Below are 144,179 nucleotides of genomic sequence, written 5' to 3'. Positions count from 1 at the left end.
CCAAACAGAGGGACAAGAAAAGGCAAATATTTCATTTACAGTAGCACTTACTTAGAAGATAATAAAACTGAATTTTATCTCCTTTTAGCTAGAATTGTTAAGAGCCATGAACTTTGAATGACCCCATTAGGCCAAAACCTTGTTGGCTCCAACTCAAGAATTGTTCTTGAACTCTGAAAAATGGAACCTCTTTTAACTAATCATGTAACAGTTCTATGGATTCATTCTGCCCTATCCACAAGTACTAGCTTTCAATCTTTGATGAACAGCCACAATGAAACACTCTTTTTCCTTTCTAACATTCTAAAACAAGTGAAATTTCCCCTTCAATGAACAACTTGAGGAAATTTTTTCAGTGGTGCATATAGCATATAGTAATCTTAGCCTTTTTGTTAAGGCTCAGTAGTTTTTGTTTTATGTCAGAAACAACAATAATACTATCTATGAAAACCAGGATTCTGATCATAGCAAATCCACTATAAACTGATTTTATTATTGAAAGAAAAGATTAAAACGGTAAGAAAATAAAGCCTTTAACCCAAGTTAGAAAAAATAGCAAAGAAACAAAGGCATAAATGAACGACATGGAAAATAGTGAAATTGTGATAAAACTTGTGAAGTGGTTAGAGCTCAGTACCTGTTAGCTAGGGTTCATGACTGCTGCTTCCACATTTCCCCCCAGTCGCCTTCTAGTCTAACTTTTTAGCAGGTGGTTTCTCACAAGTTTTACTGCACTTTTGTTCCTGATAGTGTGTGGTTTACTTTTGCTTAGAGAAACATTTCATTGAGTAGAATTTTTTTAATTTGGAAAGAAATACTTTTTTAGACTTTATTTGGAAATAATTGTAAGCTTACAGAAAGTTGCAAAAGTCGTAGTATATGGAAATATATACACAAACACATACACATATGCATATATACACATATACATATATATACACATATATGTATATACATATGTATATGTGTGTGTGTATATATATATATATATATATATATATATATATATATATATATTTCCGTGTACTACTTTTGCACACACACACACACACACACACACACACAGGGTGCCAAAAAAATGTATACATATTTTAAGAAAGGAAAAAACTATTAAAATTACACTGATGGTAACCACTTTGAGCCCCTCTTGTAATTGCAGAAGTCAAACGTGGCTTGTATTCACCTTTTGTTATTGGGATATATTGAGTATTACAATTTTAATAGATTTTTCCTTTCTTAAAATGTATATGCATTTTTTTTGGCACCGAGTGTGTGTGTGTGTTGTGTGTGTGTGTGTGTGGTATGAATACATATATTCACACCATACACACACACACACAACACACACACACACACACGGTGTGATAAAAAAAATATGGTAAATGTTTTAAAAATTTATTACAGTAAAAGACACATTGCCATTAATCCCCCTCAAAAGACTCCCCCTCACTTTAAACACTTATCCCATTATTTTTGTCCCTTTCTAAAGCAGTTCTGGAAGTCCTCTTTTGTGACTATCTTTAGTTGTGTTGTTTTGTTGTGGCTGCTTCGATGTCCTGAATCAATTCAAAACATTTACCTTTCATGGTCGTTCTGAATTTGGAGAAGAGTCAGAAGTCGCACAGTGCCAGATCTGGTGAATAAGGTGGATGAGGACACACCATAATGTTTTCATTTGACAGAAATTGCTGTAACAGAAGCAATGTGTGACATGGAGCATTGTCATGATAGAGGATGAAGTAAAGACACTCATGAAAGAGGACTTCCAGAACTGCTTCAGAAAGTGGCAGGAATGATGGGATAAGTGTGTTTGAAGTGAGGGAGAATAGAAGAGTATTTCTTGGGGGATTAATGGCAATGTGCCATTTACTGTAATAAATTTTTTTAAATGTAAGCATTCATTGTATTTTTTATCACACTTTGTATATAATTATATAATTTTATGTATTTATTTTTATATTTTTATAAAATTATTTAAAAATATATATATATATATGTACTTTTTAAACATGTACTTTTCTCCAGAACCATTTTTGAATAAGCTGCAAACATCACTGACCCTTAGATACGTCAGTGTATACCACAGTAGTTACGCAGTTTAGTAAATTTAACACTGATGCAACACTTTTACATAACCTACCATCCATATTCAAACTTGACAATTGACCCAATAATGTATTTTATGAGAATTTCCCCCCTCTGGTACAGGGTCCAGTCTAGAATTTTAGATTTAGTTGTCATGTCCCTAGCCTTCTTTAATCTGGAATATTTCCTTTTTTTCCCCTTTATAACATTCTTGAAGAATAGGGGCCTTCTTTTTAATATCTGAGTATTTCTTACTTGGGGTTTGTCTAACATTCCCACATGGTTAGATTCAGGCTGTACAATTCTAGTCAGTACTGACATGAATGGAGTTGTTTCCTAGGGTATCACATTTGGTAGTGCCTGATTTCTACCTTGTACAGTTACTACTTTTTCCTTTGTACCTAACACCATCTCAGAGGAGACAGTTTACGACCATGCACCCATTAATGACCCTTGCTTACACCAGTCTTTACTCTGATGGTTTACAAAGCTGTAATTTTATGTTACTAGCACTCCTTCCATATTTTCCATCTGGCATTAAGCGTTTAAATAGAATGCTATTTGAAAAGAGAAAGAATTTCCAGGGAGCAGTAAGAGATAGATATGCAAATTCCTGATAACAATGTAACCAGGGCTATTCAGATGTGCAGTGAGCTGTGATGGTTTAGAGAATGGAACATGAGGTGGCCAGTGGCAGGAGGCAAGGCTGCTGAGGGAGGTTGGAGCACCATGAACTTCCTTCCCTGCCTGGCTGAGGTGCCCAGACTCAATCCTGCACATTGGTGAACTTATGAAATCATAAAAAGACAAAACCGAATTGCTGAGAAAAGGAACTTTATTGATGTGTTAATTTTTTACTTAAATAATGCAGCCATGTACCCATACTTTGAATATTTTCAGAAAAGCTAATTATCCCTTAATAAGTTAATTTCTTTTTACCATATTCGTAGTCAAGAAAGACTGAGCATCATGATTAGATTTTTTAAAACGACAGTAATGCTGGAAGCAGAAAGGAGTAGATCCTTAAAGGATGAAGAGCTTAAGGGCAATAAGAAGATAAAGAGAGTGAAAGACTGGTGGTAAAGACAAGTGAGATTATCAGTGGGCAACTGGGAGTCATCAGAAAATCCATCTAATGTAGACCGGAGCTTCTCAAACTGGAATATGCCAGGGATTTGATAAGATACAGATTGTGACTCGGGAACTTGAGCTCCCTAGTAGGGAAGATGCTCCTGCTTGTGGCCCACACTTGGCATGGTCATTCTACAGGAGGCATGTTGTAAATGACAGGGAGGTGTGTATAAAGCAAATGTCAGAAGGAGCAGTCAAATGAAGTCTGTCCTGGGAATGAGTTGACAAGATACTTCAGTCGCGATGAGAATGAACAGTCACTACCTAGTGATTCCATTGGGATTTTGCTTCCCAGGATTTCTTCGAGGGCCTGAGGACCCAGGTGTGACTCAATCGCAGGTATGGTTTACTATTTTAAAGCTCTTCCAGGAGCCCGATACTGGGCTTTATCCACATGTCATTGAATCCTCATACTCCCTTTTTATGGATGGAGACATGGAAGACCAGAGCTGGTAGGTAATTTCCCCAAGGTCCTGCAGCCAGGAAGTTGCAGAACCTAAATCTGAACCCGTTTGGTTCTAAAACCCTGCTGTTAACACATTAGTGCTCATCACACATCATGTACAGTGTTCATTAGACGAATGCATTGCACTCCTTGCCCTCTGTCAGCACAGACTAAGGGGGAGAAGAATGTGTCTGCAAGTTATTACCATCCAGCCATGTAACAGTAGAGAAATGTACCACCAAGGTACTAGCTTTCTACTATGCAGACCTATTTGGCTAGAACTATAATAAATGCCCTTTTACAAAGTATCATAGACTCTTGAAAGTTGAATAAGCTTGAGTAACAACATATCTAAAGATAAATAACTGACTCTACCTTAATTCTTTTCCTTCCAACATTTTACCATGAGAATTTTCTAATAGAAGTTGGGAGAATCATACAGTGAATATCCAGATGCCTACCTCAGTTAACATTTTACTTTATTTTTTGTCACACAGCTTCTGTCTGTTATGCCTCTATCCCTCCATTGGTCTATTTAATTTTTAATGTATTTCAAAGTTTCAGATACCAATTTATTTCACCAGTAAACACATCAGCATGCATATCATTAACTAGAGTTTGATATTTGTTTAGTCCTTTTTTAAGTAAAATTTACAATCAAATATACAAATCTTAAGTGTACCACTTAAAGAAGTTTGACAAATGCAGATGCCCATGAAACCCAAACTCTTCTCAAGATATACAATGTCCTGATCACTCCAGAAAGTTCCCTCTTGTCCCTTGTTAGTAAATCCTCATCCACATAGCCTCAAAACCATCACTAGTTAGTAATTTCTGTCCTAGAACTTAAAATAAGTGCAATTAGCTTTTTCTTTTTGAGAAGTCCTTTGGCCTTAGAAACAATTGACATTAACTATATGCATATATATGGAAGAATTAGTTTATAGGAAGCATTTGTTTTCATTGCGTGGTAAGAAAGGTTGCAGGGTTGCACAGAGGTACACACATCAACACCCTTGATGAAGGAGAATCATAGTTCCATATGAGGGTAGAGTGACCCCCAAGAGTGGAAGATTTCAAAGCTTACAGCAATTGGCCCCAAACTGGAGCTCCTAGGCCTCCAGGTATGCTCAGAGTTACCTTTGAATTATTATTTTCAATACATATTTCAAATGTCAAATAGGAGTGACACATTAATTTTCCACAAGGCAGCACAGACTAACAAAAAATAGCTCCCCTACCCCCCAGCTTTTGGCTGATGTTACATAATCATAATAGCTAACATTGCCAGAATATTTGTTATTTCAGTCACTGTTTTAAGTAGTTTACACATCTAGTTTCACTGGGTATCAGTCAGTAGCATAACCGCTCAAACATGGTAGTTGTGTCTGTACTTTCTAAAGAGAAAAAACACATTTTCCTCTAAATGTGTAAATTGTTTGGTAGATCAAAAACATTCAAAATATGAGGTCTATGAAGAAAAATAATGGAAGAACTCAATTCCCTGGGACTTCAGGGTTTTAGTGGACATTGGAATAGCTGGAGTGCAGGGCCAGTAGCCTCTAGGCTGGTGGCTTCTGCCCAGAAGCAGCATTTCTTTCCAGTCTAGTGAGACCTACACATATCATCACTTTTCTTTGTTGTACCACAAGGCAAAAATGGGAAGCACTGAACAACATTCTGAGAAAAGCCACATGGGACTGTCCCCCAAAATGTTAAGAATGCAGGTGTCAACTGGACTGCTATTTGTCACCATGTACCAAAGTTAATTCAAAATGGATCAAAGACTTAAGCATAAGACCTGACACAATAAACTGTATAGAAGAAAACATAGGTACTAAACTTATGGACCTTGGGTTCAAAGAGCATTTTATGAATTTGACTCCAAAGGCAATGGAAGTAAAAGCTAAAATAAACAAATGGGACTATATGAAACTTAAAAGCTTCTGCACAGCAAAAGAAACCATCGACAAAATAAAGAGACCACAAACTGAACTGGAGAAGATTTTTGCAAATAGTGCCTCCGATAAGGGGCTAATATCCAGAATATACAAGGAACTCATGCAACTCAACAACAACAAAAAAAAACAACCCAATTGAAAAATATGCAGAGGACTTGAAGAGACATTTCTCCAAAGAGGACATACAAATGGCAAATAGACATATGAAAAAATGCTCAACGTCACTAATCATCAGAGAAATGCAAATCAAAACCACAATGAGATATCACCTCACCCCAGTCAGAATGGCTATCATCAGCAAGACAAATAGTAACAAGTGTTGGAGAGGTTGTGGAGAAAAAGGAACCCTCATACACTGTTGGTGGGAATGCAGACTGGTGCAACCGTTATGGAAGGCAGTGTGGAGGTTCCTCAAAAAATTACGAATAGAATTGCCATATGACCCAGCAATCCCTCTCCTGGGTATCTACCCAAAAAATCTGAAAACATTTATACATAAAGACACGTGTGCTCCAATGTTCATTGCAGCTTTGTTTACGATAGCCAAGACATGGAAACAACCAAAATGTCCTTCGATAGTTGAATGGATAAAGAAGTTGTGGTATAGATACACAATGGAATACTATTCGGCAGTAAGAAAAGATGATATAGGAACATTTGTGACAACATGGATGGATCTTGAGAGTGTAATGCTGAGCGAAATAAGTCAGACAGAAAAAGCAGAGAACCATGTGATTTCACTGATATGTGGTATATAAACCAAAAACAACAAAAGAACAAGACAAACACGTGAGAAACAGAAACTCATAGACACAGACAATAGTTTAGTGGTTACCAGAGGGTAAGTGGGGTGGGGGGTGGGAGATGAGGGTAAGGGGGATCAAATAAATGGTGATGGAAGGAGAACTGACTCTGGGTGGTGAACACACAATGGGATTTATAGATGATGTAATACAGAATTGTACACCTGAAATCTATGTAATTTTACTAACAATTGTCACCCCAATAAATTAAAAAAATAAAAAAAAGAATGCACGTGTCAGCAAGGATGCCAGCAAACTCTTTGACTCAGTCCATCAATAGTATTGGAGGCAGGGACATGTTCTAATGTGCCATGAGATTTGAAAATCAGTTTTCAGTAAAGGAATTATACATAAGACAAAGTCAGAAATCACCCCAATATTTACATAGGGAGAGGCAGTTAAATTTGTGAATAAGGATGGGAAAATTAAGACCAAAAGAGTCACTGGGAACTTAGCTCCACTGGTATCATTAAAGAAACATCAGGGGCAGCCAGATGGCTCAGTTGGTTAGAGTGTGAGCTCTTAACAACAGGGTTGCCAGTTCGATTCCCACATGGGCCAGTGAGCTGCGCCCTCCACAACTAGATTGAAGACAACAAGCTGCCGCTGAGCTTCTGGAGGAGTGGCCTGATGGCTCAGTTGGTTAGAGCATGAACTCTGAACAACAAGGTTGCCAGTTCAATTCCTGCATGGGATAGTGGGCTGTGCCCCTTGCAACTAAAGATTGAAAATGGCAACTGGACTTGGAGCTGAAATGCACCCGCCACAACTAGATTGAAGGACAACGACCAGTGGGTCCTGGAAAAACACACTGTTCCCCAATATTCCCCAATTTAAAAAAAATACACATCATAGTAAAGAAGCTTTGTGTCATCCTCATTCTCAGATATAGGCTAAATCAGGTGTTTTCCCACAACTCCCCTATCTAAGTTCTTTCAAGACACTAGGACATTTGTAAAACAAACCCAAGCATCGAAGCATTGAAGCCCATCTATCTATGGGTGAAGTCTCTCGCTTTCACCAAGCACGTTGCCTCGCCAACCCTGAATTGCCTGGGTGTGTGCAGACTTCCCGTTAGGTTAGTAACATCAGTTGGAAAGGGGAGAGGAGAACTGGGGAGAAACAGACCAAGAGTTGATAATAAAAATATTTTGTTGCATCTTACTGAAGTTGGCCCCAAACTTCCCCATCCAACAAGAAATAAAAATAGGCTCCAAGATTGTTATCTCAGGGCTAAAATGAAGGTGGATCATCATTTCCCTCTCTACTCTTCAAATCTATTCTATGCAAACAACAGTTTGATACAGTATGACTATAATAATGGGTTACAATAGTGAACCAAATTTCCCCAAATTTCTCACCCTTATATTATTAGAGCCTCCAGGTCCTGTTCATATACAGGTTTCTGGAACTTTCTCCTAATGGATTATTAATACCAAGAATAATCACTATTACGCATTTACCATGTGCCAGGCACATAGTGTTTTACATAGATTAGTTGATAATTTTCCTAAAACCTTTGAGAGAACTAAATCTTCCCTACATCTCTATGAGGAAGGCCACCAAGATCTCCATGACAAGAAAATCAAGCAATACAGCATTGCATGAAGAAGAAAGAAATCACCCCAAATCCCATCACTCAGAAACAATATTCATTAACATTTGCTGAATATCATTTACAGATATGAATGACGGAGATGGAAGGAAAGATAATTATGGCTAATATTTTAGCCTTGTGCCAAAAACTTTACATGGATTATCTGTAAACTATATACTAAGGACAATTAATCTCATTTTACAGATGAACTCAGACACAAAGCAGTGGGTAACCTTTCTAGGGTCATGCTAGCAATCTGAATCAAGAATTCAGACTCTTAACCACTTTGCTATAGTTTTACAAAATTGATATTATATTAGTCATGCTATTTTAAAGATTTTACATATTAGATTTACTTGAATTTGTAGAAAAAAAAGAGGAAATTAAATGAATCTAAACAAACTTTGAACATCAGCTAAACATTTATAATATGACCCCCTCCTCTAAATGATCCCTTTAAAGATAAGGAAAAGAAGATTACGAAAAACAAAGCAATTGGAGTATTTTTAAACCACATATTTCAATTTTAGACAGTACCTGTTGATTTCTTGTTTTGAGAAATGTGGAAATTAGTTTATATTACCCCCACATTCAGTTTTTGTGAACTGTTTTTGTCCTGAAAATATTTACATAGTTTACATTCTATAAATTACACTGTAATTCCTATGATTGCTTAATCTTGGATCTATATTAAATTGAATCCTATGCTCACTGATATTCCATTTATTGCAGCTCCTGTAAATGTGACTTCTTCATTAATGTCACAGTTTTGTTGGCTGGATTTCAGCAAGTAATTTTTGTGATGGTCTTAGTTTTTTAAAAAGCAGAAGAAACTGGAGTTATGAGTTCAATTTCCCTTGATGGGAGGCCTGGGTCAGGATATCCAGTATCTTTCCTTTTTGAGATTTAACCAGATGTATGACCATGGACGAGACATTTGACCTCTTTGGGCCTCACTTTCCTCACTTCTAATATATGGGCTTGAACTAATCACCTCTTAGGTCTTTTCCAGGAATGAAAGTAGGTGGTTCTCTGATCTTTGATCTAAGATATTCATCCACGGAAAGCCCTGCCCCTGTTCTCCAAACGCCTCAGCACCATTGAACAGCAGGGGTCGCCCTAAACACAGTGATTCATTCCCTTCCCTTGTAGGCCTTTCTGACAGTCCAGGTGGGAGCAGGACAAGTTCTCAAAATCAGAGTTCAGTTGTTCAGAGGCCAGCCTTCTCCCTGAATAATGTGAGTAGCCAAGGCCTCAGAAGAATCCGTTAATTTTGTATCTTTCCAAATATTTGTGATATTGAAATGTAATTGTATTTTTAAGTAGGGATATCATTGAAGAAGACAATGACTCATAGTCTTATAATCTATGGTAATATACTGCTCTAAAATCAAACACAATTAATATAACCATTCTTTTGGGAGAGGAGTGTTGGGGGTAGGTTTTCAAATAATGTTCCAGGGTTCTCAGAGCATGAATTCATTCATTCATATTTATTGAGGGTCTGTTATGTGCCAACATTATTTGTTTACTGCATTAACAAAACAAAGCCTTTGCCCCCATTAAAGTTAGTATTGTAAGAGCATTTTAAGATTGTGGGCTGAAATAGCGTCTCAGGCCTTGGAAAGCATATGTGGAGCCATATTTGAGCTAACTAAGTGTATGGTCCTTACAAACACCATATAGTATCCAAATGAAACTGCTCATGGGGTAAGAAATCTGCTATCTATTCAGGAGATTTTTCCCCAGCAAAATGGGATAATTGAGAAAATGACTGTTAAATGAGTTAAATGTATAGATGCAACATTCTGGAAAGAAAGTCAGTTAAGCAAGCCAGCTCAGTTTGTCTGTATATATCAATCTCAAGGTGGTAAATTCGGTGGAAGGATTTTAGTGTTCAGACTAACCGTGGCAGCTATAGCACTGATTGTGGTGAACAGCCCAGGTTCTAGAATTAGGCTGCCCTTTGAATGCCAGCCCTGCTACTCACCAACTGGCTGACTTAGGGGAAATTTCTTAATCTACCTTCAGTGAATCATCTGAGGATTCAATGGGTTCCTATATTTAAGCCATTAGAACAGTGGCCTGGCATATAGTAATTGTTCGATAAATATTCACCATACTCATCAACATGATTATCATTATGGTTTTAAATTCCTGATTTCTTTTCATTCTGACTAAATTCTTTTAAATCTTAGTTTTAAAAGGCTGAATAAATTTGTTTAGTCAGCCCCCCCAAAAAATTTTTTTGAGCAGCTACTATGTGGCTGGCACTGTTCTAGGCACCGAGAATTTGGTAATAAACAAAGCAGAGCATCTGCCTTCTCAGGAGCTTACAATTTCCACAGGGATGCCAGACAAAAATTCATTAAAAAGTAAATAAGTGAAAGTGTAATGGATGTAAGTTGTAGTTCTTTCTTTGGAATAATTTTAACAACATTAAAATATTATTTGTGGTATACTTGATGATATGTTGCTATAGACTGAATGTGTCCTCCCAAAATTTGTATGTTGAAACCTAATCCCCAATGTGATGGTATTTGGTGGTGGAGCCTTTGGGAAGTAATTAGGTCATGAGGGCAAAGCTCTCATAAATGGGATTAGTCCCCTTATCAAAGAGACCCCAGAGAGCTCCCTCACCCTTTCCACCATGGGAGGACATAGTGAGAAGATAGCCATCTTTAAGCCAAGAAGTGGACCCTCACCAGACACCGAATCTGCTGGTGCCTTGATCTTAGACTTCCCAGCCTCCAGAACTGTGAGAAATCAATGTTTTGTTTAAACCACCCAGTCTGTGGTATTTTTGTCATACATAGCAGCCTGAACAGATTAAGATGTTTGTTCACGTAAGAAAACATCTTCCACTTAAGGAATTGATACATGAATCCTAGCAAAAAATTTGTCAAGATATCTTCTTGTGTCCTTCTCCACTTTCACAACATGTAAGCAGAAGCTGGAGATGCTACACATTCCCTTTTGGTAAAAGAACATTGCATCTGATTGTAACAAGACTCTAAGCCTGAATTCCAGGGTGATCTCCATAGTATGATTCCAGCAAATAGGGAATGAATGGATTATGTTTCCTTGTAGCCTTCTAACACCTAGATAAAATGAATATATCTTACTGTTCTTACATTTCTCACCACTGAACCATCTTCAGCAGGAAAAGAGCTTTTACTAGCCCAGACAGCATCTTTGTGCAAATGAGAAAAAGATGCCCCCTTCCTTACGGCACTTTACTTCCATTTTCCTGAATTTTTCACAATAGATATTCCTTTCTACAGGTCTAAAATGTGAATTACACTCCTTAGTTTTGTTCAGTGCACACCTCGCACAGTGATATCAAACAGCTTTCCTGATAGATCTAATCAAGTCCTGTAAGAGACAAATAGAAGAGCAACGTATTTCATAACTTTATTTTGTGATTATCTTGTTTCTCCTCTTTCCCCTTGTGACCAACTCTTCTCACCTGGAGGCAAACATACAATTTCATGCCAGTGATTTAAAAGTTTATACCAGGTCATTTTTTATTATTAAGTACCTTCTTGGAAGAAGGCAGTTAGCTAATATCAAGATGACCACAACAAATAATCAAGGAAATAAAATTGCAACATACACACACCCCTTCCAAAAACAAGACAAAAAAAAGAACCCAGAAGATATCCCAGTCTGGTTTGGCATGGGGCCTAATTTTTCAACTGCCAGATTAGCTTTCATGCTTTTATTCCGTCTGCTAAATGAGTATTGTTCCATTGTTTTATAATTACAACAGCTCTGCAATCTCTTGAATCAAACCCAAACTTATCTGTATATGTGGGAGACTATAAGATCCGCCCCATATCAGTTTTCTAGAGCTCCAGACCTAGTCTCCAGTGCCAGATGGATGGTTCTCTGCTTGACAGTCTGGCAACCCCATCAGTTCAGCACCACAGTTCAACAAGTCTGAAATTCATCCCATTCTCTTCCTTCCCAATGCTCTTTCTTTTCCTGAGTCCCTTGAAGTCCCTTGATTTCCATCAATTTCGTTACTCTCCTCTTATTTTCAGAAATGATTAACTGCCTTTTTAGAGTCTTTTTCAATGTCTCCCTTTCCTTCACACCAACATTAAATCATTTATCAAGCACCCAAGCGCTATAGACTTTTTCCCCCTTTTAATTTTATTGGGGAATATTGGGGAACAGTGTGTTTCTCCAGGGCCCATCAGCTCCAAGTCATTGTGCAGCTCAGCTCCAAGTCCAGTTGCCATTTTCACACTTGGTTGCAGGGGGCGTAGCCCACCATCCCATGTGGGAATTGAACCAGCAACCTTGTTGATAGCTGGCGTTCTAACCAACTGTGCCATCCGTCACCCCTACTCTAGATTCTTAAAATTGTCAGGTTCTCTCTGTTCAATTGCCTCAGCCTTGGATATAGCCTTAGGCCCTTGTCCATACTTCTTGGGACTAAGGCAACAACTTCTTTGCCAGTGTTCTGGCATTCGGAAGGCTCCTCACCTTTCAATTTTCTGCTCTCCTATTTATCTAAACGGAACTCTGGCCATTTACTTGAATTACTTATAAACCTCCAGCAACTCCTTACTGCCTTTGGTGTCCTTTTATCTCCTAACACCCTCAGAGCTGACACCCAGAAAGTACTCAAAAGTTGGTTGAAACCTTGAAATGAAAAGATAAGAACATAAGATAGGCAGGTGTCTCCAAGGACTGTTGAGCAACTTTTGATCAGCTTCAGGGATCGAAGAGAGGAGACTATTGTTGCCCTGGTGGGCCACTGGCTGTTTAGCTAGCTAGAAAACTCAGATTGTTAAAAATCAGAACTTTTACCGGAAAGTTTTCTGTTTTGTGCACTTGACATTCTCAGGTTCTATTGGACTGGAGCTTTACAAAATGAAGTAAAAGGATCTGTGCTGTTGACTATTAAGTGATTATCTTGGGAAAGACATTAAGAAAAAAAAAATCACTAAGTGAGTTAAAAGTTCAGAATTCTGTAATTGATTTATGGTTGCCAGAAAGGGTCAGATATCAAATGGTTACCTTTTATATCATTCTTTTATATCATTCTTCAGTTTATTACTGAAAATTGTCACAAAAGTTAATTCAGTCTTATTTATATAACATTTTTAATTTCTTTGAGTTCAAGATTCTACTAAAAATAAAATATGTTTGAATTCATTAATGTCAAAATCATTTTCTTTTTGCCTGGAAACAAGTTTTTTCAGAACTTTTTAAAAAAGAAACACAAGGGTCATCTTAAATTATAAATATGTAAGTAGATTAGTTAAAAAAACAAATCTATTTCCCACAAATATATTCATTTATATTATATTTATATTAGTTTGATATGTTAGTTATATATTTATATTAGTTCAATAACATGCTCTAACATATAGACAGCTAACAACCATGTATTGGGTGCTTACTGTGTCCTGCTCAGCCAGGCTTCTGGAATTCAAAGGAGACTCTGCTCCTGCACCCAAGACACTCACAGTCTCATTGGGGAAATGATAAAGTAAAGAAATATTCATGTTAATGTAGTGAGTGTAGAAAGGTCTTGAACATTCTGTTGGCGCACAAAGTTCAATCAGATAATTATCTAGTCATGCTGAGGTACACATCACAAAGAGGGACACAAGCTGGCTCCAGGTGTGGCAGAAACAAAAAAACATACAGTCTAATCAAGCAAATTGACATATAAGCAGGTATGAGCTCAAGAAAGGGGCTTCTGGGTTCTTCTGGTTTGGCCCTATTCCTTTATAATGAAGGTTCAAGGCTTAAGAACTGTGGTTCATGCAAAGTGCCCAGGTCAGAGCAGAGTGCCGTCCTCCAAGCCAAGTGGACTGCTCCATTTCACTCTGCAAGACACCTTGAAGTCTTGAAGGCTGGGGTAGGACAGCTTTGCATTACTGGGCCAGGTGGAAACCAAATTCTTAACTCAATGCATTAAAGAGATGCTTTCAATTTTATTTTAAAAATGTGTTCTATTATAGTTCTAGTTCAGTATTTTTTCTTATTTAGGAAAGAGCTTTGTATTAACAATAGGCTGGGATATTTTTAGCTCAAGGAAGATGTTTATGTCAACCACATAGGGCTACAGATACATCATACGTGTTAGGGGTATATGTGTTAACTGAGAAAACCCCAACACTCCAGATTCTTGGTTGTCACAGATTCTTGGTATACATCAAATAGGAAGAAAATTGCAGTGAATTGGAGATTAAAATTAGATGTCTTAAAAAGGCAAAATATTTTTATGTATTTCTTCCCCTATCTTTGATTCCCTCTCGTGTGAGTATTGTAACACCTCTAGTAGTGATGGGCTCCAGAAGGAAATTCTCTCCCTCATCTGCACTATTTTGTTAATGGAAATGTTTCATGTATGTGTATGTGTGTGTGTGTGTGTGTGTGTGTGTGTGTGTGTGAGAGAGTGTGTGTGTGTGTGTATATATATATATATATATATATATATATTTTTTTTTTTTTTTTTTTTTTTTTTCCCCCTTCATGGTGTAACACTTGGAAAACCCAAGGGCTTTTGGTATGTATGTCAGCCAGAGATATTCTAGTTTCTTTCAAGTGATGTGTTAGAACCTTTTTTGTTTCTTTTTTTTGGAAAGTGTTTCAAGCACCCAGGCTTTGATATTGCTGTTTTCACCTTTGAATAGCAACATGCATATGCATTTTTCCAAATATCTCACGCTCCTTGCAGCTAGTGGCAACAAGCTCTAACAGGTCCAGAATGAAAGTGAAAATTGTAGTACTAAGTTTCCAGTCTCATCTTTATGGGTTATTTCCCAGGTGATCTTGAGACAGTCCTAACTGCAAAAGGCATAATGGAATGATAATACCCTACCTATGGATAGGTTTGTCATATAGATAAATGAGGTCATGTCTGCAAATGACTCTCAGCACCTTGGAAGAAGATGATATTATGGAGCCACAATGATTACAGCAGTCAAGAGTCTAATTGTTTTTAGTGCCATCTGCTCTAGTGTATTTTGTCTCTGTCTGGTTTCATTATAACCAGCAGCTTTTTAAAGGAGATCACAATGGGTTTGTTTTTTTTATGAAGACAAAGAAGGATAAGAGAATTAAGAACGCCAGTCAACGTGTAGGATGGTGTGTTATAATCATGTGTTTTCCTTACAATTATCGTTAACACCTGGTTCTCTCCAAGAGGCACTCATGTGTCCCTTGATACAGGTCATTCCTGCATCAAACAATCTACTTCAGAAGGTCGTCGTGACATTGTCTATGCCACTGTAGCCTAGGTTGGTGCATATTTCCAATGTCTTGGGAAGTGAAGGACAAGATAAGTAGATACGGGTCAAGGAAGCCACATTGTCTATTTCCACCATGGGAGACTTTGACTTCAGCAGCTTGAGCAATTCTGAGGCTTCCAAGTGGTTAGTTGGGTTTCAGAATTCCAACCATGTTTCTGGATCATTCAAGGGGGAAAGGGCTCAAACAAAAGCTTCTTGCACTTGGGAGTCCTTTTTGTGGGTTGATTGCCATTCTCTGGAAGGCCACAAAATCTTATAGGTTACTCAAGGACTCTGTGGGGTAGTCAAGGCCAACATCATGGAGGACGCTTTGTTAAATCTTTTTTAAACACTATGGAACACTGATGGCAGAGGTCCTCAACCCTATGAGGTCTAACAACCTCCCAATTATAATTGATATTAGGCAAGTCCCCTTTACTGTCTGGAAATGAAATTTAGAAATAATATGCATTATCTAAACATACATAATTAAATACATATATACACACATTATATATGTAAATAGACACATCATATATGTACATCATATATATAATGTGCATATATATATGTTTCAAATCATAATGTAAAGAAATAAAAGAAATTTATAAAGAAATAATATATAATATGTATTTTAATACATAGTTGCTCTAGCATGACTATACTAGGAAACATAATAAAAGAGCAAATGCTTGTACTTATGTGAAGTTAGATGGTAAATAATACCTACTTATAACTAATAAATTTGGATTTAAACATAAGCAAGAACTTCAGAATATATTCAGATGAGAAGTACAGAAAAATAAAAAAGTAAAAGGTGGAGGACAAGATTAAAATATCAGATAAAGTAGGTAAGACTTACTTGCATACGATAAGAGAAATAGGGAAATAATATAAGCAGGGATAACATATTAGGACAAATGTACACTAAAGAAAGGAAATGGTGAACATATGAAGGAAGGATCAACAGGCTCCCCAATATGAAACAGGTAACATGTTGAAGGAGGAAGTGAAGAATGTTTCGTGGAGATATAGGCAGGCTTGGTGAAAACCATCAGGAAGGTAGAGGTTCTTGAGGGTCTAGTGATACCTGAAGGTTCAAGGGGAGGCAGCAATGATGGAACTCAGTGAGTCATGGAGCTAAAGAAGAAGGGTCCCCCATCAGAGTTGTAGCTCTGGGCAGAGGAACTTGGCCACTGTTGACCCACTGCTGGGCAGGGAGGAAACCAGGATAATAAGTATCCTGACCTTACTCCCTCCACACTCCACTCTCTCTCAGGGCCTCACATTGGCCAACAGAAGCCAGGAGGCAAAGAACTTTGTTCTGTGTGGGCAACAAGCTAATTCATTATTTTGTAGAACTGCCTTGGACATTGCTGCATATCTAGAATCCCTGGCTCTACCCCAACCACATTTCCACAGATTTCCAAAACCCCCTCCAGGAATGGTTCCCTGTTGAGAATCAATGTTTTATGTTATCGAACTGAAAAATACTTTTCTTGGCCTTTGGAAAGTAAATGGATAACAGTCATTTGCAGCCTGTGTGTAATTATCTGTGGATAGGTTTGATCATGGAATTAATTGCTTTAAAGATTCTCTAACTTGTCACAACAAACTGGCTATATTGGCTATATATTCCTGCATAACCAATTACATCAATCTTTGATGGCTTAAAGAAACACTAATAATTTCTTATTTCTCACAGTTTCTGAGGGACAGGAATTCAGAAAGGGAATAGTTTATCAGACTCAAAGGTTTGGGGCTGGAATCATCTGAAGGCTCATTCAGTCACATGTCTGGTGGTTGGTGCTGGCTGTGGGCTGAGGACCTAACTGTGGCTGCTGATGGAACAACCACACATTTCTTCTGCATGTGGCCTGAGCTCCTCTACAAGATGGTGGCTGGATTCCAAGAGTGAGAAAAGAGAGTGCTAGGGGGAAGCTGTATGACCCCATCTCAAACGTGACAGGCCATCTCTTCTATCATATTCTGTTCATAGAAGCAAGTCTCTACGTTCAGCCCACATTTAAGGTCAGGGGGCAGGGAGGAGACTAGGTCCTCTTCTGAGGGAAGAAGCTTCAAATAATTTGTGGACTTATTTTAAAGCTCACTGACTTTCCAGAAGATCCAGCTCCTACCCTCTACAAATACTGGAAGGTGAGAAGATATGTCAGAGCCTCATCCTCTCCTTTCTCTATAGTCCCCAAACTTATATGGAAGCACCTAAGCTATCTGAATGCTTGTAAGTCAAGCAACAGCTCCCAGTCCTGTGGGTTATTTAGAAGGCAGACCTGGGTAAGCCCAGCTTAGTCTTCTGCAAAGGGACCTTGAAACAGCTGTGAAAAGAAGACCTATATCGACTCCATACATTCTACTCTCAATTTCTTCCCAAACTTTTCATTGGAGCATCACCACCTACTCTGTACCTCAAGTCTGCTACCTTAGGTCTGCAGTGATAGCAGCTCAGCTATGGAGGTCATTGGCTGCAGAAGCCTCCCTCTGGAAGCAGCATCACAAACCTTCACATATGGGCTGGCTTTTTGGAAGACCACTGCTGAGAGAATACTGAACCTTTGCCAAAGGTGAGTTGTGAGCATATGTCCCTCAGCAAGCATTTTTTTTTTTTTTTTACAAATTGGTGTCCATAATCCTGATTTTTTTTTTTTTTTTTAAGATTTTATTGGGGAAGGGGAACAGGACTTTATTGGGGAACAGTGTATACTTCCAGGACCTTTTTCCAAGTCAAGTTGTTGTCCTTTCAATCTTAGTTGTGGAGGGCGCAACTCAGCTCCAGGTCAGTTGCCATTGTTACTTGCAGGGGGCGCAGCCCACCATCCCTTGTAGGAGTTGAACCGGCAACTTTGTGGTTAAGAGGATGCGCTCCAACCAACTGAGCCATCCAGGAGCTCAGCGGCAGCTCACCTCAAAGTGCCATGTTCAATCTTAGTTGTAGGGGGCAGAGCCCACCATCCCTTGTGGGAGTCGAGGAGTCGAACTTGCAACCTTGTGGTTGAGAGCCGACTGGCCCATGTGGGAATCAAACTGGCAGCCTTCGGCATTAGGAGCATTAGTTGTGGAAGGCGCAGCTCACTGGCCCATGTGGGAATCAAACCGGCAACCCTGTTGTTCAGAGCTCATGATATAACCAATTTGAGCCATCTGGCCACCCCCAAAACCACTCTTTTGACTGTATCTTCTTGCTTCCCCAAATAAATTCCAAGATGAGAATAAAATCTTAAATTTGAAGTTGGAAACCTAATTTTTTGAGTATTTTATATCTTGCATTATTATTTATCTTTTACTTATCTGTTTTCATGCCCTGAGGAAGATAGTCTGCCCTAATAGTGATTACACAGACAGAAAAACTAAGGGGTAATAATATAATTACTTTAATGTTTTTAATTAAGCCTTTTATAGTCACTATAAAATAAGCATTAAAATGACTGTATTTTGCCGTGTATAATGCACACCGTTTTGCCCAAATTTGTGAGGGAAAAATAAGGATGTGCATTATACATTGGTAGTACTAACTCAGTATCTATATAAATGTTTTTAATTCTTTAATTATGCTTATGAGTTAAAAGTGTAACTCTAGAAATCAATAACAATATCTGTATGCAAAGTAATACCCTGGAATATGATAATCAGTTTTGTTGAACTTACCACAAACTTGCAACAACGAAGAGTTCTTGGCCTTCTATTATGCATAAATATTGTAAATTTGTTACCAGTGCATAAAATTTCTTGTACCTTGTATCTGTTCTTGTGTTTTGTAATTATTTGTTACATAAAATTTCTTGTATTATAATGTTAAAAATTAAATACCAAAATTCCTTTATAATACAAAAAAATTACCTAAATGTAAACAAATAAAATTTGAATTAAAAAATTAAAACGAAATATTTTTTCCCTGAAAGTTTGGGCCAAAAGCGTAAGTGCACATTATACACAGGAGGGCATTATACATGGCAAAATATGGTACTAACATAGCACAATGAGATCACTTACCACAGCAAGTTCAGGACCAAATTTGTGTGAGGATTTAGGCTATTTAGTACCTACACACTAGTCATCCATTTTCACTATTCTGTTTGTATATAGTAATATGTAACAAGTATGTAAATATCTGGAATAATTTTATCTGAAATTAAATCCCTTTTTATAATTTATTAACTGAAAAAAATCAGTAGGTATACTTTTTCTTTAAATGTATATGCGCAAGTAACCAAAATGGTGGAGGTGGAGACCCCAGCCTTTATCTTCCAACAAAGCTCAACAATTAGACAGCATCCATGAATGAAAATGCCCTGGGAGAGTTCAGGAGTCCATTTAAGAAGCTTCAGCAACATCGTGGAACATAAAACCTGAGAAGAACTGCACAAAAAGGGTAGGAAGTACAGCTTCATTTTGGTGCACCATTCCATCCCCCAGGCTGGTACTGATCAGTGCCAAGAGGAACTCCCTGGCTTGAAAGATAAAGGCTGGGGTCTCCAGCTCCACCATTTTGGTTACTTATACATTTAAAGAAAAAGTATACCTACTGATATTTTTCACTTAATAAATTTAAAAAAGGGATTTAATTTCAGATAAAATTATTTATTCCACAGATATTTACATACTTCTTATATATTACTACATACAAATAGAATAGTGAAAATGGATGACTAGTGTGTAGGTACTAAATAGCCTAAATCCTCACACAAATTTGGTCCTGAACTTGCTGTGGTAGGTGATCTCATTGTGCTATGTTAGTACCATATTTTGCCATGTATAATGCCCTCCTGTGTATAATGCGCTCCTGTGTCTAATGTGCCACTAAATAGTAACATGGAAACATGTGAAAATATACACCACACTGGTAAAGATAGGTATATAATCAAATTTAGAATACTCCAGTACTGTAATGATGGTATTTTAATCACTTAACTCTAGATTAAGGTTAAAAAAACAGAAGTATTAAATATAGCTATAGCCACAATAATTTGTTAATGTATATACAATATGAAAAGTTGTAAAATGACATCAAAACCAAAATATTGGCATAGAGTAAAAGGGTAAATATTTTATATGCCATCAAAGTTAAGTTATCAGCTTAAAATAAAGCATTACATCTATGAGATTTTTTTGTAAGCCTCAAGGTAATCACAAAACAAAAAAATCAACAGTAGATATACATAAGATAAAGAGAAGGGAATCAAAACATATATACCACTATGGAAAATCATCAAATCATGAAGGAAAACAGCAAAAGAGAGAAAAAAGAATAAAAGAACTACAAAACAGTCAGAAAACAATAAATAAGATGGCATTAGTAAGTCCTTATATATCAATAATACTATAAATATAAATTAATTAAATTCTCCAATCAAAAGGCATAGAGTGACTGAATGGATTAAAAAAAAAAAAAGACTCAACTATATGCTGCCTACAAGAGATTCACCTCAATTTTAAGGACACACATAGGCTTAAAGTGAAGGAATGGAAACAAGATATTCCACACAAATGGTGTGGGGACAGAGCCCCAGAAAGTAGTTTACAGGCTCTCGGCCTCACGTGGAGGAGTGCTGGCTCGGGTAGTAGATGGCCGTCAGCTGTGGCTGATTGGCCGTCAGCTGTAGCCAGTTAGCCAATTAGCCGCTAATATAACTGCTGTGGCTACGCTAAAGAGGAGAAGAGAGAAGGATGGGGGCTAGCAAGGAGATGGCGGCTGGGCTGGCAAGCGTGGATGGCGGTTTGCGGACAGTGTGGATCCAGCCTCCAGTGAGAGTATAGTGCTGCCAGAGAGAATATAGTGGTATGACTCCCCTACCTATGGCTCCGTGGGTGTTCCTTTTTGGCCTCACCATATCCTGCGTTATGTGGGGAGTTGGACCAGAGACCCTGCAGGCCTCCCTGCATGACAAATGGCGCAGCGAGCAGGGTACGGTGCCGGCCAAGGCTCTCCCAAGAGTGGTGGAGCAGTTTGTGTGTATGAACACTGAGTCTCTGGAAGACCAGGAGGAGCAGCTGCCGGAGAGCTGGACCCCCGTGGAGGGGTGGGAGGACGTGGACGGTTCTCCCACCAGCACAGGAAAAGCCATGCAGCTGCTGGAGAGATGGAGCCCCGTGGAGAGGTGGAAAGATGTGGACGGTTCCCCAACCAGCACAGACCGGAGAAAGCGAAGGTCGTTGCAGCCCTGTGGGCTGGGAAGTTCCTGCTCAGGCAGCCCGGATGCAGGACTTATAGTCCCAGGAGGTAACGCTTGCTGAGTCCTCCGTGGAAGATAAGGGTGAGGTCAAGGTTGTCCCTCACCCCCAGGACAGCCCTGGTGAATGACTATGGACTATGGGGAATTGCCTTCCATCCCTAATTTAATGGACTGCTTGACTGTTTGTTTGGGAACTGTTGTTAGTGGAACTGGGGGATATTTGCTTTTGTCTCTTGACTGGCCGCCATTGAGAATATGTAAGCACCTTGATTGTGAGTCGCTGTTGTTCCAGCAGGGTACCCTGAGAGGCCCAGAGAGAGTGGCAGTGCCCTGAGAGCCCTGGCTGAGTCCAGGAAGTGTGGCTGTGCCCACAGAGAGTGGCAGTGCCCTGAGAGCCCTGGCTGTGTCCAGGAAGTGTGGCTGTGCCCACAGAGAGTGGCAGTGCCCTGAGAAATCCTAGCTGTGCCCGGGGAAACTAGTGGTACCCTAAGAAGTCCAGGAAGTCTGGCCGTGCCCAGAAGCACTGGTGGTGCCCTGAGAAACCCTGGCTGTGCCCAGAGAGCCTGGCTATGTCCAGGATATTGCATTCACCCCCAGGCTCCTCGCACAGGGACCCTCGCGGAAGACGCTTGTCACCTAGATTGTGAGGCGAGAACCTGTAGAGGTGGAGTGTGGGGACAGAGCCCCAGAAAGTAGTTTACAGGCTCTCGGCCTCATGTGGAGGAGTGCTGGCTCGGGTAGTAGATGGCCGTCAGCTGTGGCTCATTGGCCGTCAGCTGTAGCCAGTTAACCAATTAGCCGCTAATATAACTGCTGTGGCTATGCTAGCAGAGAGAGAAGAAGAGGAGAGAAAGAATGGGGCTAGCAAGAAGATGGCGGCTGGGCTGGCAAGCGTGGATGGCGGTTTGCGGACAGTGTGGATCCAGCCTCCAGTGAGAGTATAGTGCCCCCAGAGAGAATATAGTGGTATGACTCCCCTACCTATGGCTCCGTGGGTGTTCCTTTTTGGCCTCACCATATCCTGCGTTCTTGTATGGGGAACGGGAGCAGAGACCCCGCAGGCTTCCCTGCATGACACCAGCCTCCAGTGAGACCATAGTGGTATGACTCCCCTACCTATGGCTCCGTGGGTGTTCCTTTTTGGCCTCACCATATCCTGCGTTCTTGTGTGGGGAGCGGGAGCAGAGACCCCGCAGGCCGCCCCGCCTGACAAATGGCGCAGCGAGCAGGGTCTCCCACATGACAAATGGAAACCAAAAGCGAGCAAATGTAGCAGTACTTATATCAGAAAGAAGAAACTAATCAAGTTAAAATAGACTGTAAATCAAAAACTATAACAGGAGGGGCAGACGGGTGGCTCAGTTGGTTAAAGCGCGAGCTCTGGGCAATGGGGCTGCCGGTTCGGTTCCCACATGGGCCAGTGAGCTGCGCAACTAGAATGAAGTCAATGAGCTGCTGTTCAGTTCCCTGGTGGCCAGATGGCTCAGTTGGTTGGAGTGTGGGCTCTCAACCACAGGGTTGCCGGTTTGACTCCTTGACTCCCGCAAGGGATGGTGGGCTGTGCCCCCTGCAACTGAGATTGAACACGGCACCTTGAGCTGAGCTGCTGCTGAGCTCCCGGTTGGCTCGATTGGTTGGAGCACGTCCTCTCAACTACAAGGTTGCCAGTTCGACTCCTGCAAGGGATGGTGGGCTGCGCCTCCTGCAACTAACAACAGGAACTGGACCTGGAGTTGAGCTCGCCCTACACAACTATGATTGACTTGGGAAAAAACCTGGAAGTACACACTGTTCCCCAATAAAGTCCTGTTCCCCTTCCCCAATAAAATCTTTTAAAAACAAAACAAAAAAAAACCTATAACAGGATACAAAGAAGGTCATTATATATTGATAAAGGGGTCAATTCATCAAGAGAATATAACAATTATAAATATATATACCTAACATCAGAACACCTAAATATATTAAACAAATACTAACAGATCTGAAAGGAGAAATAAACAATACAATAATAGCAGGGGATTTCAGGATCTCACTTTCTACATTGTATATATCATCCAGATTTAAATCAATAAGGAAACATTGAACTTGAACTATACTTTCAACCAAATGGACCAATAAACACATACAGAACCTTCCACCCAGTAGCAGCAGAATACACCTTCTTCTCAAGCACAAACGGAACATTCTTCAGGATAAATCATTTGTTAGGTCACAAAGGAACTTGTTAAATAACAAAGAAAGTCTCAGTAATTTTTAAAGTTGAAATCATATCAACTATCATTTTCTGGCCATAATAGCATGAAACTAGAAATCATAACAGAAGGAAAACTGGAAAATTCATAAATATGTGGAAATTAAAAAACACATTCGTGAACAATCAATGGGTAAAAGACAAAATCAAAAAAGAATCTTGAAACAAATGAAAATGGAAGCACAACATACCAAAACATATGGGATACAGCAAAAGCAATTCTCTGAGGGAAATTTATAATTATAATTGCCTATATTAAGAAAAAAGAAAGATCTGAAATAAACAATCTAACTTTACACCTCAAAAACCTAGAAAAAGGATAGACTAAGGCAAAGTTGGCAGATGGAAGGACGTAACAAAGATCAAAGGAGAATTAAATAGAGAATAGAAAAACAGCCAATATCTGTTTTATATATTTAGATGCTCCTATGTTGGGTGCATAAATGTTTACTAGGGTTATGTCCTCTTGTCAGATCGATCCCTTTATTATTATATAGTGCCCATCTTTGTCTTTTAAAGTCTATTTTGTCAGAAATAAGTATTGCAACTCCAGCTTTTTTCTCATTTCCATTTGCATGAAATATCTTACTCCAACCCTTCACTTTCAGCCTGTGTGTGTCTTTTGATCTGAGGTGAGTCTCTTGTATACAGCATAAACAAGGGTCTTGCTTTTTTATCCACTCAGCCACCCTATGTCTCTTGATTAGAGCATTTAATCTGTTTACATTTAAAGTGATTATTGATAGGTACATAGTTCTTGCCATTTTTTAATTTGTAGTTAGATTGTTTTCATCTTCTATTTACAGAAGTCCTTTCAGTATTTCTTGCAATGCTGGCTTGGTGGTAATAAATTCCTTTAGCTTATTCTTTTATGGGAAGCTGTTTATCTCTCCATCAACTTTAAATGATAACCTTGCTGGATAAAGCAATCTAGGTTGTAGGCCTTTGTTTTCCATCACTTTGAGTATCTCCTGCCACTCCCTCCTGGCCTTCAATGTTTCTGCAGAAAAGTCATTTGATAGTCTTATGGGAGTTCCTTTGTATGTAACCCTGTCTTTCTCTTGCTGCTTTTAGGATTCTCTCTTTGTCTTTAACCTTTGCCATTTTAACTATAATGTGTCTTGCTGTGGACCTGTTTGGGTTTATCCTGGTTGGAACTCTCTGCACTTCCTGGGCTTTATGTTGGTTTCCTTCATCAGGTTAGGGAAATTTTCAGACATTATTACTTCAAATATGTTCTCAATCCCTTGCTTCCTCTCTTCACCTTCTGGTATTCCTATGATGCACATGTTGTTGCACTTGATGTTATCCCAGAGGTCTCTTAAACCATCTTCATTGTTTTTTATTCTTTTTTCTTTCTGTTGTTCTGTTTGGGTGATCTCTGCTAACTTGTCTTCTAAGTCACTGATTCGATCCTCTGCTTCATCTAGCCTGCTGTTAATTCCTTCAAGTGAGTTCTTTATTTTGGTAATTGTGTTCTTTAGTTCTAACTGGTTGTTCGTTATGATTTCTACATCCTTCTTGATGTCCTCTCTAAGCTCCTTATACATTCTTATCATCAGTGTTCTGAACTCTGTCTCTGATAGGTTGGTTACCTCTGTTTCATTTCGTTCCTTTTCTGGAGGTTTCCTCTGTTCTTTTATTTGGGACATGTTTCTTTGTTTCCCCATTCTGGCTGACTCTCTGTGTTTGCTTCGATGTATTAGGTAGATCCCCTAGAGTTCTTAGTTCTTGCTGGGTTATCTTATGTAGTATGTGTCCTTTATATTTGACTTGCACTACTTCGTTCTTCTCCTCTGCGTGTGCTCCAAAGGTGACTCTTGTGTTGTGTATATTGTCCTGTTAAAGAAGATCTTTAATTGCTTTTCGCTTATGAGTAGGTGGGGTTAACTCCTAGGCTGACTAGTTGTGAGACTTGGCTCTGCCCACCACAGGGTGTTCTGCTGCGTGAGGGTTGTTGACTGATTAAATGTGGTTTGGCTTCTATGGGCTCTGGTGCCTATAGAGAATTCCCTCTGGGTGTGTCACTTGTAGGTCAAACCCAGTAGTACCCTGGTTTGGTCTGGAGTTGGCCTCTGGGTCTGTTGAATCTTGTGCCTCTTAAGCTGGGCCCTGGTAGGGCAATTCCAGAACAAAGCAAATCACCAAGCGTAACAACAACAACAACAACAACAAAGAAAAAATCAAATACCTGCACATGTAAAAACCACTGACAACCCCCACTCAACACAGGCAAAGATATCAAAGATATAAAGACAAAACAAAACAGAACAAAAAGCAGCACCAGTCTTGGCTTAATCCCACCAAGTAATCTCCAGATTGTCCTCTGCTGTACCAAAGAGTCTTCTGCGTATTGTGCAGGCAGAGCCGGTCACCTGGTGCCCAGAGTGACGTTGGGACTGCAGATTTAGATGCATGGGTCTGAGGGGTCTGGATGGTAGTTTTTACAAAGCCAGTGCAGTTTCTGCCCTTGCCTGCACATATGCGCACTGAGGGTAGCGCCACCAGCCCTGTGTCCAGTTCTCCTGAGTCTTAGGGCACTTCTTCCGTGTGTGTGTGTGTGTGTGTGTGTGTGTGTGTGTGTGTGTGTGTCTGTGTGGCGGGTGGGAGATTTCTGAGCTGCTGAAAGCTGGGAGCTGTGTCTGCCGCTTACTGCTGATCCCTGGGAGTGCCTCTGCAGTTGTAATTGCCCCGCCCTAGGCAGACCAGAAAGGGTGGGGGTTGAGGATGGAGGAGTCTCTTCTCTCCTAGCCCTGCAAAAATCACACTCTTCCCAGCCTCTTCCCTGGGTCAGAGCTCCCCTCCAGTCTTCCCAGAGCCTGAGCACTAAGGCTCCTCTGTAATCTGACACTACTCCTCAGTTCAGGGGCCAGTTTAAGTCTCTGGAAGGGCGGGGTTGGATTGGAAGAGCCGTGGGGTGGGGCCCAGGTATGGAGTTTGTGCCCTTTGTCCGGCCTAGGGCCCAACTGGAGGTATCAGCTGAGGTTATTGCCTCAAATGCTGGATATTCTGCCCCCTCAGAGGGAGAGATCAGCTGTGGGATGCAGGGAAAGAGCCCACCTCCTGGCTTTTGTGTTCTCTGTTCGTCCTGGGGTCCCCTGCGTCTCTATAGCTGTGGATGCCGGCCGCGTTTCCACCGCCACAGATGTGGGCTGTGTTTCCACAGCTGAAGGTGCGGGCCGCGTCCCCACTCCGCTCCCTTCCCTCTTCCCCTGCTCACCCACTTTGCCCACCTGCAAGTAATCCTTGCACGAGTCCCTTAGCTGTTCTGCGTGATAAGCAGAGAGTCCTTTGATGGGTTATAAATGTCCCGTTTCTGATAAGATCCGGAGAACTCAAAAAGTGCGCCCCGCTGCCACCATTCCTATGATGTCCTCTTCTTTTCTAATGTAAACATTTAACGCTGTAAGCTTGATTTTTTTTTTCAGATTTTTTTTTTTTTTTATTGGGGAAGGGGAGCAGGACTTTATTGGGGAACAGTGTGTACTTCCAGGACTTTTTTCCAAGTCAAGTTGTTGTCCTTTCAATCTTAGTTGTGGAGGGTGCCGTTCAGCTTCAAGTTGTTGTCTTTTCAGTCTTAGTTGTGGAGGATGCAGCTCAGCTCCAGTTGCTGTTTCTAGTTGCACTGGGCACAGTCCACCATCCCTTGCGGGAGTCGAACCGGCTACCTTCGGAGTTAGGAGCATGGAGCTCTAACCATCTGAGCCACTGGGCCGGCCGAATGCTGTAAGCTTTTGTATAAGCATTGGTTCAAGTGCATTCCATAAATTTTGACATATTGCATTTTAATTTTAATGCAGTTTCAAGATATATTCTAATATCTTTTGTGATTTCTTCTTTGATCCATGGGTTATTTAAAAGTGTGTATTTAATTTTCAAACATTTGGAAATTTCCAAGATTACTTTCTGCTGTTGGTTTCTACTCCATTATGGTTGGGACAAGTAATTCTCCTATGATAACTAACTAATGCAAAATATCAGAAGTAAATTAAATCGATGCTTCCCAAACTTTAAAATGCACATGAATTATCTGGGCATCTTGTTAAAATGTAGATTTCAATTCAGTAAGCTGGGGCAGAGCCAAGAGATTCTGCATTTCTAGTAACACACTCCCGGCCACTGCTGATCTTCAGACCATGCTATGAGTGACAAGTTTAAAGAATAATAATAATTTTAAAGATACTTAGTATTTAATTTCTTAACTCCACTTATTTTATGGTATTTTCTAACTTATTTTTATTATTTATTACTGGAAATGAGTGTCTATTATCATAGTGCTTTATATTTTTTAGAGACCATTTTTATACTTTATGCTACTCTTTTCACAACATCAATGTCAAATAAGGAAGGCATGTTTTTATTTCATTATCATTGGAAATTGAGACTCTAAGAGGTTGAGACTAACTTGAAAGAGTTCACATTTTCAATCTTAAATCATGTTAATTCCTTTCAATAACATAAATTTGAAAAGCTGAGTTTTCAGTGTTTACTGTGATTTAAAAAAAAGTATCATGTGAAGATCAACGTGGTACCGGAAGTGAAATGGTATTACCCAATATGATTCCAAGATTTGAAAAGTTATGTGTGCCCAACAGTCACATTAATATTTAATTGGTTTCAGGATGTTTATTTAAGGAAGAAGTAAAATATATTTTTTTCATACTATGTGTATTATTTTTTTGGAAAGCTCCTAAGTACTTACATAATACTTGTGTTATATGAACCTATTGGCCTAGGGGGTTTCATGAAAAAATTACTGAGATGCTCAGGACACTGTGAGCTGAAAAGTTTGGGGACCTCTGCTATACATAATTAATCTCACTAGTAATATAGGTATACATATTTTAGCAAGGTTTTTCTTAGGAGTTGATAAGTTTCTCTGTTTTCTCACTATACTATTATGTAAATTAATGTGTTGTTTTGGAATTTAAGCATGTCATGAGGGGAACATGTCTTTTCTATGTTTTTGAAAGTACTTGGTAGAGTCTACTGTTGCTGTGGGTGTTGTCCCTGGGCCTGTGGTGCTTTTTACTAATTACATCAATGGGAAAACTGAAAAGAAAAATTGCTAAAAGCCACAGGGAGAATCAGCAGCTGAACCCAGGAGCACATGAAAAGCAGGTTTCTCTGGACTCTGCTACACATTTTGGGGGACTTACTAGGGGAAAATAATCCTCTATGTCCTTGTAAGCCTTGATTTGTGGTTTACTTTGGGACAAGGAGAAGATGAAACAAAAATTGTCATCAGAATTTAAGATGACAACCTAATTATCAGAGCTTCCAGGTACTACATCTAATTTGTTTAATTATTTGGTGATTTTCCAAATCCATCCAACAAACTGACAATGATTTACCTTCCAAAGTGCTTGATAGTGTGCTTCTGTTTGAATTAATAATATCGAATCTTCTTGAATATCCTTTTCAACTTGAAGCTTTCTTGTACTTAAATCTTAAATGCTTGGTCTGAAACCATAAGCAAGATTTTTGAGTGTTGATTTAGTATAATATGTGAATAAAATGAAGTAGCGAAAAAAACTAGTGATCTCAAAAGTCTTTTAATATAAAATGTTCTTTGCTGGTCTCACAACATGCTTTTTCTCTTCCGCCAGTGCCTGAACTAACAACCTTGCAGGCGCCTCCCTCCCCTTCAGCTCTTATGAAGATGATAACAAATACAGATGCTGGGGCCCTGTCCCTCTAACTGTATCAAAACTTCTGAGTTCAAGTATTTTAAAAAGCTCCCCAGATGTTTCTACTGGGTAGAGAACTACTGGCATAGTTCTTTACTGTTTCATTCATTGAGTTTCTCATCTTTATAAATTTTTTCTTGAAATCACAGTCTGGAGCACCCTGGTAACACTCCCTAGCCTTGATAAAAGAAAATCCTGAATTTGAATCCATTGGTTGATTCACACTTGAGTCAACATGTTGAAGGTTAATCTTACCCAAAGGGAAGAAATGAAAGTTGGTTGTTTTGTTATTTATTTTTTTTCTAAGAAAACCAACTCTTATCTCATGTTATGTGAAAAAACAGGCAGAGATGGCATTTTGCCTTTTCAAAACTTTGCACGCCCAGCCCGAATCAGCAATTCGCGTGTGATCAGTCATCTTTCAGGTTTACAAATCAAAGTTGTAAACTGCTGGGGGAAACATATCTTTGTCTCACAGGTCCTTGTTTCCTTCTACAAAATTCCTTATTAGGCTTGGTGAGTGGAGTGTGAGATGGGCCCCACAAGCCTCACCCATCTTCAGGATGGCTGCCTTTGGGGAGTACTCACCCCACACAACCTCACCCTGCAGTTTTGCTGGGCCCCAGCTCGATTAATATTCATTCATTTACTAAGGTGTTCAACACATATTTGCTGCCTTTTGGTTAAAGGAGGCCAAACTGATTACATTTTCTGCATTATAAACACTTCCCCAGGCTCTCCTTTCCGCTTCACCTCACACTGCTGGTCCTACCTGAGACCCTCATCATCTCTTACCTGGACGACTGCAGTAGCTCTCTGATCAGATTTGCTACCACCAAGCTTATCCCCTTCAAACTCAGCCCACACACTGGCCTGAGTCAACTATTTAAATCGCAAATATGGCCAGTTCTCATCCCTGCTCAACACCCTACAGAAACTTCTGCCACTATGATCCAGTGACCAGTTAAAGGTATTAGAACTTTGATGAACTCATCTCTGCCTACTTCCTTACCAGCTGTCCCATTGCTCCAACCTCACTGACTCCCCTATCAATGCTGATTTATGGCTCTCCATGCATATCCCTTACAGGCTTTTTTTTTTTTTTTTAACCACCTACTATTCATACCACTGCTAAGGGAGGGATTCCTGTCCTACAGTTATGGGCATGGCTAAGTACATACAGGGCACTGGACAGATGAGCTCAGCAGCAGTTTATTAGTCACATATACTCAGCACACAGAGGAGGACACCGTACACTATGCAGGGCCACACAAGGACTGCACTTGGAAAAAGAGTAACCTGTGTCTTGTGGAGGTTGATTTTGTAGTATCCGGGGGATGGGGTGGCCTCTGACTCATGCAGGAGAATTGTCTTGTTTGTGCAATTTCAGGGGCTGACAGGAAACTGAAACCCTTTACTCAGAGATAAGTAGGAGCTGCAGCTGGTCCCCTTGACAAAGGATTATTTGGCCAGGGGACCTTTTCCTTGGGAGCAGAGAAGGGAGGAGAACTTGTGGTTACTGCATTTGAGCTTTAACACTTTCACCAGAAGTCAAAGCAGCACCTAATAGAGGGCCCTGACTTTTGGTCTTACATTGCAGGCCCGAGAGTTTCTTCTCTGTGCACTTGTCTGTCTCCCCACTCCCATATAGTCTCCAGGCTAACTCCTGGTCACCCTTTATTTATCAGCTCAGGCATCCCCTCCAGCAGACACTTTCCCTGACCTATCTCCTGCAGCTGGGTCATTTACCCATCCTAAGAAACTCTCATCGCATCCTCTTGCCCAGAAGCTAAAAATTTACATTTAATTTTCTGTCTTTCCTCTAAACCATAAGCTCCTCGAGAACAGGGACGCTGCACAACTTGTTTTCAAATCCTCAGTGACTGTCCAAGAAAAGGTGGTACATTTTAAGAATATAACTCAAAAATTTACTTTTACCAAAAAAGTTCTCATTTGCTTTTACTAAATTTTACGCTGTCAGAAAAAGCAAGTCAGTTGGAAATCGTCACAGAGAACAGGCAATGACAAAGATTTTAAACTCTACAAGAAAACTGTGAGGGGAAATTATTTTAAAATTGTTTTGCTACTACATCCTTCCTCTCCTCTTTTTCTTCACAACGTTTTGTTTGGCCCACCTGAATGTCTGCCCTCAGCATGCCTTGGCAATTTTGCTGCCCTCCTCTTAAATTGTTAAGCATGGGTTCAAGCAGAGTTTATCATTCTAAAGCACCATGTCAAATCAGTGTCTTGTCAACCAGTTCACATAGGCAGGAGCTGATCTACTTTGATATCACACAGGGCATATTCTAATCAGCAATAGATGTTATACCTGGACCAATGAACCCAGAGCATCTAGGCTAAGGCATTTGGTGGCACTACCTCTAGAGACCCCTTCAGGTAAGAAACAAACACTGGGATACACAAAGCTTTTATAATCCCTGACCTATCCATAGAAGTGTCCAGCATCTCATGACTGGTAAGCAGAGCCAGATTCAAACGCAGATGTGCCCATCCCCGACTGGGCATAGCTGAGCTGGGCAGGGCAGTAGATCTAGTAAGCAGGCTAATGTGGAAGGTGACATACAGCAGAGGGGGACACACAAGCAGCCTTGGGCCCCACTGAGCCCAAAGACAAGTTTTGTTTGGCCTGCAATGTACTTAACAATTTTTTTTCCATTTTTTTCTTAAATAATTTAATTTTTTTATTTTTCAATTACAGTTGACATACACTATTATATTAGTTTCAGGTGTGCAACATCGTAATTAGATATATAACTTACAAAGTGACCACCCAATAAATCTAGACCCCATCTGACACTATACATAGTTATTATAATATTATTGACTATATTCCTTATGCTATACTTTACATCCCCATGACTATTTTGTAACTACCAATTGTACTTCTTAATCCCTTCCCTTTTTTAATTAGTCCCCCCAAACACCTTCTTATCTAGCAATCCTCAAAATGTTCTCTGTATCTATTAGTTTGTGTTTTGCGTTTGTTTATTTTGTTCTTTAGATTCTACATATAAGTGAAATCATATGACATTTGTCTTTCTCTGTCTGACTTACTCCACTCAGCACAATACCCTCTAGGTCCATCCGTGTTGTTGCAGATGGCAGGATTTCATTTTTTTTTTTTTTATGGCTGAGTGATATTCTGTTGTATATATGTACCACCTCTTATTTATCCATTCATCCATTGATGAACACCCAGGCAGCCTCCATATCTTGGCTATTGTAAATAATGCTGCAATGAACATATGGATGCACACGTCCCTTCGAAATAGTGTTTGAGGTTTCTTCGAATCTACAAGTGACTTACCGGATCCTTCTTTGTCTCTTGTTATAGCCTTTGTTTTAAAGTCTATTTTGTCTGGTATAAGTATTGCTAACACAGCTTTTTTATTTGTTTGTTTCTATTTTCATGAAATATCTTTTTCTATTCCTTTAGTTTTAGTCTGTGTGTGTCTTTGGATCTGAAGTGTCTTTTGATATGATCTTGTAGGCAGCATATATAAGGGTCTTGTTTTCTTATCCATTCAGCCACCCTATGTCTTTTGATTGGAGCATTTTCCATTTTTTTATTGTAGAATACACATAATATAAAATTTGCCATCTTAACCATTTTAAGTGTGTAGTTCAATGACATTAAGCACATTTACATTGTTATGCAACCATCACCACCATCCACCTCCAGAACTCTTTTCATCTTGTCAAACTGAAACTCTTTCCCTATTAAACACTAACTCCCTACTTTCCCCTTCCCCAGTGCCTAGCAACCACCATTCCACTTTCTGTAAAATTTCTATGAATTTGACAACTCTAAGTACCTTATATAAGTGGAATCATACAGTATTTATCTTTCTGTGATTGGCTTATTTCTCTTAGCATAATGTCTGCTAGGCTGTCCATGTTGTAACATGTGCCAGAATAACATTTCTTTTTAAGGCTGAATAACACTGCATTGTATGTATATGCCACATTTTGTTTATCTATTCATTCATCAGTGGACACTTGGGTTGCTCCCATGTTTTAGCTATTGTGAGTAATTGTGCTATGAACATGGTGTACAAATATCTCTTTAAGGCCTTGTTTGCAGTTCTTTTGAATATATACCCCAAACTGGAATTGCTGCATCATAAGGTAATCCTCTTTTTAACTTTTTGAAAAACAGCCATACTGTTTTCCGCAGCAGCTGTACTATTTGGCATGCCCATCAACAGCGCATAGGGCTCCCATTTGTGCACATTCTCACCAACACTTGTTTTTTAACAATAACCATCCTAATGGGTGTGAGGTGGTATCTTACTGTAGTTTGATTTGCACTTCCCTGATGATTAGTGATGTTGAACATTTTTTCATGTGCTTATACAATGGTTTTTTTAAATAGTTGCCAACATGAAAAATCTGGAAATTGCACAACTCCGAATTCCTGGCCTTTTTTGACAATTCAAAAGATTTGGCAAAGCTGGGCACTTAGTCCCACAAGGCAACGTCAGCTACAGGGGCTGGGCTGCTCTCTAGAAGAGGCAAGCAATTTCCAGTTCACCACAGTACTCACCACTTACTGTTGCCTGATGGGTAGGATGCATGGGAGTTTGTGTGCCTGTGGAAATGTTCAGCATTGCCCTCAACTTGTCCATGTATCCATATCTTTAGGCAAATGAATCACCCCAACCCAGCTTCACACACCCCCTGCCTGGCCCATCAGGCCTCTGGAAAACTATCAGAGCAGCTCTGGGACGACTTGTGACTGGAGCCTCCACTTTTTCTCCACCTACTTCTTGTAATCATTTCCAAACAGGAGCCAAACAGCATTTGCCAAGCAAATAATAGAGAGAAACCTTTCCCCATAAAACTTAATAAATCAGTCAAGAATCTAGGTGTGACCAGGGAGTGACATCCTGAGCCCAAATGATTGCGGGAGGGGTTGCCAGAGGGCTTTTGAAATAAAGAGCAGTCTGAGTACGGCAAAGTCAGGCATGCAGCCCACGTTCCTGGCATTATGTTTTTACGGGCCCTGTACTTTTGAGTAAGTGTCGATGGCTCTACAAGGCTTTCTGGAGACGACAGGGTCTGGAATACCAAAGAAGTTGCCAGCCCGGAAGGTTTCTGTTGCTACATTAACTAAACTAATGCTCGAGGGCTTTCCTAGGTGACTCATGCCCTAACAACACCCCATGGGAAGGAGCTAGTGGGCACTCCACTCTCCCACGGTTTGCAGCCAGAACCCAAGAACTTTGGCTGGGGACACCAAGACTTGCAGAACGAAACCTAGGATCTTACATGTCTGGGAAGATGGGCAGGACCCTCTGCTCCTGCCCACATGAACCTGGTGAATCACCCAGTATCTCATGGTGAGGAAGGCAGGAGCAGAAGTTTCTGGGGCACACCCAGAAATGAGAAGAATTACCCAGCGCCACCTTCCTGGGACCTCTTATTCATACCTTTATCAAGGACTTATCAATATTAACAAGGGTGGCATCTCCAATCTACTACCTTGAACATGTGTACCCATTTCACAGAGGAGGAAATGGAAGTTTGTGTCACAGTGGCACATCACCTTAGATGTGAACTATAAAAGTGCTATTAAAGGTCTGTTTGGCCATTTTGAAATTCTAAGTTCCTAGCCAAGTTGGTTAGGTGCAGCCTGAATCAATTAGTAAAAAGTTGCTCAAGCTACCCATGGCAGTCTTGCCATTTTGTAAATGTAGGCCTGGCCCCGGAAATACTTAGTACATATAAGGTTCAGTTTCAGGCATCCACTGGGGGGCTTAGAACATATCCCCCACAGATAAGGGGGGTGACTATTGTACTACAATATTACGGTTCTGTGTGCTTCTCTAAAAGAATTACCATTTGCTCACCTTGCCTGGTCAGGGTGAGCAAACGGTAATTCTTTCCATCATTCCAAAAGCAAATTTATCCCCATGCCCCTTTTGGTTTCCTACATAAAACGAGAGCACCTTCATCCATTATTCTATTTGTTCCTCACAACACAGTAAAGTGGGTGCTGATCTGGTACCAGGAGACAGTTAGCAACATGTCCAAAAGTGTGTGGCTGAGGCAGAGCAAGGCTCAGTGCCCAGTGCTCAGGTCCCTGATGGTGTAGCAACAGTGGGTTACCAGCAAATCTTAGAGGGAGGAATGAGCTCATCGAGGAGTTCTCCTAGGTTGCTGATGACTTCACCCTCTACTCCTGCATATGGCAAAAACTTCTAAGTAATATTTCAGATTAACATTCTTGTACAATGCGTTACTGTTTTTCCTGCACCACTTTTTCTCTTTCTTTCTTTCTTTCTTTCTTTCTTTCTTTCTTTCTTTCTTTCTTTCTTTCTTTCTTTCTTTCTTTCTTTCTTTCTTTCTTTCTTTCCTTCTTTCCTTCTTTCCTTCTTTCCTTCTTTCCTTCTTTCCTTCTTTCCTTCTTTCCTTCTTTCCTCCCTCCCTCCCTCCTTCCCTCCCTCCCTCCCTCCCTCCCTCCCTTCCTCCTTCCCTCCCTCTTTCCCTTTCTTTCTTTCTTCCTTTTCTTTTCTTTCCTTTCCCTTCCCTTCCCTTCCCTTTCCTTCCTTCCTTCCTTCCTTCCTTCCTTCCTTCCTTCCTTCCTTCTTTTCTTCCTTCCTTCCTTCTTTCCTTTTCTTTTTTTCTTTCTTGAAGCAATTTTGATAAAAATTAAAAAAATACATTACACATTTCCTTACTTTTTTTTCTTTTGGAACAGCTTTATTAAAAATCTGTATTATGGAGGGGCTGGCCCGGTGGCTCAGGCAGTTGGAGCTCTGTGCTCCTAACCCTGAAGGCTGCCGGTTCAATTCCCACATGGGCCAGTGGGCTCTCAACCACAAGTTTGTCGATTCCATTCCTGGAGTCCCCCAGTGGATGGTGGGCTCCGCCCCCTGCAACTAAGATTGAACAGGGCACCTGGAGCAGAGCTGCGCCCTCCACAACAAAGACTGAAAGGACAACAACTTGACTTGGAAAAAAGTCCTGGAAGTACACACTGTTCCCAGTAAAGTCCTGTTCCCCTTCCCCAATAAATTTTTTTTTTAAAAAATTGTATTATGGAGAACTTTGTAGATACACAAAAATAGTTTGTAGCTGAATGACTCACAGTACCCAGCCTCAACTTCCAGCCATGGTGGCCCACCCTGCTCCTCCAAACCCTACCCAGTGACCCTCCATCCATCTAATTCTGAAGTAAATCCCAGACATTGTATCACTTCACTTGTATATATTTCTGTATTTATCTCTAAGACAGAAAATTCTTTTTAAACATAATTGCCCTACTGTTATTTATTACATGTAAAAAGTAATCATAATTTCTCAATATCATTATATTTTCACTTTGTTTACATTTTAAATTGTGTCACAAATTTAGACATTTTTAGCAGATATTTTTAAAAATCAAGATTCAAACAAGGATTTTACATTGCAATTGTGATATGATTTTTAAGTGTCCTAATCTAAAGATTTGCCCTCTATCTCTTTACCTTTTCCTTAAAATGCATATGTTAAAGAACCCTGAATTCTCTTTATCAGAAAAAATATTTATTGCTTACTTTGTAGACAGATGGCAGAGGAAGTTATTTGTCTTTTTCTTTTTTTCTTAATTTATGTTTTAATTATAGTTGACACATATTAGTTCTTTTCTTGATGCCTTGGGTTTATCACATAAATTTTCAGTTATTGTTGTGAGCTACGATGGGAATCCTTTGAGAGCCCTACCATATGGAAATCTGAGCTGCCTGAGGTCTTGTTGCTCTTTTCCTGTTTGTTCTGCCTCCGCCCCTGTGGTCCTTCGGTCACACCTCTAGACCAGGAGCTGCTTGCAGCAGTCATACTTCTCCCCTAACCAGCAATGGGCTTGCAAGAGCTGCTCATCAGACTTGACACCCACTGCCCTGTGCTGAGGTGAGCAAGAGGCTGTGCTCCAATCTTGAACTTGAACCTTAGTGTGGAGACTTGGCTTCCACTACCCCCTGTATTTGCTCTCTTGGATGGTGTTTCTGAGTAACTGGGCTCTGGCCAGGAGAGTTTGGTGTGGTATTAAGAAAAGCAGCTATCAATATTGTTCTGATACATTTTGCCCCAAATCCTATTTTAAACTATCAGTCCTCTTTTGACAATATCAAAACAACAACCAGTGTTTGTTGAGCATTTATGATGTGTCATGCCCTGTTTAAGTATCCCACATGGAAGATTTCATTCAATCCCCACAACCACCCTGTGAAGATACTGCTATATCCTCGTTGTACAAATGAGGACAAAGAGGCGCTAGGGGTCAAATCCCTTGTCCGAGATGCCCAACCAGCTGGTGGGGCAACCAGCACCCTGCAGCCGGGAGGCGGGCTCCAGAACCCCAGACTCTGATCAGCATGCTGTTAATTAACTAATAGTACAGTGAGGAGAGATTTAAGAATGCTGGTTTCCACAGCATGTGGAGTACAGCATAGTGAAGATAGTCAGTGGTATTGTAACAGCTGTGTAAGGTATCAGAGGGGTAGTAGATGGGGGGGTTATCACTTAGTGTGGGGTGTAAATGTCTAACTATTACTTTGCTTTGTGCACCTGACACTAAAAATAAATAAATGAATAAATAAATAAATAAATAAATAAATAAATAAATAAAAAAAAATGCTTGTTTCCATCGTTCTCTTGGTCTTTGGTAAATTAACTTGTCTCGTTTACTGTCGGTAAATGGAAAACAAATTATATTCCTTGAGCATCATTTTAAAATCCTCTGCTGAAAATGAAGTCTTTTGGGATCACTGCAAGTCATACCAGGCCCCATTCAAATTATTCAAATACAGGAACTATTTCAACATTAAAGAAAGGTCCCTGGCTCTTAAAGTTAACTAACTCCAGGCAGGTGTAAATTGTACGGCCACTTTGGAAACCTGGTTGGCACCCTTTCTTAAAGCCGAACACACCCATCCCCTCTTATCCAGCAAGAGAAATGAGTGCATAGAGCCACCCAAAGAATATTCTCTATATTTCTGTTTGTACCATCCTCTAACTAGAAATAACTCAAATATCCATCAATAAAAGGATGGATAAATAAATTGTGGTTTATTCACACAACATAATCTTTTATAACAGTGAAAATACATGACAGAAACATTCACACAATGAGAATGAACGTACTCCTGCTACACTCAACAAACAGCATGAATTAATTTCACGAAATGTAGTGTGGAGCTCAAAAAACCAGAGATGGCAGAGAGCATACTATGGGATTCCATTTAAGTCAAGTGTGACAACAGGCAGAGCATGTCCATGCAGTCAGATGTCCACTCAGACAATGGTTACCTTGGGGTTGAGGAGTGACCAGGAGGGGCTGACCACACTCTGTTTCTTAATCTAGTACTAGGGTGTGTTCAGTTTATGAATATTCATTGTATTGTGTACATTTACAATGTATACTTTCCTATGAATTTATATACCTCATAAAAAGTTTTTTTAGTGGTAAAAGCATATAACATAAAAATGAATCACTACAAAAGGCCTGACTTAGATGTTACTGGGAGAAGGAGCTAAAGAACTTAGAATCATCATATGGTGTACTTGCCCACAGCACACTGGACTGTTAAGAGGTGGTGGACTCTGGGTCTAACTGGCCCACAGCAAAAAGCTGCAGGCAGGGGGCACCCCCAAATCATCTCTTGACACCACCCAAACTCCAAATAAAACTGAATTTGTTCCTTAATTCTCATAGCACATCCCATATAAAATTCTCTTATTGCATTTATTTACTTAACAAACACTTAAATAGCACTTACACATGCATTAATATTAATTCATTTAATCCTCATAACAACCTTTTGAGGGAGGTACCATTAGCATACTCATTCTACAGAGGAGGAGACTGAGGCATGGAGAGGTTAAATAACTTGGCCATAGTCTCCGGTAAGTGGGAGAGTGGTCACGGTGAGTATGATGAGGACGGTCAGTCTGGCAGATGAGCAACCCCCAGGACATGTTGCAGGGGAAATGACCTGTAGTGGAGAAGTTCAGCTCCCGCTGCTGGGGGATGATGACACCAAATCCTTGAGTTAGCCATCCTCAGGGCTATAGGAAGGATGAGTGTCTCAGTCCCCAGCAGAGACCCCACTGCCTGTCAGACTGGCTGCTTAGCATGTCCAGAGTGGAGGTCTTCCTCCTGCGTCCCAGATCTTCTCCCCTCCTTCTGCCAGCTCTCCCACTGTGTGGCAGCCCCCAAAACCCCCATCGCTCTGTGACTCCTTCTCTTGCCCTCCAGTACCACACAGAGATTCAGCAGCCAAGTACAACATGGGCACCACCACCTGCTAGCCGAGAGACCTGGGATACATAACTGCTCTGAGCCCCAGTTCCTCTATCTGAAAGTAGAGGGAAATGATCCTAGGATGGCTGAGCTTCAAGTGCTAATACGTGACATATAATAAACGCTCATTAAATTTTAACCTATACTACCTCCTTAATCTCACTTGGGTTTGGCTGCTGCCCATGTCCCAACTGCTGGGTTCTCCCACCATGAGGGCTGTGCTGATCTGCTCACCAGGGGCTGGGGTGGTCTTCCTAACTGCAGATATGACCCTGTCATTCCTCTGCTTAAACCTCTTCTCAAGTTTTATGCTTGTGGGATATCAGCCACTGGGACCCAGAATGGCTTGGCATATCCCAGCAGCAGACACGGACTTCTAGGAGGACAGAACTAGGAGCACTTTGCATAGCCCTGCAATAAAATCCTGTAGTAAAAGTAAATATGTTGTTACTTTTAGGAGAAAGTAAAATTATTGTTACTTGCAGGTAAAGAGATTATATATCTGGGAAACCCAGGAAAATCAATTGAAAAGTAAATAGAAATAAGAAAATTAATGTGGCTAATTGCAAATTTCATATGCAAAAATCAAACACTGTTTGCTGTGCAAAAAACCTGTTAGAATAATATAATAGAAGAAAAACCCCATTTACAACACTCACAAAAAAACAGAATACCTAGGAATAAACGCAATTAAAGTGAATTTAAATGAACCAAAACTCGAAAGCTTTAGCAAAAAATCTTTTTTTAATTGAATAAATAGCAAGACATACCCTGTTTTCAAACAGAAAGAAATAATATTTTTTCTCCCTGAATTTATCTAAAAACTTAATGTAGTCTCAAAGAAACTTATTTACTTTTTAATTAGACAAACTGATTCTAAATTTCATATGAAAAGTAAAACATGCAAGAATAGCCAAGAAAATGTTTCAAAAGAAAGCTAATAGGGGAGACTATTCTGTCCAAATAATAAAAGGAATTATAATACTATACTTAATTAAAGAAGCTTGAAATAGCATATGAATTGTACAACTAGATCAATGAAACAAATTAGAGAGCCAAAAATAGATCCAAACACATATGGGAAGGTGGCATTTCAAAGCAGTGAAAAAAATGATGGGTTATTCAATAAATGGCTTCAGGACAGCTGAGTGCCAGCTGGAGCTATACCTTACAGCTCACACCAAAGTCAATTCCATATGGATGAAAGAACTTTTAAAAACATGAAAGTACCAGAAGGAAACAAGAACTTTTTTTTTCTTTTTTAAAAATCATCTCCAAGTAGGGAAGATCTTTCTAAGTAAGACATAAAACCCAGAAGCCATAAAGAAAAAGACTGCTACATTTATGTACAGATAAGGTTTATTTAGAGAAAAATGCTTATTTGAAAGTGGTTTTTTAATTAGTTTCAGTGTGCGAAACAATGCAATAGTTAGACATTTACACCCCTCATAAAGTGATAACCTCCCTCCCGCAATCTACTACCCCTCTGACATCGTATATAGCTGTTACACTTCCATTGATTCTATTCCCTATGCTGTACTCAGTTTCTTGTAAATATACATATAAAATTATAGTTGACATTCATTGTTATTCAGCTTCAGCCTCAAGTGTGCAGTGCAGTGTTCAGGCATCTATACCATTCATGAAGTGGTCTCCCTAATAAAAAAAATGTCCATCTGACACCCTACAAAATCTTTACAACGTTATTGATTATATTCCCCAAACTGTCTTTTGTATCCCCATGGCAATCTTTTTTTTTTTTTTAAGATTTTATTGGGGAAGGGGAACAGTACTTTACTGGGGAACAGTGTGTACTTCCAGTCAAGTTGTTGTCCTTTCAATCTTAGTTGTGGAGGGTGCCGTTCAGCTTCAAGTTGTCCTTTCAGTCTTAGTTGTGGAGGGCGCAGCTCAGCTCCAGGTCCAGTTGCTGTTACTAGTTGCAGGGGTCGCAATCCCTTGCGGGAGTCGAACCGGCAACTTTGTGGTTGAGAGGACGCACTCCAACCAACTGAGCCATCCAGAAGCTCAGCGGCAGCTCAGCTCAAGGTGCCATGTTCAATCTTAGTTGCAGGGGGCGCTGCCCACCATCCCTTGCGGGACTCGAGGAATTGAACTGACAACCTTGTTGTTGAGAGCCCACTGGCCCATGTGGGCCCGAACCAGCAGCCGTCAGAGTTAGGAGCATGGAGCTCCAACCGCCTGAGCCATCGGGCCGGCCCCCCATGGCAATCTTGTGGTTACCAATTTGTGCTTATTAATCCCCTCACCTTCTCCCTCATCCCAATACCCCCTCTCATCTAGTAAACCTTCAGTTTTTCTCTATGTCTCTGAGACTGTTTCTGATTAGTTTGTTCATTTATTCTATTCTTTAGATTCGACATATAAGTGAAATCATATTGTATTTGTCTTTTTCCATCAGACTTATTTCACTTAGCATAATGTTCTCTAGGCCCATCCATATCGTGGCAAATGGTAAGATTTCATTCTTCTTTATGGATGAGTAATACTCCATTGTATAAAAGTACCACAATTTCTTTTTTTTTAAATTAAAGTATATTGGGGTGACAATTGTTAGTAAACTTACATAGATTTCAGGTGTACAATTCTGTAATACATCATCTATATCTCACATTGTGTGTTCACCACCCAGAGTCAGTTCTCTTTCCATCACCATAGATTAGACTCCATTCACCCTCTTCTAGAGCTCCCCTCCCCCCTTACTCTCTGGTCACCCCATAAATTATTGTCTATGTCTATGAGTTTTTGTTCCTTCATTTGTTTGTCTTGTTCTTTTGTTGCTATCAGTTTTACATACCACATATCAGTGAAATTATATGGTTCTCTACTTTTTCTGTCTGACTTATTTCACTTAGCATTATAATCTCAACATCCACCCATGTTGTCAAAAATGGTCCTATTTCATCTTCTCTTACCACCGAATAGTATTCCATTGTGTATATATACCACAACTTCTTTATCCATTCATCTACCGAAGGACATTTTGGTTGTTTCCATGTCTTGGCCACCGTAAACAAAGCTGCAATGAACATTGGAGCACACGTGTCTTTATCTCTAAATGTTTTCAGATTTTTTTGGTAGATACCCAGGAGAGGGATTGCTGGGTCATATGGCAATTCTATTCGTAATTTTTTGAGGAACCTCCACACTGCCTTCCATAATGGCTGTACCAGTCTGCATTCCCACCAACAGTGTATGAGGGTTCCTTTTTCTCCACAGCCTCTCCAACATTTGTTACTATTTGTCTTGTTGATGATAGCCATTCGGACTGGGGTGAGGTGATATCTCATTGTGGTTTTGATTTGCATTTCTCTGATGATTAGTGATGTTGAGCATTTTTTCATATGTCTATTTGCCATTTGTCTGTCCTCTTTGGAGAAATGTCTCTTCAAGTCCTCTGCCCATTTTTCAATTGGGTTGTTTGATTTTAGTTGTTGAGTTGCATGAGTTCCTTGTATATTCTGGATACTAGCCCCTTATCGGAGGCACTGTTTGCAAAAATCTTCTCCCATTCAGTTGGTGGCCTCTTTATTTTGTCAATGGTTTCTTTTGCTGTGCAGAAGCTTTTAAGTTTCATATAGTCCCATTCATTTATTTTAGCTTTTACTTCCATTGCCTTTGGAGTCAAGTTCATAAAATGCTCTTTGAACCCAAGGTCCATAAGTTTAGTACCTAGGTTTTCTTCTATGCAGTTTATTGTGTCAGGTCTTACGCTTAAGTCTTTGATCCATTTTGAATTAACTTTGGTACATGGTGACAAATAGCAGTCCAGTTTCATTCTTTTGCACGTGGCTATCCAATTCTCCCAGCACCATTTATTGAAGAGGCTGTCTTTGCTCCATTGTATGTTTTTAGCTTCTTTGTCAAAAATTATCTGTTCGTATTTATGTGGTTTTATTTCTGGGTTCTCAATTCTATTCCATTCGTCTATGTGTCTGTTTTTCTGCCAATACCATGCTGTTTTGATTATTGTGGCCCTGTAGTACAAGCCAAAGTCAGGAAGTGTGATACCTCCATTATTGTTCTTTTTTCTTAAGATTGCTTTGGCTATTCGGGGTCTTTTGTGGTTCCAAACAAATCTGATGATTTTTTGTTCTATTTCTTTAAAATATGCCATTGGGATTTTGATGGGGATTGCATTGAATCTGTATATTGCTTTGGGTAATATGGCCATTTTTAACTATGTTGATTCTTCCAATCCATGAGCACGGAATGTCTTTCCATTTCTTTGTGTCTTCAATTTCTTTCAAAAATGTCTTATACTTTTCAGCATATAGGTCTTTCACATCCTTGGTTAAGTTTATTCCTAGGTATTTTATTCTTTTTGCTGCAAATGCAAAAGGAATTGTTTTTTGTATTTCTTTTTCTGAGATTTCGTTAGTATATAGGAAGGCAATGGACTTTTGTGCGTTGATTTTGTAGCCGGCAACTTTACTGTATTCGTTGATTGTTTCTAATAGCTTTTTGGTGGAGTCTTTAGGGTTTTCTATATATAGCATCATGTCATCTGCAAAGAGTGATAATTTAACTTCTTCATTCCCAATTTGGATGCCTTTTATTTCTTTCTCTTGCCTGATTGCTCTGGCAAGGACTTCCAACACTATGTTGAAAAGCAGAGGTGATAGGGGACAGCCCTGTCGTGCTCCTGAACGTAGAGCAAAGGGCTTCAGTTTTTCTCCATTAATTATGAGATTAGCAGAGGGCTTGTCACATATGGCCTTTATTATGTTAAGGTATTTTCCTTCTATACCCATTTTATTAAGTGTTTTAATCATAAATGGATGTTGTATCTTGTCAAATGCTTTTTCTGCATCAATTGATATAATCATATGATTTTTGTCCTTTATTTTGTTTATGTGATGTATCACATTGACAGATTTGCATATGTTGAACCATCCTTGTGCCCCGGGGATGAACCCCACTTGGTCGTGATGAATAATCTTTTTAATGCATTGTTGTATTCGATTTGCTAGAATTTTGTTTACGATTTTTGCATCTGTATTAATCAGAGATATCGGCCTGTAGTTTTGTGTGTGTGTGTTATCCTTACCAGGTTTCAGTATCAGGGTAATGTTGGCCTCATAAAATGAAATAGGGGATATTGTCTCTTCTTCAATGTTTTGGAAGAGTTTGAGTAGGACAGATATTAGATCCTCTTTGAATGTTTGGTAGAATTCATTAGTGAAGCCATCTGGTCCTGGACTTTTGCTTTTGGGAAGGTTTTGGATGACTGATTCAATTTCCTTACTGGTGATTGGTCTATTTAGATTTTCCAGTTTGTGATTCAGCCAGGAAGGCTATATGTTTCTAAGAACTTGTCCATTTCTTCTAGGTTATTGAATTTGGTGGCATATAGTCCTTCATAGTATTCTTGGATGATCCTTTGTATTTCTGTGGCATCTGTGATAACTTCCCCTCTTTCATTTCTGATTTTGTTTTTTAGTGTCTTTTCTCTTTTTATCTTAGTGAGGCTAGCCAAGAATTTGTCTATTTTATTAATCTTTCCAAAGAACCAGCTCTATTTCACATTAATTTTTCTATTGTCTTTTTGTTCTCTGTTTCATTTAATTCTGCTCTGATTATTATTATTTCCTTCCTTCTGCTGACTTTGGGTTTCATTGTTCTTCTTTTTCTAGTTCTTTAAGGTGTAATGTGAGGTTAGTTATCTGGGATGTTTCTTGTTTCTTGAGATAGGCCTGTAATGATATAAATTTCCCTCTAAAAACTACTTTTGCTGCATCCCAAAAATTTTGGTAGGATGTATTTTCCTTGTCATTTTTTTCTATGTATCTTTTGATCTCCCTCTTATTTCTTCTTTGACCCAGTCGTTCTTTAAAAGTATGTTGTTTAATCTCCATGTATTTGTGTTTTTTCCTGCTTGCTTTTTGCAGTTGATATCCAATTTCAAAGCCTTGTGATCAGAGAATATGCTTGGGATGATTTCAATTTTCTTAAATTTGCTGAGACTACTTTTATGTCTCAATATATGGTCTATCCTTGAGAATGTTCCGTGTACACTAGAAAGAAATGTGTAGTCTGATGTTCTAGGATGAAGTGCTCTATAAATGTCAGTTATGTCCATTTCATCTAATGTGTCATTTAGGGCTGCTGCTTCTTTATTTATTTTCTGTTTGGATGATCTATCCATAGCTGTCAATGATGTATTCAGGTCCCCTAGTATAATTGTGTTTTGGTCAATTTCTCCCTTTAGCTCCGTTAGTAGTTACTTAGTATATTTTGGTGCTCCCTGATTGGGGGCATAAATATTGATGTCTGTTATGTTTCCTTGTTGTATAGTCCCCTTTATCTTTATGAAATGTCCATCTTTGTCTCTTGTCATCTTTTTCACTCTAAAGTCTGTTTCACCTGATATCATTATGGCTACACCTAATTTTCTCTGGATGCCATTTGCTGGAATATCAATTTCTACCTTTTCACTTTGAGTCTATGTTTGTCCTTGTAGCTGAGATGTGTCTCTTGGAGGCAACATATGGTTGGGTTTAGTGTTTTGATCCAATCTGCTACTTTGTGCCCTTTTATTGGTGAGTTCAGTCCATTTACATTTAAGGTGATTATTGATACGTGAGGATTTCCTATCATTCTATCTTTGGTTTTTTCTTAAGACTGTGTCTCCATTGTTTCTTTGCCTTTTTGTTGTTTATTCTTTCTGTGTGGTGGTGTTCTATGATTTTTCCCTCTGTTTCTTCTTTTATTACATTGTATATTTCAGTTCTGGCTTCTTTTTGTGTGGTTACTATTAAGTTTATGTAAAAGAAAGTTTGATATTTAGAGTTTCCATTTTGTTCAGCATGCTTACTTTTCCATTTCTATATTCCGGTTCAGGCCTTTACTCTCCCCCTTTTTATGTTTTGGTTGCCACAAATTGTCCCTGTAGATGGTGGTCGAATAGCTTCCTTTAGTATTTCTTGTAGTGCAGGTCGTGTATTAGAAAATTCCCTCAGCTTCTGTATGTCTGGAATGGTCTTTATTCCTCCTTCATAGCTAAAGGATATCTTTGCTGGGTATATTATTCTGGCTTCATAATTTCTTTCTTTCAATAGTTTGAATATTTGGTTCCACTCCCTCCTGGCTTGTAGAGTTTCTGCTGAAAAATCTGATGATAATCTAATGGGCTTTCCTTTGTAGGTTACTGTCTTCTTTTCCCTGGCTGCCTTGAGGATTCTTTCTTTCTCGTCGATTTTAGACAGCTTCAGTACAATGTGCCTTGGAGAAGGCCTGTTGGGATTGAGATAATTAGGTGTTCTATTTGCTTCTTGGATTCGAGGATCCAGTTCTGTCCACAGAAGTTCTCATCGAGAATTGGTTTGAATATATTCTCTGTTCCCTTCTCTCTTTCTTCTCCTCCTGGTATGCCCATTATTCTTATATTGCTCTTTCCGATGGAGTCAGAAAGTTCTTGTAGAGTTCTTTCATTTCTTTTAAGTCTCAAGTCTCTTTCTTCTTCCATCTGTGTAATTTCCAGGTTTCTATCTTCGATGTCACTGATTCTTTCCTCTGTCTGGTCAACTCTACTACCCAAGGTGGTTATTTCATTCTTAATTTCTTTCACTGAGTTCTTAATCTCCAGAAATTCTATTTGGTTCTGTTTTAAAATTTCAATCTCTTTCGTAAAATGCTCATGCTGTTCTTTGATTGTGTTTCTGAGTTCATTTAACTGCCTATCTGTGTTTTCTTGCATCTCGTTGAGTTTTTTCAGAACTGCAATCTTGAATTCTCTGTCATTTAAGTCACATATTTCCATATATTTAAGTTCCTTTTCTCGAGACTTTTCACTTTCTTTCTGAGCTGTCTTGTTGCCTTGGTTATTCATGACAATTAGTGATTTACTATTTCTCTTCCTAGACATCTACAGGAGTGGGTTCTGCAACAGGTTGATAGAAAAAAGTCTTTCTTTTTCCAATCAGTGTTGGTAGAATGTTTTGTTTTCTCTCCAACTGCAGCCTTTTATTCTCTCTCACACGGTAGTGTTATATTTTCTCTGCACTACTCCAGCTTCTCACACAATGTGGGGAATTCCCTGGATGGCAGGCTTCTCCTCTGTGAACAGTTTGCCTGGGTCTTAGTGTGCCGCCTCTGTGGGAGGATGTGGAGAGCTTCTGAAGTTCCAAAGCTCTTCCTGTACTAGATTCAGAGCCCGTGTGTTTCAGCAGCTCTCTTTTCTCCTGCAGGGATCCACTCAGATAGGTGAGGACAGGGGTTGGGTAGGTTGTGAGAAGTGGCCCAGAGCAATGGCAGCAACCATCACCACAGCCAGTCCAGCTTCCACTGCTCCCTCCCCTTTGCCAGAACTAGTTGGGCTGTGAGTTCGTGTCTGCAGACCACAGTTCTTAAAACTGCAAATATTCTGTTCTTTTGATCTGACACTGCTACTGTTCTGCTTCTATCACTGGACAGGTGGGGGCAGGGCGAGCTCTGGGAGGGTAGGGAGGGGGCGGCTAGTCCCAGTGCCTAAGGCTTCCATTCTCTGTGACAGTGAGGCCTTAAACGTCCGTTTTCAGCCTTCTTCCCTCAGTCTTTGCTCTGAGGTCTCTGCCGTGAGCATTGGGTTCAGCCGTGTTATATGCTGTCCCCTCAGCCCTGTGGGCAATAAGCAGAGTGCTAGCAGTCCGAGTTCTTCCATCTCCCACAGCTTGGTAGTTCAGGGATGCAGCGAGCTCGGAGCACGAGTTAGGTCTGCATCCTGTGCCATGCATCCCTGCCCCTGCTTCTCCCTTCACTCCTCTTCCGCTCACGCAATTTGCCCACCTTTAGATGATTGCAATAGTGCGCTTCTTCATCTTGCCTGTGTGCTGTGCAGGGAGTCCTTTGTGGAGTTATAGTTGTTCAATTTGTTGTAAATTCCAGGGGATATTTCATGAGACTTACCTAACACCACCATTTTTATGATGTCATCCACAATTTCTTAATCCAGTCATTTACTGATGGGCATTTCAATTGTTTCCACATCTTGGCTGTTGTGAATAGCACTGCAATAAACCTAGGGGTGCATAAATTTTTTTGAATTTGCATCTTGGATTTCTCTGGATAGATACCTAACAGTAGAATTGCTGGGTCATCAGGTTGTTCCATTTCCAGTTTTTTAAAATACCTCCATACTGATTTCCATAGTGGCTGCACCAATCTGCAATCCCACCAACAGTGCACAAGGGATCCCTTTTGTCCACATCCTCACCAGCACTTGTTTCTTGATTTATTGATGATAGCCATTCTAACTGGAGTGAGGTGGTATCTCATTGTGGTTTTACCAGTATTTGCATTTCTCTAATGATTAGTGAGGTTGAGGATTTTTTCATATTTCTGTGGCCATCTGTATGTCCTCTTTAGAAAAGTGTCTCTTCATGTCCTCTGCCCATTTTTTAATTGGGTAAAAGTTGTTTTTAAATGACCAACTTGTAAAAAACATTTGCTACTCATATGACAAAGGCCCAATTGCCTTACTATATAAAGAACTGTTATTTAAAAACAAAAAGAGCTGGTAAATATCAATAATCCAACAATCCAAAAGAAAAATGAACAAAAGACAAGAAAATATAGTTTATAAATGAAAAAGTGCTAAACCTAAATTACAATTAAAGAAATGGAAAGTCCACCAAGACAATAAAAACAAAAAAGGTAATTCGCATTATAAACATGTACAGAAGGAGGCACTGCTGATGAGAGGTGGATGGCTGTGTTTTCTTTCCAGGGCCATTAGGGATTAACTATCAAAAATTAAAATTAATGTACCCCTTGATCCAGCAATTCTTCTCTACTAGAAATTTATTCTATAGCTATATCTGAGGGCAAAATTCAAAGAATGAGAACGTTACAGAAACATTGTTTATAATAGCATTGAGTTGGAAACAACTCAACTTGTCCTTTCAATAGGACACTGGTCAAGTGAGTTCTAGAATGGAGATTGACAAACTTTTTCTAAAAAGGCTTTGTGGGCCAAGAGGCAAGACAGAGGTAATTATGTATGTACTACTTTAAAACTGTTGTCAGTTCAGGTACAAAAACAGGCATCTTTGGTCTCAGGTCTAGAATATCCATCCACACCATGAAATTCTATTCAGGGCATGATGAGGTATGTCTATTTAGAAAAAGTCCCAATGCATACATTTTTAACAGCAAGAGATAGAGCACGATATAAAATCAACACACAAATATCAATTGCATTTTTATATACTAACAATAAACAATCTGAAAACAAAATTAAGAGGATAATTTCATTTACATTAACATCAAAAAGAATAAAATACTTAGGAATTAACTGAAGAGGTGAAAAATATTTGCACTGTTAACTATAAAACATCACTAAAAAAAATTAAAGGAGACATAAATAAATGGAAAAACATTTTGTGTTCATGGATTAGAAGTCTTACTATTGTTAAGATGTTAATATTACCAAAATGATCTACAGAGTCAATGCAATCCCTATCAAAATCCCAATGATAATTTTTACAGAAATAGAAAATTCCATCCTTATGAGTTTACATATATGAATTTACAAGGGACCCCAAATAGCTAAATCAGTCTTGAGAAAAAAATCAAAGTTGGAGGACTCATACTTCATGATTTCGAAACTTACTACAAAGCCACTACTCGGTATATACCCAAAAGAACTGAAAGCAGGGTTTTGAACAGATATTTGTACACCCATGTTCAGAGCAGTATTATTCACAGTAGCCAAAAATTGAGAGGTTCATTGACAGATGAATGGATAAATAAGATGCGGTATATACATACAATAGAATATTATTCAATCTGAAAAATAAATGACACTTTGATAAATACTACAACATAGATGTACACATACTACAACATAGTTGTAGACATTGAAGACATTACACTAAGTGAAATAAGACATGCAAAAGGACAAATATTGTATGATTCCATTTATATGAAATGCAGTACCTGGAATAGTCAAATCCATAGGACAGAAAGTAGAATGGTCATTACCATGGGCTGCAGGTAGGGGTATGGGGAGTTATTGTTTAATGGGTATAGTTTCAGTTGGGATGATAAAAGAGTTCTGTACATAGATATTGGTTATGATTGTACAACAATGTGAATGTACTTAATACCATTGAAGTATACACTTACAATGGTTAAAATTGTAAATTTTATATTATGTATTTTTATCAGAATAAAAAAGATTATTACTTGAAGTTTTTAAAAAACAAAGGATATAATAGTAAGCTGTCATTTGCATAAATTAATGCGTATATACACAAATACATATTTGTATGTATATATGAAATTTCTGAAAGATACATGAGAAGTGACGGTGGGTTTCTGGAAGGACAGAGAGGCTTACTTTTTCAATAAAAACGCTAGATTTAGAAAGGGATATGTATCATAAAATGGTAAAGAGTTTTCAATAGTCATAGGTCATCAAAATCCCTTTTGCCATACCAAACTTGTATCTCCAAATCTGCTCTCCCCACAAGTCAACAGGCACATCATACCTACTTTTAGAGCCAAAACTAGCACAATCAACACCTTTGTGTAATTAGAAAAAAACATCAGTTCCTTTGGCTGGATATAGCCCCATAGACATGCAGCTTGGGGAACAGAGAGGAGGATGGATTTCAACCCCTAGCCCCTGGGTACCTTTTGACAGTGTACAACATGCATAACTGTTCATGGTGGCTCTGGCTGAAGCCACATTTTCCCTACTTAACCAGCATTATTACTTATAGATTGAAAGAACACATAGCACCTGTTTTTTAAAATACAATTTTCTTAAAAATAAAGGTTTCATCGAAAAGCACACAAAAGGTAGAAGTAGGGAATATTTCACTCTTTTCAGTTGTTTCATTGATGTAGTACAAAAGGCACCATCCAAATTTCCTGCTGTTGTTTGCTGTGATTCTCATAACCACAGTGACCTGCCTGCAAACCTTCCTGCTTACTTGAAATTTGATTTCTTTTTCTCTCAAATGGTCTTAATTGTTTAGTTAGTAGGGGAAAATCCCTGTTCTCTATTTTCCTTCCCATCAGTTGTGTCCCTATAACCAAAGCATTGTATTAAAGAATGTGGTCTTTCTGTATCTGGTCTGAGGACATCAATGCACCAATGTGAGGCCAGAAGAAGTTGTAGGGTCAACATGACATCTGATTTCAGGTAAATAAAATTCATACCAATTGGTTTTTGTATTGCTTTATTTTTTAGAGCTAAGTATTGTATAAACCACATTACCCCGTTCAAAGAATTGTAATTATTTGTAATACTTATGAGCTAGGAGTTCATTTGTAGAAACCTGAAAAATCAGAATGACCTGGCAATTCTGAGTCAACAAGGAGCAAAGCAAGAAGTAAAGTCTCAGTTACCTTGACAGTTGGTTTTTGGTTCTTTCTCCAAACTCATGAAACTTTACCTTTCTCCACTTACTCTGAGTCCATAAACAGGAACCTTATAAAACCAGACCATCTTGAACCTTAAAGGTAAAGCTTTTTCTATGCAAACTACTTTCAAATGTATTCTGTCCTTCAAAAAAAAAAAATTTAGACTTAGCGAAAAGTTGCAAAAATAATGCAGAGTTCCCATTTACCTTTCACCCAGCTTTTCCTAATATTAACATCTTGCATAACCATATCAAAATTAAGAAATTGTCGGTATAATACTATTAACCAATCTGCAGATTTTATTTGGATTTCAACAGTTTTTCCTCTCTTGCATTTAGATGTCATGTATCCTTAATCTCCTCAAATCTGTGACATTTCCTCAAAGTTTCCCTGTCTTTCATAACTTTGACATTATTAAAAAGGAATGTTCAGTTATTTAATAGACTATCCTGGGTTTGTCTCACGATCAAATGGAGGTAATACATTTTTGGCAGGAATACTCCTGGTGACATTGTGCCCTTCTCAGTGCATCAGATTGGGTGAAAATCATGTTGACATAACTTCTAACTATTGAGTTGCCTTTGATTACTCAGGGAAGGTGGCGTCTGCTGGACATAAATTACTTTTTTCTCATTATAAATAATAAGATCTTGGGGGAGATACTTGAGACTGCAAATATTCTGTGTGGTTTTTTTCCCCAAACTTTTGTTGACTACTTTTAGCATTCATCAGTCAATCTGACAATTATTACTGTGGTTTTCTCAAGGCGATTTTCTATTTTCCTCATTCCTTCTACACTCATTCATTAGAATTCTTCACGGAAGAGGTCCTTTCTCCCTCATTTATTTAGTTACTGACTTTTAAAAACATATTTACTTATATCAGTATGTACTCAAGGATGCTTATTCTATTCTCTGGGTTATAACCCAACATTATTGTTATTTATTTGGTTACTTCAGCAGTTCCAACTTAGGCCATTAGGACCTCTTTCAGGTTCATTCCTGTGCCTTTCAATATGTCTCCATCCTTTTCAAGTATTTCCTTCCTTACTGGCACCACAAGATGCTTCAGGCTCATCTTGCATTTTTCCTGCCCCAGCCCTGGAAGAGAAACACAAATGATATTGCTGTCTACTTAATCATGTAGAAAAGAAGACATAACTATCGATATCTGCATGATAGAACTAAAACAATATCCCAGACCTTTATATCACTACCATTTAGAAACTCTGTAATTAGATTCTATGGCTTTATTTTGCTTTTTTGTTCATTTAAGTAACATCTAGAACAGTACATGACACCGAGTAGGTCATAGCATAACACCTCTGAGAATGCTAATGTTCCATATTAGCATTTTTCTTTCTTAGCCTCAGAAGAACTATCCACAAGACTGAATTTGGGTTTCTCTTCTTCTTTAGGATACTGGAGAGATGAGTAGGGCACATCTCTGCTCACCTCAGGTCATATGCTCAGAACAGCCCTCAATTTTGGATCTGAATTGCAGAACAGGATAGGAAAGGTAAAAGAAGAGGCGGCAAGATCCAGGAGGGATTTGAGCAAGAGTCAAAGGGTCACCAGCTCAGGAGGGCCTCCAAGCCTGCTGGCCCAGCCAACGGGCCTCACCAGCTCATTTTCCAGGTGGTTGTTGTTGTTGTTGCTATTTTTCCCTGGATCTACTCATACTCAACCCCAGCACTGTGCTGCCTGGATATTTTGGCTCTGGCATCCAGCCAAGAAAAACATAGATGATTCAAGAATTATCGTGCTCAGCCAGGACCTGCCACCTTTCAGCTCAGACGTTTTCTTATTTTTCAGGCAGGGGTGAAGAAGTCAGAGGTTGGTTTCATCTGTCCTGGGTCTCCTCAGCCAGCTGCTCTGCCTACATGCATTGTAAATTTGCCAGAAGTGTGAGACAGGGTGCCGCGGGGTGCACTCTGTGGGATCCAGCAGAAGAGCCAGAGGTGTTGAGCAAAAAGTAAAGCAAAGGAAAAACCAGAAGACTGAGGTTTGAGAACCATCCCCATGAGTCAGCCTAGGGTTAAGAGAGGGCATAAAGCCAGGCTGATGCAAAAGTACCACCCACTTTCTGGGTCCCTGAAACTGATTTGGGGGGGTCCTGTTATCTGTTAGGAAGACCTATAGCAAGAATAGGAATTCCTGGACTCAGGCCAATTTTAAAATGGACTTAAACCTGGGGCTTTTGGTACAGATACTCTTTTCTTAACCATTGAGAGAGCTTGCTGCAAAGTATTCTTGTAATATTTTTTAAAAGAGTATAAGAGAACTCTTGTGTTTCTTTACATCTCTATATTCGTTTACGTCTTCATTTCTGGGAAACTAGGAACCAGATGAAAAAATGTATTGAAATCATTGGAAGTGTGGACAGCTGTTATGGATTGAATTGTGTCCCCCTCCCCACCCCTGGGCCCCACCCCAGAAAAATGTGTTAGAGTCCTAATCCCCAGTACTTCAGAATGCAACCTTATTTGGAGATAGACTCTGCAGATTTAACCAAGTTAAGATGAGGTCACTGATGTCCTTATAATAAGAAGAAATTTGGACACAGACACATACAGAAGTAAGATAACATGAAGACACACAAGGAGAATACCATGTGAAGAAGGTTTGGAGTGATGCTTCTATAAGCCAAGGAACTACTGAAGCTACCAGAAGCTAGGAGAGAGACATGGAAACAGTTCCTTCCCTGGAGCTTCACAAGGAACATGCCCCTGCCAGCACCTTAATTTCAGACTTCTGGCCTCCAGAACTGTGAGAGAATAAAATTCTGTTGTGTTAAGCCACACAGTTTGTGGTGTTTAGTAACGGCAGCCCCAGGAAATACATACAGCAGCGTTGGAAGGCCGCGAGTTCACTGTTGTAAAATTATGTTGCTAAAACAATCTCCAGGCTCTTTGGGGATTTCATAACGGTCATCTATTTCCCAAGCAAATCCTCAGGAAGCAGCTACAGAGACAGAAACTTGTGTAAATACGCCAGCTGAACAATTTATGAGCTGCATGACCTTGGGCAAGCTCCTAAATCTCTCTTTGGCTCTTTCTTCATCCTTTAAATGAGGCTATTGAAAAACTTCTTCCTAAGGCAGCTTGAAGATTAAACGAGGTAATGTTTTCTAAATTATCTATTGTGGGGCCTCACACAGGGTGGCCTTTCAACAGATGTTGGTTCCTTTTCTAACATGAAAGACCCCATCCTCTAGCAGGTGAGCTGGTGTTAGCTGAGAGCCTAATATCTAGTTAACCTAATCGATATTAGTAAATGTAGTAGACCCTGTCAGGGTTCTGCCCAGGTCCCTTGAACCCCTTTAATTCTTTTGGCTTTCATAACGGTCATCTATTGAGTGTGCTTGAGTGTGCTTCCAATGATTCACACCTGACACTCTTCCTTGGAGAAGTGTTCTCAGGCTACAAGAGCCTCTTTTTCCACACTTGGGTTGATAAAAGTGCCTGGGTGTTAATACCTTCCATCCAGGGCAACCCATGACCAAAGCCTGAAGGATGCTGGAATTCCTTTGTTTTGAGTCAGGGCAACTCTGAGGCACAATTTACACTCTTGGGGGCCCCCAGACTTAAGCTGCAGGACTTAACTTGAAGAGCCCAGAGTCACTTACCCTTCTCTGTTCTTTTACTCCCACACTAGTCTTTCAAGTGGACACATCCTTAATGAATCACTTACACTCAAGTCCTCAATCCAGGAGCTGCTTCTGGGGCACCTGACCCAAGACAATTAACTTCTGAACATCTTGTACAGAACTGTCACATGATATTAAAGTTCTGATGGTCAGAGCTAAAAAAAACTAACCAGATTGCACATTCAAATAATTCACATTTAGCAGATATAATAATCATCCTAGTAAGTACTTATTCATGTGTCCAATATCTGCATTATGTTCAACTCTGATCCTGATAGCCCACCCACAGGATAGGTATTTTAATCCTTATGGCTGTTAAAAAAAATGTCCACTGATTCTTTGACTCTCTTCCCATTAAGTTCTATGTCCTCTCCTCTTGAATCTTGTTATTTTAAAGAAACCTGCTCTATTTTCATAATGTGTCCTCAATTGCCAAGATCTGGCTACCTTAGGATACCAACCAGATGGGTTGACTAAACTTAAAATTGTACCTCTAGTAGACTGGATATAGTTGGGTCTTGCTTTTTTATTTTGTCTGAATCTCTGCCTTTGATTGAAGGATTTGGTCCATTTACATTTAACATGATTATTAATATAGTTGGAGTTGTGTTTACCATTTTGCTATTTGTTTCATCTGGGTTTTGTTCCTTAGTTCTCTTTTCTTGATCTTTTGTGGTTTAATAAAATTTTTTATTCAACTTAGAATTTAGAAACTTGGATTTTCTAGGCAACTGTTCATGTCTATAAGCCCCAAACCCAGAGCTATGAATCCTCTGTAATTTTTTTTTGTAATAGCATGTTTTCTTTACTATCCATTATGATGTTTATAAAGTCAACTTCAGGCTGTATTCAAGTCTCAAGAAAGGTAAGTGAAATATTCAGAAGTTATTCATTTGGGCGTTAACTAAAACAGTAATTGTGGGTTATTACTGTATAGAAATATTTCCATAAGATCCATATCAAGAAGTTACATAGCATAAAAATTTTTTAAAAATGAGCTTAGAGAAGCCAGCTTGTGGGCAAGAAAAAATTCAGCAAGAATGGGAATCATCATCCACCCCAGGTGGCACTATATTTTCAGGTTTATTAGTGTTCCCACAACCAGACTTCATGTCTATGATATATTTAGTTTTGGCAAAGACTGGCAAAATTTTTTGCTGATTTTTTTTTTTTACCTGTTTGCTCTCTTAAATGGTGGCGGAGGTGTTGACACAGGCCCATAAATGTCTCACAAACATTAATTGATTGATATTTTCAGCTTTAGTTTCATTTGACAAAAAAATCAGAATATGCCACGATTAATTAATGCAGCTTGGTGATTGGGTAAGCATGGGAAAGAGGAAAAGCAAAAGGGAATAATTAACAATTATTGGGTCTTGATATGTTCCCAGCAAGATGCTATGAATATTTATAAAATGAGAATAGATCCATGGGCCATGGGCCCTCATAGGGAGGTGGACATGCCAAATGGGGAAATGCTCATGAAAGCTCCTTGAAAATGCCGTCTTAGGTTGGGTTGCCTTGGAGATGGAATTTGGGTCAGGGAATCAGGTGCACAGGATAGACTGAGGTGGTATGCTCAGGAGAGAGAGAGGGAGGGAAGCTCTGTGCCTTCATTTCCTCATTTGCATTTAGGGATAAGTATCAAAAATTATTCACAGATTCAACAATTGTTTTTGAGCACACTATATTAGGCACAGTTTTATGTGCTGGGTATACCACAAACAAAAGAAACTAACCCTCACCCTCATGGAACCAACATTCTTGTGGATTCCATTACTTCCAGGTCCCCTTAAATCCCTAGTGACCAAAGAACCTTGTTCCAAGACTATCATCCTAGAGTGAGAGGCATGCAGCCTGGTCTGGCATCTTTTAAGAGGCCTAGAGTCCTTGGTTGATCTATGTTATCCTCATGACTTGCCAGGGAGACAGAGATGGGGGTAGGTATTATTTCTACTTTATAAATAGGGGTATCGTGGTCCCGGAACCACCTCAAAGTCAGTGGCAGTGGGATCCAATGGCAGTAATATGCTCAAAGTAATGTTTCCTGCTTACTGGACTTCTCCTTCAGTCTTCCAGCAACTAGCATTTGAAGTGAAAATGAATTTGGATTTAATATGAAGATTAGCTTATCAAAATCCTTCTGTGACATTTCAGATTCTTGATGATGAATGCCTGAGGCCACAAGATTCACATTAAAAGTGGATATTTGTGCTGCAGGCTATTGAAGACTTTGCAAGCACGTGCTCACCTGTCCCCAGAGACTGGGAACATGGCCCCTAACCTTGAGGGTTGAGCCTGGACAAGTGGGACTTAACAGTAAAAATATTTTGTGGCAGTGGAGATAACAACATTCTGTAATCCTGCAACCTGAAAACAGACTCCTGTTGAATGAAGTCAGACCGACTGGGGAAGGAAGAGTCTCTGTGATTGAACAGCTGCTTGATGAAGTAAGTGCAGCCAAAGAACAAGTCTCTCTGAAGATTTCATCCCTGCTGTTCCGCCTCCATCTCTTTCAGGTGGAGTTTTGTTCAATACAGTGATCTTCATGGAGCCATTTGATTAAAAACTGTTTGGGAATGGGTTAAATGACTAGTCAGAAGCTTTATATTACTTGACAGGGAGGGAGTGGACATGGGGAGTGACTGCTAATCAGCTAATGGATGCAAAGCTCCTTTTGGAGATGATGAAAATGTTCTGAAATTGAATAATGGTGATGGTTGCACAATTCAGTAAATATACTTGAAACCATTGACTTATACAATTTAAATTGATAAATTTGATAGCATATAAATGCTATTTCAATAAAGCTGTTGAAAAAATCTTTACATTAATTGCTAAAAATGTATAGTTTTCATAGCAAGGACAATAAGCAGAGAAATGCACATGAGCCAAGTAAGGACTTAAGAACAATTTTAGCCCATTTCAATCTTAATAAAAGGCTTATTTCCTTCTAATTTCCAAATCCTGGTAAAACAAAATAATTGGCTGTTGCTTTGCCTAGGCTGGAGATTTTATAAATGATGATACATTTTGGTTAACTCAAGACTTTACATTGCTGTGGGGCCCCCAAATCCATGTCTCCAGAGGTGTTAAGAAATGTTTTCATCATAACCAGAACTGTTAAGATCAATGGGAGAAGAGAGGTCCAGTGTATTCCCTGTGGAAATTAATCCATAAGTTAACGAGAAAGAAAATGTTATACAGTTGTCCCTGGATGCTAACAGCACTGGGGAGACCAGTCCATCTGAGTTTACCACCTAATCTCCTTGTGCCTTGGTTTTCCCAGCTGTGAAACGTGACAGAGACATATCAAGGCATGTGGCATGGCTTTGTTACATACTGTCCTAGTCTTGGTCCAGTCCTGACTCTCCCAGCCTGTGAGTTTATTATTCTCTTGGGAATTATATTGGAAACCAGGGGAGGGAAGTTCTTGAGTGTGGGTCATTCAAGTTTCAGTTAAATAACTGCTTCAGTTAAATCCTGCTAACCAACTTGTTGAACTAGAAGTCTTCTAGTGCTATTACAGGTATCCAACACGACTGCTTCCAGAATCATTACTAAGACAACACACTTGAGGTCTCCACGAGGAGAGGGAGAAGTGTACACTTTTGGACAGTAGCTGCCCTTCTTTACTTCACTGGCAGTTTCTAACAATCATTCTCGTGGCTGTGCTCCAGTAGCCAGGTGACAAAAATGTAACCATCAGTTTACTTCCTAGAGGTTCAGCTGTGGAGATTTATTTTATTAGGTAATTCAAGGTATACTAGGAGAGACTGTACCTTAATCCACCGTGATGCTTAGTTCTGAATAAACAGCCAGGGCTGTTTCTGCATAAGCAGGAAATCTTTAAAGTATAAAAATCACGGAAGACTACAGTGTGAGCCTTGGACAAAGCTTGCTCTGGAAAGTCCTATGACAAACCTTCTCAGGTGAACAACTTCAGATGTGCCTGGTTCTGAGACACAGAATTCTTTTGAGAAAGCACGTTCCACCTCATGGCCATGTCACAGTTGGGTGAAGTCATTTAAGAGGTATCCTGCGTCCTTGAATGCTTGGGGAACCAGTTTTCAAAAAATTAAGTATCTTTAGAGAAAATTGAGTCATTGAGGAAATTAACAGTTGACAAGTGTGGAGTGGAGTATCTGCTTGAGGGGTGGGGAGTGGAGGGAGGAGAAGGGACAGTCTGCTCTCAGGGGTCTCTTGGACAAGCGAGGCAACCAAACAAATGTACCAACTGCAAATGACAGAAACACTTCATTCATCGAAGACTCAAGAAGCTCCAGGTGGAGTGGTAGATGGTTAAGCCCTGAGACATTAGGGAGGAAGGACACGTGAAGTTATCCTGAGATAAACGGGGAGGACAGTGTGCACCCTGCACTCCAGACAGGAAAATGGATACCAGGTTACCTGGGACTTGGCATTCCTGGCCCTGGTGGGGCACTAAGCAGGCACTCAGGGAATGCGCAAATAATCAGTGACTGAGAATCAAATAGAGGTAACCAGAAGGATCTCACGAGAAAGGAGAGTCCTGAAGGTGACAGTTGAGATTTTACAAAATGAGAGAGGAAGAGATTCTTTTGTGATCATAGAGGACAATTTGGAGGCAGAAGAGAGAGAAATATGGGGGGAATGACCATGTCTTTGTTAATGTTGATGAAAGGGTATAATGTATCCTCCAAATGCAGCACCTCAGGATGAACTCGATCATGCTTTGCACACTTTAATGTGCACATGAGTCACTGAGCATCTTGTTAAAAAGCAGATTCTGATTCAGTGGGTGTGGAATAGGGTCTGAGATTCTACATGTTTAAAGGCTCTCAGAGGATGCCAGTGCTAGTGTCCAGTAAGGATCCAGAGCGTCTTCCTAATACACCTGGAACTTTTAAGAGAAAACCCAACCTGGCCTTTGGTGAGGACCACCTCATAATGCAGTTGGCTGACAAAGAGGATTTCCCCTACCGTACTTGGCAGGTCAATTATTTTGATCCAATAATAATAATAGTAATAGTAATAATAATGATAATAATAATAAGCCTGATTCCTAGAGATTGGTTGCATGCAGAAATCTCTCTTTTGACCTGCAATCACCTTAGAAGAGCCCAGTTCCTGAACAGCTGTCCCAATGCATGGGGGCCACCCTCCATCCCACCATGGCTCCAGGCATGAAGGGCTTCTAAACGCACAATGAAAATGTTGCTCCCTTTAACACATGTGGTTGTAGGACTCTGATGCAATGGGGACCAATGGCTAGGATTGGCAATTGAATATTTGAAATCACAGAGCCCTTCAGAAGGTGTCAGGGTAGAGCCACCCTTGAGAGTGGAGGTCATGGTGCCTCTTGGGGACAGGTATGGGAAGGGGGAGTGTGGGGCCAGGAGGCTTCCAGACTGGCCTTCCTGTTAGCAAAGAGCCAGGCCCTGAGGTCCAAGTCCCTGAGTCCTTCTATTCATCCTCATTCCCTTCACAGATGCAATGCAAGCATCCGAAAGAAGAATACGAGAGGCCAGACAGCCCATGACCTGGCTCTGACAGTTGGGGATGGCCTCATTACCTCGCTCTTTGCTGCTAAGAGCAGCCTGGATGACTATTAGTCCCGAGGGCCTCTGCGGGGCTCACTTAAAGAACCCATCCAGCTCTGGCTATTCTTTGTTCGTTTCTTTCTGAAATGTGTATTTGAGGTTGGGAGGAACTCATAAGGTTTTTTTTATGTTATATGACAGTGTAAGCCACCAATACCTCACGAGCATTTTCCAATGTGCCCTGGAAGATAATGAACTTAATGTATGTTTTAAATGGCTTATCTATTTCTTTCTTTTAATTTTTAATTTATTTCTCAACAGACTATAATTGTACATGGTTCAAAGCTAAAAGATATAAAGTATTATGTAGTAAAAAATCTCCCATCTATGTCCCACAGCCACCTACTACTCCTTCTCAGAGGCAACCAATGATACTAGTGTCATCTGTGCCTTTCCCAAAATAATATAGTTTTATAGAAGCACATGTATAAATGTGTTTATATATAAATAAAAGTATATATATAAATAAGAGACTATATATAAATAAGAGCATATATAAAAAATAGGAGAATATATAAAAATATGAGAATACACACACAATACACAAACATACATACACACATACCACACACAATGTGATAAAAAAATGTGGTGAATGTTTAAATTAAAAAAAAAATTATTACAGTAAAATACACATTGCCATTAATCCCCCTCAAACTCTTCCCCCTTACTTCGAACACACTTATCCCATCATTCTTGCCACTTTCAGAAGCAGTCCTAGAAGTCCTCTTTCGTGAGTGTCTTTAGTTGCCCTGCCATGGCTGCCTTGATGTCCTGAATCAAATTGACTTTGGGAAAGAGCCAGAAGTTGTACCATACCAGATCCAGTGAATAAGGTGGATGAGGACACACCGTAATGTTTTTGACAGAAATTGCCACACCAGAAGTGATGTGTGATACAGATCATTGTCATGATGGAGGATGAACCCATTTGCCCATTTCATAGGCCAATTTCTACGTACATCCTTTCTTAAACACTGTAATAAGCCCTTTTATACTCAGAGTTCATCGTAGTGTTCCTGGGTACAAACTCAGCTCACACAATTCCATCAAGGTCAAAAACACAATTAACATCACTTGGATGGCACTCGGCAGCAGCATTCACCATATGTTTTGATCACACTTCATATATAATATCTATTCCTGCTGTAACAAACTACCACAAAGTTAATGGCTTAACACAGCACAATTTATTATCTTGCGATTCTGGAGGTCAGAAATCCAAAATGAGTCTCACTGGACTAAAATCCAGGTGTCAGCAGGGCTGAGTTCCTTCCTGAGACTTCAGGAGGGGACCCATTTCCCTCCCTTTTCCCGCTTCTGGAGGTCGTCTGCACTCCTTGGTTCATGGCCCTCCTCCTCTATTTTCAAAGCCTGCAATGGCAGGCCAAGTCTCTCTCATGCTGCCTCACTCTAACTTTAAATATTTTGCCTCCCTCTTTCACTTATAAGAACCCTTGTTAGTACATTGGTTTCTATGGGTAATCCAGGATAATCTCCCGATCAGTTGATTGGCAACCTTCACTCCATCTGCAATCTTAAATTTTCTCTTGCAATCCATGTACCATAACATATTCACAGGTTTGGGATTAATACTTGGACTACTTACTTGTGGGGGCATTACTCTGTGTGTGTGTGTGTGTGTGTGTGTGTGTAAAACAGACTAAAATAAATATAATAAATATTGTAATTTTATATATTTATATCTTTTAACACAAATAGTTGCAAACCACACACTATTCAGATATTTTTTTTTGCATAATATGTCTTATAGGTGGTTCCAAATAAGTACACCAAGATTGAGCTTTTCTTTTTCTTACATTTAATCAATCAATATTCCTATTTGTTTGGATGAAAAATCAGCTTTAAATAAAGCATTTGCAGGAATTTGTCATTTTTACTTAATCCATTTTCAGATTGGTATGTCAAACTTTGGGTGGTAATGCCGTGGTTGTGGAGACCCTAAACTGTTTTTGTTTACGTATGTGAACACCTGACCCACTGGGCTTTGGCACAGTGAATAACACACTTTGCTGAAGTTATCATCACCACCTGCATTTGATCTTCCCGTGTTGGGTGACTGTCTGTAGGCCAGAACTATTGGAATCCAAGCCCCCCAGGAATTCTAACTGTGTTGCTCCATGAGAATTGGAATTTGAAGAATTGGTGCAAACACTGGCACTCTGGCTACTGCTATCACTGTGATTAATAGACTATCCTTCATCTTTGACCCAGAAGACTCATGTCTCCTACCAGCCTCCATGAAACTCACAGCCTAATTTGTTAACTTGGAAATAGGATAAAATCTCTAATCCCTCACAGCTCTTGACACTCATGAGCAAGAAAACTGTTTATTATTGTAAATCACTGAGTTTGGGGGTTGTTGTTACACAGCATGATTGTGTAATAGCTGACTAATAAATTAGAGGGGTCACTTCATTAGTATAATTTGGCAGACTTTGCCAAAGGCTATGACTATTTTAAAGTTCTTGATACATATGACAACTTGCTTTCCAGAAGAGTTGTTTCAATATCCATTCCCACCAACCAGTGATATTTGAGTGGATGTTTCCTACAGAAATGCTAAGGCCATCTGTCCTTTTCCCCCTGCATGCCTCCCTCAAGTAAGTTTTGCCTTCTTGCTCACATGTTTGTTTTGTTGTTTTTGTCCTTGGGTTTTTTGTGTTTTTTAGTTGGCAATAGGATCCAGGAAATGGGGCAAAGTCATGAGTGAGTCTGTGAAGACAGCAGCTTGTTAAGTGGACTGTGGGTGGGTATATTGCCAGGAACAAAATCATGGGGAATCTCTGCAAGGCCTTGAGTGATGCCCCAGTAAAACCATGCATGGCCTTCTAAGACCAGCCCCAGATTTACATAATAAATTGTACCTCATTATCTTCTCTCTGGTGCCTTCTTACTCATCTCCAACAAGTTTGGTGGAAAGTGCTAGATGAAATGGTAGGCTTGTCAAAGCATACCCTAAGGTCAATACTTAATAACCTACTTCAAACGGGACTGTTTTGTGACTGTGCCCCTTGTAGCAGGAAGGAGCCAGCTGTCTCTGTGTGGGCCTTTAATTCCCAGAGGGTGTGTCTGCTCTCTCCTCACCTATCCCCAGTCTTAGAAATTACAAGCTCAAATCCACACCACCTCCCCAAATAAAGACCCACCAAAGGCTCAGCCCACAGGACCTCTCAAGGACAAGGATGAAGGCCAAGGAAACCCTTGGGAGTCAAAGAGATTTTCACACAAAGATAGTTGAGGCATTTAAACATGCAACTTCCACAGAAACCGTTGTTTCTCAGGTCAGAATAGTTTGCATTAAAGCTATAGAGTAGCCTTATTGATGGAGGGTTTAGAAAACTCAGGGAAGGTGTCAGTAAACTTATTCTGGAAAAGATCAGATAGTAAATGTTTTAGGCTTTTGTGAGCCATATAGTCTCAACTCTGCCATTGTAATCTGAAAGGAGCCATAGATAACACACAAACCAATAGGTGGGGCTGTGTGCCAGTAAAACTTTATATATAAAAACTGGTTGTGGGCAGGCCATAGTTTCCTGACCCCTCACTCAGGAGATAGTGGTTAAAAAAAAGAGGGCTTAGCCCTGCTCTCAGCTGCTGAAGTGGAAAAAAAATTTTTTTCATGTCTTCATTTAATAAATACTTATATAGCACCACTATGTTCTAGACATTTGGAAGAACTTTGTAAATATTGATGCACTTAATTATCACAATGACCCTATAAGGCAAGTACAATTATTCTCCCTGGTTTGGTACAGAGAGGTTAGGTACCTTATCGAATGTCACACAGTGGGAGGTGAGAGTGTCAGGACATAAATGTAGGCAGCTTGTGTTCTTATCCATCACCCCATGCTGAAAGGTAGGTTGGCCTTCACAGAAGGAACATCCATTGTATACTGTGCTCTGTGCTAGCCTGGGGGAAAAGGGAATGGGTACAGAGGTGATTAAGACCTAGTCCCACCCTCAAGGAGCTCCAGCCCTGTGGCGGATAGAGTAGTGCAAAGATAGAGTAGTGCAAATTAATAATGAGTATAACCATGGGAAAGTATGAGATATGACATGATGCCACTTATATGAAGGTCAAGAATTAGCAAAACTCACCTATGGGGATAAAGTTCAGAAAAGTTGTGACTTTGGAGAGTACTGACTGGGCAAGACACAAAGAACCTTCTACAGTACTGAAGAAGCTGATGTCTTCCTCTAGGCTTCTGGTATACTTAAGGGGAAGAAAAAAAATCATCAAGTGTGACTCAAGAAAATACAAAAAATTAAAAGAAAAAGAGCACGGTGGTATTGGGAGGAAGCTGCTCTGGTTGCAGCTACCTGAGGTCTCATCTGGGAGGCTGTCACAGTGGGCCCTTCTGGGATCTGGAGGGTCTCTTGGCCCCAATCCTATCCCCCCAGAGTTCTATGGGGGAGGAAGCGGGGTCCTGGATGAGCTATGTACCAGTGTATTTGTGGGCAACATTGATGGCCCCACTTGGCAGGCAGCCCCAGATAGGTGGGGGCATCTTCCACGTCAGAGGTAAGGCCTTTCCCACAAACCCCTTTGGAATGGACTGGAGTCCTTGACAGGAAGCCTGGTTACACATGTGGGATCTACAACACAGTCATCCAGGTGACCCCACAAAGAGGGATGGGGAAGGCCTCTGTCTGTCCATCTGCCAAGACTTGAGCCTGCAGGACATGTTCCTGAACTTTCCCAAGGCCCTTTGGAAGGGGGTCAGATTGTGAGTCCTCTTGGGAATCCTGGTGCCTTTCACAGGGCTAGAGACCTGGAAAATGATCAGCCCAAACCTTTTTAAATTGACTCTGGGTACTCCCACTCCTGAAGGAAGAAGGGCTCTGTACTCACCGTCTCCAGCTTAGAGGTCCAAAGATGCTCACATCTCTCTTATTCGGGAAGTCTGTCTCATTGTGGTGTGGACCTCAGAGCTCAGGCTCTCAGCCTGAAGGCTCTAAAACAGACAACACGGAGGCTCAAATTTCTTTATTTCCTGCCCCTCAACTTCAGTAAAACCCAAGCAAAGAAGAGGTTAGAGCTGTCCTTAGCCCCTTTCCATGCACCCACACATCCATGTACCCAACCACTCATCCAACATGTTTACTCAACCCCCAACTATCTACGAAGCCATCTATCCACAAACCACCTCCGACTTGCCATACATCTCTCCTTCAAGGAGCTAAGGGTCTTTGGTAATGATTTTCTTCTTGAGGTTGACTGCGTGTGCTGGGGATTTTCAGAGAGGGCAAGATCATAAGGGTTGCAATAGTCAGGAAGCCTTCACAGACATGGAGAGATGAGAGAGGGGGATGAATGCTTAGATACTGGTGTCTGACTGCCCAGATTCAGAACTAACACTTGGCCTTGTGAGTATTGACAATTTTAAGTAACTGACCTGCAAAAGCCAAATTACCAAAATGGCCACAAACTTTCACTTCTCCTTGTTTCCATGCCCTTTGCAATGTGACTGCAGCATCTCCCATCAAGCGGTAGACTCTATGTCCTACATCTTGAATCTGGGCTGACCTCATGACTTGCTTTGGCCAATAGAATGTGGCAAAGTGATGTCGTGTCAATTCCAAGCTGAACTTTAACAAGCCTTTGCACACTTTGTCTTTCTCCTTCTTCTTCTCCACCTGTCTCCCACTCTCAACCCTTCCCCCACCACGTAAACAAGCCTAGGCTAGCCTGTTGAAGGATGAGACACAACATACATCAAAAATCCCCATTGCTTCAGCCAACAGCCAGCCAACTCCTAGAAGCTGTGCTCCCTAGCTGACCTGAAGCTATTCACAGACCAGTGAAGGAGCCCAGCCGAGATGAAAAGGACTGCTCAGCCTAAATTATTCACTCAGAACCGCTATTTTAAGCCACAAGTTTTGGCGTAGTTTTATGCAGAATTGTTGGGGAAACAGGTAAGTAACAGACCTTGTATTTCACAGAGTTGTGGAGGGAATTAAATGAGGTTGTCTATTTAAAAGTATTTAGTTCAGTGCCTGGCATGAGGCAACATTTCATAAATGCTAACTATTATTCTCGGTGTGAGGCACTGTGTCTCATGTGGAGATCGAATGATGATCTCAGCCAAATTATTTTTGCTAGAAGTTGAGTCCACCTGAGCATCCAACTGGCTGCTTGAGGACCATATGTGGCCCCACCTACAGAAGCCTGGGCTCTGCCTAAAATTTCTAGCAAAACATTCTTAAAGTTATATAATTAGCAGGCCCCCATGAACTAGCTGAGAAGGGATGTGTGAAGTTTGGTCGAGGTGTGATAATGTTGGACTCAGCTTCTATATAAAGATGAGGCATCTGCCAAAAGACAGCAGACAGGTTTCAACAGTCTCTTCACATCCAAAGAGAAATGTGGTGTGGCCAGCTTCCTAGAGGATGTTTCTGTCCTGCTCTGAAAAATTCTAGGTGTACAAGCCACTGGACATGAGGTGTGAGCAGATGTCCTCTGAAGACTAGCCTTATTCAAACTGTAGAAGAGCTATGAGCGTCACGGATTGGGAAGAATTTGTGGTGCTACTTGACTCTGAAATTGTAATTCAAAAGTGAGTCACAGAGTATTTGGCACCAATTCAATGGGGTTGGGGAGGGGTGTGAGACAAAGTGCACAGATTTCCATCCTTAATTAGTCCCTCCAGCCTGTGGGTCTCAACCTCAGCCATCTGGTAGAATCACCAAAGCTGGGAAGCTTTTAAAAATCCCTGTGCCTAGGCCATACCCTAGATCAACTACAGTTGACCCTTGGCGTTAGGGGCACCCACCCCCTGCACAGTCAAAAATCTTAACTATTAATTACCTACTGTTGACTGGAAGCCTTACCGATAACATACACAGTCAATTTACACATATCTTGTATGTTACATGTATTATATACTGTATTCTTACAATAAAGTAAGCTAGAGAAAAGAACTGTTATTAAGAAAACCATAAGGAAAAGAAAATACATTTATAGTATTTATTGAAAAAGAAATCCGCATATAAGTGAAACTGCATATAAATTCAAACTCGTGTTGTTCAAGGGTCAACTGTACATCAGATTATCTGAGGATGGGACCCAGACACTGGGGTTTTTGCAGCCAAGGCTGAGATTTACACAGTTCCAGCCCCATTTTAACTAGGGATTCCTCCACTCCCCTCAGTATAGCCACCACTATTGTATGCCCACCAGCTACCAGGCAGCATGTCAGGTACTTCACATGCTATCACACGTGCTACGTTCTTAACAAATAGGAAAACTGAGGCATGCCCAGCAAGTGGCAGGTGCAAGAGTCAAACCTAAACACTCCAGAGGCCAAGCTTTTTATATCCCTGCCACACACCTCTGTGATTCAAATGACAGGAGAATCAGAAAACAGAAATGTCCACGAGATTCAAAAGGAAGCCAGGGCTGAGTAGGCAGAAAGAGCAATCCACTGGTGCTGACTTGAGGAAGCCCAGAGAAGGAAGTGGGGTTCCTGGGATGGCTGGTCTGGCGAGACCAGGCCTTCGTAGACTAATTGGAGCAAATGAAAAGTGGAATTGGGCTAAGCAGCTGGAACAAAGGACACCGAGAGACAGAGAATAGAAGCCCGGTTTTTCCTTATAGCCCTTTCTTCCAGGACTTGGAAACAAGTATGGCAGTTGGTTGAGGACCAGCTGAGGGCCTGGTAAAAATGCTGCAAAACCTGTCTTTGGGTTGTTTTGTTTTCGCTTTGGTTCCTCTCTCCTTTTGTCCTCCTTCCCCCCACCACCTCCTTCTTTAATATTGAAGTCATGAAAAAGACTTTGAGGGACCCTCTCCACAAATTCCCCAGATGAAAGCAGCCATCTTAGACTTGGATGAAATCACCATTTCAATTGTAGAAAGAACTCATATAAATGAGGTTAAACAGCAAGGTTCCTGTATTCCCTTGATACTGATAAAGGACACTAACAATTTATAAAAGAAGAAATACTACTAGAAAACACACAATGGAAAATGTTCAACTACACTAATAATTTTTAAAATGGTGAATTATTGCCTATTTAAAAATTAGCAAAAACTTAGTGATAGTACCTAACCTGGTAGTTTTGAGGTAAGATTGGTAACTTAATACATTAATGACTATATTATCAATAGCAAGTGGCAATTAAAATATTCACATCCTTTGACTTACAAATTTCATTTCTGGGCATGAATCTAGAAGTAAAAAAAAAATCCAATCCATGGCAAAAGTCCTTAAGCACAAATATGTTGTTGATCATAAACAAAAGTCGACTAGGTCTTTCATCAGCAAAAAGAATTTGGACAAAAAAACACACAAAAAGATTGCAATCTGCTATACGCAGCCATAGCAAGCAATGTGCAAGAAGGAAGTTCTTTTTAGAGTGGAAAAGGAAGTTAAGGGGAGGGGCTGCTGTAACCATAGAGCTCTCTTGTAACAATAGGGTTCTTCCTGTAGGACTTTTGATAGACATAGAATGTGAGAGTTCCTCCCACAGACCTCCCCAATTCCTGTCTTAGTTAAGATCTCTGTAATAAATTTTGACAATGTTTACTGCAATGTTATTTATAAAAGCAGAAATCTTAATGATGAACAATAAAAGAATAACTAATAAAATAGAGTCACTAAAAATTGGTCCCATTTGCTAATGAAGTCCATTTACCAACTTGAAAAAAATGACTGTGATATAACATTAAGTGATAAAGCACACAAAACTTCATGTGTACCATGATTACACTATGCTTAAATAAACTGACCCCCCAAAATGAAAGCAATTTTAGGCTGTAAAATTGTTTTTTTGCCTTCTTTTAAAAATGTTCTATATTGTGTTTATATTAATTTACAAACAAAACATCTGGTTTATTTTAAAGAAGCAAAAGCACCTAGATGAGGATGAAAGCAGAAGGCTAGTACAGTAACTCAGGCAGGCAAGAGATGCCAAGAGAAGGTGATAGAAAAGGGGTGAAGAGGGAATGTTAGAGTCAAGAAACATTTAGAAAGCTAAATGGCAGAACTTGGTCCTGACTGACCAGGAGGAAGAAGGATGGAGTAAATTGAGGCTCGAGATGTGAGTTTGGGCAATGCATTGACTAGTGAATGGTGCTTTTCCCTGAGCTAGAAAACACAGAAAGTGGAGAAGACTGGAAGCAAAAAGGGCCCAGGTTTTTTTCTTTTTTCTCCTCCTCTTCTTTCTCTTCCTTTTTGACAGAATATTGTGGTATAATTACATACCATAAAAGTCATCCATTTTAAGTGCACGACTCAGTGTTTTTCAGCATATTTAGAGCTGTGCAACCATCGCCACAATCCCATTTTAGAACGTTTCCAATAAGCAACCTTATACCATTTACTCCCCATTCCTATCCCTACACTGAATAATCCCTAATCTACTTTCTGTCTCTATAGACTTGCCTTTTCTGGACATTTCATAGAAAAGGAATCATACAATACGTGATCTTTTGTGTCTGGCTTCTTCCACTGAGCATAATGTTTTGATGGATGATGTTTTGTCCATGCTGTAGCATTTATCAGTGCTTCGATCCTTTTTATTGCTGGGTAGTATTCCGTTGTGTATATATATATATATATATATATATATATATATATATATATATATATATATCTCACATTTGTTTATCCATTCATCAGTTGATGGATACTTGGGTTGTTTCCATTTGGAAGCTATTGTGAATAATGTTGCAATTAACATTCATGTACAAGTTTTGTGTGAACATATGTTTTCATTTCTCCTGAGAGGACTGCTGAGTCATACGGTAATTCTATGTTTAACCTTTTGAAAAACTGCCAAACTGTTTTCCAACATGGCTACACCATTTTACATTCTCACCAGCAATGTATGAGGGTTCCAATTCCTGCACAGTCTTGATAACACTTTGTCACGCAGGGAGTCATGTGGGGTCTCAGCTTCTGCTCCCCACATAAGAGTGCAGGATATTATGAGGCCAAACAGGAACACCCATGGAGCCATAGATAGGGGAGTCATACCACTATAATCTCACTGGAGGCTGGATCCTCATGACCTGCAACCTGCTGTCCGTATCTCTGTCGACCAACCAAACCCCACTTGCTAGCTGCAGTCCACCCTGCTAGTTGCAATCCGCCGTGCTAACTGCAATCCGCTCTTGCTAGCTCAGGCACCATCTTCTTGCTAGCCCCCATTTGCTGTCCCCACAGCAGTTATATTAGTGGCCAATGGCTCACCGGTAACAGCTAATGGCCAACTAGCCACAGCTGATGTCCATCCAATCACAGTTGATGGCCATTTACTATCTGAGCCAGCACCTTTCCACATGAGGCTGAGAGCCTGGAAACTGCACTCCTGGCTCTGTCCCCACAATCCACTTTACAGGGTCTCACCTCACAAACTACGCAACAAGCATCTTTCGCAAGGGGCCCTGTGCGAGGAGCCTGGAGGTGAATGCAATATCCTGGACACAGCCAGGGTTTCTCAGGGCACCACCAGTCCTTCTGGGCACAGCCAGACTTCCTGGGCTTCATAGGATACCACCAGTCTCCATGGGCATAGCCAGGGCCTCTCAGGGCCCTGCCACTCTCTCTGGGCACAGCCAGACTTCCTGGACACAGCCAGGGCTCTCAGGGCACTGCCATTCTCTCACAGCCAGGGTTCTCAGGGCACTGCCATTCTCTCACAGCCAGGGTTCTCAGGGCACTGCCACACTCTCTGGGCCTCTCAGGGTACTGTGCTGGAACAACAGCAACTCACAGTCAAGGTGCTTACATATTCTCGATGGCAGCAGGTCAAGACAGAAAAGTAAACATCCGCCAGTTCCACATGGTGGTGCATTCCCAAACAGTCAAGCAGTCCATTAAATTAGGGATAGAAGGCAATTCCCCATAGTCCACAGTCATTCGCCAGGGCTGTCCTGGGGGTGAGGGACGACCTTGACCTCACCCTCATCTCCCATGGAGGACTCAGCAAGCGTTTCATCCTGGGACAAGTCCCACATCCGAGCTGCCTCAGCAAGCACTTCTCAGCACACAGGGTTGCAATGACCTTCGCTTTCTTGGGACTAAGCTGATTGGGGAACCGTCCACGTCTTCCCACCCCTCCACGGGGGTCCAGCTCTCCGGCAGCTGCTCCTCCTGGTCTTCCTGAGACTGAGTGTTCATATGTACAAGCTGCTCTACTGCCCTTCGGAGAGCTTTGGCCAGCACCGTACCCTGCTTGCTGTGCCATTTGTCATGCAGGACGGCCTGCGGGGTCTCTGGTCCTGCTCCCTACATAAGAATGCAGGACATGGTGTCATGCGCAGAGGCCTTCTTGCGGCGCCATCTTTCAGGCGGGGCTGCCTGCGGGGTCTCTGCTCCCGCTCCCCACACAAGAACGCAGGATATGGTGAGGCCGAAAAGGAACACCCACGGAGCCATAGGTAGGGGAGTCATACCACTATGGTCTCACTGGAGGCTGGGCCCACGGGATGCCGACCTGCCGTCCGCTTTTCCGCCAACCGACCGACGATTCTCCTCCACTCTCTCGACTCTGTTCCTCTCTCTCTTGGCTCTCCTCTTCCGCTCTCTTCGGCAATCCTCCGCAATCCTTCGTAGCCGCAGCAGTTATACCAGCGGCCAATCAGCTAACCGGCCACAGCCGACGGCCAATCAGCCACAGCCGACGGCCATTCACCACCCAAGCCAGTACCCCTTCACGTGAGGCCGAGAGCCTGTAAACTACTCTCTGGGGCTCTGTCCCCACACATGGTGAGGCCAAACAGGAAAACCCACGGAGCCATAGATAGGGGGGTCATACCACTATAGTCTCACTGGCAGCTGGGTTGGAGACACAGGAGGCAGGAGCCACAAGATCCGCAACCCGCCGTCCACTTGTCTCTGCCAACCAACCTCACTTGCTAGCTGCAATCCGCCTCTCTGCAATCCGTAATCCACACTCCACGCCACACCTCGCCATGCCAGGACACACCACCACCACGCCACACCACTACACCACCACCTTGCTAGCTTAGTCACGGCAGTTATATCAGTGGCTAATGGCTAACCGATAACAGCTAATGGCCAATTAGTAACAGCTGATGACCATCTACTACATGTGTCAGCACCTTTCCACGTGAGAGCGAGAGCCTGGAAACTGCACTCCCGGCTCTGTCTCCAGACACACTTATTATGTCTTTTAGATTACAGCCATCCTAGTGAATATAATTTCCATTTCCCTAATGACTAATGGTGCTAAACATCTTTTTACACACTTATTATCCATTTGTATATCTTCTTTGGAGAACTGTCTTTTCAAATCATTTGCACATGTTTAAATTGGGTTGTTTTTATTTAAATTGGTTTTTTTTAATAGACTTTTTTTTAGAGCAGTTTTAGGTTCACAGAAAAATAGGGCAGAAGGTACACCTCATCCCCACTACACACAACCTCCAGCATTATCAACATCCCAGCCCAGAGCAGTACATTTGTGTGGGGACAGAGTTCCAGAGAGCAGTTTCCAGGCTCTCGGCCTCACGTGGAAAGGTGCTGGCTCGGTTACTAGATGGCCATCAGCTGCAATCAGATGGCCATCCGCTGTGGCTGGGTGGCCATCAGCTGTTCCCAGTTAGCCATTAGCCACTAATATAACGGCCGTGGCTAGGCTAGGGGTTTGGTTGGTTTGCAGAGAAGTGGAAGGCGGATTGCAGCTAGCAAGTGGGGTTACCAAGCACGGATGGTGGATTGTGGATCCTACTTACTGTGTCTCCCCCGGCTGCCAGTGAGACTGGGGTGCAGGAAGACCTCTCGTTGGGGTACTGGCAGATGTTTGCTTTTGGGTCTCGACCAGCCGCCGTTGAGCTAGCAAGTGGGGTGGGTTGGTTGGCAGAGAAGCTGACGGTGGATTGTGGATCGTGTGGATCCTGCTTCCTGAGTCTCCAACCCAGCCGCCAGTGAGAGTATAGTAGTGTGAACCCCATATCCATGGCTCCATTGGTGTTCCTTTTGGCCTCACCATATTCTGTGTCCACCCGCCGGGAGCAGGACCAGAGACCCTGCATTACAATTTGTTACAGTAGAACCTACATTAACACATCATTATCAACCAAAGTCCATAGTTTACATTAGGGTTCACTCTTGGTGTTGTTTATTCTATGGGTTTGGACAAACGTGTAATGGCCTATATGCCTATATCCACAACAATAGTATCATACAGAGTATTTTCATTGTCCTTAAAATCTTGTGTTCTGCCTATTAATTCCTCCCTCCCCCACTCCCAGAAACCACAAATCATTTTACTCGCTCCATAGCTTTGCTTTGCCTTTTCCACAATGTCATAGAGTTGAAATCATGCAGTATCTAGCCTCTTCAGACTGGCTTCTTTCACTTAGTAATATGCATTTAAGTTTCCTCCATGTCTTTTCATGCTTGATAACTGTTTTTCAGTTTGTTTTTTAGAGCTAAAAAATATTTCATTATCTGGATGTATCAGAGTTTTTCCATTCACCTACTTGGTTGCTTTCAAGTTTTGGAATTATGAATAAAGGTTCATGTGCAGGTTTTTGTGTGAACATAGACTGTCACTTCATTTGGGTGCACTTGCTAGACTGGGTGGTAAGAGTATGTCTATTTTTGTAAGAAAATGCCAAACTGTCTTCTAAAGTGGCTGTATCATTTTGCATCCCCACCGGCAGAGAATGAGAGCACTTATTGCTTCACATTCTCACCAGTATTTGGTATTGTCCTGATTTTGGATTTGAGCCTTTCTAATAGGCACGTCATGATATTTCATTGTTTTCATTTAGAATTCCCTAATAATATATGATGTGGGTCATCTTTTTATGTGCTTGTTTGCTCTCTGTATACCTCCTTTGGTGAGGTGTCTGTTCAGTCTTTTACTCATTTTAAAATCAGGTTGGTTGTTCATTTTCTTATTGTTGACATCTAAGATTTTTTTGTATATTTTGGATAACAGTCCTTATCAGATGCGTGCTTTGCAAAGATATGCTGTGTATGGCTTGTCTTCTCAGTCTCTTGACAATCTCTTGACAGTGTCTTTCACAGAGCAGAAGTTTCCAATTTTAATGAAGTCCAGCTTATCAAATCTTTCTTTCACGATTGTGCCTTTGGTGTTTTATCTAAAAAAGTCATCAGAATACCCAAGGTCATCTAAATTTTCTGTTATCTTCTAGGACTTTTATAGTTTTGCATATTACATTTTAGGTCTAGGATCCAATGAGTTGATTTTTGTTAAGGGTATAAGGTCTGTGTCTAGATTAATTTTTTTTCATGTGGATCTTGCTGTTTCATCATGGAAACATTTTTGAAAAAGACTGTGCTTTCCCCACTGTGCATTGCCTTTGCTTCTTTGTCAAAGAGCAGTTGGCTATATTTATGTGGATCTATTTCTGGGTTCTATTCTGTTCCATTGATCTATTTGTCTATTCCTATATGAATACCAGTGTCTTGATTACTGTATCTTTATAGTATAGTGTCAGTCCTCCAATTTTGTTCTTCAATATTGTGTTGGCTATTCTGGGTCTTTCGGTCTTTGTCCACATAAACTTTAGAATCAGTTTGTTGATAGCCAAAAAAATAATAACTTGCTGGGATTTTGATTGAAACTGTAATCTATAGATCAAGTTGGGAGAAATGACATCTTGACATTATTTTTTGTATTCACAAACAGAATCTCTTCCCATTTATTTAGTTCTTTGATTTCTCTCATCGGTTTTGTAATTTTCCTCATATAGAACTTGTACAAGTTTTCTTAGATTTATACCTAAGTGTTTCATTTGGGGGAGGTACTAATATAAATGGTATTGTTTTGAATTTCAAATTCCACTAATTCATTGCTGGTATATAGGAAATTAACTGACTATCCTTGTACCCTGCAATCTTGCTATTATTCACTTATTGGTTCCTTTTTTTTCGGTTAATTCTTTCAGTTTTTCTACATAGACCATCATGTCATCCGCGAAGACAGTTTTATATCTTCCTTCCCAATATGTATACCTTTTATTTCATTTCCTTGTCTTATTGTTTTAGCTAGAACTTCTAGCGCAATGTTAAAGGAGTAGTGAGAGAACATCCTTGCTTTATTCCTGATCTTACGTGGAAAGCTTCTGGTTTCTCACCATTAAGCATGATGTTGAGTGAGGTGTAGGCCTTTTGTATCATAGATTATCAAGTTAAGAAACTTCCCCTCTACTCGTACTTTGCTGAGTTTTTTTCATGAATAGGTGTTTGATTTTATCACATGCTTTTTCTGTATCATGTCATATAATCATGTGATTTTTCTTCTTTAGCCTGTTGATGTAATGAATTACATTAATTGATTTTCTGATGTTGAATCAATCTAACATAGCTGGGATAAATCCCAGTTGGTCGTGGTGTATAATTCTTTTTATAAATTGTTGGATTTGTTTTACTAATATTTTGGTGAGGATTTTTGCATCTATGTTTATGAGAAATATTGGTCGGGTGTTTTCTTTTCTTGTAATGTCTTTGTCTGGTTTTAGGGTTAGGATAATGCTGGCCTCATAAAAGTTATTCTCTCTGCTTCTATCTTCTGGAAAAGATTGTAGAAAATTGGTGTAATTTCTTCCTTAAATGTTTTGTGGAATTCACCAGTGAACCCATGTGGGCAATTGTCTTTTTATTTTGGAGCTGTAAGAGTTCTTTATATATTCTCTATATAAGTATCTTATCAGAGTCATGATTTCCAATTTTTTTCTCAGTCTGTGGGTTATCTTTTCGCTTTTAGATGGTATCTTTTGAAGTGTGAATGGTTTTTAAGTCCAATTTATCAACTTTTTCTTTTATCTCTGTGCTTTTGGTGTTGTATCTAAGAAACTATTGCCTAACCTAGTATCATTAAGATTTATTGGATTGGTGCAAAAGTAATTGTGGTTTTTGCAATTATTTTTAACCTTTTAAACCGCAATTACTTTTGCACCAACCTAATACTTTGTTTTCTTCTACAAGTTTTAAAAAGTTTTAGTTTTTACAATTAGGTCAATGATACAATTTGAGTTACTTTTTGTATGGTGTGAGGTAAGGGTACAAATTTATTTTGTTTTTGCATGTGGATATTCCATTGCTCTAGCACCATTTGCTAAAACCACCATTCCTTTTTTATTGATCAGGTGATTATAAATACAAGTGTTTATTTCTGGGCTCAATTATATTTCATTGTTTGATATTATCTGTCCTTATGCTATCACCATACTGCTTTGATCACTGTAGCTTTGTAGTAAGCTTTGAAAATGAGAAGTGTAGTTTTCCAACTATGCTTTGGAATTTCTTCTTGAACCTCACAAATCATCTATTCAAAACAAAAGTAGGAATTGTAGGAACAGTACAATGGGTTGAGTTATAAATTAAAAAATTTTTGTGTGTGGTTAAAGGTTCTGGAGCGAGACTGTTAGGCTCTGCCAGTTGCTAGCTGTGATATTTTGGGCAAGTTTCTAATTTCTCTGTGCCTGTTTTTTTCACTGGAAAAAATGAGAATCCTAATAGTACCCACCTCACTCGGCTGTTGAGATTTAAATCCATTTCTGAGTTGTTCAAGGCTCTTAGAATAGTGCCTACACATGAGAAACAGTAAACAATAAGCATTATTATGATTACTATTGATTGCACTTTGAGGCATTGTATCTCCTTTAATCCAGCAATTCTATTTTTAGGAATGTATTCTAAATAAACAATCATGGATATGCATCCAGATTTAGCTTCAGTAATGTTCAATACAGTACTATTTACAATAGAAAAAAATAAAAACAAAAGGGATTTGTTTAATTATGGTACACTCCTATAATGAAATGCAATCTTATCATACATTTTTAAAATGTTTGATAACTTGGAATGCTGTTTGTGATCACTTAAGAAAAACATAGAAAAAATTGTATATATTATATAGGTCAAGGTATACAGCATGATCACAGTTCATTTTAAAAATTAGTACATGAAAAACAGTTGTTATATGCAAGGGCATGTGTATGCATAAAACAAAAGGCCTTGGAAGCTTTATACCAAAATATCTAAAGTGTTTGGCTCTGCTGAGTTAGAGACACCTCTTTGGTAGCTGATAACAGAAAACTTGAGGTAAAGCCAAAAAAGGTTGTTTGACATGTTGTGTCTAGAAAAGGCAAATCTATTGACAGAAAACAGATTAGTGGTTGGCTGGGCTGGTGTAGGAGTACGGACTGACTGCAAATGAGCATCAGGGACCTTTTTGGCCCTGTGTCTAACACTGGATTGGGTGTTGGCTATACAACTCTACAAATGTACTAAAAATAACTGAATTGCAGTATACTTAAAATTAGTGAATTTTATAGTATGTAAATTATAATACCTCAACAAACTTTAAAAAGGGAGAGGGGCAATTTACTATAAGAATACAATGGGTATAAGGGGAGGTCTTTCCAGATTCTGAGGAGGAACCACAGCCAGGCCTCGGGGAGAGGCCTTTCACCTCAACTCTGTCTGCAACTCTCACCCTTCCTTTCCCATTCCTAAGACTGGCCCAGAAACAAAACGAAAAACAAAAGACCATGGCCATTCCAGAGTTCCTACACTGTGGCCACTAGTAGTGCCCTTACTAAAATTCCTAGCATGGGTAAGGTGTCCACCTGCTATGGCCTTCCCAGACGTCCAAAATAGGCTATTCCACACTGGGCAGCTGCCATCTAGATGTTAGAACTTGATAATTTTTCTTTAATGGCCTTTTTGTGGCTGACTATATTTTGATGTCCCTCTGCCCCCAGAACCACCTATCCTGGTGTTTGTCCCCTGTGAAGCCCTCCCACATGGACTAGGAGCCTGGCCATGTGACTGGTTCCAGCCAATGAGTCAGTAGTAAGCATGTTGAAAGCAAAGGCTTGATAAGCACTTGCAATTGGGGTTTGTCCTCCTGGAATGTAATTAGGAATGTTTCTTCTTGGAACCCAATCACCATGCCATGAGGCAGTCCAAACAACACATGGAGAAACCCACCTGGGAGAGAACTGAGACCCGCCTGGCCAGCACCTCCAGCTGATCTCCCAGGTGACAGCAGCTGGCCCAGTGCCCTAGCCGGCACCATGTAGAGAGCACCACCCAGAAATCTCAGAGAATCCACGAGAAAATAAACTGCTATGGTGTTAAGCCACTAGATTTTGTGGTGGTTTCTTATACAGCAATAGGTAGCTAAGACACCCTTTATTCCTTTTGCCATCAGGAAGTTCTGATAAATGATGAGATGCACAACCTACAAGGCACTGAGTAACTGGCCCCAGACTGAAATATCTCCACCTTCCCATGACACTGCTGCTATGCGCCTATAGCGGCAGTGGGAATGCAGGAACACTTGCCAGCATTTTATTGAAGGGTGACAGAAGTGAAAGATCTACTTAACATACCTGGGCTCCCACTTGAGCCCAGTGCTCAGTGTACCACAACAAAAGGACGGGGCATTGCTGACTCAGCTCTAAAAACTGCTTCCTCAGAAAAGCCTGGGCAGCTTTCCTCTTTACATCTAGAAGGCTAAAAGGACATTGTCTGGATGCTAAACCTAGTGGTGGAAAGTTTGAGAAGTAACACGATACTTACATCATCTCAGTGAATCTCCTCACAAAATAGTTATTTGAGAAGAGTAAAGGATCAAAGTTAACTTTGTCAGAAATGGGAGTAATAGACAGCATGTGCTTCCTAAATGATGTGCTGAGAACTCAGCATCACATTGTGGTATTTCTGGCAAGTGACTGATGGAACTCCGAACAGGAAGAAATAGCAGACACCCCCAAGTTCAGGGACATTCTGCCAATCAAATAGCCAGTACGCTTAAAAATGTCCACTTTAACAGAGACCAGGGCTATTCCTGATTGTAGGAGATAAAAGCATGATAACTGAACGCAACGATTGATCTTGATTTTCTTTTGCTATAAAAGGAAGTAATAGAACAATTAGTGAAATCTGGGTCTGTAGATCAGATAACAACATGGTGTCAATGTTAACTTTCCTGATTTTGATCATTGTACTGTGGCTAAGTAAAAACATTCCTTGTGTTCAGAAATGCAAACCAAAATATTAAGGGTAAAGGGGTATGATATCTGTAACTTACTTTTAAATGGTTTAGAAAAAAAGTGTGTGTGTGTGTGTGTAAAGAGAGCAAGAGAAAGGCAAATGTGTAAAATATTAACATTTAGGGAATTGGTATAAAGGGTATCTGGGAATTCTTTATCCTCTTTTGCAACTTTTCTGTCAAGTCTGAAATTATGTCAAAATTAAAAATAAGACATTTTAAAGGTATTGTTTGCTGAGTCATTCATTTTGAACCTTTGTCACAACCACCTAGCTGGCTCTAGAAAGTTCCTTCTCCAATCTGAATAGGCTTAGTTACTACTTTTTGGCTCACACACCCCTTTGAACACACCCCTTTGATGAAGCTTTAGGTCCCCTCCCAGAAAAACATTTATACTTTTATACTAACACTTATTTGCCTTTGCACACAACCTCCTTAGGTTACGAATCCTGACCTGAGAGACTGGCAAGGAATATCCCCACACTCAGAAGGTGGGAGGTCCAAGTAGCGGGCAGGTGTGCTCAGCTCAGAATCACAGGTTACCATTCAGGGACCAAACACCATTTACATCCATTTATCACACCTCTGCAGAGAGGGAGGGGCTAACGCAGAGGCAGTTCCAGCCTAGATGGAGTCGCGGTCTTCTGCTTTCAATCTGCACGACCTTGGCACTGAGTTAATCAGCCCCTTAAGCCTCAGTTTTCTCTTCCATAAATTTAGAGGCCATTATAGTACCACCTCATAGAGTTCTTGGGAAAAGTAAGAGCTCAGAAGTGGAGCTGCCATTAATTTTGTATTTTTAGCACCTAGTATGTGTCTACTCAATGTCTTATGGACTTAGGGTTTTCCACCCAACCCAATAGAGCGTTGGCTCTAGAAAGGCTGAGTGCAGTCCTGCTGCTACTCAGGGACACGAGGCTACTGCCTAAGGCTTAAGCCCCAGAGGCCCAAGAGGCCAACAATTCTTGTTTTTCCATGACCCTCTGAGATGGGACCTCTGCTTCTCATCCCACTTAGAACCTAATGCCTTTTGTTAGATGTATTTAATTTAGCTTTTAGCCATACTCAGTTTAACTATAATACTAGACGTTTTGGCTAAATGTGAACATACTGAGTGTGGGGGCGGAGCCCCAGAGAGTAGTTTCCAGGCTCTCGGCCTCACATAGACAGGTGCTGGCTCAGGTAGTAAATGGCCAACTGTGATTGCATGGCCATCAGCTGTGGCTAGTTGGCCGTCAGCTGTAACCAGTGAGCCATTGGCCACTAATATAACTGCTGTGGCTACGCCAGCAAGAGAGAGAAAGAATGGGGGCTAGCAAGAAGATGGCGGCTGGGCTGGCAAGTGTGGGTGGCGGTTTGCGGACAGTGTGGATCCAGCCTCCAGTGAGAGTATAGTGCCGCCAGAGAGAATATAGTGGTATGACTCCCCTACCTATGGCTCCGTGGGTGTTCCTTTTTGGCCTCACCATATCCTGCGTTCTTGTATGGGGAGCGGGAGCAGAGACCCCGCCGGGAGCCCTGCACGACACTGAGTAATATGTTTGCTTTTCAACTATACTCATTTTCCCCTCGAAATTCTTAAAATGACTCGAATCATAAGTGTCATTCAAAGTGAATACAGGGCTGTGTTGAACCCCTATAGTGTCACTGCTGAGGAAAAGAACAAGACTGCAGCTCTACGCTGCACCCTGGGGGCTTGTCTGAGCAGAGGCTCAAACTGCCCATCTTTCTAGAGTGTCAACACTACCTGAAGCTTGGGGTTAAAAAATCCATTATTTTAACATTAAAACAGATATACTTAACGAGTAGAATATAACATACTTCCAGTTTTAATTAATCTTAGAGGACACGAGTGCATGTCAGGTGACAGCTGGTCTCACCCTCTCTGCTGGGTCCTTGAAGGGCAAAGCTGGGAAGTGCTGGTTTAACTCTCTGGAAGGGGAGGAAGACGATAAGGAGTCCAGAGGAGGCAGACCATCACTGTGGGGAACCTGACAACAGTGATTGTCCACGTCTGGCCCTGGGCCAAGTGCTGGGGAGGACAAAGCGGGTGGCAGCCTTGGCTCTCAGGAGCCCTGAACCTGGTAGGTAGAGACAAGCGACAGCACAACTTGCAGATCATCTTCACGGGAGCATGATGCATTCCCCATGCACAAGCGGATTCACGTTGGCTCTACGTACAGCCTCTACAGCAGAAGTTCCTCATTTGTGGTCCACAGATCTCTGATCCAAAACTTTAAATGTGCACAGTTTTCTAGAAAGTATTTAGTTTTCTCTGGATTCTCAAAGGGATCCATGTCCCCCAAAATTAAGAACCACTGCTCTTAATTAAAGAGAGATTGAAAGCAAACTGATAAGATTGACACTCCAGCCATAGGTTGTTACAAGGAAAGATTTTTATTTGAGGACATCTAATGCTTTTGGAAATGCTCCTGTCAGATCCCAAAAACCTGAGACCATCCCCAAGACCTCCACACACACACACACCAAACAGCCTAGTAATGCAGACAATACAGGTCTGTTCACAGCCAGTTCTCCTTCCATCACTGCACAGCTCCATCCAGTGGTACAATCTAAAAGCAGCCTGCTCAGCCATTCCAACCCAAACCAACTTCACAGGCATGGCGACAAGGAGATCTCTACTCCCAGGCCAAGCCCCACGCGGGAGATACTAACTGCAGAACAGGTAACGCAACAGGTAGACACAAACATTTCGTTTATTTTGACTGTGACCAAAGTCACAGAGAGATAATAGAATCTCAGTGCCCTAGAAGTCCTACTAGGTTCAACAATAACACATCAAGCTGGGAAAAGGATTGGCATCCCTTTATGTAATCATCCCATAATTTCTCATCATCCCAAAACAGGATAGTGCCTCTCAGGTACTGCATGAATCTTTAATAGCGATCACATGTGCTCATCCTTTACATTAGGACAGATTCTCTCTCACCAAGAGTATCAGTTTGGGTACTCTTTTGTTCTTGCAAACCGTCAGGTGGCAGGAGGACAGCAGCATTTTTCAGTTTGTGGAGTCCCAAGATATGGGTCGGAGGCCTCTCCAGGAAGGAATGGACAGCGATTTTGCTGAAGGGCTGCCCACTACTCATTCCACTGCCCACCTCTTTTCTCATCTCATTGAGAGGTTTGAATGAATGTCTAATCACAGAGAAGATTAGAACACACAGTGAAATGAGTAAGGTCTATGTGGAGACCCGTCTGTCTGTGAAGAGCTGTATTCAACCCACATCAGCGTCGGAGCCTCAGAAAGAATGCATGTTTACACTCTGTGCTCTCCAAGGAGTAATACTTATCATAAAAATCTAAAACGTATTCTTCAGTCTTGAATCCAAACTTCTGGTACAGCAGCATAGCGGGGTTGCTTGCTGAGACGTGAAGGGTTACATCCTTGCCCATGCAGGTCTGTCAAAAGAGTGGAAAAATACAAGATGAAAAGGAGAAAGCCCGAGGGAAAATGAGTAGGTGAAGAAACTCTTTTAAGTATAGATAGTTATGGAAACCGGAGAAGTCAGGGACTGGAGCTGAGACATTGCAACACCTAGCAACAGCTGGAAACCGAATGACATTTTGCTGCTGATCAAAACATTCACGAAAACACACATCAAGACTAAGGAAATTGATGGTATGCTACGTGTTCTTTTTCTCTCCGAAGCAAAGGGCCAAGTGGGATATTGTATTGTCAACTGTATTATTTATAATTAAATTATATTTAAATATGTCAAACATATCAATACCAAACACTATGACAATCTTGAAGAAACAGCAAACAAGATAAGAAGTTCTGCTTTTAAAAACTAGATTTTATCCTGCAAGGGAATGTTAACAATTCCTTTCCCAGATCGAGTAGAAAAATATGTTAAATTATGTGCCAGATATGAAATATTAAGACTTTCATTTAAAGAGCCTATATAGGCCTTCTGAATCCCAAAGTGTACCGCCCATTCCTCCCATCCTCAGAACTGAGATTTCTATATTTAGCATTGGCCCAATCCTAGGGGAAAGAGTAATAATCGTTCTACCAGTCTAAGGTGAGTCCTTAGATTCTTTAGCTACAGAGTAAAGGACCCCAAAAGTCATATAAATAAAGAACTTTTCAATGAGGAAGGCACTGAAATACTGAGGTTGATAAGGTCCTTGTATTTTACCGTCCATGGTTCCTAACAGCCTCTATTTAAGAATGTTGTCAAAGGTAGACAACTACGTTCTTTTTCTCTCTTAAATTCACATTCTTCATCCAAAGGTGCTTTTTAAGACTAGAAAGAACTACTAGTATACCAAGGATAAGAGTGTGTTGTGAGTGTGTATAAAATAAATGTTGTGGGGTGAGGCTAGTGTTCTTTACACTGCAAATATGCAGTCTGACCATGGCCACCACCCAGTACTACTGACTGACTGAGTAGGGCTGTGTTGGCCTATGAGTGTGGTCTGGCTGGAGGCCAGGCACCCACATATAAAGATGAACACTCCTCCCACCCAGGGAATGCTCTTTGAGGACTGCCGGGGCCAGGCCTTGTATCAGGCACACGCAAAACTGTCATCCCTGCCCTGCCCTCAAGCTCTTGCCAGTGAAAGGAAAGGCAGAAATCCTGTAGGTGTTCTGCTAGGACAGAAGGATGAATACAGAGTAGAGGTCAATTCTGAGTGGAGTGGGGCAGAGTAAAGGAGGAACACGGTAGAAGTAACTGAGAAGGTCTCAGTTCAAGACAACCACAGCAGCACATATTAATTCCCACAAGAAGAGAGAAGATAGCAATTCCTAGGAAGACGGTTCTCAAGGTTCCTGCCAACACTTGGGAATTATTGAGCAAGTTTCATTAAAAACCAGAAAAACAACATTTTATCATCTCCATCTATTTAAAAGGAATCCTAAAAAAAAACCAAGCTTATAGATACAGAATACAGACTGGTGGTTGCCAAAGGTGGGGGGGGGGATGGGGGGTGGACAGAATGAGTGAAGGAAATCAAAAGATACCAACTTCCAATTAAAAAAAATAAGTCATGGGATGTAATGTACAGCATGGCAACTATAGTTAATACTGTATTGCATATTTGATAGTTGCTAAGAAAGTAAATCTTAAAAATTCTCATCATAAGAAAAACAAAATTTTATAACTATGTATGGTGATGGATGTTAACTAGACTTAATCATTTCACAATGTACACAAAAATCAAATCGTCATGTTATACATCTGAAATTAATATAATGTTGCATGTCAATTATACTTCAATAGTATAGGTTGGTGCAAAAGTAATTGCAGTTTAAAAGGTTAAAAATAATTGCAAAAACTGCAATTACTTTTGCACCAACCTAATAAAAATCCCCCCACTCCCCAAAAAAAGAATCTTGACCAGTAACACAAAATCATCCATATCAAATAGTTTCTAAATAAAAGCTACCAGAAAATTTCTGGGGGTGAAAATCCTTGCATGTTTTTCTGATGTTAGTATATAAATATACAGTATATTTTCTTTACAGATATATCAAAGGATAAATTATAATTAAATATTAGAATCAAGTCTTAGAAGGTTCACACCAGCTTATACAGTGACAGTAAAAACAATCAGCAATAGAATATGTACTGCTGATTGATACAGTTTAGCTAAAATGTTTAAGTCCTTAAAAACTAAAATGTCCCACTTTCACTTCTCAGAGTCTGGCGGAGCTGAATCTAAGAGCAACAGCGTTACCAATTTGGACAGTGTAAGTGCTTCAGGCTCTCACTTTTGCTATTTTCTCATTTTATTTACTATATATGTTCACAAACTGGCTTCTTTGAAACCTAGATCTAAATGGTAATCTTATTTTAGAGGGGCGAAGATTTTTGTCTGTTTTAATAACCTCACGAATGATGGTGACTGGCTTTCTTTCACTTGGTCTCACATTCCACTGGGCCGTGCTGGGAGGGCCCCCACTCAGTTTCTCCCCTCTTCCAAGTCTTTCGAAAGAGCCCAGAGACAAGTGGGCAGAGGATGAGCACAGACAAAATACCTGAATCAGATGATAAATCATGAAAGTTGCAATCCCTGCTCTTCTCCATTCAGGATGGACAAACAGAAATGAAATGTAAGCTTCATTGTACTTCACGTCGGGAACCATGAAGCCAAAGGCAATGATGACCTTCTTATACAAGACAACAACACTGAAGTCTGGGTACTGCAGGCACTCAGACAGGTCAATGCCTAAAGAAAACAGATAACTGGAGATTAAAACCGTGTGCCTTTTGGCATTAATGCATACCAAGTTGTTCAGCCTGTACTTACAGCTACACCTGCGTGCTAAGAAAAAAAACAAAACAAAACAAAAAAATAAGACAAAGTATTACCATAGATACCACACGTTCAGCTCATAAAAATAGAAGTGAATTTTAGAAAAATATCAAAATTAACATCATCTTTTCTAAGCACACATGTTAAAAGAAGAGAGGCAGGACAGGGTGGATAGTAGAAAGCGCACAGAGGTTCACAACTGGACACACCTGACTTTGAACTCAGCCTCCTTGGCCACAGGTATCAGCGGGCACGTCTCTAAATGTCTCAGCCTCGGTTTCTACAATATTTAAGAGAGTGTATCTATACTTCACAGAGCTGGAATAAAGATCTCCTGAGACTGTCTGTATCATTGTATTCTTTACCTTAGGGATATTCAATGCATAAGCTCTTTTGTACAAATACTGTATTTTATAATAAGGAGGTTAAATAAACAATAATTCCTTCCATAATGTATGGAAGGCACCTAATCTAAGGGCAGAGAGCAGTGAATGCTCCCAGAACGTTCCTCTCAGCCCCCATATCACTCCCAAAAGAGCGAGCACAGCTCTGCTACCACATGCACTGTCACATGATTATCAGACAATAAAGATGACAAAGCTCTCATCCTGATGAACTCTTACCTACACCTGGAAGAAATACATTATTTCCTTCACATTTCAAAACAGAGCAATAAAGCAGATCCACAAAGAATGTGTTTATATTTAGCAATGAAAATGTGTTCCTTTAATTGATGGCTTTGGTCTTTAGAAACAGTATGTTAAAGCTGATAAAACAACAAATCATACTGAGTTTATTCTTACTTTCAAATTCTGTGACTGGGGTATTTCGCTCTCTAAAAACACCTTTTGGTTGTATTAATACTCTGTAAGGAACAGCTAACTAAACAAAGCATACAGAATTATTAAGCAAAAATCAAAAGTGTCCAAAAGCCCCAGCTACCAGTCTGTGTACAACTGATAGACATTAGCTTATATCTAAACATATGTAGAAGCAAACAGGGTGAATCTTTTATTCTGGAAGCAGAGACAAACAGGGAAGAGAAACAAATAAAAACACTGTTTATTACTTTAATTTCAGGTTTCTTCTTGATCTTAGGAAAGAAAGAGGTGTTTATATTTTAATATTAGTAGAGAGAAACTGAATGAAATCATATAAGCAAAGATTTTAGAGTTACATGACATACACTAATTTTAAAAATTACTAAAGTGAACTATACAGAAAACTGATCTTCCCAGTTTTGGGGGTGGGGGACATACCAGGCCAGAAAAACTCCTGACACATAGAGTTTATCGTTGGGATGTGATTTGGCCGGACGTAGCAGTAATCGAGCGGTGCATCAGACTCCGGTATCCAATGAGGGTCACTTCTGTGCAGGTAGGAACGAATCTGTGACAGGAGTTGCAGTTTGGGTGGCTTTGTTTCATAATCACGCCTCCAGTACCACCGAAAATAAAGAAATTAAAAAACAAAAACAAAAAATACACTATTATGCCTAGCCATTTGGTTCACATAAACTTTTTGATCTACTTGAAATTTTGAACTATGTTGCAGTACTTTAAATGGCAGCTAGCTTGATAACAGCTACAATACTTTTCTGGTATGAACTTAAAATTTACTCTATTAACATTGTCAGACCAAACCCCTCTGTACCCACCAGGAACTCTACTCATGCTGGTAAGCCTTATGAACAGAGGGAGGAAATAGAAACAGCATCCTAATTTAACCTTCTGAGTGCTCTGACCAGGACAGAGCCCAGGGCAGGTAACGCCCAACTCTGCCAGGGCAGCTGAGAAGCATCAGAGACCAGGGGAATGGAGCAGGCTCGCACACTGCCTTTCCACATGTCTGCCTAGGAGGCAGTGCCAGGCAAGAAGCATCAGGTGACTATGGAGCTGCACAGCCTGGATGGGCAACTAAGACGACGAGCTCTGTCAACCAGCCGAGACAGCCAAGACTGGGGTCTCTCATCAGTTCAGCTTCCACAGCACAGCCAGGACCATTCATCAGAAATGGTCCCAACATCTAGTCCAGATTTAGGCCCAATTGAGACATCTCTCCCATTTTTTTTTTTATTTCACAGATTATTCAATATATGTAACTTTAAAATTTAAAACAGGTATATAGCTAGGATGGGGAAAAATGGCGGCATGAGGTGAGCCTCTGTGAAGCTCCCCTGGAATTTACAACGAATTGAACAACAATAACTCCACAAAGGAGTCCCTGCACAGCAGACAGGCAAGACGAAAAGGCCGACTACCGAAGGCACCTACAGGTGGGTGAATCGCGTGAGCGGGGGAGGAGAAAAGGGACAAATGCAGAGACGGAGCCGTGCGGGCGCAGGACGCAGACATAGCTCAGTGCGCCGAGCTCGCTGCTTCCCGGAACTACCGCAGCTGCGGGAGAGGGAAGAACTCGGACTGCTAGGGCTCCGCCCGGGCTCCACAGGGCTGAGGGGACAGCATATGACACCGCTGAATCCAACACTCATGGCAGAGACCTCGGAGAAAAGACTGAGGGAAGAAGGCTGAAAACGGTGGTTTAAGCCCTCACTGCCGAGCAGAGAACGGAAGCCTTAGGCACCAAGACTAGCCACCCCCTCCCTACCCTCCCAGAGCTCGCCCTGCCCCCACTGCCCGGTGCTAAAAACAGAACAGTAGCAGTGTCATATCAAATAACAGAATATTTGCTGTTCTAAGAACTGTGGACCACAGACACAAATTCGCAGCCCAACTAGTTCCGGCAAAGGGGAGGGAGCTGTGGAAGCAGGACCAGCTGTGGTGGTGGTCACCATTGCTCTGGACCACCTCTCACAACTCACCCCGCCCCTGGCCCCACCTATCTGGGGGATCCCTGCAGGAGTAAACAGAACTGCTGAAACATATGGGCTCTGTATCTGGAGCTGGAAGAGCTTTGGAACATCAAAAGCTCTCCGCATACCCACATGGACACTGTGCCCTGTGACCCAGGTGAACTACTAACAGAGGAGAAGCCCGTATCCCAGGGAATCCCCCCATTGTGTGAGAAGCTGGAATAGTGCAGAGAAAACAGCACTACCGTGTCAGAGAGGAAAAATAGGCTGCAGTCGGAGAAAAAATAAAACATTCTACCAACAAGTACTAGAAAACAAAAGAAAGACCTCTTCCTATCAACCTGTTGCAGAAGCCACTCCTGTAGATGTCTAGGAAGAGAAATAGTAAATCAGTAATTGCCATGAATAACCAAGGCAACAAGATAGCTCAGAAAGAAAGTGAAAAGTCTCTAGAAAAGGCACTTAAAGATACAGAAATATGTGACTTAAATGACAGAGAATTCAAGATTGCAGTTCTGAAAAAACTCAACGAGATACAAGAAAACACAGATAGGCAGTTAAATGAACTCAGAAACACAATCAAAGAACAGCATGAGCATTTTACGAAAGACATTGAAATTTTAAAAAAGAACCAAATAGAATTTCTGGAGATTAAGAACTCAATGAAAGAAATTAAGAATGAAATAACCACCTTGGGTAGTAGAGTTGACCAGACAGAGGAAAGAATCAGTGACATCGAAGATAGAAACCTGGAAATTACACAGATGGAAGAAGAAAGAGACTTGAGACTTAAAAGAAGTGAAAGAACTCTACAAGAACTTTCTGACTCCATCAGAAAGAGCAATAAAACAATAATGGGCATACCAGAAGGAGAAGAAACAGAGAAGGGAACAGAGAATATATTCAAACAAATTGTCAATGAGAACTTCCCAAACTTGTGGTCAGAACTGGAACCTCGAATCCAAGAAGCAAATAGAACACCTAATTACCTCAATCCCAACAGGCCTTCTCCAAGGCACATTGTATTGAAGCTGTCTAAAATCAACGACAAAGAAAGAATCCTCAAGGCAGCCAGGGAAAAGAAGACAGTAACCTACAAAGGAAAGCCCATTAGATTATCATCAGATTTTTCAGCAGAAACTCTACAAGCCAGGAGGGAGTGGAACCAAATATTCAAACTATTGAAAGTGAGAAATTATGAGCCAAGAATAATATATCCAGCAAAGGTATCCTTTAGATATGAAGGAGGAATAAAGACCTTTCCAGACATAGAGAAGCGGAGGGAATTCTCTAATACACGACCTGCACTACAAGAAATACTACAGGAGGCTATTCAACCACCATCAACAGGGACAATTTGTGGCAACTAAAACATAAAAAGGGGGAGAGTAAAGGCCTGAACTGGAATATGGGAATGGAGAAAGCATGCTGAAGAAAATGGAATACTCTAAATATCAAACTTTCTTTTAAATAAACTTAAGGGTAACCACTCAAAACAAATCCAGAACTGAAATATGTACTGTAATAAAAGAAGAAACAGAGGGAAACATCATAGAATACCACCACACAGAAATAATAGACAACAACAAAAAGGCAAAGAAACAATGGAGACACAGCCTTACCAGAAAACTAAAGATAGAATGACAGGAAATCCTCACATATCAATAATCACCCTAAAAGGAAATGGACTGAACTCACCAATAAAAAGGCACAGAGTAGCAGATTGGATAAAAAAACTAAACCCAACCACATGCTGTCTCCAACAGACACATCTCAGCTACAAGGACAAGCATAGACTCAAAGTGAAAGGGTGGAAATTGACACTCCAAGCAAATGGTACCCAGAGAAAATCAGGTGTAGCCATAATGATATCAGATGAAACAGACTTCAGGGTGAAAAAGATAACAAGAGACAAAGATGGACATTTCATAGAGGTAAAGGGAACTATACAACAAGACGACATAACAGTCATCAATATTTATGCCCCCAATCAGGGAGCACCGAAATACGCCAAGCAACTACTAACAGAACTAAAGGGAGAAATTGACCAAAACACAATTATACTAGGGGACTTAAATACATCATTGACAGCTATGGATACATCATCCAAACAGAAAATAAATAACGAAATAGCAGCCCTAAATGACACATTAGATGAAATGGACATAATTGACATTTATAGAGCACTTCATCCTAAAACATCAGACTATACATTCTTTTCTAGTGTACACGGAACATTCTCAAGGATAGACCATATATTGGGACATAAAATCAGTCTCAGCAAATTTAAGAAGACTGAAATCATACCAAGCATATTCTCTGATCACAAGGCTTTGAAATTGGATATCAACTGCAAAAAGCAAGCAGGAAAAAACACAAATACATAGAGATTAAACAACATACTTTTAAAGAACAACTAGGTCAAAGAAGAAATTAGATGAGAGATCAAAAGACTCATAGAAACAAATGACAATGAAAATACATCCTACCAAAATTTTGGGGATGCAGTGAAAGCAGTTTTAAGAGGGAAATTTATATCATTACAGGCCTATCTCAAGAAACAAGAAAAATCCCAAATAAATAATCTCATGTTACACCTTAAAGAACTAGAAAAAGAAGAACAAGTGAAACTGAAGGTCAGCAGAAGAAAGGAAATGACAATAATCAGAGCAGAACTAAATGAAATAGAGAACAAAAAGACAATAGAAAAAATTAATGTGACAAAGAGCTGGTTCTTTAAAAAGATTAACAAAATTGACAAACCCTTGGCTAGACTCACTGAGATAAAAAGAGAGAAGACACGAATTAACAAAATCAGAAACGAAAAAGGGGAAGTTTTCACAGACACCACAGAAAAACAAAGAATCATCCAAAAATACTATGAAGGACTATATGCCACCAAATTCAATAACCTAGAAGAAATGGACAAGTTCTTAGAAACATATAGCCCTCTGAGGCTGAACCATGAAGAACTGGAAAATCTAAACAGACTGATCACCAGTAACGAAATTGAATCAGTCATGCGAAACCTTCCCAAAAGCAAAAGTCCGGGACCAAATGGCTTCACTAGTGAATTCTACCAAACCTTCAAAGAGGATCTAATACCAATCCTGCACAAACTCTTCCAAAAAACTGAAGAAGAGACAGTACTCCCTAACTCATTTTATGAGGCCAACATTACCCTGATACCAAAACCTGATAAGGACAGCACAAAAAAAGAAAACTACAGACCAATATCTCTGATGAATACAGATGCAAAAATCCTAAATAAAATTCTAGCAAATCGAATACAACAATGCATTAAAAAGATTATTCATCACTACCAAGTGGGGTTCATCCCCAGGGCACAAGGATGGTTCAACATCTGCAAATCCATCAATGTGATACAGCATGTAAACAAAATAAAGGACAAAAATCATATGATTATATCAATTGATGCAGAAAAAGCATTTGACAAGATACAACATCCATTTATGATTAAAACACTTAATAAAATAGGTATAGAAGGAAAATACCTTAACATAATAAAGGCCATATATGACAAGCCCTCTACTAATCTCAAAATTAATGGTGAAAAGCTGAAGCCCTTTGCTCTCTGTTCAGGAACACAACAGGGCTGTCCCCTAACACCTCTGCTTTTCAACATAGTGTTGGAAGTCCTTGCCAGAGCAATCAGGCAAGAGAAAGAAATAAAAGGCATCCAAATTGCGAATGAAGAAGTTAAATTATCACTCTTTGCAGATGACATGATGCTATATATAGAAAACCCTAAAGACTCCACCAAAAAGCTATTAGAAACAATCAACGAATACAGTAAAGTTGCTGGCTACAAAATCAACGTACAAAAGTCCACTGCTTTCCTATATACTAACAATGAAATCTCAGAAAAAGAAATACAAAAAACAATTCCTTTTACAATTGCAGCAAAAAGAATAAAATACCTAGGAATAAACTTAACCAAGGATGTGAAAGACCTATATGCTGAAAACTATAAGACATTTTTGAAAGAAATTGAAGAAGACACAAGAAATGGAAACACATTCCGTGCTCATGGATTGGAAGAATCAACATAGTTAAAATGGCCATATTACCCAAAGCAATATACAGATTCAATGCAATCCCCATCAAAATCCCAATGGCACTTTTTAAAGAAACAGAACAAAAAATCATCACATTTGTTTGGAACCACAAAAGACCCCGAATAGCCAAAGCAATCTTAAGAAAAAAGAACAATAATGGAGGTATCACACTCCCTGACTTTGGCTTGTACTACAGGGCTACAATAATCAAAACAGCATGATATTGGCAGAAAAACAGACACATAGACCAATGGAATAGACTTGAGAACCCAGAAATAAAACCACATAAATATGGACAGATAATTTTTGACAAAGAAGCTAAAAACATACAATGGAGGAAAAGACAGCCTCTTCAATAAATGGTGCTGGGAGAATTGGATAGCCACGTGCAAAAGAATGAAACTGGACTGCTATTTGTCACCATGTACCAAAATTAATTCAAAATGGATCAAAGACTTAAGCATAAGACCTGACACAATAAACTGCATAGAAGAAAACATAGGTACTAAACTTATGGACCTTGGGTTCAAAGAGCATTTTATGAATTTGACTCCAAAGGAAATAGAAGTGAAAGCTAAAATAAACGAATGGGACTATATGAAACTTAAAAGCTTCTGCACAGCAAAAGAAACCATCAACAAAATAAAGAGGCAACCAACTGAACGGCAGAAGATTTTTCCAAACAGTGCCTCCGATAAAGGGCTAATATCCAAAATATACAAGGAACTCATGCAACTCAACAGCAAAAAAACGAACAACCCAATTGAAAAATAGGCAGAGGACCTGGAGAAACATTTCTCCAAAGAGGACATACAAATGGCAAATAGACATATGAAAAAATGCTCAACATCACTAATCATCAGAGAAATGCAAATAAAAACCACAATGAGATATCACTTCACCCCAGTCAGAATGGCTATCATCAACGAGACAAATAGTAACAAGTGTTGGAGAGGCTGTGGAGAAAAAAGAACCCTCATACACTGTTGGTGGGAATGCAGACTGGTGCAGCCGTTATGGAAGGCAGTGTGGAGGTTCCTCAAAAAATTACAAATAGAATTACCATATGACCCAGCAATTCCTCTCCTGGGTATCTACCCAAAAAATCTGAAAACATTTATACATAAAGACACGTTAGCTCCAATGTTCATTGCAGCTTTGTTTACGATGGCCAAGACATGGAAACAACCAAAATGTCCTTCGATAGATGAATGGATAAAGAAATTGTGGTATATATACACAATGGAATACTATTCGGCGGTTAAGAAAAGATGATATAGGAACATTTGTGACAACATGGATGGATCTTGAGAGAGTAACGCTGAGCGAAATAAGTCAGACAGAAAAAGCAGAGAACCATGTGATTTCACTGATATGTGGTATATAAACCAAAAACAACAAAAGAACAAGACAAACAAATGAGAAACAAAAACTCATAGACACAGACAATAGTTTAGTGGTTACCAGAGGGTAAGGGGGATGGGGGGTGGGAGGTGAGGGTAAGGGGGATCAAATATATGGTGAAGGAAGGAGAACTGATTCTGGGTGGTGAACACACAATGGGATTCATAGATGATGTAATACAGAATTGTACACCTGAAATCTATGTAATTTTACTAACAACTGTCACCCCAATAAATTTAAAAAATAAATTAAAAAAAAAAATTTAAAACAAAACAATGAGTATGATCATCATAATGAAATCTAACAGAGTTAATTTATCCTTGCTTTTTATGTTTGCATCAAAGGACCATCCTTTCTGCAAAAAAGTACAGTTGAAACAAGTCACAGCTGAGGCTGGACACAGATGCCTTGCTCGCGGGATTTGGTACTTGTTCACACCCACAGAGGGCGGGGGCAGAAACCACAAACATTACTTCTCATGACACGCTCGGCCTCACAGCCTTTCTCCACATACCTGATGTACGGTTTCAAGATCCGGGACGTGTAAGGGCTGACAATACTCTGGTCCACAGCCAAATCTTCTGATCCCACCAAACGATACAAAAACTTGGTGCTTTGGTGCCGAAATCCTTTCCTGGATGGCAAGGCAGTCTATGAGAAGGAAACACTGGTTATTTAAAAATAAACTTGCTCAAAGGATTGATTGGTTTAATGCCACAGAGAATTAGTACTTAAGGCATTTTTATGTCACAAAATAGGTATTTTTACATTATATGTTTGAATAACTCGAGTTTCAACAAAAAATTCATAGGTACTTTTACAAAAAATTTGATATGCAAAACTAATCCTGGTCGCAATAGTTTAAAATCAAAATAACTCAAAAAATTGTAAAGTTATTTAAGTGACTGCAATGCATTATTGAGCACTGAATTTACAGCTTCTCTAGGTTTCATTTTGTCTATATTACACTGTCAGTTTGTTCATCAAATATTAAACAGCATTCGTGACGTGTAGGTAACATACACATGGGTCATGTTTTATGAATAGTTCGTTATTCAACCAGCCATGAGGGCCAATTTTTGCTGTACCTGTATATGGGTTTATTATAATATGTCTCCACTGCAATGAGTTAAGTTTGACAAAAGTAGGCCTGATGTAAATTACATTCTAAAAGAAATCACAATAGTAGAGAGGTTCCACCAGAGGTCCAATGAGGATGTGGTCTTTGCGCCTTAGGCAGGTGTCCTAACTGAACTGGTGGGTTTCGCACTGGGAACCAAGTGGAGATGTCTGTTCTTCACTGAGTGTTGCTCCAGAGCCCTCAGTCATGTAGTAAGAGAACATGTGATGGAAGAGTAAAAAAAAAAAACTACATTTATAAAGTAGTTTGCCAAGTGTTGGATAAAGTTTAGAAACTTGAGTTGTTTTTGTAGAATCAGTTTGCTCTTAGCCTAGAAAATAACTTTGTTGGAAGAAGAGCAAGAATTCCTTCTTTTATAATTTGTTCTCTATTATTGTCCCAAACTGGACACCAAAACTTTCAAAGGCCAACTTTGAAATTCTTCCAGGACTTTAAGTTTCAAAGTGAAATTGAAAGCTGTGGTATATAGTTTCAAATATGGCCCCAATATTTCTTCCCCTGCCTCTGGTACATGTGGTTCCTCATATCAAAAGGCAGAGTCAATTTCCCCTTCCCTTGAATCTAGGTGGGCCTGTGACAGGCTTTGATCAGTCAGAATTGGCAGACGTAACATTCTGGGACTTCTGAGCCCACGCCTTAAGAAGACTGACAGCTTCCACTTTTTCCCTCCTTGAGTCCAGCTCCTTGTGTCCAGGCTGGACCACTGAATGACTAGAGGCCACATGGAGACAGGCTCTGGAGGAAGAGAGGCCATCGTGTTCATTCCAGTCCTGACCCTGCTCCCAGCTGAATGCAGCCACAGAAGAACCACCCATTGAGTCCAGTCAACCCACAGAATCAGAAGAAATATTAACTAGTCATTGTGTTAAGCCACTAAGTTTTGGGATGGTTTGTAATACAGCAATAGATATCTGAAACACTAGACTATGAAATATTACCTGGTTAATGTATCAAGATGAGTCCTGGAGAACGTTATAGATGTTTTATACTACCCCAACTTCTTTCCATCGCCACTGCTTTCTCCCAAATCTAAACCACCCTCAACTTCTGTCTAGATCACTGCCTCCTATCAGTCTCCCTGCTACCTGCGATTCTCACTCCATTATCATCCTTTCCCCACACAAACCAGATTCCTCCTTTAAAAACCAATAAATTCACCTCCCATAATGGAAACTCCTACATGGCTTCCCACTGTATGTTCATAATACAATTCAAACTTTGTCCATGACCCACAGGATCTGGCCCCTCTGTAGCCTCATCTCCCACCATCCCCTTCCTCAGTCATCACTATGTTCCAGCCTCATACACCAAACTAACTCCCGCCTTAGGTCCTGGGCTGGGGCCTTCTGCCCAGAACCTTCCTCAGCCTGGCTCTTCCTTGTGGATCAGGACTTGGTTCACGTGTAACCTCCACAGAAAGTCTGTCCTTAACTACCCCATCCAAAGTGGTGCCACTGCGCTCTGCCCCACTGCCCCACAGCATTCAACCTGTCGGAGGTGATCCTGCTTGTTTAGGGAGTTAGTACTGTCATCTCCGTGCTCACAGATGGCAGCTACATTAAGGGTGGGGGACATTATCTGTCTTCATTCACTGCAGTATCGCCAGGTAGAATAGTGCTTGACACATATGAAGTACTTACGTTAGTTGAATAACAAAATGGTGGAGAAAAAAGCACCCCAAAGTCAAGTAAGTTTGGAAAATGTTAAATGAGCTTCTTCTGGGTCAAATGGAGAGGTAGGTGGGCTGCTGGGTCCCTTCCCCAAACCCAATCTGGGAGATGCCAAAAAGTGAGAGGGAAGACAGAACACAAAGGTTGTGAGAAACCATAAGGGAGATCAAAGGTGGCTGGGTACAGGTAAGGTGGCAAAGGGCAGCCTTGAGCAGAGAAAGGATCTGCACCACAATGGGGATGAGGGAGCTTCCTGTTTAGGCCACTTCCTCTGCTCTGAATGGATCTCTGCCAAACCACTTTGCCAGCAAGCGCTACCTAGTGGGGGGTGATATTAGAGCAGCGCTGGAGCATTCCTGAGATGTAGGGTACAGACCCTCAGGACAGCCCTTGAGCATTCCATAACCCCACAGCAATAACAGCATAGGGAGATAAAAGGAACACAGGGGCCAGATGTCCTGGGAGGTTCCCTGAGGGGAGGTTCCCTAAATGTGGAAAAGGTGAAAAATGGGAAGTGGTGGAGCCCAGAGCCTCCCATTTTACAAAAGTTGCCAAGAGGGTGACAAGCTAGGAAGCAAGCTATTGCCCCTCCGTCCAGGTGTATACAGCCAGCAAAGGCAGCTGGTACTACTAAGGTAAAATGCATTCACAAGGAATAAAACCAAGAAGTAAATAAGTTGTTAAAACAAAAAAGATAGCAAAGTAAACAAACTGTACTGGAAAAGGCAGGAGTAATTTACCAGACAGACAAAATTATTTTAAAAGCACAATAAGTAGTCATCAGGGAAATGCAAATCAACACTACAATGAGATAACACTTGATACCCACTAAGATGGTGTGGGGGGCAGAGCCCCAGAAAGCAGTTTCCAGGCTCTCGGCCTCACATGGAAAGGTGCTCACTCGGGTAGTAAATGGCCATCAACTGTGATTGGATGGCCATCAGCTGTGGCTAGTTGGCCGTCAGCTGTAACCAGTGAGCCATTGGCCACTAATATAACTGCTGTGGCTACGCTAGCAGGGAGAGAGAAGAATGGGGGCTAGCAAGAAGATGGCGGCTGGGCTGGCAAGCGCGGATGGCGGTTTGCGGACAGTGTGGATCCAGCCTCCAGTGAGAGTATAGTGCCGCCAGAGAGAATATAGTGGTATGACTCCCCTACTTATGGCTCCGTGGGTGTTCCTTTTTGGCCTCATCATATCCTGCGTTCTTGTGTGGGGAGCGGGACCAGAGACCCCACCGGGTCCCCTGCACGACAGATGGCTACAGTCAAAATAACAAGCATTGGTAAGGATGTGTGGAGAAATCAGAATCTTCATACAGCACTGGTGGTAATGTAAGATAGCGCAGCCATTTTGGAAAACAGCCTGGCAGTTCTTCAAAAAGTTAAAAAGAATGTTACCATTTAACTGGGCAATTCCACTCCTAGGTACATACCTAAGAGAAACTGTGGTTAGTAGTCACATAGCAGGAGCCTGCAGCTGGGGAAAACAATCTTGAGTCACATCTCTCGGCCAGTAAGAAACAATGAGCGGATAATTGCAGAACAGAAATAAGTGGGTCCAGGAAAGTCCCTAAAGTGATGCCTGCGTATTAGTTAAAAGAGCTGTCCGAAGTTAACCTTTCATAGTAAAAAACACACTGCTAGGTGGAGATTTAAGATGTTAGTGAGACATGTGACATATGAAGTAGCGTGTAGTTATACTGTGCAAGTGCAGGGAAGGACCCACCTCAACATACTTTGGATGGCCCCTAACCCTAAGAGCCTATGAAAATACTGTATGTGTAAACCTCGGGGAGCCACATCCATTCTCATCCAGAGTGTGCTCCCTTTCTGCATCATGCTTTCACTTTAATAAAGCATTCTCTCTACAAAACTGTTTTGCCCACTCTCTTAATTTCTATGCTGAGAGGGGCAAGGACCCCTGTGCCAGTAACAAAATGAAAACATGTCCACATAAAAACTTGTACACAAATGTTCACAGAAGCATTATTCACAACAGCCAAAAAGTGCAAACAGCCCAGTGTGCATCAACTGATGAATGGATGAACAAAATGTGATATATCGATACCATGGGATACTATTTAACCATAAAAAGGAATGAGGTACTAACATATGCTACAACATGGATGAATCTTGAAAACATTATGCTAATGAAGGAAAGCAGTCAGAAAATACCACATATTATATGATTCTATTTATCTGAAATGTCCAGAAAAGGTAAATCTATAGAGACAGAAAGATTAATGGGGGCTTGCTGTGTGTGGGGGGAAGGGGGGAGAAGGGAGGTTGGGCAGTAACAGCTAGAGTTCAGGGTTTCTTTTTAGGGTAATGACAATGTTCTAAAATTAATTATGACTACAGTTACACAACTCCATGAATATATTAGAAACCACTGAATTACACACTTTAAATGGGTGAATTGTATGGTATATGAATTGTATCTCAATAAAGCTATTTTTAAAAAGCATAATAAATAGGCTCCAAGGTAATAAAGACTGGAAACAATAGAGAAGTTATGAAGCATTTCTTATTCATTATCAGATAGTAAATACATGATCACTGAAATAAAGCACTCAGTAACTGATGTGAGGGAAGGTTGAGGATCTCTTCAAAAAGGCAAAGGAAGAGATAAAGAAAATAAGTAATATCATATTTCCCCGAAAATAAGACCAGGTCTTATATTAATTTTTGCTCCAAGACACATTAGGGCTTATTTTCGGGTGATGTCTTATTTTTTCTTGTCCATGTAGCCTGCTCGTAATGCATTGGCAGCACAGCTGTCAGTGATTTTATCCCAGGAATTCTTCACCCAAGTCACGACCTCTTGCAGGCTAGCTTCACAAAATTTCCACGCTGATTTCTCTCCATTCTATTGTCAGTGTAGTCATTGATTTCTATGCACAAATGGTCCTTGAATGGCTTATTTATTGCAATATCAAGAGTCTGGAGATAGGCAGTCATTCCTGAAGGAATCATTACTTGATCTAGTCTTCTCTCTGCAAGGAAGTTCTTCATGTCTTTAGTGCAGTGAGCACTGGCTGAATCCCAGACTAGCAGAACTCTTTGGCCACCTCGCAAAACAAGTGGCAGCATTAAATTGACGCACCTCCTTATAACTGCTTGTGTGCACCAGGCTTTTTCGGTTTCAAGAACATAAATGCCTGAAACACGTTCAACCTTATCTTTCTTGCCCTTAGTGATGATTAGAGGTGGGGCTTTCTTTCCATCCAGACGAATGGCCAAAATACAGGTAACACGTGCACTTTTGTAACCAGTGGAGGGAATGTAGATTGACGAGGCGCCCCTCTGATCAATTGTTGTTTGAGATCCTTGGCCCATAAACACTGCAGTTTCATCCATAGCAATCAAGTTGGACAGTGGGCGTTTAGAAAGGTCGATGCCATCAACAAAGGACTTGAATACAAGTGCACATTTAATAACTTCAGTATCTTCCAGCTTGAACAGTGTTGTTGATCTTAGAGACAGTTCATATTGCTGAAGGAAGCCATCCAGCCAGTGTTGTGATGCTTTGAATTCTTCTGGGGATATTTCTAACTGTGGTGCCATTGCAAGGGCAAATGCTTGAATATCAGCCCTGCGCACAACCAAGGTCTTTGCTCTCCTGTCAGCAATCCATTCACAGATGATGTTTTCCAGCTCAGGAAATAATGGTTGCTGACCTGACCCACACTTGCGCTTCTTAGCATTTCCCTCATCCACTTGTTGACTGAGGTTATCATGCTCTGCTCGCCATTTTTGGACCATTTGGAGATCCAACTTCTCTTTGCAAAAAGCGACTGTTGCCCTGGGAGTCCTCCACGATTTCTTTCTTGTACTCGATGGAATAGCTCTTTCTTTTTGCACTCATCTTGTCTGGGGGTCGAAATATTAATCCTTTTTAACGTACCATTAAATCAAGTATTAATTGAAGACTTACGAGGCAGGAGTAGCAACAAAAATGATGACAGGTAAGAATGACGGTCCACACAAAAGTGACGAAAAATTGCAGGCACCAAAATTCAGAAAACGTTTATTTCACTCGAGTGCACTAACTATACCCATTACAACACACGACGTATTGAATTATGAAAATTCATGTTAGACACAACCACATCCGTTCGTTATCAAGTGCACATATTATTCATGTGTTATGTCTGTGCTCCAATTGGTCATTCAGCAATAAATTCGAATTCATCTGTTTACATAGGCATTTACCTCTCGTCATTTACCTTTGGTATTTACAAATACTTTATTATAATTTATATTATCATTTATTTTAAGTATTAATGTCAATAACATTATTTAATTATATAGTAATATTATGTTGTAATTCAACATGTTTATCGTGTGTTGCAACGGATATACTAAACGCATCCGTCTGGCTGATGATCTTAACTGGGACTTATTTTTGGGGTGGAGCTTATATTATAAGCACCCTGAAAAATGTTAGGGCTTATTTTCTGGTTAGGTCTTATTTTCAGGGAAATCCGGTAGTGTCAATATCTGTATTAGGAGTGTAGAAGGAGAGGAAAGAAATAAAAGGGGAATATATTTAAAGAAGCAATGATGAAGAATTTCCCAGATTAAAGAAGCATATAAGAGGACTTCTCGTTTCCAGTCCAGCACATAAGGAGATTGGAAGTCACTACTGTATCCTAACAACAAGTAAAAAGTTGAGCAAACTGAGGATCAACAACTCTTCTTCAATCCATCAGAGAACTAAGGTTATAGGGCAAACTGCTGCCCCCAAAATTGGAAAGATGAACAGGCAGATACAGAGAATCACAACTTATCAGAGCAGAAATCCATGAACAGAAAGCTCTGGGAACAAATGCCAGGTAGAAAAATCCAAACTGCAATTGACAAATCGCTGGAGGCTCAGTGCAGACAAATCGGAGAAAAATCTCGGGGTCTGGGCAGGTCCAGAACATGACACATTTTTGTGAGTTTTACTTCCAGGAGCTCTACCAGGTTTTCACAGTAAGGATCAAAGAAAAATCCCCTCATGCTTCCAGCAAGAGGAGGGGGAAGTACCCATTTTGAAATACAACAGAGCACAGTGTATTCTGTTTTTCTTAATAAGGCCTGCCTCAAGAGAAACAATTTTGCCAGAGACTAACCTATTGGGTTTTTAATAAGTAGTTTATTAAAAACATTTCTAAAAAAAAAAAACAAAAAAAAAACAAAAAACAAACAAACATTTCTCCCCTGGTTTTATTGAGAAACAACTGACATACATCGCTGCATAAGATTAATGTGCATACAGCATGATGGTTTGATATACATTTATTATGAAATGATTACCACAATAGGTCCAGCTAACATCCATTTTTTCATATAGATCTACAATAAGAAGAAAAGAAAAAAAATTTTCTCCTGGTGATGAGAACTCTTAAGATTTACTCTTGTTAACAACTTTCCTTTACATCTTACAGCAGTGTTAGTGTGGGGACAGAGCCAGGAGTGCAGTTTCCAGGCTCTCGGCCTCACGTGGAAAGGTGCTGGCTCAGGTAGTAAATGGCCATCAGCTGTGGCTAGTTGGCCATCAGCTGTAACCAGTGAGCCACTGGCCACTAATATAACTGCTGTGGCTACACTAGCAAAAATTGGGCTAGCAAGAAGATGGTGGCTGGCAAGTGCAGATTGCAGTTAGCACAGCAGATTGCAGCTAGCAAGTGACGTTGGTTGGCAGAGAGAAGTGGACGGCAGGTTGCGGATCGTGTGGCTCCTGTTTCCTGTGTCTCCAACCCAGCTGCCAGTGAGACTATAGTGGTATGACTCCCCTATCTGTGGCTCTGTGGGTGTTCCTTTTTGGCCTCACCATGTCCTGCGTTCTCATGTGGGGAGTGGGACCAGAGACCCCGCATGACACCCTGAATGACACATGGCGCAGTGAGCTGGATATGGTGCTGGCCAAAGCTCTCCAGAGGGCGGTGGAACGGTTTGTGTGTATGAACACTCAGTCTCAGGAAGACTAGGAGGAGCAGCTGCCGGAGAGCTGGATCCCCGTTGAGGGGTGGGAAGACGTGGACAGTTCCCCAACCAGCATAGACCGGAGAAAGCAAAGGTCATTGTGGCCCTGTGGGTTGGGAAGTGCTCCCTGAGGCCCTCACCCCCAGGTTGGGGAGGAATTGGAGCCCTGCGGAGACGGCACACATTGCGAGGCTAATGCACTGCCCTGGCGAATGACTGTGGACTATGGGGAATGGACTCCATCCCTAATTTAATGGACCGTTTGACTGTTAGCTTGGGAACGTACCACCATGTAGTGGAACTGGCGGATGTTTGCTTTTCTGTCTCGACCAGCTGCCGTGGAGAATATGTGAGAAAGACTAGCAGTGCACTGAGAACCCTGGCTGTGCCCAGAGAGAGTGGGAGTGCCCTGAGTGCCCTGGCTGAGTCCAGGAAGTCTGGTTGAGCTCAGACCCAGGAAGTCTGGCTGTGCCCAGAGAGAGTGGCAGTGCCCTGAGAGACCCTGGCTGTGCCCGGAGAGACTGGTGATACCCTAAGAATCCCAGGAAGTCTGGCTGTGTCCAGAAGGACTGGTGGTGCCCTGAGAAACCCTGGCTATGTCCAGGATATTGCATTCACCTCCAGGCTCCTCGCACAGGGCCCCTCGCGGAAGACACTTGTCGCGTAGATTGTGAGGCAAGACCCTGTAGGGGTGGAGTGTGGGGACAGAGCCAAGAGTGCAGTTTCCAAGCTCTCGGCCTCACGTGGAAAGGTGCTGGCTCAGATAGTAAATGGCCATCAACTGTGATTGGATGGCCATCAACTGTGGCTAGTTGGCTGTCAGCTGTAACCAGTGAGCCATTGGCCACTAATATAACTGCTGTGGCTACGCTAGCAAAAATTGGGCTAGCAAGAAGATGGTGCTGGCAAGCGCAGATTGCAGTTAGCATGGCAGATTGCAGCTAGCAAGTGAGGCTGGTTGGCAGGGAAGCGGACGGCAGATTGCGGATCATGTGGCTCCTGCTTCCTGTGTCTCCAACCCAGCCACCAGCAAGAATATAGTGGTATGACTCCCCTATCTATGACTCTGTGGGTGTTCCTTTTTGGCCTCACCATGTCCTGCGTTATGTGGGGAGCAGGACCGGAGACCCCGCATGACACCCTGCATGACAGTTAGCTATAGTCATCATGTTGTACATTAATTACATCTCCAGTACTTATTTATCTTATAACTGGAAGTTTGTACCTTTTTTGACCGACCACCTGCCTCCAATTCCCCCTCCGCCACCCTCTGCCACTGGTAACCACAAGTCTGATTTCTTTTTCTATAAGGTTTTTTTTTTTCAGTTCCACATATAAGTGAGATCATGCAGTATTTGTCTTTCTCTGACTTATTTCACTTAGCATAATGCCTTAAAAATATGGAAGGCTTCACAAATTTGCACACCATCCTTGCACAGGGGTCATGCTAATCTCCGTATCGTTCCAATATTTGTATCATGTATCGCCAAAGTGAGCACACTGGGGTTTTATCAAGCCTAATCAACCTGTGGAAAGGGAATACCCGACTGCAGCTCCCTCTGGCCATCCTGTCTCCCTAACTGGGGAGGACAAACTGAGAAGCACTTGTGAATTTCACAGCCTAGGGGCACATGCTCACTAAGACAAGTAAAAGCTGTGCACCCAGCAATAAAATCCCTGAACCCACCTCAGCTCCCTGCTGCCAAGTGGCTGCCCTCCCCACAGGATCAGTCTGGAGGTCTGATCTCTAGAGGAGGTGTAACCAGGGCTCTGGACAGGGTAGCTCACATGGCTGAGGTGTGAGTACCATACAAGCTAAAGGCTAAGACCATCCTTCCCCCACGTGGCAACCAGGGTTCTGAGACACAAACACTCCTTTATGGGGACTCTGACAAGAGGAAAGACCTCAAGGAAGAAACATTAGGGCTCTTCAGCAGAGGACTCACCTAGATAATGGGGCCGTGTATAAAATTTCAGGTTCAACTTCATTTTCCCTCAGAATCTGAAAGCACTGCTCCATTGTCTACTTGTTTCCAATACTGTTGTTAAATTGGCTCTCAGCTCTACCAAATGCCCATCTGGAATTCTGGCTTAAGTTCAAGGCCCTTTCAGACATGGAAGGTCTCAAATTTTACTTCCCAGGCAGCTTTCCTCAGGAAGCCACTAAGGATGTGTTCTACTAAAACAGAGACTAAACCTACAAAAAGGTAAAGATGGGACACAAGAAACAGGAGATTCAACACAGAGGAGGGGCAAATGAATCTCCAGTGAGGGGTGACCCTGGAACCATTGAGTATCACACACAAAGGGAAGCCAGTAGAGTGACAAGTGTGACTCAAGGGATAGACATACTGAGGCTTTCATCGTAAGTCCTTGTCACCACCAGACCGACTTTTAACTCTAAGAAGTTGCAACCCAGAATCTCATCTGTGCCCCGCTTGGTTTCACCATGCACTGAGAATGTACTCCCTCCATGTTCGTTCCCTGGATAGGCTGAGGACATTCACCCCATAAATAACTGCTGTGACCTCTGACAAGCTGGAGGGAAGAAAGTCAGACCAAAGGCAAGAAATACAGAGAACCCCACTCCTCCGGTTCAGACTTCTGCCACATTCCCTGGTATACGCTGCAGCCCTGCCTGATGCTCAGACAGTGGTGGGCCTTATGTCTCCCAGGACTTCCTAATGACCTTGACCACTGACTTCTCCAGGAGCAGCTCATAGAAGCTACAGCCAGAACATGACTGTATCAGTTTCCTGGGGCTGCTGTATCAACATTCCACAAACTAAGTGACTTAAAACAACAGAAACATACCCTCTCACAGTTCTGGAGGCTAGACATCAGAAAGCAAGGTGTCAGCAGGGACATCCTCTCTCTGAATGCTCTGGGGGAGAATCTGTGCCAGGCCTTTCTCTTGGCTTCTGGTGATACCGACAATCGTTGGTCTTCCTTGGCTTGCAGAAGCATCGCTCTACCTCAGTTATCACATGACATTCTCCCTGTGTGTCTGTCTCTATGTCTCTTCTCTTCTTACAAGAACGCTGGCCATATTGCATTAAGGGCCCACCCTATTCCAGTATGACCTCGTCTTAACTAATTATATCTGCAAGGGGCCTATTTCCAAATAAGGTCACATTCATGAGTACCAGGGGTTAGGACTTCAATATATCCTTTTGGGGGACACAATTCAATCTACAACAATGACCCACAAAGACTGTTTAGCTTAATTTCTCCTGGAAACCTTCATCTAAGAGGCAATTTCCTTACACAGCTAGATTTGTGCCTCCTACTTCATTTTTTAAAAAAACTAAAAGTATATTGTTGAGGAATATAGACATTAAAAAAGCTGAGGAATGATTAACACTAAAAGTCAGAGAATGGCTCCCTCTGGGGGGAGCAGACAGTGCACCGAAGGACTTCTCAGGTGTTTGTAATGCTGTTTCTTAACCTAGGAGCTAGAAGCACAGGCATTTATTTTATTAATCTCTATCCTATACCCATATGTTCTATGCGTTCTTCTATGAGTATGACACATTTCATAATTAAAAAAATAAAACATAGAGATTAAAAAGACAAGAACAAAGAACAGGTGAACAGATGACAACAACGAAAGCATATGAATGAGTGGCAAATGACAGACCAGAGAGCCAAAACCTAAGGCAGCAGTGAAGACAGGCCAGCAGCAGTGTGACTTACACACTAGAGTCTCAGGAAAGTACAGCAATTGGAGGCACCAGGTCCTGCCAAAGTTGACTAATTAAGAGGTTAAAGCCCCCACTGCACACATCCAGAAATGATCTCTCCTTCTATGGTAGAAGACTAGATTCCCTGGAGAGGCTCAAAAGAGAGATTCTGGAGAGAGGGGCACCTGACACAGCCAACAGTGGAAGTACAGTCCTGAAAACAGGGTAACTCAGTGGAAGTTTACCAGCTAAATGGTCGGCTCCTGGCCCCTCTTGCATGCCTCCTAAGATGCAGACAGGGAGGTTACTATTTCCCAGGAAAGGAAAGATGGAAAAATAGGAAAAAAAAGAAAATTAATGGGATCCATCTGGAGTCGGGGTCATCAGCAAACTATAGCCCATATGCCAAATCCAGCCTGGCTTAGTAAATAAAGTTCTATTGGAGCACAGCCAAGTCCATTCATTATGTCTTATCCGTGCTACTCTCACACTACAACAGTAGCATTGAATAGTTGCAACCTATAGTTGAGACCGTGTGGCCTGCAAAGAAGAAACTATTTACTATCTGACCCCTTACAGAAAAAGGTTGCTAACCCGTGGTCTTGAAGGTCCAATATCCAAATAATAGCAGTGCTCTAAAAAGACAGGCTAGAGAAAAACAGAAGATAGGAAATTAAAAAGACTATCTAGAACTCAAGGAGATTTTCAAATTGAAAGGGCCTACACACCAAATGCTGAGCACAATGATATGGTGCATCACTGACTGAATAATATCAGAACAATGGCAATCAGGACAAGAGCCCACTAGTTTCCAAAGAAAAACAAGATAAATGTGCAAAGAATCCAAATAGGCAATTCACAGAGAAACAACTAGGAAACATGAAAAGCGTTTAACCTCACCTGTAATCAAAGAAACGTAAATCAAAAACAAGATTTCACTTTATAGCCATCAGCTAAACTAGCTGAAGGCTGGTTAAGAGCAAGTGCTAGCAAAGATACAGGGAAACAAGACCTCTCATTCCTGCTGTGTGAAGGTGTGTTCTGGCAGTCTCAAGTGGAACTCATCATTCCTGGAGCGCACTTAGACTTGGGTTCCACTGAATAACCTCAAGCACCTCAGACACCACACTGATCCCGTGGCTGCTCTTCTCCATGCCGTCTCCTAACCACTCAGATGTTTACATGTCTTCAGATCCTGCTCAACACAGGGTCTGGTACATTACGTCCTCAACACAACTGTCAATCAAAGCTGTGATATAAACCATGTACAGCTACCCTCAGGGACTAAGAGACACAATGAAAATGCCTAGGTTCTGCCTTGAATGCCCAAAGGGGAAAAAAGCCAGATGTATTAAGGGGTATTCACATTGAACAATTTCAAAAAATAAAGTCCAGCAATTTTGGTATTTTTCTCTCTCGCTGTTTTCTTCTATCTCCCCAAATCAATCATGATTTTAAAAGCCATAGCACAACTATGTCCTCTCTGTGGTGCTGCCTGCCCCACTTCCACTCCTACCCCCCAGAGTGTGAGAGTGTGTGCTAACTCACCTGGTATCGGTCAAGGATTCTGAAGTCCTGACAGGTGGTTCTGTACGTGGCTTGGCCAACAGGAAGCTGGGAAACTACTCCTTCTTTGGCTCCATATATCCCATCAACTAACAGAAGAGCAGCATTAACAACTTGATCCAAGTCAAAAAGTGGTAATCCCCTATCCCTCTTTGCTTGTCTGACAATCAGTTTACGCTTCAGTCTCCGAGCTTCTGGTGTCATGGCAACAGCACTGGGACAAGCTTCTAGCCTCTTCAGGAGCAGCTTCTCCTCATAGATGCTCATAGGAGTATACTTGGCCCCTTTAGGTTTCCTGTCCTTCTCCAGCTGTGGCTTCCTCTTTTCTCGAGCCCTTGTTTGCAAAGATGTGTTAGAATCTGTGTCTTCGCTGTCAATGTCCATCCTGTCAGGTTTTTCCTCCTCACTCTCTACCTCCTGCTTTATCTGTTCAGGTGCTCTGACCTTCTTTCTGCCCCCGACCACTGTCCCAGAAGCTGCTGACCCAGCAGGGGGCGGAACGTACTCCATCCCTGGGTCTATGACTCCATCGCCTTCCATCTCATCATCATCTGTGCAGAGAATAAAACAGGAAAGAAGAAATGCAGAGCACACCACCCAGGTGAAAACATACACTTTTATATCATGTGCCATACATAAAATAAAAGACCCAAGAAAGGTAAGTCTTACCGTGAAACAAGGCTTGTGGTGGCATCACATCTGGAATCAGATCTGCTTCTGAAAGCAAGCTGGGGGTGGCTGAGTGAGAGGCGGGGGTCCCGGGGGCAGAGAAATCCAGAGATGGAGAAGGAGATGGGCTGGTCAAAGGAGTGCGATCAGAAGAGCTCAAGGATGAAAAGTCAATTACTTCTCCTTTTTCTAGAATCACGTCAGGCCTGCGGCCTCGGCTTATGAATTTTACAGGGGTCGAAGAAGTGCTCCTGTCAAGAAAGCCAGCTGCTTCCTTCTGGGCTCTTCTAATGTCTTTCGCTTCCTGAGTACGAGACCTTTTCTCTTTTAATTCCATGGCGGATTCCACAGGATTGCGACTTGCCCGTTTTCTAAGTCCCTCAACAGTAATGATGGGGTCTAACGTTGGTTTTGAAGCTGCTAGAAAAGAAATAAATATCTAAATTTTTAAAAAACCATTCAACTTTAGTGTCTCTTGCTAATTTATTATTGTGAATCTACTACCACGTTCAAAATAGAGAAATGTTCAATGAATGCCCTAAACTAGGACTTAGATAACTCTTAACAAGAAACAAGAAATTACAATACAAATTTAAGCAATTAGATACTATCTTTCATCTACTGGAATCAGTAAACATTAAAAGTTTGATAATGCTCAGCAAGCATATGGAGAAATGGACATCTTGATGCCTTTTTAGTAGGACATAAATTTTATTACAACTTTCTGGAGGTTAATTTGGCAACACTGATTAAAGTTTTGAATAAATATGCCTTTTGATACAGCAACCTGTTTCCAGGAATGTATCTTTCAAAAGCTGCACATATACACACCTGTACAATTATAATATTGTTTAAATAATAACAAAAGGTAGAAAAAACCAAAATGCCCATCAACAGGGGTTTAATAAATTATCATATAGCCATTTGATGGAATGCAATGAAACAAAAGAAAATAGGGTACATCTACATGTACTACTATGGAAGGATATTCAAGGTATATTGGTAAGCGGTGGTGGTGGGGGGTAGAGAACAAGTATTATAGTATGAGTCCATTTACGGTTGTTTTAAAAAGAAAATGCTTAAATGTGCAGAGACGATTTCTAAATGCATTCACAAGAGACAACAGCAGTTACTCTGGGGAGTGAAAATGAAAGCACAGGAGGGTGCAGAGGAGCCACTTCCAGACATTATACCCTTCGATCTTATTTTATTTTTTTCCCAATATTTTAAAAAATTTAAAAGCTCATTAAAACCTTTTTGGATTAAAAAATCAGATCAATATGTTGTTACCATTAAAGAGCTATTAATTTTTTTAAGTGTGAAAATGGCGTTATAATTAGACTACAAAAAAGAAAGAGTCCTTATCACTTAGAGATACATACTAAAATATTTAAGAATGCAATGTTGATGCCTAGGATTTGCTTCTAAATAATCCAAAGGTGGGGATGAATGGAGGTTGGGGGAAAGTACCCGGGGTCTACATAAAATGAGATTGCCAGCAGGTAAGTGCTGAAGTGAGGTGAAAGGTACATGGGGATTCATTATATTACTCTCTTCACATTTGCATATGTTTAAAATTTCCCATAATACAAAGTTTAGAAACAAAATCAGATTGAAAATAGAGAACATTTCAGCTATCAAAGGAAATTTATAAAGCTGGTGATCTGATTAGAAAATTATCAAATATTTTTTATATAATGTTTATTTACGGCATACAAAAAGTGTAGTAATAAAATTGCAAAGCAGAGTCGTTCGAGGCAGGTAAGCCGTGCCTGGTAAGCAGCATTGTCTCCTAAACTCACACATGCTCGGACTCGGTCACACTAGCACCTCTTGTACTGTTCTCACAACAGTACCTTTTGCTTTCAAAGTAGAGACAGACAACTTCTCTCCTTCAGGTTTCATTGTCGGGGGCTTGTTGTGAACAAGTTTCCACCATCCTGGTTCTCCGAATTCTTGAGCACCTGAACGGAAGTACATAGGACTTCCCACGCTGAGGCAACCTGCTACTGTGCTCCACCAGGTCGAAGTCTTTTTCCTGGAGAGTCCAAAAATTTAAAAATTATTGGCTTTTCAATTCTATCATTATAAAGAAAATACACTCTATGTATACTCTAGGACTCCTAGCCCATGATATGCTACGGAACCTCCAATCTTTGAAGGAACAGAGCATGAGAGTCAAGAGGGAGGCTCTGAAGTCTGTCTGGCTTCAAATCCTGGCTCTACCACCTTTTTAGCTGCCTCAGTCTCTTCACCTTTAAAATCAGAATCATAGAACTTACCTCTCAAGGTTGCTGTGGAGATTAAATGAAATAATTCAAACAAAGCTCATAAAACATATCTCATCACAATCATCATGATTACAGAGTTCTACAAGCTAATTTTAATTAACTTGAGTTGATTTTATATGTGAATTAAATATAGCTCTCAAGAAAGCAAACAGGAGACTGATTACCCATGGTAAATTGTTCATTTTACCCAAGGTGTCGGATGCATCTCAGTCTGCGCCCATTGGCCATCACCTAGTTGAGTGGGAATAAAACTATATAGTAAGTTCCACAAACAGAGTAGAACCTTGGGGGAATAACTAACAGGCAAAAAAGAAAAGTGATCATTTCAAAATAACTACACAAGAGTATATGTAACAAAATTTTTAAATGAGATGTAAAATGTCAATTGTTCAGTTTCCTGTTGAAAATTCTTTTAAAGACAACTGTCCCATTTCTACCTTGAAAGCATAAGTCAATTACCAGAAATCCTAAAAAAAGTCTTTAATAAGATGGTCTAACAGTTGGAAAATATTTCTAGGGAGGCAAAAGAAAAAGCATTCTTAGGAACAAAGATGTACTAGAAACCTGCCCTTCCCCCCCTCACCCCTCCCGCCCCCCAACCAAAAGGCACAGGCACTATCTGAGATGGGACAAATGACACATTAGCTTCCAGGAGCAACATTTTGGTCCAAGAGTACTTCTCGCTGACTCTTAATTTTTTCTAACCTTTCCAAGCCCCCTCCTCTTGCCCAAAGGATACGACCAAGGAGGAAGCCATTCCACTTGCTTTCTCATTCAGTGTGTGTGTTAGTCCAGCAAGTGGTATCCCACAAGTCCCCTAGGCTTTGTTCTCTTTGATCTTTTTTCTGTTCCTCAGATCCGATAATTCCCACTGTTCTAGCCTTAAGTTAAATGAATCTTTCTTCTGCCTGCTCAAATCTGCCTTTGAATCTCTCCGGTGAATTCTTCTTTGCAGTTATTGTAGTTTCCAGCTCCAGAATTTATTCTCGGTTTCTTTTTAGGTTTTCTCTTTATTAATATTTCTATTTTGTTCATACATCATTTTCTTGACTTTCTCTACATCTTCCTTTAGTTCTTTCAGTATCTTTAAGACAGTTGTTTTAAAGTCTTTGTCTAGTAGATCCACTATTAGGTCTTTTTCAGGAACGGTATTTCTGTTGGTTAATTTTTTTTCCTTTGGATGGGCCATACTTTGCTATTTCTTTGTTGAAAATTGGACATTTGAATTTAATAATGTAGTAAGTCTGGAAATTAGATTCTCTTCCTTATCTAGAGTTTATTGGTTTTAGTTTTTTGATCATTGAAAGCTGTCTCCTTGTGCCACAGATCAACCTGAGTTGTATAAACTTAAGGTCTCAGATCATTTTTGAGCCTGCACCTTCCCCTGAGCATGTGTGGTGACTTTGTAATTTCCCCTGTATATGTAGCTGCTTCTCAATGTTTCAGTCTTCATTGTCTGACTCCAAAAACGAGAACAAAGAAAAACATGAAGGGGGGAGTGGAAGATGCCAGACTGTTAAATCCCCTTAAAGTTGATTCAGCCAGAGGGGCCTGCAACAATGGGGAAAATGCAACAAAAATGGCTGCCCACTTCTTTGTCTGCACCTCTGTGATCAGAAGCAGCAATCAGAACAGATCTTAACATTTGAAGGACAGGGTCTTTTTTGTCCACCCTGGTTCCCATAAGCTGTGTGCAAGCTGCTCTAAGAACATGCGCATTGCTACCTGACCCCAGGCTGAAAGGTGTGGGATGGGCAGAAGCTAAAGTGCTAAGAGTTGAAATTGACTGAAATTAACAGCAATTTACTGTCCAAACCTTCTGCTGGAAGTTGTAAGCCTTCAACAGACTCCAGAAATCCAAAGAACTTACATAAGGCACATTCTGCAACTGCAATTGTTATCCAGGTGGGGAGACAGATTTCTGGTGCCTATTCTCCCATCTTCCCAGAATCCTCATTATATAATTTTTGGAATTTTAAATACTATGAATGTGCTGTATCATAGTTCATCAAATATAGGATCTACTGACTTTAATATACGTGATTTTAAGTATAAGAATACTTTCAAATTTTGACACAGCATCACAGGTAAGATATATCCAGGTGTCAGAGAAGTCAATATATGAAATATTGTGCATCTTAAAATCAAAGAAATATGGTAATATAAAAAAGTATTCCAATATGGTAATAAAGTGTTCTGGGCAGCTGGGTGGCTCACGTGGTTGGAGCGCCGTGCTCCTAATGCCGAGGTCGTCAGTTCGATTCCCACTTGGGCCAGCGAGCTGTGCCCCCTACAGCTAAGATTGAGAACAATGGCTCCACCTGGAGCTGGGCTGCCGGGAGCGGCTGGCGTAAGCTATCGTGTGCTGCCGTGAACGGGTGGCAGCTGGCATGAGTTGCCATGAGCTGCAGTGAGCAGCCAGCCAGTGGCCGGCGAGGACTGGCTCAGCTGGGTAGAGCACAATGCTCATAATATCAACATGGGTCAGTGAGCTGCGTCCACCACAACCAGACTGAGAACAGCGGCCTGACTCAGAGATGGGGGGGCGGAGGGAAGAGGAAAGCGGGGGGTGGGGGGGGGGGTGGGGGGGGGTGGAGGGATTAAAAAAATAAAGTATTCTTCTCTAATCAAAGTTATCCCTTCTGGAAGAATTCAAGGCTAGGCTTCTGAAAGCAAACTGAATGATCACATATACAATGGCAATTAAACTGTAGTAATTAATAATGCTTTGTATACTTTTTGTTTCTACAGGAGGTGCATAACGTTATTTAGGTTTGCCCTAACTAATCCTTTACACATTTAAACTTTAATAAAAAAATTAAAGGCATAAAGCAAAACCTGTAACTATCTGAAAAAAATGTATTCAAATTTAGAACTTCATTACACAGTATACTATTCTCTTAGCTTCTATGGCAAATGAGAAATGGTTATTATTGTTAAGAATTTAAAGTATGTTCTATGGGTAGCAGAATTAAAATCTTTAGTAGCTATGACAAAAGTTTGACTGTAAATGCTCTCGCAGTCTGCTTCTCTAGAGTGCAGGATTGATTCTGTCTACATTCACACATAGAAACATCTGAGTGTGCAGTGACCACATCAGGTGAGCGGTTTCGGGTGACTTTCCAATCACTGATGTTTAAAGCAGAGTTCCCAACGTGAAGGTTAGCACTAGGCTGGAAAATGAATGACAAGGAATTACAGAGTAATTTTTAATTCTCTTTCACTCCTTCTGGTTAGATCAAGGATAAAGTTTGTGGCTTGAAATTCTCACTAACACATGTAGCCTCCCTTTTTGATCAAGAAAGAGGGCCTCAGATTGCCTTTACAGGCCATGGGATCCAGCTACAACTTAATAGTGTTTTATTTTTAGTGCCTTTATCTTTATAGTTTCATTCTATTTATGGCAAATGATATGAGTTTTTCGCTTACCAAGGTGGTGTGAAGTTTCTTTTTAAAGTCAATGTATTTTTTTAAGTGCCTGATTTAAATAAGTAAATGATAATCCATGTGATACACTAATATGGCCAAAAGCACTAATTTAATGATTAAACTACATACATAACAGCTGGAGAGTAATTAATGTCTTTCAGTAGAAGTATTAAAAAGAGAAAAGCTTTAGCTGATCCCTCTCAGAACAGGCTCTAGAAATGAAGAAATGAAAACGAACAACTTCTGTTAAAATAGGCAATATCCTCAAAAACAGGCAATTTAAATCTAATCTCTTCCAGAAGACAATCCATTTAACAGAACAGCACTGAAAGATCATGAAAACATTCCAAGATCTAATTTTATCAGTTTTTTTCCCTTTCTTGTCCCTTATAAATGGGGCATATTAAGTTCCACAAATAGTGCTAAATCATTAAACTAAAACAACAGATTTCCTTTCTTTAAGAAAAGGAACCAGTTACTCTGTCAATTCTTTTCTTAGTACCACCAAAACACTCAAGAACAAAAATAATTCCTTTTGTAAAAATGTACTGAATCTATTCTATTTTTTCCTCACAGCAAGCCTTTAGAAGGTTGCCCCTCCTTTCAAATGCCCTTCCTGATTTCTCAGCAACATTAGCAGAGCTGTGACTTTTTGTCTACACTCACCCAATATGCAAGATTTATGAATCTCACAGAGGACTTCAGATGGCAATTAACAATCAGAATCTCAAATAGAATTCACCAATGCAGTTGCAAACTGAGTAATCCCTAAATAGCAATAAAGATCTTATTAGATCCACATGGGCCTTTAATTAAAACATATGGTCTCAATGTCTGTGCGCTGGCATCCCTAAGTCTGATGGACCAAAGCAGCCACCAAGGAGAAGTGCACTCAGCAGCAAAATCAAAGCATTATCATGAAAAGAGGAATGAATGAATAAGCCATGTATATCAATGTACCTAGATTTTGCTAAGCACTGTAATACCCAAAAGTATAAAACAGTTTCTCCCTCCCAGTTAATAAAAACAAATACTAATAATATAAGGCTCTATTAATGAAAAGCAATTTAAATAAGTGCAGCAGATAACTGCCATTATTTTTCTTCTGATCTCCTACAAGGCACTGATTTTAAAAGGACATAATAATGCTATCTCCTCAAAATAAACAGTTACTCATCCACTTACTAAACAGCATCATTTAATCAAACTATCTTTTAACATTTTACAAAACTCTTCATGCTCAGGAGAAGCTAACAGCTTTTCTGGAAGATGAGTGAAGTATAGAAACCTTTAATAATATACATTTCCACTCTGATTTTTCATAAACAAGTTTTTAAACTTAAAACAAGTAACATTTTCTGGATTACAAAATTCTCTGTACTTGCCACAAGTAAATGCATGGTCTAATTCCCTAGAGGGCTGCATTAGGCTATCTCAAATCTTATATACTTTGCTCTTTACATCTTTGTTCAAGTATAAGATTTGTAAAAATCACGTTTACCTATTCCCTAGTAAAAAAGTCCAATGTTTCTCAATAAAAGCGCAGATATCCTCTTTCCACCTGAAATAACCTTGACGTCCACTTCCTTCCAGAGACAAGTTGTACATTGCCAACATGACAACCTGAAACACAAACGAAACAAGGGCTGGGAGAAAGGCATGATTAAGAGTGCTGATCTTTAGGGGGAAACATTTGTTGTTTTATGTTCCGGGTATAAAGCAGGGGAATGGAGGGGGAAAAGGAAGGATAGTATCTTGGAATACTCTCAGAATAGAATTTTACTTTCCTTTTTGCTCTCAGAACAATATCACTAGTGCAATTAATTATATGCAGTTGTTTTTTACATGTTACATGTGCAGGGCTGATGTGTGGTTGAACTGATTATAATAACCACTGTCCTAAGTAAAATACCCCCATCCATCCTACGCAACGCAGCATTAAATAGTGTTAAATATTGCCCATCAGGAGGCCTCCAGGTGCCTACTCCAGCCAGCATCTTCTGACTGACAGTGCTAACCTTTATTAAATATTTTGAAAATCGCCCCTGTATATATATTTTTCTAAGCTCTTTAGAGGGCAGAAATAAATGACTCTCAGAATTGCAGAACTGAAAATTATGTGAGACATCACCTACTCGGTATTTAAACATTTTCAGCTGTGGAAACCATTCTTTATATGAAAGCAGCAGGCAGGGCTGCTCAGCCCATTCTCAGATGGCTCCAACACACTCCCCAGAGCTCCATGTGAAAATTCCTCATCTAGTCCAACCTGGTTATTTTATAGGTAACAGAATCATGGCCCCGAATGGGGAAGTATTTTCCAGAAATATAAATAACACATGCTCATTGTAGAAGACTTCAATAATAGAGAAAAGAGCAAAGAAGGATGTAAAAATCACTTTAATCCACCATTAAGAAATAATCACTTTTAACATTTTCAGTGTCCTTTCACACATTTCTCTTTGCATCTATATGTAATTTTGTAATTATGTAATTTTATGTAATACAAGCTATTCAAAACCATGTTTTCAACCTAATAAAAATAATGATTAATTTTGGGTCATTGAAATTGAAAGGGTGACAGAGAACCTAAGAAAAGAATCCTTAAATAATTATTTCCATAAGGAGTATCTTGAAGCTGTAGAAAATCTAGTAAAGAGCAATTCATGCCTCTGACATTTGGGTCCACAGCACTAATTCTCCAATGGTCCCATGGGAAGACCTATGACTCAAGTAATTCTGATGCTTCCACTAATTGAGTTTCAATTTCCCCCATCCTAAAACTTGTAAAACTTGCTAATGGTCTAATAATTAACCCGTGAATAGATTTTTCAAATTCTTCCACTTATTTTTGCATTAGGTCTACATCAGTCAACAAGTATCTTCCTTTAAAGTTATTGTTCATGGGGGAGTTATTGTTTAATGGGTATGTAGTTTCAGTCTGGGAAAGTAAGAAAGTACTGGAAATGGATGGTGGCGTGGCGATGGTTGCCAAACAATGTGACTATATTTCACGTCACTGAATTGTATGTTTAAAAATGGTTAAAATGGTAAACTTTTATGTTGTGTATATATTACCACAATTTTAAAAAGTTATTGTTCAAGAAATACTTTAAGGAAAGAATGAACTTCTGCCCACTCTCAGACTCCTCGAGTACCTCAGAAACATGTATTCAGTTAATCTCAGTGGTGGATATATAAGTGTCAATTTATTTCTGGTACTTTTTATGAATTTATGTTTGAAACATTTCATGACTTTAAAAGTTAAAATCCACATATTTACTTGAACATAACTTTACCTATTATCACAATACTTACTGAGGAAACTACAAACTCAATACATAAATCCTCTCCTAGAATTTGTAATCTAAAAGAATGAATTCCAGTTTAGTTTTCTGCTCTCACACTATCAGACCAAGCTCATCAGTAACAGGCCAGCCTTGTGAACCAGTGTATCCCTAGGGCCTACCTCAGGGCTGGCACAGTGACAGTAGGCACTTCACAAGTATCTACTGAAGAGTTATCATGGTATCTTTCTTTACTTGCAAACTAAGAATGATTGTCCAGGACAAGAATGTAAAATATACACTATCCTTCCTAACCACATGATAAAAGTTTCTCTTGCATTTCATTCTTTCAGCTCTTCCATGAGAGACTGGGTTTTTTAAGATGGAACTAGAAACAGTGGTCAGTAGTTTGCCAAGAACCAGATATGTCTGATCTAAGTTATCACTTCAACATACCAGTATTATCTACCACCAATGTGTCTTTTGGAAGTAAAAAATAACTTTCAGGGGCAGCTGGATGGCTCAGTTGATTAGAGCGCCAGGTCTTAACAACAGGGCTGCCGGTTCAATTCCCATATGGGCCAGTGAGCTACGCCCTCCACAACTAGATGGAAGACAATGAGCTCCCACTGAGCTGCCGGTGGGGCATCTGGATGGCTCACTTGGCTAGAGCGCAAGCTCTTAACAAGGCTGCTGCTTCAATTCCTGCATGGAATGGTGGGCTGCGCAGCTTGCAACTAAGATTGAAAATGGCGACTGGACTTGGAGCTGAGCTGCGCCCTCCACAACTAGACTGAAGGACAACAACTTGACTAGGAGCTGATGCATCCTGGTAAAACACACTCTTCCCCAGTATTCCTCAATTTAAAAAAAAAAAAAATTTTTTTTTAAAGATACTTTTATCAAGTGATGTTAGTCTAATTAAATGTGCAACTTGAACCAATATTATATATTCTGAGCAATACAATCAAAAGCCAGTTTTTCTTTTAAAAAGAACCTCCACAGAAAACTCAAGTTCCTTTTTTTTTTTTTAATTGAGGAAGGGGAACAGGACTTTATTGAGGAACAGTGTGTATTTTTCCAGGATTCTTTCCAAGTTGTTGTCCTTTCAATCTTAGTTGTGGAGGGTGTTGTTCAGCTTCAAGTTATTGTCCTTTCAGTCTTAGTTGTGGAGGGCGCAGATCAGCTCCAAGTCCAGTTGCTGTTGCTAGTTGTAGGGGGCACAGCCCACCATCCCTTGCGGGAGTCGAACCAGCAACCTTGTGGTTGAGAGGATGCGCTCCAACCAACTGAGCCATGGAGGAGCTCAGTGGCAGCTCAACCCAAGGTGCCGTGCTCAATCATTAGTTGCAGGGGGCGCTGCCCACCATCCCTTGCAGGAAATCGAACTGGCAACCTTGTGGTTGAGAGCCCACTGGCCCATGTGGGAATCGAACCGGCAGCCTTCAGTTAGGAGCACGGAGCTCCAACCGCCTGAGCCACCCGGCCGGCCCCAAAACTCATATTCTTGAAAATAACTAATTATATATATTTGTCCCTCTTCTGTTTTGTAACTTTTGAGAAGCTACTTGTAGGCCAAACGCAAATCTGCCTAAGTGTGCACACATCAGAATAATCTATTAATATTAATCTGACCTTGTCTACATGCAGCCCCCATGTACACTTTGAGAAAAATACCACAATTACAATATTCATAAGACTATATCCTCAATACAAACTTCCCTTCATTTTCTACTTCTATTTTTTTCAGACAAGTCAAAAAGTCTCCCTCCATTAACCACCGACAGATTTCATTAGATGTCCTAATAAAGGACTGATAATTAAAATAAATCTAAGGCTGCTAAAGCAACTACAACTTACAGGAACACTTTAAGTGACTTACATGGTATAATCTACAATCTCTTTCTTATTACCCTGCTTATTGCCTTCACAGCAAAAAAGTGCTGTGGGTAATTATTTATTTGTCTGCTTATTATCTAAAATAAATGCCCAGAACATTAGCTGGTTGGGGCAGGGGTCTTAGCTGTCTCGTTCATCACAGTAGTCTCTGAGCCTAAAACAGTGTATGGTTCATCGTAGACACTCAATATTTGCTGAATGAATAAAACATAAAATTGGGTATGTATAACTCATTCCTTTTTAGAACTTAAAGACTATATACATTGTGCCTACTATAGACAATATAAAAACAAAAATCAATAAAATACAACCAAAGAGTGTAAAAAGCTATTATATAGGCTATATGGTTGGATTAAGGTGTTAGTATTGAAGATGGTTAAAAGCAGACATAAGTGTTCATCAAACAAAAAATATTCAAATATGTGAGTTCAAATGAAGAAAAGCTAGATTATGTTGGTTCTGCAATCAGCCACATTATGTCTTCCAAATCTATTTCTAATGTGGCGATCTTCACATTTTTAAAAAGTTTTTTTATTCCAAAAATAGCTGCCAGAAAAATGTAAATCTCATTCTCAATTAAAATCTGAGTTTGGCATTATTATATGTAAATGAAATTGTGTGTATGAAGTTTTCAAGAATCTCAAACCCAATTCACTAAGTTAGCAGCGAGTACCAAGAACTCCTTTCAGTACATATTCTGTATATAATTTTCATTGGGAAATAAAAAGTGACCCTCAAGACAACTCAAAAGCTCATAATTTAAGTTCCTCTTTCTCTAGATATTCCAATAAATTCCTTGGGTGACCAACCTTATGAATTCTACAGAAGAGCTTTTTACTCACTTGTTGCCATGTTAGTTTCAGCCTTTCACACTGCTCCTTACCATCTTCTGAGCAATCGGAACAAGTAAACCTAAAAAAATTATCACCCTTAAGGTAACTGAGCTGTTCCCTCAGCTGACCTAGGAGGAAAAAAAAAAAAGGCATATTATAAGTTTATCTAGAGCACTGGTAACCCAAAGGTTTACAAATTTTCCAAGTTTCCCATGCTGTTTTTCCTGTTTTTAGCCAGCCCGTAGCAGGAAGGGGGCAGGGAAGGGAGCAGAGAAGAAAGATTTTTATTCTTCCAACATCTAGTGTATGCCCACCAAGATCAGTGATTCCCTAACTTCTAGGAGCAAGATACTGGGAAAAGCATGTATTATTGCTCCCACTGGATTTTCCAGCTGTTAACATTCTTGACTCCTATAGGTCTCTTCACACATCCTTTCAAAAAATATCTGAGCTCCCACTGTCAGGCACTGGGCTAGAAACTGGGCATACAACACCCAGAACAGCCATACTGCCTGCTCTGGGTAGTTTACAAATGCTGTAAGGGAGACAAGGACACATGTAATCACAACGGCACAGTGGCTCTCCATCCTCACTGTGCACCGGAATCACCCAGGGAGTTGTTTTCTGTTTTTAATATGCCTCAGCCTACCCCACATGAAATGAATCAAGCTGAGGTGGGACCTGGGTTTCTGCATTTTTTAAAGTTCCCCAGGTGACGCTGATGTTGTGGAAGGTACAAAACCATTGCGGTGAAACATGATGTGTCGCAAGGGCAATGTTAAGGCATATAAAAGGGGTGCCCAACCCGTATTAGGAAGATAGGAGAGCTAGAAAAAGTGGGTTCTACAGGATGCCTAGAATTGGCCAGGGGGAGAGAGAGGCACTTGCGTATATGGGTTGGGGTACAGTGGGGGTGGGAGTGACATGGAGGCTATAGAGATGCATAGTCCAGAGAGGAAATTAACATGTGCTAAGTCTAGGGATAAAAAGGCTTGTCTGTGAATTAAGAGCTCACCCTAACTGCAAAGTTCTATTTAACAGAGGCTAAAGTTAGCAGGTTTCCAATCATAAAGATCAGTTTAAAATATACCCTGTAAGGACAAAGGGAAAGCCACTGACATTTTCAGGCAGGACCCTGAATTAATAAGCAGAAAGAGACAACTCAAAAGCAAAAACTACCTAATATGTAATAAATTCTAGGTTTGTTTTCTGTGAAAAAGTTATCTATTAGTAGTAACTATTAATATGACTAGTTGAATCTTAACAAAACCATTTCCACATGCCAGAAAATGACCCACTTCACAATTATGTACATATAAATATTTCTCTGACCTAGTTAGAAATTCTATTACACAAAGAAAGTCTCTAATATATACGTCTCTACTGGTATCTGCCTAATGGAAAAATCCTGTTTTGGTAAGACTCATGATGACTGACAAAGCATACCCTTCCTTGAGAACCAGGAAGCTAGCAATTGAAATAACTGAGTTGAAAGACTGAAGTTATCAGGGAAGCATGTGTGTATATATCTCTTGCCAGCAGATCAGAGACCAACAAGTAGAAAACAAAAATGGTTCTAGAAGCACACAAAACACTTCTAATCTGCTAATTCTGACCTTACTTCAGCATACAATAGCAGTTTTCCATGTAGTTAAATATTAAGAGTAATTTTTATGAACACGAACTTTAATTCTACACTGGGCCTAGAAATTTGGCCCCAAATTCTTAACATGATCTTGTTACAAAACTCTGGATAATTCTTTAAGTAACACAGGACTTCCAATTTTCTAATTTTTATTGGGTTGCCATCAAGAATGTTCAAATTTAACAATGTGATAGAGGTTGATAGTAATTTTTATTGGTACAAATGTGTCTGTTTTATATAAATTTGTAGTTAATCAACTAAACTAAAAATAAATAATTATCTTTTTATTTAGGTCTAGTTTACATTCATGTGTCTTTCAGTTAGGAAAAAAACCACATAGGACTTGACAAATGAAAGGAATTGAGAAGCTCCTTACTAGCAGGTATCCACTTTTGGCACTTGTCACAGAAGTAGGACAGCTGCTCCTCCATCCAGGACACATCTCCCTCATCACTGTTAAGGGAATCCCCACTCTGATCATGAGATAGGTCCACTGATGCCTGGTCCTCGGATTCAACAAGCAGCAGAGTTTCCCCCTCCACTTCACCCTCCTCCAGTCCTTCTGAGGTAGATGTTCTTGTGGCTTCATCATCGTGGCGACTTATCAAACTACCCAAGTGGATGTTACTATCCATCCCTTCTTTCTCACAGGGTCAGAAGTGCTTTTTGTAACAATCCTAAACTCTGGACACCAAGCTTAAAGCAGCTTCTATCAGGATTACACAAACAGAAAGAGACTCTTCAGAAGTGTCAGCCCATTTCTCTATTCAGATACAAAGAACTTTTAAAGTAATAATTTAGAATATATGGCCCATTGTCCTTTTACTTGATCGAGTTTAAAAGGACAGTGACAAAAACAGGTTGAAGATCTCACTAAGCTATTCTCCATCAACATATTCACACGCATATACACTCAACATTATCTGTCCCATCAATATTCCACATTTCACTTCAAGTCAATGTTTTTTGAGATCCTTTGCCAATAACGTCTTCTCTCTTTCTGCTTCAAGTTGTTCAGTCAAAATAATCTGTTCTCCCAAAAGACGAATGTTTTCTTTTTTCCGATTTTGCCTCTCAATGTCTCTGATCACTCCGTCACGAAGCCTCTAAAAGGGTAAGAAACAGATTTCAGTAACACCCTGAACAGGTGGTTCCCATCCATGTGCCATTCAAATCCAAATAACAGTGTTACCAAAATACACTTAAAACTTTCAGATTCTAAATACCCAATTACTATTTTAACTTTCCGTACAAATGGAAAATGTAATAAAGAAACCATCAAATTAATTTGGTAGTGTCATCATTTAAATGACTACTTATCATATTTTAAGAAATTCATAAACATTTAGTATAGAAAACTTGATTGAAAATAACAACTAAAAAAGAAGAAACTACTACTATGTTGAATTTTACAAGGAGTTTGGTATGATTCTTTAAAAGTTTAAGGAGTTACTACAGTAAGTCTGTGAGCTACTTTTCTGTTAGCAATTATCCTAGCTGAATAAACATCAAAGAAAAAAAGATTACTAAAATTTGAACAAGCTGTAAGGTGCATGCAAGAAAGTAAAGAACCCAGCTTCTTCTCGTATATAAAAAGTAAAAATTATACAGAATTACTAATCAATCACATAAAGGGAGAGAAGGGAAAAAAAAAAAAAAAGTGCCACTACCAGAGGAAAAACTAAAGGCCCATCAATGGTAGTTACTTTGATAAGCACCAAGGACAGGTAGAAAACTCCAAAACATGGACCTGACACCTAAAATGAGACTTTAAAGCATTAATCCAGTCATTACTAATAACTAACATTTTATAGTGTACAGGTCACAAAATGCTCTAATAAGCTTTTAACAGTAGCCTTGTGTGGTAGAATTAATGGGGCTAGGGCCCAGGGCCTGGATGTGTTTTTTAAATTATTATGTCTATCTAAAAGTAACCAAGTACCTACTTGCTAGGCTTCCTCCAGGCCTAGAGCTTCATTCTCTATTACAGGGAAGTAGAGAAATTTAAGTCCTGGGACCGATAACTCAACTGACAGCCAACTTTCTTGATACCTACATCCTTGGCAAGAAATGGAGGTGCTCCTCCATTCCTCCCTCCCCAGTTCTTCCTGTCCTGTGCTCCTGACACCGTGACATAACTACATATCCACCCCACCCATCAAACCCCACATTGGCCACTGGAATCATTCCACACCTACCTCTGAGATTCTACCCGGCCTTTTCAGAGACTTTAGTACATGCTTAGGATCTTGTTCTCCATCCATTATTTGCTATCTTTCTCCAAGTTTCAATGTCTACGCCGATTGCCTCCCGCATCCTTCTTGTGACTTCCATTACTAACCTTACTAACCACTAAGACCTCTTCACTATTCCAATTCTAACTCTGACTCCGCATGTAAGTACTACTTGTTTTGCTGAGTTCCTATGAGGATTAAAGATGATGTTCTTGAAGTGCTTAGTACAGTGCCTGGTATGCAGTTAACAGTCAAGAAACAATAACAATAGTTATTATTTTATTTCTTGCTTCCTTGAAACTTCTGACACATCCACTATGTCAATCATTTAACCAACTCTTTCCCACTGCCAGAAATTAAGCCCAAAATAAATGACAGCATATAAGATAAACACAGGTTATGCTAATCAATCTGTTCTTCATCTCTAACTTCCAGATATCTAAATCTTCCTGTTCTTTCATTCTCTAACTGTGGTTCTCAACCCTGCCTGCATGTTAGAATTCCCTGGATTGCCTTTGAAACACCTAAGATGGATTCCTATCCCCAAGAGATTCTGATCTAAAAGGTGTGGAGTAGGGCCCAGCCTCACTTGCATTGTAAAAACTTCCCAGGAACATCAGATGTGTAGCTAGGGTTCAGAACCAAACTCTAACCCAGCCATACCAGACACTCTGAAAATCCCTGGTCACGGACCTCCGAGCTACATCTGACATACCATCCTCTACTCCATCTCAAATTTTCTTAGGATCACCATCTTTTCCTTCTTAGAAGAGGAAGACTCCTGCCTCTATTCCAAAAGCTAACCAGTTAGAACCCATACTTTAATCCCAAATCTCTTTCATGCCCTATCATTATTAGCCATCCTGTGCCTTCCTCCCTAACGTTCCTGTATCATCACAGGCTTCCTCTCCTCTGATTTCCGTGGACTGTGAATACCAAGGTCAACGACCAGTCATCTCTTCATCTCTGTATATTGAGGACACAGCAGAGTCCAATGCAAGAAATGAGTTTAACGTTGATTCATCCAGTTCATTACTTTCACCCTAGGCAAACTAGGCTCAACCAACAACTGCGCCAAGGTATTCTCTAAGAGTTCACCAATGACCTAGTTCCCGTTCTCACACACAACAATCTGCACTGTTTTGAATCATTTATAGTCTCAGGAGCGCTGTGCTTCCTTATCTTTGTTTCCTCAAAGTGCCTAGTATGGTGCCTGGCACACAGTGATCAGTCATTAAACGTTTGCCAACTTGAGTAAGAAAATATGAACTGAAAGACACAGAATGGACGGTCAGTCCACTGATCAGTAAGTCACGGATATTTCCATAAATAAAAGTACCAAAAAAACAAAAGTTGGAGGCTAGTATCGCTGTCGTTCCCAGAATAGTTTCCATAGCAAATAGCTCCTTAAAAAAACAAAAATACAAGCATCTCACCAAATTACCTTTGCCAAAGGCACGAAGGCGGGTGCAAGAATGCCTTCTTCATCATGGGATAAAATGTTACTAGCATTTAAACAAAGTAGGACCCAGTCTTGGGCCTGGGGAGCGAAGAGAGGCCGGTAACTTGCTGAATGCACCCCAAGGAAGCCGGTTCCCCTCTTCTACTTTCTAGCGGCCCGAGTGAGAGGCTGAAAGGTTCTATCACTGCAGGCTGTCTGTGACTTGAAAACGGAACCGTTGACCACCCCACCGGCGTGCGTTCGCGGAAGCCAGGCAACTTCAGCGCGGAGGGCCGGGCTCCCAGGCGCGGGCCAGGACGGATTGGCCTGGGTCTCGAGGGCGCACGCGGCCGCTGGGGCTGCAGAACCCAGGGCCGAGCCGGCGGCCGCTGGGGCTGCAATAGCTAAAGCGTGGAGGCGCCCGGCCGCGCCGCCACTGAGAGGACAGAGGACCAGGAGACGAGAACCATGCGGACACCGGAGAGGCCAAGGCCGCCGCCACTGGGCCCCCCGGAAGAGATGGTCACGTGACACCGACCTGCTGATCCTGCCGCTGCTTCAGATGCACGCCGGCCACGGTGGCCACCGTCAGCACCACCGAGAGGCCCAGGACTACCTTCGAGGTCCTCGACATCCCCGCGCGGGCCACCGCGGTCAGCCCCTCCTACTAGCGCGAGGCCCCAAGGCAACAGCTTAACGCGCGTCGCTGCCTGTGCAAGCCAGGCCCGACAGCTCGAGCGCAGAGCCTCAGTCTTCGCGAGTGACGCCAGCTGCTGCCAGGCCCGAGCAATCGAGAGCCGAGCACCGAGCGAGGCCCAAGACTAGAGGGATCCACTCCCCACCCTGCGGGCGGCGGGGTTAAAATACTCCCAATTCAAATTCTAAAGAGCCCTGGCCCAAAAGTGGCCACTGCACCTTGCTGGGGTGTGTGTGTGGGGGGAAGGATGTTTGAGCCACCTCATTTTATCCCTCTCCCTCAGCGACTGGGGCCATCCTGGGGTGGAAGTGCTGGTGTAGAGGGATTCCTAGTGGGGTCCCTTGCTGACTCAGATGCTTTGCTCAATACCAGCTTCACCAAACACAGCCCCCATTGTACTTTTGACGGAGGAGGTGCCACCAGGAGATGGAGTTTTGCTAGTTAAATGTAGACGCGGTCACCTGCTTTTACCTTGACGCTGTGGGGTGTTGCTCAATGTCAGATTTTTCTTAAAATCAAAAAGCCATATAGCTAAAGAGCATTCTAACTGGGCAGCCACACCTCCCTGCCACCTGATATGAGGAGAACTGATTACCCTGTTGCCCATGTAATCAATCCTTAAGAGGTCACTTTTACACCCACATCACTAGGAACATAAATGATAGGATGAAGGAGTGATTCGAGAATAGTGGAAGGTACTGTCCAAGGCACAGAAAGGCGTTTGGCTTTTTAATGAAGAGGTATTATCAAGTTACTCTTTCCCATTGGAATTCGCAGAGAACAGACTTCCTGTGGAAACAGCTCTGGAAGATAATTGATTTGGGCTCAGTTTTGGTTAGCCTCTCCCAAGGGCTTCTTCCACGTTCATCTCTGTTAGTGCTGTGCTATTCCAGGCTCTGTTATGCGAACATAAATGGCATGATGTGATATTGCTCTTAAGAAATTTAACATAATAAAAATTTAAATAATTAAAAATATTTAATACCTTTTTCAAATGTCATTTTGTCCACAGCATTTTTATTAGCAGGAGAAATGCACCATTGACTTGGAAAACGGGATTCCTGCTATAACATACCTTGGAGTTAGAAGCTGTTTATTCAGAGTATATTTGCATATTTCTCTAAAGAAAAAGAAACAAACATATTATGCTGCTTTTTACTTGTAGTAAACTCCAGATATTTTTTTCCCTCCAAGTCAGTGGGCCTTCAATAGAGCTACATGTCCTTAAAATGTACCCCAGAGAGTTAGGTGGTCTTTCATTCTATCATGACTAATTTTTTGACTTGTCTTCTTGAAATGTTTTGTTATTTCACTTAAAAAAAATCCTTTGTGTTAGCCATGTCAACTTAAAACATGAGTTATCTGTTTAAATATTTATAAACCCAAGCAGGATGTTTTGTGTGATTATTGTCTTATAAATTACTGGGTTGTGAGAGAATGACTGCATACCATCAAACATTGAAACCAACTTTTTTCCCATTAAAATAATTTTCATCTAGTTTATGTATATTTTTAAGTGTGTGCAGTGTTTAAACAAAAGCAGTTTTCTGGGATAACTTGAAGAGTTTCTACTAATGAATACATTTTCAAAAAGGAAAGTCCAGACTTGTTGATTTTCTCTTCTTTTTCAACAAAATTTGAATGTGCTAGGAGCAGTGGATTCAGGGTATCCCTATCCCCAATCCTATCCCTCAAGCAGATCAATGCTTGGAAGGAAGACAGACTGGTGTATCAAATCACAATAAAAAAGACAGTTGACAAGTAGCAACTGTTATGGAAAGCATGTTTGTGTCCCCTCCCCCATTATTATGTTGAAATTATAAACCCATTGGCATGGTATTAGAAGGTAGGCCCTTTGGTACAGTAAGTAAGTTTAAATGAAATTATGAGGGTAGTGTCACCATTATGGGAATAGTGTTCTTATAAGAGAAAGAGACTAGAGCTCCTCTCTCTACCATGTGAGGACAAGGCAAAAAGGTGGCCATCTGCAAACCACGAAGAGGGCCTTCACTAGAACCTGACCATGCTGGCACTCTGCTCTCAGCCTTTCTAACCTCCAAAACTGTGAGAAATAAGTTTCTGTTGTTTAATCCACCCAGTCAAGGGTATTTTTGTATAGCAGTCACAGCTAAGACAGCAATGAACTGTTTGGTCCCCAAAGTTAAATGTGAGTGTGGATCTACTACTCTAAAGTCAGTATCACCCAACACAGGAGAAGATTCAAGACCCAGCGCTCTGTCAAAACCTTCCAGCAACTTTCCTTCAGGAACCAGGTGCTGGCTGGTATTGAATTCCTCACTCTCTTCCTCTCAGTGGTAAACTATCTCTAATGCTGACTAAATGGGAAAGTCCAGCTTAGCCATTGGAGGCTCTAGGTGAGATCTGCTCCTGAAATAATCACAGAAATGACTACAAGCGGAGTTTCTACTACAAGGTCTAAGACTTAAAATTGAGGCCCACTCGCCCATAAGGATGGGGAGAAATTACTTCATAATGTTAGCAAATACTTAACACATTCATGTACCACACACATGTTAAAGCTGTTTATCCTTTGGCTAGCATCTCCCCATTTTTCCCACCCCTCAGCCACTGGCAACCACCATTCCACTTTGTTTCTATGAGTTTGACTTTTTTAGATTCCACATGTAAAAAGTATTTGTCTTTCTGTATCTGGCTTATTTCACCTAGCATAATGCCCTTCAGTTTCATACATCTTGCAAATGGCAGGATTCCCCCTCTTTTTGTGGCTGAATATATTTCATTGGGATATATATCCCATTGTTCTTGCCACTTTCTGAAGCAATTCTGGAAGTCCTCTTTTGTGTCTTTAGTTGCACTGTCGTGGCTGCCTCGATGTCCTGAATCAATTCAAAACATTTACCTGTCATGGTCATTTTGACTTTGGAGAAGAGCCAGAAGTGCCAAGATGTGGTGAATAAGGTGGATGAGGACACACCACAATGTTTTTATTGGACAGAAATTACCACAACAGAAGCCATGTGGGACACGGAGCCTTTCCACTGTGATCACAAAGTACGGTGAATGCTGCTGTGAGTGCCATCTAAAGGAAAGGGAGAGGGATCTTCAATACAGAAGTGGCAGGTCGAACCTTAGTAACAGTGTGTGACAAGTTTCAACTTATTCAGTGTAGTCATTCGGGTCTGAACTATGGTTGAGAGAAGGTGTGTTTTAAAGTGTGCCTTAAATTATCCTCCATCATGACAACGCTCCGTGTCGCACATCATTTCTGGTGCAGCAATTTCTGTCAAATAAAAACATTACAGTGTGTACTCATCTACCTTATTACGGGATCTGGCACTGTGCAACTTCTGGCTCTTTCCCAAAGTCAATTTGATTCAGGACAAATTGAGGCAACCACGATAGGGCAACTAAAGACACTCACAAAAGAGGACTTTCCAGAACTGCTTCAGAAAGTGGCAAGAACGAGTTTGAAGTGAGGGGGAATATTTTGAGAGGGATTAATGGCGATGTGTCTTTTATTGTAATACTTTTTTTTTTTAATTTAAACGTTCACTGTATTTGTTGAGCACACCACAACTGTTGATGGACACTTAGGTTGTTTCCATGTCTTGGATATTATGAATAATACTGCAGTAAATATGGGAGTACAGATATCTTTTTGAGATCCTGATTTCATTTCCTTTGGATATATACCCAGAAGTGGGATTACTGAATCATATGGTAGTTCTATTTTTAGTTGTTTGAGGAATTTCCTTTTGTTTTCCATAGTGGCTGCACCAATTTACATTCCCAACGGTGCAGCAGGGTTCCCCTTTCTCCACATCCTCTCCAACACTTGTTACCACTTATCTTTTTGATAACAGCCATTCTAACAAGTATGAAATGATATCTCATTGTAGTTGTGATTTGCATTTCCCTGATGATTAGTGATGTTGAGCACCTTTACATGTACCTGTTGACTATTTCAGTTATAAGATGAATAAGTTCTAAAGATCTAATGTACACTATGTTGTACACTATAGTTAACAATAAATGTTGCATGTATACTTGAAATTTGCTGAGAGAGTAGATCTTAAGTGTTCTCACCACACACAAAACAACGTAACTATGTGAAGTGATGGGTGTGTTAATTAGCCTGATCGTAGTCATCATTTCACAACGTATATCAAATGATCACGTTGTACACCTTAAATATATACAGTCTTCTTTTTAAAAATGGTGCCTCAATAAAGCTAGAAACAAAAGAAATTTTAGGTGTTTTTTAAAAGCACCAAAAAGAAAAAAATTATATACATGTATACACACACTCAGAAAAAAAAAAAAGAAATGAAGTTCTGATACATGCTACAACATAGATGAACCCTGATATCTTGAAAATATTATGCTAAGTAAAAGAAGCTAGTCACAAAAGACCAGGTATTATATGATTCCATTTATACAAAATGTCCAGAATAGGCAAATCCATAGAGATGGAAAGTAGAACAATGGTTGCCAGGGGCTGGGGAGAGGGGGGAGGTTAGGAGATGGGAACTGCTAATGAGTTTCTTTTTGGGGTGCTGAAAATGTTTTTGAATTAGATCAAGGTGGTTGGTGCATGACTCTGTGAATCTACTAAAAACCAGTGAAATGTTTACTGTAAAAGGGTAAATTTTATGGTACATTAGTTATTATTTCAATAAAACTGTTAAAAGAAGGTAAAAAATATAAAGCTGTTTATGTGTATTAACCCATTTCATCTTCACAATAACCCTGTAAAATAAGTGTTGTTAGTGTCCCCGTTGTCCAGGCAAGGAAACTGAGGCACAGAGAAGTTAGGTAACCTGCCTAGAGGCCACAAGTTACAGAATGACTTGATTGGTCTTTAGTTTTGTTTTCAACAGACATAAAAGATTAAATTTGCCTGGTTTAAACGTTTTAAAACAGAAAACATAACTCTTCAGTCAGTAGATAAAAGGAGAATGTGTATATCTGGATTCTTCCAATTCCATATTTTAGCTACTTAAAAAATGGTTGCAGAGAGACAGGCAAGAGAGGAAGGGAGATATGAAGAGATACACAGATGGGAGAGGAGAGAGATAAACAGAAGAGAACAGAAAAACCGACAGGGACTCTAAGTATGTTCTGAGATAACAGCATTTGCCTCATGGGGATGTTCACTGGAATGGACTTCTGAGAGACATGCCCATTTATGTGGCTCCTTTAGAAGTTTGTTTCGGGGCCTTCCATTCCTCCCTTTGATAGGAGAGCCCTGCAGCCCTCCCTCAGGATATTGTTTTCAGAAATTGACCTCTGAGCAAAGCTCTGCTGCAACAAAGAGGTGGGAAGCAGGGCTTCTGATTTCACCCTGGGGACAATTCCTTTCATTTTGGGGCTTCACTTTCCTCTTCTGTACATGGGGACAATGCTATGTCTGCTATCTCCTTGGCTTGCTGGTTGAGATGATTAATTAGTAGCATGACTACACTCAAATCAGCATGTGGTGATAATGCATGCAGTATCCCAGTCAGTGAGTCTGCAGTGCTCCAACCCCCCACCAACCCCAGCAGTAAGACTCACTACCTGGAGGGAGGAGTAGAGCTCCTTTCTCTACTGCTGGCTGCTGGTGCACTGTCCCTGAATCCTTGCCTTCACGTATTTAGAAAACATCTGTTTGCTTGCAGCTGAGTGGGCCTTTTGGTGACATCCCAGCGTGAGTGCTCTCACCATACATATGGATTAGAATTTAGTTGCTTCAAAATACTTGGTGGGACTGAGTTCTTTCAAATTCCAAATCCAGTCACACTGTCAGAAAAAATGTCAACATTACCATTGTTAATGGAAGAAAAGAGCTGTTAGATCCTTTCAATGTAATTTTGACTGGTGTAAATTTATGAATCACTATTTAAAAATAATGGCTTTAACCAACAATAACACATGTTGGCAAAGACACAGAACAGCTGGAATGCTCTGTACTCCTGGTGGGAGTGTCACTGGAACCACTTCAGCTGTGTTTGCTGAAGCTGAATGAGAGCCAACCTCATGATCCAGTGACTTTACCCCCAGACACAGGCCCTGCAGAAATGCATGCATGTGTGCACCAAAAAACATGTGCAAGTATATCTATGTAAATTCCACTTACAGAAGTCAGCATGGTCATCACTTTGTTAGGAGGGTGGGAAGAGTATTTACTGGGAGAAGGCATGAATGGGACTTCTGTTTGCTGGTATTATTCTGTTGCTTGACCTGGTTGCTGGTTCTAGGAATGTGTGCAAATTAATCAAGTGGCACACAGATTTTGTCTTTATATCTATATGCATGACCTATTTCTTAGCCAAGTCTAATGTAAAATTATTAACTGAAAAAGATGGTCTTGCATTTTATCATCACTTCTTGTACCAAGACAGTTTTTACCCCAGGATGACTATCAAGAATTGAAGAGATTATCATTTAAAATGTCTTGATCAGGAATTATGTGCAGACATCTTTTTTTGTTGTTAAACTTTTATTTATTTTAAGTGTGTTTTTCCAGGACCCATCATCTCCAAGTCAAGTAGTTGTTTCAATCAAGTTGTGGAGGGCGTAGTTCACAGTGGCCCACGTGGGGATCGAACTGGCAATCTTGTTAAGAGCACCGCGCTCTAACCAACTGAGCTAACTGGCTGCCATGTGCAGACATTTTAAACATAAAACTTGATATAAAAAGAAGTAAGAGAAGTAAGCTCTAGTTTTTCATTTAAAAAAAAATCACAAACTTGTTATTAGGAAATTTTACACAAATTCAATATTTCAATCTGCCCCAACACTTTGTTTTTATTTTTCTTCTCATAACGTATAGTACCATAGATTTTTAAAAATAATAATATTATATAAAGAAAATGTGAATAATTATTATCCACAAAGCTCCATCTAAAATTATCCAAGTTCCCTTAAGTTAATCCCAGTGAGCTATACAAATACCCCCTCTTTTTTATGTTTATCAGGGTGGGACAAAGATTAGGAAGCATGACTAATTTAACACAATTTGCTTTTTAGGCTAGAACTTCTAAACCATGTGTATCTGCCTTTATTCTAGTGTCTTGGTATCCTGAGATCACATCAGCTCCCTCCCTTCTCAGCTTTGGACTGGCCCAGATATATCCAGAGTGACCACTGCTCTCCTGGAAGGGACAGTGGTGCTCCATTCACAGCTCCTGTCCCTTTAATGTCAGTTCTAATGGGAGCTGGAGAAGGGGCTAGTGGTGACATCAAAATAGGAAGCCTCAGAAATAAATCTGCTCAAACTCAGGTGTACTAAAAATCTGGGAGCTTCCGGATACCCCACCCTTGCTGAGTTGTCTTCAAAACTTAAAGTCCTTTTGAAATTGATTGCCTGTGTGACGACCATTCATCCCATGTAAAATCACGGGGAGACATAACCACTGCCATCAGATTGAACTTACTTTTGAAGACAAAGATATGAAGCTGACCTTCTTTAAAACCTCTCAGTTGTTCCAATTCCTATAGGAGAAAGCCCCAAACTTTAGAGTAACATACTACCTTCTGCCCTCTCCTTCAGCCTCTTCTAAGTAAGAAGAAACATCAAAAAGAAGTACAGTTGAAAATCAGGGGCTTGAATAAGAACCAAGAAATGAAAACTAAATGGAGGGAAATGCAATTATCTCCTTGTGTTTAATCAGTATGGTCACACAATGCTTGTTCCACCTTCACTCATACAAGGGTGGGAATTGAAAAAATGACTTCACCACTGAGTGTGTGATTTGGCTTCTATTATGTGGGCTTGAATCAGGGCCAGGTCCTCAAAGCTATTATAGGAGAGCTGAGTTTCCAAGTCTTAGAGAGCATTAATCATTAGTAGTCTAGTGGGAGGTATTAGTAGGAACGCGTAGGTTTAAAGTGGAATCGATGGTGGGCATGATCTTAACAGGTTAGGGCAGAGGCATAAGGCAATGAATTAGAAGGGACAGGGCTGAGAAAGAAAGAGGGAGCAGGGAATGTTGGTTTATTCAGGAAGAAGTTGGAAAGTGTCAGCTGAATTGGCACCAGGGACCAACTTTTGTGTAAATGTTCCAATCTTTGTGGAAACAATACAGCACATGGCACCCCATAAAGCATCATTATGACTATTTAAAAAGCGAACACCAGGCCCTGCCTCATGTGTGGCCCTGTAGTGTTCTCTATGGTAGTTAATGCAATGGTGTCCCATCTCCTTTAGGCTTAGGTTCTAAAGTCAGCCATCAGCATGTAAGGCAAAAATAGTCATAACTGCTCTTGAAAATCCCTCAGGAAAGTGACATGTTGGAGACAATAGACTTTCTCTCAGTAAATCCAACACAGTTTTTCCTCTGGCACTGGAATTGATCACTGTGGTCAATGGTTTGGAATTCTGCAAGGAGTTGGATTCTTCTCTTCCTCATTTATTAATTTATTCAATCATTTATTTATATCAGTTTGGATTCATGATACTTACTTTATATTTTAGGTTATAATGCAATATTAATTTATTTTGTTGCTCCAGCTCTGGCCACTGGGAGCTCTTTCAGTTGGCTCCTGTGCCCTTTGACACATCCCCATCAATGTGGGTTTTTCTTTTTTCACACTTCCCTACATTTTGGCACTACTGGATGCTCCAGGCTCATCTGTCTATATCCTGTCTCGATCCTAGAATTAGCCATTTCTGCAAGAAACCCTGGCTCCATTTATAGAAGAATGGTGTTGGAAACCAAGATCTCGGCCCTTGTTGCTATTGGGATGTTGTTTCTTTTAGACCTTTTCAGATGACAGAACAAATAAATATATGTGCATATAGTAACCTTTGTATATACGCATAGCTATAAATATTTCTCTATATATAACCATCTGAATCTATATTAAGTTAAACATGAGGTCTCCAACTCTAATCTGTTACTCCATGAATCATTCTAGTCTCCTCCCCTTGTTTATCTGTAAATTCCAACTCCAACAGTGAGAAACCTGGCTCCCATCACCTATTATACATTTACTTAATTGTTCAATGTCGGTATATGTATAGAGCAGTCTAAGAAATGCTAATTCGTACCCTCATGGGAAAGCACTTCATCAACTAGGGTACCATGCTTTTTTGCAGTTCCTTTCTTTGTTTTTAGTCTTACAGAGTCTATGAATTTTCAAAGTTACTAAGTCAGCACCTTTCCCCCCACTCTCATCAATGAGGTTGTTTCATACATTTACAATACAGTTAGTTAGATTCTCTGGTCACAATTGGCATTCTTTCCTGGGATCTTCCTGAGAGTATTTCTTACTCCCTTCTATAAACATAATGTAATAGGCATAAACCCACTCTTCCCACCACCCAATTGTAGTAGATAATATTGTTTGTAACCTTTACATTTTATAGCTTTAAATACATTTAGACCTCTGTGCTTGATTTATCAACTTTAAATGATATTGTCTGACTGCCAGCTCTAAATATTGAGGTAATCAGTGTACTTAATCTCCTTCCCACCTTCTCTTTTTCTCAACTTTTGTTAGTTATATTATTTCTTTACTGCCAGAGTTTGTAATATTTCCATTCTGTTGTGTAACCATAATTCCCACGCTTTTTTTCAACTTAGTCTTACGTTTAAATGGATTCCATGGTCATTATCAGTTCTTTCAGAGTTGTTTCTCCATTTATCCCCTATAAGAATCTCTTTTAAAAGGCTATAAAAACTGTGTTTCCTGAAGTCTTGCACACTCAAAAATATTTTTGTGTTGGCTTTGTACCTAACACAGTTTGGCTGGGTATAAATTTCTTGGGTCACACTTTCTTTCTGTTAGCACTTTTTGTGCTTTGTTCATCTAACTTCTAACATTAAATAGCTGTGGAGACTTGAGGGCAAGCTAATTTTACCTTTCAGTTACTTAGTTTTGATGCTTGCCTAAAATATACTTTTTAAAAAATCTTTTTAAATCCAATGTTACCAGAATATGTTTTTGAGTCTTTTTATCTTCTTTGGACATTGTGCCCATTTATTTTGTATATTCATACTTATTTTTATTTCTGGAATATTTCATAAATTATATCTGTAAATATATTTTCTGTTCTATTACTTTAGTTTTCTTTTTCAGGGACACCAATTATGTGTATATAGGATTTTCTCTGCCTGCTTTTCACCGTTATCATTTTCTTTCTAATCCTTTTAGATTCTGGGTATTTCAATTACATTTTGCCTACTTTTCTTAACTGTATTCCTTAGTTCTCCCACTTTATTATCAGCAATGTCTATTTTACTCTGAGAGTAGTACTCAGAGTGCCTACTCTGGCAAATTTCATTTGGCATTGACTTCAAGGAGGCTGTTATGAAATTCCATTTCTTTTCTGAACCCTACTAGGTCATATTTCATCATTTTATTGTGGTAAATAATAATGACATTAAGTACATTCACGATGTTTTGCAACCATTGTCCCTATCTATTTCTAGGACTTTTTTATCATCTCAAACAGAAACTCTGTACCTATTAAATAATAATTCCCCATCTCCCACCAAAGCCCATGCTAAATTCTATTATACTTTCTGTCTCTATAAGTTTGCCTACTCTAGGAACCTCATATAAATAGAGTCATACAATATTTAACCTTTTATACCTGGCTTTTTTCAAGTAGTATAATGTTTACACATTCGTCCATATTGTAGCATGTATCAGAATATCATTCCTTTTTAAGACTGAATAATATTTCATTGTATGTATACATCACATTTTGTTTATTCATTCATCTGTCAATGAACTTTGGGTTGTTTCCACCTCTGGCTATTGTAAAAAATGCTGCTAAGAATATTGATGTACAAGTATCTGTTTAACTCCCTGTTTTCAATTCTTTTGGGTATGTATCTAGAAGTGGTATTGCTGGATTATACAGTAATTCTATATTTAACTTTTTGAGGAACCACCATATTGTTTTCCATAGTGACTGCACCATTTCACATACCCACTAGCAATGCACAAAGACTGTATGAAGGTTCCAATTTCTATGAGGTGTAATAAAAAATTATGATGAATGTTTAAACAAAAAAAAAATTATTACGGTAAAAGACACATTACCATTAATCCCCCTCAAAATACTCCCCCTCACTTCAAACTCTCTTATCTCATCGTTCTTGCCACTTTCTGAAGCAGTTCTGGAAGTCCTCTTTCATGAGTGTCTTTAGTTGCCCTGTCATGGCTGTCTCAATATCCTGAATTGATTTAAAACATTTACCTTTCATGGTCATTTTGACTTTGAAGAAGAGCCAGAAGTCCCACGGTGCCAGATCCAGTGAATAAGGTGAATGAGGACACTCTGTAATGTTTTTATTGGAAGAAATTGCCATACCAGAAGCCATGTGTGACTTGGAGCCTTTCCGTTGTGATCACAAAATACAGTGAATGCTGTTGCATTCAATGGAAAGGCAGGGATCTTCAATAAAGGAAGTGGTGCGTCCAACATTAGTAATTGTGTGACAAGTTTCAACTTGTTCAGTGCAGTCAGTCGTGTGTGAGCTATGGTTGAGAGAAGGTGTGTTTTAAAGTTTTCTTAAATCATCCTCCATCATGACAGTGCTCTGTGTCACACATCACTTCTGGTACGGCAATATCTGTCCAATAAAAATATTACGGTGTGTCCTCATCCACCTTATTCACCAGATCTGGCACCATGCAACTTCTGGCTCTTCCCCAAAGTTAAAATAACCATGAAAGGTAAATGTTTTGAATCGATTCAGGACATAGAAGTAGCCATGACAGTGCAACTAAAGACACTCATCAAAGATAACTGCTTCAGAAAGTGGCAAGAATGATAGGATAAGTGTGTTCAAAGCGAGGGGGAGTATTTTGAGAGGGATCAATGGCAATGTGTCTTTTACTGTAATAAATTTTTTTTTATTTAAACATTCACCATATTCTTTGATCACATCTCGTACACATCCTCACCAACACTTCTTTTCTTTCTTTCTTTTTTTTCCCCCAAAGTAGCCACCCTAATAAGTTTGAAGTGGTAGCTCACTGTGGTTTTGATTTACATTTTCCTAATAACTAGCAATGTTGGACATCATTTTATGGTGCATAAAAATTTTAATTTTGGTGACATCTAATTTATCTATTTTTTATTTTGTCGTCTGTGTTTTTGATATATCCAAGAGATCACTGACAAATCCAAAGTCAAGAAGATTTTCCCCTATATTTTTTCTAAGAATTTTTATAGTTTTAGTTCTTATACCTAGGTCTTTAATTCATTTTGGTTTAATCTTTGTATATGATATAGGATAATATTAAAACTTCATTTTTTTTTGCATGTGTATATCCAATTTTCTCCGCAGCATTTTTTGAAAATATTGTCCTTTCCTCCAGTTTTCCCAATATCATTTGTTGTGAATTTGACACCTTGTTGAAAATCATTGACCCTATATGTGAGAGATTACTTCTGGGCTTTCTATTCTAGTCCACTGGTCCATATGTCTGTCCTTATGCCAGAAAGAACTGTACTGTTTTGATTACTGTAGGTTTATAGTAAGTTTTGAAATCAGAACATCTGAGTCCTCCAACTTTGTTCTTTTTCAAGATTGTTCTGGCTATTCTGGGTCCCTTGAGATTGCATGTGAATGTTAGGATTGTTCTTTCTGTTTCTGCAAAGAATGCCATTTAGATTTTGATAGGGATTACAGACTCTGTAGATCACTTAGGGTAATATTGTCAATTTAACAATATTAAAGCTTCCAATTCATGAACAGGAGATGTGTTTCCATTTATTTATGTCTTTAACTTTTTTGGGCAATGTTTTGAGTTTCCAGTGTACAAGTCATTCTCCTTCTTTGTTAAATTTATTCCTAAGTATTTTATTATTTTTGATGCTATTGTAAGTGGAATTTTTTTTCTTAATTCCTTTCTTGGATTGTTTATTGTTCATGTATAGAAATACAACTGACTTTTGCACATTGATTTTGTATCCTGCAACTTTGCTAAATTTGTTAGCTTTGCTTTATTGTGTGTGAAATCTTTAGAGATTTCTACATATACAAACATGTTATCTGTGAATAGAGATAATTTTAATTCTTCCATTTCAATTTAGATGCCTTTTCTTTTTCCTGCCTAATTACTCTGGCTAGGGCTATGTTGAATAGAAATGGCAAGGTGAGAAACCTTATCTTGTTCTGGATCTTATGAGAAATGCTTTCAGTCTTTCACCATCGAGTACAGGTTTTTCATATATGGCCTTCATTCTGTTGAGGAAATTTCCTTCTACTCTTAGTTTCCGAAGTATTTTTTTTTTAATTAATAAAGGGTGTTGAATTTTGTCAAATGCTTTTTCTGTATCAATTGAGGTAATCATGTAGATTTTCCCTTCATTCTATTAGTGTGGTGTATTACATTGATTGATTTTCATATGTTGAACCAAACTTGCATTCCAGGAACAAATCCAATTTGGTCAAAGTGTATAATCTTTTTTAATATGCTGCTGTATTCAGTTTGCTAGCATTTTATTGTGGATTTTCACATCAATATTCATCAGGGATATTGGTTTGTAAATTTTTCTTACAATGTCTATCTGGTTTTTGGTGTTTTGGTAGTTCTGCCTCATAGAATAAGTTAAGAAGTATCAATTTTTGGCAGAGTTTGGGAAGGATTAGTGTTCATTCTTCTTTAAATATTTGGTAGAGTTCACTAGTGAATTCATCTAGTCCAGGGCATTTCTTTGTTGGGAGATTTTTGATTACTGATTCTATCTCCTTAATATAGGTCTATTCAAATTTTCTATTTCTTCATTATTTAGTTTTGTTACATTGTGTGTTGCTAGGAATTTGTCCATTTCATGTAGGTTATCCAATCTATTAGCATATAAACATTTATAGTATTCTTTATTGTTTTAATTTTTTTTAAATGTATTTAAGTGTGTTTTTCCAGGACCCATCAGCTCCAAGTCACGTAGTTGTTTCAATCTAGTTGTGGAGGGCACAGCTCACAGTGGCCCAATGTGGGGATCAAACCGGCGACCTTGTTGTTAAGGGCACTGCTCTCTAACCAACAGAGGTAACCAGCCACTCCGATAGTGTTTTCTTATAATCATTTTTATTTCTGCAAAATTTGTAGTAATGTTGTCACTTTCATTTCTGATTTTAATGATTTGAATCTTCTGTCTTTTTTTTCTTAGTCAATTTAACTAAAGTTTTGCCTATTTTGTTGACCTTTATGAAAAACCAACTTTTGGCTTTGTTGATTTTTTTCTCGTTTTTCTATTCTTCATTTCATTTATCTCTGCCCGAATATTATTTCCTCCTTTCTGTTAGGTTTAGATTTAGTTTCCTCTTCTTTTCAGTGTAAGGTTAGGTTATTAATTTTAGATCTTTCTTCTTTTTTAACGTGTGCGTTTACAACTATAACCTCTAGTACTGCTCTCACTGAATTCCATATGTTTTGGTATGTTGTGTTTTTGTTTTCAATAGTCTCAAGGTATTTTTTAATTTCCCTTGTGATTTCTTTCTTTTTTTTTTTTTTTAAAGATTTTATTGGGGAAGGGGAACAGGACTTTATTGGGGAACAGTGTGTACTTCCAGGCCTTTTTTTCCAAGTCAAGTTGTTGTCCATTCAATCTTAGTTGTGGAGTGTGCCATTCAGCTTCAAGTTGTTGTCCTTTCAGTCTTAGTTGTGGAGGGCACAGCTCAGCTCCAGGTCCAGTTGCCGTTGCTAGTTGCAGGGGGTGCAGCCCACCATCCCTTGTGGGAATCGAACTGGCAACCTTGTGGTTGAGAGCCCACTGGCCCATGGGGGAATTGAACTGGCAGCCTTTGGAGTTAGGAGCATGGAGCTCCAACCACCTGAGCCACCAGGCCGGCCCGTGATTTCTTTTTGGTTTAATTTACATATATTTGAGGATTTTCTAGTTAACTTTTTGTTATTGATTTCTTGCTTCATTCCATTGTGATCATACAAGTTCTGACAATTAAGTTCGCGAACTTGTTGCAATGATGTTGCTAACCTTTTCTGATATCAGAGGGATTATTCATTATGAATTTATACCAACTGGACAAACAGTTAACCAAGCTTACTATTTGGAAGTGCTGAAAAGGTTGCATGAAAAAGTTAGACGGCTTGAACTTTTCGCCAACAATCCATGGCTCTTGCATCATGACAATGCACCAGCTCACACAGCACTGTCTGTGAGGGAGTTTTTAGACAGTAAACAAAAAACTGTATCGGAACACCCTTCCCACTCACTTGATTTGGCCCCCAATGACTTCTTTCATTACCTGAAGATAAAGGTAATATTGAAAGGAAGACATTTTGATGATATTCAGGACATCAAGCGTAATACGACAACAGCTCTCATGGCCATTCCAGAAAGAGTTCCAAAACTGCTTTGAAGGGTGGACTAGGCGCTGGTGTCGGTGCACAGCTTCCCAACGGGAGTACTTCGAAGGTGACCGTAGTGATATTCAGCAATGAGGTACATAGCACTTTTTCTAGGATGAGTTCTCTAACTTAATTGTCAGAACTTTCATAAAAGATATTTTGTGTGATTTCAATCTTTTAAAATTTCTTATGACTTGTTTTGTAATCTAACATGTGATCTTCTTAGATAATGTTCAGGAAGTCACTTGAAAAAAATGTATATTATGCTGTTGGTGGGTGGAGTGTTCTCTACATGTCTATTAGTTCTGATTAGTTTATAGTGTTGTTAAAGTCCTCTATTTCCTGATTGATCTATCATTGTTGAAAGTGGTATGTTGAAGTCTCCTACTATGACATAAGGTTCATGGTTAGTGAGTTATTTTAGCCTTTACCTCTCCTCACCCAACCAAGACTGACACTGATCACAGTTGGGAGTCTCTCTTCATTTCCTCATCCTCCCAGGCTCACTGATAAGAATTCTCTGATGATCTCTCACTCAGCCCTGCCTTCATTCATCATTTGTTCATTCATTCATTCAACAAATATTTACTTGGTGCCTACCATGTGCCAAAAGTACTATTTTAGTTGCTTGGGATATATGTATTTGAGCAAAACAGACAAAAATCTTGCCTTAGGCAATTCTTAGGGAGAAAACAGATAATGCAAATACACATAAACTGATAGCTTATATTGTGTGATAAGAAAAGCAGAGCAGGGTAGGAGGATTAAGAGTGCCAGTGGGAGAGGAATTCAAATTATAATTAAGAATATGATGGTCAGGGTAGGACTCTTGACCATGACATTTGAGCAAAGATGTGAAGGACCTGAGGGAGGAGCCATGTAGGCTCTGGGAGAAGAATGTTCCAGACAGAAGGAACAGCAGGTGTAAAGGCTATGAGGGTCATGCGTGATATAAAGGGTTGTGCCTGATATATTTGGAGCATAACAAGGGGGACAATGAGGCTAGGATGGAGTGGTCAGGGTAGAGAATGGTAAGAGAGGAAATCAGAGAGGTAATTGTGGGGCCAAATTATTTAGTGCCCTGTAGAATGCAGGAAGGATTTTGGCTTTTACTCTAAGTGGAATGGGGACCATTTCAGGGCTTTCAGAAGAGAGCTGGCATGATCCTATTTACCATTTAAAACATCACTCTGCAAGGCTGGGTAGAACGTAGACTGTAGGGGGTCAGAAGGCTGTTTTAGTAATCCAGACAAGAAAAGGTGGTGGCTTGCTCCTGGATAGCAGCAGTGGAAATGATGAGAAGTGGGTGAATTCTAGATAAGTTTTAAAGATGCAAATAATAAGATTTGCGCATGGGTTGAGTGTAGTGTATAAGAGAAGGAAACCATTAAGGATGAGTACAAGTTTTTTTTTGACTTGAGCAATTGGAAGAATGAGGTCACCATCCACTCAAATGGGAAAGGCTGTGGAAACAGGACCCTGTGGGCAAAGATCAAT

At 40.2% G+C, this 144,179-nt stretch overlaps 2 protein-coding genes and 1 non-coding gene across 4 annotated transcripts; all 3 read right to left on the bottom strand.

The window, feature by feature from the left end:
- Positions 1-82,722: 82,722 nt before the first annotated feature.
- KAT14 (lysine acetyltransferase 14) lies at positions 82,723-123,645 on the bottom strand. 2 transcript variants are annotated; one of them, XM_019710719.3, is made up of 10 exons: positions 123,387-123,645; positions 121,375-121,493; positions 116,848-116,969; positions 111,483-111,664; positions 109,627-110,046; positions 108,940-109,508; positions 95,439-95,575; positions 87,889-88,064; positions 86,352-86,542; positions 82,723-83,764 (listed from the first exon to the last, which is right to left on the bottom strand). In XM_019710719.3, exons 1-10 carry the CDS (start codon positions 123,643-123,645, stop codon positions 83,591-83,593), a joined length of 2,349 nt encoding a protein of 782 aa, XP_019566278.2. In that variant the 3' UTR covers positions 82,723-83,590. The 2 variants fall into 2 exon arrangements, with proteins under 2 accessions (XP_019566278.2, XP_019566280.2); XM_019710721.3 differs by having other exon boundaries at positions 109,627-110,043.
- On the bottom strand, positions 105,103-105,207 carry LOC141568339 (U6 spliceosomal RNA). Its single transcript, XR_012491488.2, has one exon. It is a non-coding gene; the product is annotated as a U6 spliceosomal RNA (small nuclear RNA).
- On the bottom strand, positions 123,143-127,428 carry PET117 (PET117 cytochrome c oxidase chaperone). Its single transcript, XM_019710722.3, has 2 exons — positions 127,224-127,428; positions 123,143-124,116 (listed from the first exon to the last, which is right to left on the bottom strand). Exons 1-2 carry the CDS (start codon positions 127,317-127,319, stop codon positions 123,967-123,969), a joined length of 246 nt encoding a protein of 81 aa, XP_019566281.1. The 5' UTR covers positions 127,320-127,428; the 3' UTR covers positions 123,143-123,966.
- Positions 127,429-144,179: the final 16,751 nt, after the last annotated feature.

The sequence above is a fragment of the Rhinolophus sinicus genome, chromosome 13, assembly GCF_057876585.1.
Source record: "Rhinolophus sinicus isolate RSI-liver-muscle chromosome 13, RSI-T2T, whole genome shotgun sequence".
Classification (NCBI taxonomy): Eukaryota; Metazoa; Chordata; class Mammalia; order Chiroptera; family Rhinolophidae; genus Rhinolophus; species Rhinolophus sinicus.
Note: the sequence above shows the minus strand (reverse complement) of the source record. Positions and strands in the feature narration are given on the sequence as shown.

What these genes read in the sequence shown, in the direction of transcription:
- PET117 (XM_019710722.3), bottom strand. Translation starts at nt 127,319, where the DNA reads ATGTCGAGGACCTCGAAGGTAGTCCTGGGCCTCTCGGTGGTGCTGACG. An exon ending in AGCAGCGGCAGGATCAGCAG is followed by an intron (nt 124,117 to 127,223) that starts GTCGGTGTCACG and finishes TTACCCTTTTAG; the next exon opens with AGGCTTCGTGACGGAGTGAT.
- KAT14 (XM_019710719.3), bottom strand. Translation starts at nt 123,645, where the DNA reads ATGGATAGTAACATCCACTTGGGTAGTTTGATAAGTCGCCACGATGAT. An exon ending in TGAAACTAACATGGCAACAA is followed by an intron (nt 116,970 to 121,374) that starts GTGAGTAAAAAG and finishes TTTGTGTTTCAG; the next exon opens with GTTGTCATGTTGGCAATGTA. An exon ending in TCAGGAGTTTTTCTGGCCTG is followed by an intron (nt 86,543 to 87,888) that starts GTATGTCCCCCA and finishes TGTTTTCTTTAG; the next exon opens with GCATTGACCTGTCTGAGTGC.